The sequence below is a fragment of the Diceros bicornis genome, chromosome 12 (genome assembly GCF_020826845.1).
Source record: "Diceros bicornis minor isolate mBicDic1 chromosome 12, mDicBic1.mat.cur, whole genome shotgun sequence".
In the NCBI taxonomy this organism is placed as follows: Eukaryota; Metazoa; Chordata; class Mammalia; order Perissodactyla; family Rhinocerotidae; genus Diceros; species Diceros bicornis.
Window position 1 is genome coordinate 15,585,419 of NC_080751.1, and position 104,696 is coordinate 15,690,114.

General features: G+C 49.8%; 6 protein-coding genes across 9 annotated transcripts; 3 read left to right on the forward strand and 3 right to left on the reverse strand.

Annotated features, from left to right (window-relative positions):
- Nucleotides 1-19,420: 19,420 nt before the first annotated feature.
- On the forward strand, nt 19,421-21,662 carry EGR4 (early growth response 4). 2 transcript variants are annotated; one of them, XM_058550650.1, is made up of 2 exons: nt 19,421-19,745; nt 20,175-21,662. In XM_058550650.1, the coding sequence occupies exons 1-2, from the start codon at nt 19,610-19,612 to the stop codon at nt 21,488-21,490; spliced, it is 1,452 nt and encodes a 483-aa protein (XP_058406633.1). In that variant the 5' UTR covers nt 19,421-19,609; the 3' UTR covers nt 21,491-21,662. The 2 variants fall into 2 exon arrangements, with proteins under 2 accessions (XP_058406633.1, XP_058406632.1); XM_058550649.1 differs by having other exon boundaries at nt 19,422-19,745; nt 20,172-21,662.
- Nucleotides 21,663-28,736: 7,074 nt separating this feature from the next.
- FBXO41 (F-box protein 41) lies at nt 28,737-54,478 on the forward strand. 3 transcript variants are annotated; one of them, XM_058550941.1, is made up of 14 exons: nt 28,737-28,966; nt 41,607-42,639; nt 44,156-44,381; nt 44,867-44,940; nt 45,210-45,568; nt 46,360-46,601; nt 46,759-46,874; nt 46,996-47,148; nt 47,327-47,422; nt 49,165-49,283; nt 49,465-49,623; nt 49,839-49,907; nt 50,940-51,055; nt 51,189-54,478. In XM_058550941.1, exons 2-14 carry the CDS (start codon nt 41,738-41,740, stop codon nt 51,249-51,251), a joined length of 2,694 nt encoding a protein of 897 aa, XP_058406924.1. In that variant the 5' UTR covers nt 28,737-28,966; nt 41,607-41,737; the 3' UTR covers nt 51,252-54,478. The 3 variants fall into 3 exon arrangements, with proteins under 3 accessions (XP_058406924.1, XP_058406926.1, XP_058406925.1); XM_058550942.1 differs by lacking the exon at nt 28,737-28,966 and adding an exon at nt 38,908-39,117; XM_058550943.1 differs by lacking the exon at nt 49,839-49,907.
- A 2,568-nt stretch (nt 54,479-57,046) lies between these two features.
- Nucleotides 57,047-74,967, reverse strand: CCT7 (chaperonin containing TCP1 subunit 7). The gene is made up of 12 exons (XM_058550944.1): nt 74,880-74,967; nt 68,662-68,815; nt 67,930-68,036; nt 65,752-65,877; nt 64,930-64,982; nt 64,407-64,578; nt 61,194-61,358; nt 60,221-60,409; nt 59,503-59,600; nt 59,003-59,135; nt 58,302-58,508; nt 57,047-57,412 (listed from the first exon to the last, which is right to left on the reverse strand). Exons 1-12 carry the CDS (start codon nt 74,883-74,885, stop codon nt 57,191-57,193), a joined length of 1,632 nt encoding a protein of 543 aa, XP_058406927.1. The 5' UTR covers nt 74,886-74,967; the 3' UTR covers nt 57,047-57,190.
- Nucleotides 74,968-76,105: 1,138 nt separating this feature from the next.
- Nucleotides 76,106-80,903, forward strand: PRADC1 (protease associated domain containing 1). Its single transcript, XM_058550947.1, has 5 exons — nt 76,106-76,223; nt 78,461-78,561; nt 79,068-79,177; nt 79,452-79,619; nt 79,842-80,903. The coding sequence occupies exons 1-5, from the start codon at nt 76,157-76,159 to the stop codon at nt 79,960-79,962; spliced, it is 567 nt and encodes a 188-aa protein (XP_058406930.1). The 5' UTR covers nt 76,106-76,156; the 3' UTR covers nt 79,963-80,903.
- SMYD5 (SMYD family member 5) lies at nt 80,860-93,231 on the reverse strand. Its single transcript, XM_058550945.1, has 13 exons — nt 93,121-93,231; nt 88,950-89,058; nt 88,042-88,181; nt 87,449-87,570; nt 86,972-87,041; nt 86,238-86,342; nt 85,351-85,413; nt 85,060-85,130; nt 84,637-84,743; nt 84,185-84,241; nt 83,180-83,274; nt 82,413-82,483; nt 80,860-82,311 (listed from the first exon to the last, which is right to left on the reverse strand). The coding sequence occupies exons 1-13, from the start codon at nt 93,214-93,216 to the stop codon at nt 82,164-82,166; spliced, it is 1,254 nt and encodes a 417-aa protein (XP_058406928.1). The 5' UTR covers nt 93,217-93,231; the 3' UTR covers nt 80,860-82,163.
- Nucleotides 93,232-95,144: 1,913 nt separating this feature from the next.
- NOTO (notochord homeobox) lies at nt 95,145-100,608 on the reverse strand. The gene is made up of 3 exons (XM_058550651.1): nt 100,169-100,608; nt 97,484-97,698; nt 95,145-95,626 (listed from the first exon to the last, which is right to left on the reverse strand). Exons 1-3 carry the CDS (start codon nt 100,536-100,538, stop codon nt 95,468-95,470), a joined length of 744 nt encoding a protein of 247 aa, XP_058406634.1. The 5' UTR covers nt 100,539-100,608; the 3' UTR covers nt 95,145-95,467.
- Between the last annotated feature and the right edge of the window lie 4,088 nt (nt 100,609-104,696).

Here is a 104,696-nt window from a genome sequence, read left to right on the forward strand (position 1 = left end):
CTTAGCCACCCAGTTTGTGGTACTTTGTTATGGCAGCCCTAGGAAATGAATTCAGCATTAAATGTCCTCAAGATTTAAGACTGTGGCCAAGCATCCTGTTACTTGCTGCCAAAAACATTCCTAATTGATACACCTTAGATGTATATACATTTCTGTGTTAGTTATTTATTGCTGTATAACAAATTGCCCAAAATTTAGAAGCTTAAAGCAACAACAAACATTTATTATCTCATACAATTTCTATGGGTCAGGAGTTCAGGAGCAGCTTAAGTAGGTAGTTCTGGCTCTGGTGAAAGTCTCCTGAAGTTAAAGTCATGATGTTGGCCTGAAAGACTGCCTGAGGCTAGAAGATCTGCTTCTCTCTAGAACATCACCATTGATGTGACTCCAGCCTAGGAACTCCCAGGCCATGTGTCTCTTGGTTCCATATTCTAGGTCCTCCCAGAATATAGGATACAATTGGCCCAACCTGGACCAGGTCTCCTCTTCTGGACCAATTACCTGCCTTGGGGGAGATTTAAATTTTTTATTTATTTATTTATCTTTTTTCCCCAAAGCCCCAGTAGATAGTTGTATGTCACAGCTGCACATCCTCCTAGTTGTTGTATGCAGGACGCGGCCCCAGCATGGGGGAAGATTTAAAGAACACAGATCTGGTTGCTGGGCTGCACTGCTATGATTTGGGGGCAGCTCTCAGGCAAGGAGTAATTGTGGTCTGGGCACCACCCTGAGTGCTCCCTAGCACTGAGCCCATCATAAGCATTGGCGTGCCATCTCATCAGAGCTCTGGCCTGCAAGAGACCAACACAAACACTTGCTCATGCTTATGAGCTTCCTCATGTTACCTTGTTCTTATGTCCTGCAATGTCTTGACCAGTGGCCAGCCATGATGACACTCAGAGCCAAGAGGATGATGCTAAACATGTCCTTACTTTTTGCTTAATATAGCCCTTCAGTGCAGACTGCATCAGCCTGTAGGTGGGAAGTCCCAATTCCCTTCTTCCCCTCCCTCTCCTCTTTCTATCCCTCTGCTCCCACCCACCCTCCCCCAGGCTTCAGACTTCGAGTTCCGTTCTGACAGAGCCCCTTGTGGTCAATGCCTTAGAGACTGTATTCTCTTGGTGGCCAATGGAGCCTCCTTATAGCACTTTAAATCTAGAAAACTTGAAGTCTTGCAGATTCTTCAGAGTAAAACATCTATAAGACAAATAAGCCTTTGCCCTGCTAATTCAAATCATCTCCCAGAACTCATTTTTACTCTAAGAGACAGTCTCCCCAACAAGGGTGAAGATGAACTAGGGGGTTCCACAACATGCATTATTCTTTTTATCCCCTCTTCAAGTCTGGGTGTGTGTCTTATGACTCCTACTTGCTGTCTGTAACAGTGAAACACAGACACAAACTGAGTGCTGACGGAGTGATTAATGGCAGCGTGTGTCACTCCATGCAGCAGCCTAAATTATGAGCCTAGAAGGAGAATGTCACTCAGCAGCCATTACGCCCCACAGCAGAGGCTGAGGGAAAAACACTAATCAGTATTGGAGAGGAGGTGGGCAGGGAGTGTGGGGTGGGGACCTCTTAGTCAGCTGCCCTGGTCCTACCCTAGAAGAAAGAATTTCTGGAATGTGACAAAGGAAGTTATATCCAAATTGGTGGGTGATGGCTTAGAGATTAATAATATCTCAGCTATTTTTGAGCTCCTCTTAAACATAGAAAATTCTGCTACAAGAAGCAGCATTTAATCTGAGCTGTATTCTCTGCCAAGTGAGGCCATTTAAGGATTTTTTAAATGTTAAGGCTGCCAAAGCAGATTTGCCCTATTGGTGAAAACAGGGGCAGATGAGAAGGTGATCTAACAGGACAGGCCTCTGACTCCAAACCTGATTTGAGTACAGCCAAAAAGTCACCTTGGGTAAGGGAAAATGAAGGGATAGGATGGGGGGCCACATAGTTAAATGTGGATTACTGCCAAGGGCCTAGTTTTGTTTCGAGTGGTGAGTTTGTGGGTGCTTATTACATTATTAAAATCAACTAAATAAAAGTAAATTATAAATGAGGTTGAGGGGTGGAACGGAAGAGTCACTAAGCCCTCAGCAACTCCATGTTCCTATCTTTTAAATAGGATTTTTTTAACGTTTAGAAAATACTAGATTCACAAAAGATTAAACGTCTCTATAATCTTATGATGTTTTGGATATGGAAATTACAAATGTCTCTCCCACTACTCCTCCAAATCCCAAAGATCTCAGTAGGTTTGGGGTGGGCACTTCTTAACTCAGAAAATGGCAATATAATAGGGGTATCTTCAGCTTCCTCAGCTCCCTCAATCCACTTGGTAAAAATATCCCTTTAAAAATCTTCAAGTGTTTGCACACATGTAGTTGCCATGGTGTGAGTCTAAGTGACGATCAAAGTGAGGTGAACCGACCCAGGATCTGGAACTCCCAGGAGCTTGCAATTTAGGAATGATTAGGAAAGACTGGAACATCAGCTATTAAATAAATACACAAACATAAAGGTCACTTTCATTCAGTTCAAGTGAAAAAATTAATAAATAAACAGGTAAAGGGCATTTAACAGGCGACAAATCAACTATAAATCCAGATATTATCTGTACCCTCTGGCAAGTCATCTGACAGATGTGCCCTGTGTCTAATGTGTGCCATGCCTCAGGCTGGGTGCTGAAAGGGCTGCAAAGATGAATGAGAACCAGTGCCTGCCCTCAAGTAGTTTGGAGTCTCATAGGGGAGATAGGAGTCTACACAAATAGCTATTTTATACAAAAATGCAGAATTTGACCAAGACTTTTAAAAAACGGCAGGGGGAGAGGGATGAATGTATCATGAGAAGGGGAAGGACTAGTCTGTTTGAGAATTTTAGTCACCTTGTGCTGGAGCCTGGAGGAAAAGCCAGGGAGATCCTCATTGGAGAAGTCTATGAGTGAGGGGCTTGGAGAAAAGAGACTACCATATGCTTGAAGGCTTAGAAAGGGTGAGAAGCAGTAAGGACAAGGGACACGAGGAAGGACAGCCTCTAAATCTGAATCACACTTAGGCTTTCCAAAGGGTCCAAGAATCCCTAAGGGTGAGGCTAACATAGCCAAAGTGTTAGGAGGGCTGGGCACAGATGCTGGGTTGGGTGCTCTCGAGGGAAAGACGAAGAGCTGCACCAGCCCTGCGTCCCGCCACCTGGGGAGGCTGTCTCTGGAGGGGTAGGTCTGTGTAGGGCAGGAGGCTCCCTGGTTGGGGAGCCACATCAGGGGCTGGGTCAGGACACGGGTATGATGGCGCTGCATGGGATGTGAAGAAGTACAGACAGTACAGTGTAGTGGTTATGGACATGGTTCTGGAACCCAACCTCTGCACTTATGTCCCAGATCTCCCACTTTCTAGCTCCTTAATCTTACATTAAAACATAAACTTTCTGTTCCTCAGATTCCTCATCTGTAAAATGTGGACAAAAAAGTCACCTACCTCTTACAGCTGTGATAAGCAGGAAATGAGTTGACAAATATCAAGTGCTAGCACAGAGTTAGCAGCTGTTGACGTCAGTTAGGATTATTCTCTAGTCATTTGACCTGAGTGCCCACCCTATCTCTCTATTGTCACTGTTTTGACATTTGTCAATGTCAAAAATCCATTCCATTCTAATCCAAAGCCAATTCATTAAATTGGTCAAAACATGGACTACCGAGGGCAGTGGGTTGGGGCTCAGTCTCTCTATGGATCCATTAATACTTCTTAGTTCTACATCAAAGAGGAGAACAGCACAGATCCGACCCTGGGAGGGGCAGCCATTGGAAAGCAGGTACCCTTGGTCATGAGGGGGCCCTATAAGGAAAGCAGGAGTGGGCAGGGACCTCATTCCCCAATCCCCCCATTGAACAATCAGTTTGGACCCCACCACTGCCACCATTCTTTACTTTTCTAAAATAAGGAGAGACTAAATATTTTCAATCACAGGTTTCAGTCTCCCTTCTTCCCACCCACCTCCCTATCTCCTCCAGCCCCTTTCACAAAGCTAACACCCCAAAGAAGAGAGTCTTGACTCTCCCGCTGCTCTGGAGAAAGGCTCAGCCTCTGATAACACAAGAGACACGAGGCTCTTGAAGGCAGCAGAACCACCAGGCAGCTCAGGAGCTCTAAGGCAAAGGTGCCAGCAGCAGGCAGCCTGTAGCCTATATACGGAGCTGCCAGGAAAGTGACTGTTTCCAGGGTGAGCTGACACAGCCGTTTCAGGAAACTAGCAACTCAGAACTTAGCAACGTAATTGAAGCCTGCCAGGCTCACCTCTCGCACCTCCACCCCCAGCCCAGTTCCTGCTCTGCGCAGGGCTGCTTTGGAGGATTTGCTGCTGGCGCCCAACAGCCGGTGAATTCTGCTCACCTGTGTTTCCCAGACAGCCCTGGGGAAATCTGGGTCTTCCACAGTGGTGGGGGTTTGGGGCTCGACCACAGCAGTCCAGTGGTGGAAATAATAGCAACCCAGTGAAGACAGGGACAAAAGAGTGGAAGGAGACAGCACAAAAGCTCTGTCTGGGGAAGTGGACCAGCCCAGACTCTCCCACTTGGAAACGGACAGCGTGTGCTTGGGATGGTGACAGACTCCTCTCAATCACTGGCATTAAAACAAAACAACCATAAGGGCAATGGCAGATTACACAAGAGAAATTAAGGAATCCATGTACTGACAGGATGCATTTATGGAGATAGTGGGTCCTCACGACAACTTGCCCACACCAATTCCCAGACCACTTCCTACCTTAACCTGCATGGTGGCAAAATGGCCTCCACAAGAAGTAGCTCAATGGGGCTCTGTTCTTTCCTCACCAGGATGACAACCCCATCGTGATGGCCACAAGGACCAGGAAAGACCTCGATATAGGCAGCAAAGTCCAAGGAGATTTGCTTTGGAAGAAGTCTGAAATTAACATGGAGAAGAAATGGTTAAGAGAGAGAAAGAGATTAGCCAAAGAGATGGGACCTCCAAAGCTAGGATCTGGTGGGGTTACCAGCGGCAGCCCTGAAAGGTAATCCTGGCCACACAGGGCCTTTGAAGAGGGATTCCTTCTGTCTAGGGCCAGAACCCACCTCAAACTGGCCTCCACTCACTGTCTTTTTCTTATTTTAACAAAGATATATTTGATTTAATAGACTTTTGTCTCAGTGCTATTTGAATATATTTTGCTCTCTTGATGTGAGCTATTTTAATTGTTCTTTTTCTATCCTTATCCTTATTTTATTGTTTCTCTTTCCAATTTTCAGGCTTCTAGTTTTACCTTCTCTCTATTATTTTCCCTTACCTTCACATCCTGTGTATTAAACTTTATTCTTTAGAAAACTATTTGCTTCTATATTTTAGCCTTTCTATTAAAAATTTTTTTATCTTTCAAAAATCTGCCTTTTCTTTTTATTTACTTGTATATTCCTTTAAAATATTACTTGTTTACATATTTACTGATTTGATTTAATACTTTCTATTGCATTTAGTTTTAGCTCAACCTTTTATTCTTAAGGTTTAAAAAAAAACTTGTTATTAACTATATCGGTCATGTTTCAGAGCAGGAATGTGGCAGATTGTACTTCCTAAAAATGGCCACAATATTTCCATCCTACATGCTCTTCCAGAACTTTGTCACTTTTCCATCAAGAAGTGGTGTGTAAGTCCCTTCCCCTTGAACCTGGGTGGGTTGAACCTCGGTGAGCTGTTGTGACCATCTCAACTGCTAGAGTGTGGCAGAATGATGCTATGGGACTTCTGAAGGAAAGTAATAAAGATGATCACACACACACACAAACTCACCCTGGGAATGCAGCCACTATGCTGTGAGGAGAGGCCCACGTGGACAGGAAGCAAACAACTTAGCTGGGAGCCAGCACCAACTTGCCCCTGTATGAGTGAGTCCTCTTGGAAGTAGATCATCCAGCCTTCAGTAGAGCCCCTCCAATTTATATGTGCAGAACAGAGATGAGCTTTCCTAGCCAAGCCCTGCCCAAATCACAGATTTGTGAGCGAAAAAAAATGATTGTTGCTGCTTTAAACCACTGAGTCTTGAGTGGTTTGTTATGCAGCAATAAGATAACTGAACAAGGAAATAGAAAGAACTTTAGGTATTTTAAAGAGGAAGAGGTTTATTAGAGGATATTGGGGACTTACAAAATCTTTGGAAGAATTGGAATGAATCTTAGAATGTAAAATTACTGAGTTCAAAACACACTACAGTAGATGTAATCCAGGGACTAAGAAGTCCCTACTGGCCAACATAACCACTTTCAACACTTAAGAAGCCAGGAAGTGAATGCTGGAGCACTGCTGTGGGAAAACTCATCTTCTTGACATGGCTTGACGGCAGAGCAACCCAAAGACGCAGGAAGATGACTTCTGCCCCGTGCCTGCCTTCCAAATCTCACACAGCATGTCTACTCGGTATTGCCTAATTTGCATTCAGAATTCTAGCTGCAAAGGAGTCTGACAACTGTGGTTTTCAGCTTCCCAGCCTCTGCAATACAAGGAGGCCCTTAGAAGCAAGGTGAAATCAAGATTAAGAAAATCAGCCAGAAGTATCCACATCTACCGTCTGCCCAATTGATTACATCAACGTTTATCTTTTCAAACTGTTTTTATTACACTTTCATCCCTTTTCTTTTTCTCTTCTCCATCTTTATTATCCTGTTTTTCATGACTTGTTTTTATACTGGCTAGCCGAATTAATGGGTGGAACAATGACCACATTGAGGAGACTGCACACTACAAGCACGGAGATCAAAACCTTCTGTGCCCAGGAGCACCTGCAGCACCCACCTGGCCTCTCCTAACAGAGATCCAGTCCTTAGCGTTGGCTTCCCAATTGCACCTGTCTTACTCTGTCCCCTCAGTCCCACTCTCCAAAGATTTAGCACTGTTAATAGCCTGAAGTGTATCCATCCAATCACTTTTCTATAATTAATATTTTTTATATTCATAAAAATTCAATGGACTCAAAATAAATTAGTTTTTATGTTAAAAATGTATCAAAACACCTTTCTAACAGTATATATAGATCTATCTCATTTTTAACAGCTACAAGTTTTTCAATGGCATGAATTACTGTAGTTATTTAACTAATCCTCTCTTGATGGATATGTAGTTTGTTTCCAGTGTTTTTCTATTACAAGCAATGCTATAGGGAATTTTCATGAACATCTACATTATAGGAAGTTTTGTTTAGAATAGATTTCTAGAGTCAAAGGAAATTCTTATTGTTTTTCTTTACTTTTAAATGCATTCTTATCGTTTAAAAATTCAAACAAGGTGTTATGTAAAAGTAAAACGCAGAAATCCCTCCACACACGCTTCCCTGAAGTTAAACACTCTTAATGTTTCAATGTATGCTCTTCAAGGCCTTTCTCTATGCATATACAAACACACACCAGAGGGCCGGCCTGGTGGCGTAGTGGTTAAGTGCATGCGCTCCGCTGCAGCCCAGGGTTTGGATCCCGGGTGCATACCGGTGCACTGCTTCTCAAGCCATGCTGTGGCGGCATCCCATATAAAGTAGAGGAAGATGGGCAGGATGTTAGCACAGGGCCAGTCTTCCTCAGCAAAAAGAGGAGGATTGGCGGATGTTAGCTCAGGGCTGATCTTCCTCACAAAAAAACAAACAAACACACACCAGAAACACGTACACATAAATAAAATTGTTTTTCAAAAATGGGATCATTTTATGTATATTGCTCTGTGTTGCTTTTAAACTTAACAATATAATAAAATAAAATGTATATTAATAAGCATTATCATAAATAACTCTCTATGTCTAGATACATCTCTTTTTTTTTGCTGAGGAAGATTAGCCCTGAGCTAACATCTGTTCCAATCTGCCTCCACTTTATACGTGGGTTGCCACCACAGCACGGCTGACAAATGGTGTAGGTCTGCACCCAGGATGCGCACCTGCGAACCTGGGCCCCCGAAGGGGAGCACCCCATACTTAACCCCTATGCCATGGGGCTGGCCCCACATCTCATTCTTTTTTAACACCAATGCTGAATATTACTAACCTTTTAAACTTTTGCCTGTCTGAAGGGTAAAAATTTTTATCTCTTACATCTTATTGTTGTTTGATTTGCATTTACCTTATTAGCAATGAGATAGAGCATGTTTTTATCTGTTTATCATTTGTATTGTTCCTTCTTTAAGTTGCCTGTCAGATACTCTGGTTATTTTTCTATTGGGTTGTTTGTCTCTTTAAATTTATTTGTGCATTTTCTTTCAATATTAAGCCATGTCTATTACATATATAGAGAAATTTTTTTCTCCAAGACTGTCCTTTGTTTTAAACTCTGTTTAGGATAGCTTTTGTCAAATGATATTTAAAATTTTCACATAGACAAACTTGCCAATCTTTTCTAATATGGCTTCTGAGTTTTATTTCATGCTTGCAAAGACCTTCTGCCAAGATTATAAAAATATTCTCCTATATATTTTTTGCTATTTTATAGTTTTAGGTTTGTTGTTATATTTTTTATACATGTGGAATTTACTTTCAGAAACCTTAGAAAATATATATTCTACTTTTTTCCCTACAGGTCTACCCAGTTCTCTCAATGCCATTTATTCAATAATCAAATTTTTGCCATTACTATGAAATTCTACTTTTATCATATGCTAAATTCCTTATATACGTGGGTTGGTTTCTTGACTATTCCACTGATCCACTTGGGTATCTCTCGCTCTAGCACTACATTATTTTAATAGGTTTTCATATTTAATAGAGCATTAGTCATAATTTAAAAAATTGTCTTGATTATTCTCTCATATTCTTTCAAACATACTTCAGAGTTATTTGGCAAATTGCACTTCAATTCCCAAAAACCCCACACCTTATTGGCATTTTTTTCATTCATGGGTACATTTCTAGAAAATATACCTCCCCACTTATTCTATTTTTTGATGCCCTTCAGGAAACTTTTCTAGTTTTCTTCACATTCACCTTGCATATTCTTGAGTTTATCTAGATTTTTTTTTTTTTTTTTTTGGTGAGGAAGATCAGCCCTGAGCTAACATCCATGCCAATCCTCCTTTTTGCTGAGGAAGACTGGCCCTGAGCTAACATCCGTGCCGATCTTCCTCCTCTTTATGTGGGACGCCGCCACAGCAAGGCCTGACAAGCGGTGCATCGGTGCGCACCAGGATCCGAACACGGGCCGCCAGCAGCGGAGCACATGCACTTAACTGCTATGCCACGGGACTGGCCCCCAACAAGGTTTTTTTTAAAGTTCTTTTTTTGCTGAAGTAAATGAGATCTTTTATTCATCCTTTTTATTTATATATTTTAAAGCTATATAGTAGGTTTATAAGGGTTTATAACTGTTATATCTTTTCATTTTCACATTCATTTCTAAATCATTTTCCTTTTGGCTTCCTCAAAACAAACAAACATAAAAGTAAACAACAACCACCTACTTCCATTATTAGTAGGAGAATGGATAAATAAACTGGTATATTCTGGGCCGGCCCCGTGGCTTAGCGGTTAAGTGCGAGTGCTCCGCTGCTGGCGGCCCGGGTTCGGATCCCGGGCGCACACTGAGGCACTGCCTCTCTGGCCATGCTGAGGCCACGTCCCACATACAGCAACTAGAAGGATGTGCAACTATGACATACAACTATCAACTGTGACTTTGGGGGGAAAAATAAATAAATAAAATCTTTAAACTGGTATATTCAAATAAAGGAATATTAGTCAGTGATTTAAAAAAAGAATAAATTACTGATACTTGTAACACATGGAGTGAATAAATCTTAGAGACATTGTGTTGAGCAACAGAAGCCAGACACAAAACAGTACACACTAAATGATTCCATGTATATGAAGTTCAAGAACAGGTAAAACTAATCTATAGGAATAGAATTGAGAAAAGTGGTTACATCAAAGAGGGGGTGTCTATTGACTGGAAGGGGGCACAAGAGAACTTTCCGGGGGATGTAAATGGGTAATAAGTCATCAAACTGTATACTTTCAGAGTTGCTCCTTTTTCTGTATATAAATTATAGCTCCATAAATAAGACACGGTTTGTTTGGTTGGAGGACTCTGCTTTTTCTGCTGATTCTCCACCCAAATAAATGACTACCCCATTGCCAAACCCAGAACCCGAGAGTCAACCCTGATTTCTTCCTTTCCCTTCTGACCCCTGTGTAGCTAATCACCCACATACAAGACACGCATTGCTTAACAACAGGGATACGTCTGAGAAACGCATTGTTAGGCAATTTCATTGTTGTGTGTACATCACAGAGTGTACTGAAGGGAAACAAAATTTCCCACCCAAAAATGTGTCTCTTTAACATGAGAATTATTTTAGGCTGATTATTTTTAAGAAACAAAAGATGCAAAGCTTTTCTTGTTACCTCTCCCTTAACTGCCTAAAAGAATTCAGATTAAAAACCCTGTCTCAGGTAGTGAGCTATTACCTTATCATAACATGAACTAGGAGGTAGACAGGGAGGAATCTAGAAAAGCCTGTTTGTTGGGCTCCCCTCTGTGTTCTTCTGTTTCTGTGTGGCCAAACACTTGTTTTCCAAATGATTGCTCGTTTTTTTTTTTTTTTTTTGGTGACGAAGACTAGCCCTGAGCTAACATCTGTTGCCAATCCTCCTCTTTTTGCTGAGGAAGATTGGCCCTGGGCTAATATCTGTGCCCATCTTCCTCCATTTTATGTGGGATGCCTGCCACAGCATGGCTTAGTAAGCAGCACATAGGGGATCACACCCGGGATCCGAACCTGCAAACCTCAGGCCGCCAAAGCAGAGCGCGTGAACTTAACCACTACACCACTGGTCAGGCCCATGTTTGCTCCTTTTCACCCACCTGTGAATTGCCTTCCTTCCCTTTGAAGTCCCTGGCTCTCCCCACCCCCAACATCTTCTTTTGTCTTTAGCTGAGGATGGTATTTAAGGTGAGGGCTTTGGCCATTTTGGCGAGTTACTCAGCTTTCCTGGGTTTCTCCCATGTAAACATGTTACTAAAATTTTGTTTGTTTTTCTCCTGTTAATCTGTCTCATGTCAATTCAATTCTTAGACCAGCCAGAAGAACCTAGAAGGTAGAGGAAAATTTCTTCCTCCCCTACAGTACTTACACAAACCTAGATGGTACAGCCTACTACACACCTAGGCTATATGGTACTAATCTTATGGGACCACCATTGTGTATGTGGTCCATCATTGACCAAAATGTCATTATGCAGTGCATGACTCTATGTCCACTATAGACTAGCTCCTAAATGGCTACTGATTCTTAAAACTTCTCCTTTCCTGTTACTACCACCAGGGTTCAGGCCTCATGACCTCCTCTCACCTGAATTGCTGCAGCAGCCTCCTAACTGATCTCCCCTCCAGGTCACCTTCCATACAGTAGGCAGACTGGTCTTTCTAAAATAAAAACCATATCTCCTACGCAGCCTAAACCTCCTCAAAGGCATCTTATTGCCCTAGTGATAAAGTCCAGATGCCTAAATATGCTTTAAAAGGTCCTCCTTTTAAAGTTTGCCCATCTCTCCAGCCCAACCCCACTTCTCCTTTCTTTCACTCCTTATGCTCCAGCCATCATGGACCTCCTTCAGTTCCCTGAATCCTCCTCTCTCCCCCACCCCTCTCTCTCTCACCTTCTGGCCTTTGCCTGTGTTGTCCCTTTGCCTAAAAGATTCTCCCCACACAACCTTTCCTTTTTTTCTTGGCTTTTACTCAAACTTCCGGTCTCAATTGGAATGTCACTTCCTTGAGGGAAGCCTCCCCCGAATTTCTTGACTAGATAACTACCTCCTGCCTCATTCTATGATCCCAAGCTGCCCTGTCCTTCCCCCACTGTCACATGCATCACACTTTTCTGTAATAATTTATTGAATGGCTGATATGTTAAGGCCTCAATAAATATTTAGATAAATGAATAAATGAATGAGAGCAAGGATTGGAAGAAAAAAGCTAGTCATAGAATTCAGGTTATGGTGACCAATCCCACCCCTATATGAGGAGGTGCCCAGAAAACAGAGGAAGCAGACGGGGCAGGGTTGTCCACTATTTCTTAACTGGATATATTGCTCCTAACCTCACTTCTCATTGCTGTAATAAGTGCTTGTGCTTCAACTGCTTAATTTGTTAATTCCAGCTCTTAATCCTCAGACTGTAGGTAGAGCAAATAACATACCCCCATTTCACAAGTGAGAAGCAAGCACAGAAAGGAATAGTAATTTGTTCAGCGTCACAGAACAAGCTAACAGCAGAGCTGTGTTGGAATCAGTTCCCCTGACTCCCAGGCTTAAGGTCACTACCCCACCATGGGATTCTCTACAACCCTGTAGGCCGTGTGTCCCTAGTTTTGCCTTCAGGGGAACTGGTGTTTAGAAGCCCTGCTGAAGTTCCTTCCATTCCCTACCTACCCTGTACCAGAAACCCGCTGTACATCATTGATAAAGTCAGTTCTGTTCTGGGCCCCCACTTTCTGCTGCCTGGGCAGGGGACCCCTGGGGCCCTCCCCCTCATGCCCTGACTGAGCAAAGCTCCCTGCTGGAGTCTTCACATGGCACACCACATGAATGTGGGGGACCCACTGGTTGCCAAGCTGAATATGGCTCCAGATTATTCTAGGAAACAAATACATTGTTTTGCTCTGGATTGCAGGAATTGCTAATTAGGGATTTTTATTTTGGGCAGTGTTCCTTGGAGCTGGCAGACAGACGGAGCAGGCGACTTGCTCCAGGGGCACTGGTAAGCAGAGGGAAGTATCCATTTCTGCCCCTCTTATGAGAACCTGCTAGAGCCAATTGCTGCCTAGCTCCTGCCCTCAGGGCCTGAGGCAGAGGCCTCTGGGAAGGCTTCCTGGCTCCCTGTGGTTTCCTCTTCTCTGGGAATGACCATCAAAACACAAGCGCAAGCCCCTAGTGGTCTTATCAGCTGTATACTACCCTGCCACCCTAGCCAGATAATTGTCTTAGGGAAGATAGCAGAGGTCTTTCCTGGGATTTCCTGCCTGGAACTGAGAACAAGAATCCATTTATCACAGCAGGCTGATATGGAGAACACAGAATCTTCCGGTGGCCAGGTTTTCAGTGATCAGTGAGAGAAAACAAGAAGTGCTGAGAGCATCTGAAAAACTCTTAGCTCCTGGTTCCACTAGCTCCTGACGCCCAGCTGTGTCCCTACTCCCTTGCAGGTTGGTTGTTTGACACTCCCTTGGATTCTGTGAGCTGATAAATCCCTCCCACCTTTTTTTTTTTTTTTTTTTGTCTAAACTAATTCAGGTTGCATTTCTGTCACTCACAACTAGAAGTCTACTGGTGGTGGATAGGGTTCTGGGACACACTGAGGACTCAGGCTATGGCTCACTGGCCCAGCTGTGGATAAACTGCCTGGGTATTTTGGAGTTATGCTGTCAGATCCCAGGACATTGACCAATCTACTTCAAAGCAGTTTAAGGAAAACTATTGCAAGATGGGGAATGAGAGAGGGTAGAAGACAGTGAGATGAGCTCAAGTGAGAGGAAGTAGGAGGAGGCCAGGAAGAAGAGAAACAAGCCAGGTAGGTTTAGAAGGCTTGTTTCTGATCCCAGTTCTGTTCTAGAACTATAGGCCTCTCAGTCTACTCTCTCAGCCTCTTTTTCACCTTCTCAACTCATGAATTGGAAATCAATGCTCTGAACACCATTACCTAATCAAATAAAAACATATATCAAGATCCAAGTCCACTATCGCCCACAAAAGGAGAGCCAGGCTTAGATACAAAGGGGTGGTGGGAGGCTGATTCCAAATCCCAGGGTGGCTAACAGCATGGAGAAGTCACTGTGTCCATCCCCCTGCCTCTGACCCTCCTAGAACCCATCCTAGTCATATCTCTTCTGCGATCATCTATTTCTCAGCTCTGTCCAATATTGACTTTGCCCAGGGAGGGATGTTGAATGGAAGATAAGAGAAAGAATAACCTCCCTCTCTCCTGTGGAAGAAGAGCTTAGAAGCTGCTATGGAAGAATCTAAGAAGCTTTTCCTAAATGGTTTGTAGTCACCTTGTTCTCCACCTCTCCCCCTCCCTCTAGTTTGGATCCAAACTAGAAAGAACAAAAGTAAGGAAGGTGCAGAAGCGTGCACACCCCATATGCCCACCCCAGTCCATGCCAGAACAGCCTTATCTCCAGTGCTCACTGTAGGAATGTGAGGACCATGAGGAATGCTCCCACTCATAAGTCTTTTGGTGAGGCATTAGGCCCCTCAATCATGGAAAAGGAAAAATCAAGGCCCTGAAAAAAAGAGTCTCATCCTGACTGATAATTTTTACAATGCAAATTAAAATATCACTGTGATACCTCTTTCTGCTTACCAGTTGGCTCTCATATGCTGCTGTCTGGCCACAAAATTGGAACAATCTTTTTAGAAGAAGGTTTGACAATATATATTATAATTTTAAATGTTTGTAGTTTTTACCTTGGAATTCCGCTTTTTGGAATCTAGCCTATGGTTATACTGTAGGTTCAAATCCTAGCATCATAATTTACTAATTTTGTAAGCTTGAGCAAGTTTCTTAACCTCCTCATGGCTCAATCTCCCCATCTGTGAAATAGAGATAATAATAGTACTCATCAAGTTGTTGTGAGGATTAAATGGTGAGTATATGTAAAGCTCTCAATACCTGGTAAATAGTGCCCATTGTAAGTGGTATACAAACGTTAGCTAGCATGTGTTATTATTACCCCATCAGTGCACCAAGTACACATAAAAGGCTATGCACAGCCAGGTTCTTTACAGGTAGTGGTGAAAAACAGGAAAGTATTGAGTTAAAAAATACATACATCTACATGATGGAACATTCTGGAGCAGTTGTTAACAATGCCATAGATTAGTCTGTACCATCACTGGGGGAAAAGAAAAACCATTCAAGGTACAATGTTAAGTTAGTTGCAGGGTATGTATAGTATGACACCACTGATATAACTAATGATGACGATGGTGATGATGATGCTATGGTTGAACAGATGAATTTTGAATGAATATGCATGAAGAAAAATCTATAGGAATCAACCTGAAACTATTTAAATGTGTATATTTGGGTCTAGATTTGAGAAAAATATTTTCATTTTTTGCATTATACATTTTAACATGTTTGTCTTTTTTCCAATGAGCCTATGTTACTTTTGTGGGCATTAAAATAATAATAATAATAAGCACCCACACCATAAACCAATGACTGGCCATGGCAGAGAAAGGGGAGGGGACAGAGAAGGACCCCAATGGTAGGTCTCTTGCCTCAGGGACAGATGAGCAGACTCCTTCTGCCCTAGTGGTTGGGGAAGCCTAGGGGCACCGCGGGGGTCTTGGGAGGGAGGTTGTACTGCAGAGTTTGCAGCTGGAGGTAAACTTCATCTCTGCTGCAGCCTCCTTGACCTTGTTGCTTGTTAGTCTGATGGTTGGATCTGCCTTTGCCTCTGCCTTTAAAAAAATCCTCTAGGAAGAGAAAAGGAGAGGGAGTAGGGGTGGGGAGAGAAGAAGAAAGGAGAGGAAGAGGGGAGATGGGAGAGGCAGAGAGGAAAGAGAAGGGTGAGAGATACTGTGTCCCTGCGTCTCTATGGCTCCAGGAAGTGGGATGTGGAATTGCTCCTCAGCTCTCTCTGTCAGGAGTCGCCATGGAGACTGAATGCTGGCCTCTTCATGATTAATACTCTGAGGCAGCTGTCTTCCTAGAGTCTTTTAAAATATATACACTATTATTTGAACACAATGATATTTAGAGCAGAAAGATCAAGTTGGGGAGTGAGGGAGGGGCGGTAGGACTACCAGAATGATGACAGGGGCGGAGCCCTTCCCAGAAGAGAGAGAAGGCAGGCTTACTCCTCCCCATACCCCTCCCTGCCTCCCTCTCTGGATCAAGGGTTTCCAGTCTCACCCACTGCCACATCAGCATCAGCATCCCAAAGGGCCCGCACAGCGCCTGCCACGGGGCTGTGCTCAATGAACATTTGATGAATGAATTTGTTCGTTCATTAATTCATTCAGTAATTGTCTATTCAGCGCTCGTCTAGAAAGTAAAGTCTCCTTCCTCCACCTTTTTCCATGGAAATCAGAAATTTCCTCTCACCCTCCCCAAGGCTACACACACATACACCACCCCCACCACTAATTTCCACACTGGCTCCCAAGGACTTTGTAGGTGCTCTTCCTTAGCACATGTCTGATGTGACCCATGGTGTTCCTATCCATGGCAGTCACTCCGGGGAATTCTTGCAGGGATGGATACCAGCCAGATTGAGTTGGCACCCATTTGAAAAGATAGAGGGAGATCCTCCATCTAAAGCCATCCTAGAGTGAATCCTTTTGTAAAATGAATGATCTTTTCCTAAATTACCTTGTGGAGTAGGCTAGCCTGGGCTTGACTCTCAGTGCCACCACTGAATAGAAGTGTGGCCTTGAGCAAGTAATTTAACCCTTTCAAGTCTGTTTCCTCCCCTGTGAAATGGGTCTCCAATTCCTTACTCTGCAGAGCTTTTGTGATGATTAAATGATATGTTTGTAAAGTACTCGATGTATGTGATTCTCCTTTTTTCCCTTTGTGTAAATTTGTATTTTTATATCTGAAGTGTGAATTAAAGCGGAGCTCATAGACCTAAGCTCCTCTCTCTTCCATCCCCTCCCAAAGACCTTTATTCTATCGGGGCCCAGAATCTCTTTTTAAGCTGTTAAAATTTGGGGGTAAGAGGGGCTGAGATGAGAATGGCTACAAAATGCCCATTCTCTCTTCATATTCCTTCCTCCTCCTCCACCTCCTCCTCCCCCTCCTCCTCAAGAAACCAAATGCAGATGCAATTGCCCTCCAGAAGTAGCCATCCTATGTGTGTGTGTCTGTGTGTCCACTGAAGGTGAATGGCGAGGAGATGGGGGTGTAGGCCAGCCCCCACCACACAGAGAACACAAGCTGTGTTCCCTGTCTCCTTTCCTACTCACTCCTCTCCCCTCAACTCTTCCCTCTAACAAGAGGAAGCTGGGGTGACTTGGATCCTTGTCTTAATACAGACCTAGCCCAATGGCCCTCAGCAGAGAGCAGCAAAGGCCTGAGAACTTGCCAAAGGAGTAGGGGAATTATCCATGACTAAGAAGGAGGAGGAATGCTGTGGCAGAGGGAAGAACAGCAGAAGGGATGGGGAACCTGGGGCTGGCCAATCTGGCCCGACGGGGCAGCCTAGGGAGCCCTGGACACTGGCCTAGCCAAACCCCTCCACTCCTCCTCCCTCCCAGGCAGAAAGATGCCAGAATGGATTTGAGACATGTGTGCCCTGCGTGTCTGGTGTGGGCTCACCTGGTCTTGGTGATGGATTTGGATTAAAATCAAACCTTCATCTGAAATAGAGTATAATGGAAATAGTGCTCTGTGTGTCTAATCCTCACAGACATGTGCTGGTTTCTGCATTTCCTACATGCAAATATCCGTGCTGCTAACATACAACTATATCTGTGGCATGTGTTAGGACATGCTGCACCTGTGTGACTCTGTGAAAACATTTGTATGATTTCTAGGCACGAGGAGAAGACGGAGGCAAGTGTGTTAGTACATGTTTTGCAGGTGATCATGTGATGACATATTCTGTGGACACACCTGTAGGCTTGTTGTAGGGTGGGGGATGGGGCAGCTGAAGATGGAGACGGGTCTCAGGGTCCTGCTGGAATAAAAACCAAAATCTACCTTCTGGCTCATAGTAGGCACTTAAGGAATGAATACTGAACGAATGAATATTGAGAAACTGAATGAATGGATGTTTGGATAATGGACATACGGTGAAAGGCTTGAGAATTTGCTGGGGTTTGGGCATTCTTGGCACTCTCTCTTGAAAAGGAGAGTATTGGTGGCCAAGGGAGGCTGGGAGACACACTGCCAGTCATACTGTTGCCCATCACCCCTGAATAGCTTTGTTCCCGTTCTCAGGAAAGTAGAGAAGGAAGAGGGAACCCCCAGCCCTGCTGCCCTCCTCACCTGCCAGCACCCAGAGTCCCAAGAATTGATGCTCTTCATAAAGAAAAGCATGCTATCCTATGTATTTATTTAATCCCCTAATCTGGTTCCAGAAAGGAGTTAAGTGAGACACAAAAGAAAATGAAAAATTTTAAAAAAGGATGAAAAAATAAGACAAAGAGAAAACCACCGCAGGAGAGATGAGAGCAGGAGAGTAGGCAGGCTTCTTTCCTAAAGACATCCAATTATTCCAGGAAAACATATCCTGTGGATTCTCTGTGTGCTGCTGGGAACAACATCCCTAGAGTAAAAGTCAGTTATATGAAGGCAGAAAAAAGTCTACAGAAGCATCTCATGCCCTGTGGGTGAGGGAGGAGGGCGCAGGAATTGGCCCTACTTCTCTGCAGGACAATTTGTCAGTTGTCTATGAAAATTTTACATACCCTTTGACCCAGAATTACACTGGAATTTATCCCACTCCTTACATGGAGTACTATACAGCCTTAGAAAAGAATGACCAAGCTCTTTATGTTTGGACATGGAGCAATCTCTCAGCTATTAAAAGTGGGAAAAAATTATATTGCAGGACAGTGTGTATGCTTGTATATTTATAATTTTTTCTGAAAGAATACACAAGAAACTTAGATGTGGCTACCTCAGGAGGTAGGTGAGGTAAGGAAAAGAGAGACTTTTACTTTTCAATTTAGAATATACCCTTCTGTACTAATTGGCTTTTTCTGTCACCATTAGCAAGTATTATGGTCCTTTTTAACTTAAATGTTATTTTTCCTAGAACAAACTAAAAAAACAAAGAAACTATAAGAAAATGAAAACACATAAGTGTGAGCAAATAACAAAGCCAATAATCTCTATGGTTTACTGAGTGCCCCTGTGCGGAGAACTTCATATGCTCTAACCCAATTATTCTTTATAGCAAATTTATTAAGTAAATATGCATATCTCCATTTCACAGGTGAGGAAACTGATGTTCAGGGACATTAAATGACACAGCTAGTAAGTGGCAGACAGAGGATTCGAACCGAGAAGTGTGGAATCCCAAAACCCACGCGTGCTTTCCTCGCCGTCCTTTGGCCTCTGCCTCCGGGCGGGAAGTGCACTTACTGGACGTCCGACCCCACGCGACGCAGCGCCCGGGCCAGGCGCACCTGCGGCCCCGGCGCGCACCGGGCTCCACGCTCGGGGAGCGCGCGCACGCAGCGGCGCGGGCCCCGGCGGCGGCGACGACGTCACAGCCCGAGCTTTCCTTTTCGGGAGTCCCCGGCACACATCCTGTGTCCATGTTTGGGCATTTACGTCACGGCGGCAGTGCCGGGGCCTCCCGAAATGGCAGTGGCCCGGGGAGTCGGAAGCCCTGAGCCAGCGCCGCCGCTGCTATATAAGTGGGGGGGGCCGCGGGTTGAGGGAGCCCGGCTGCGATTTGCAGAGGCGAGGAACCGCCGCTGCAGGCTAGTCCCAGCGAGCAAGGGCTCCTCGGCCCCCCCACCCCTTTCCCAGAGGTGAGCGCCTGGAGCCAGGAGCCCGGACGCCTGGTTCTACGAGGCGCGGGGCGCCCAGCTGCCGGCCTCCCCGCTACCTGCGCGTCCCCAAGCCCAGCGGGCGAGGCCCCCGGCGCCCCGCATCTGCTACCGCGCCATGCTCCACCTTAGCGAGTTTTCCAGCCCCGACGCGCTCCTGGTCAAGTCCACCGAGGGCTCTTGCTCCGAACCCAGCGCCGAACTGCCCCGGCTTCCCGCTAGAGACGCGCCCGCGGCCGCCGGCTACCCCGGAGGTAAGGAGCGCGGCCGGGGGTGTTCAGACGGCTGCGCAGCGCGGGGGCGCACGGTGCCGGAGAACACGCAGGGACTGGGACGCTGGAGCTGTGGAGGTAGGGGCGGTAGCAGGCTCAGGGGTCCTAGGGAGGGTAGGAGGCTCAGAGGTCCTGAGGTGCGTACTCCCATTCCCACCCCCACTAGGCCACCAGCGCCTCCGCAGGAATCTGTGCGTGTATCAAGGCGTCCTGATGCTTGTGCACGTGTGTTTTGCGTGTGCATGTTTGTGTGTGCCTCTTGGGGCATATGCCGGCTCCGGCTGGATCAGAATGTGCAAAAGGCACTTTCTATGTATCAGTGCGCACCAAGGGCTTCTTGGGTATGGGCCGCGGACTCCGAGGCGAGCCCTTATATGTGCCCGGAGCTGATTCCTGCTCCCTCCTCAGCAGGCGACTTCTTGAGCTGGGCTTTGAGCAGCTGCGGCGCCGGGGGGGACTTAGCCGACTCCTGCTTCCTGGAGGGGCCTGCGCCCACGCCCCCTCCCAGCCTCAGCTACAGCGGTAGCTTCTTCATCCAGGCGGTACCCGAACACCCGCACGACCCGGAGGCACTCTTCAACCTCATGTCGGGCATCCTGGGCCTGGCACCTTTCCCTGGCCCTGAGGCGGCAGCATCCCGGTCTCCTTTGGACGCCTCATTTCCCACAGGCCCCGACGCTTTCCTGCCGGGTCCGCCAGACCTTTACTCTCCGGATCTGGGCGCTGCCGCCTTCCCAGAGGCGTTCTGGGAGACCTCCCCTTCGGTGGGCGCCCCTTCACAGTGCCTCTATGAACCTCAGCTCTCCCCACCCGACGTCAAGCCAGGCCTCCGGGCTCCTCCGGCCTCTCCAGCGCTGGACACTGCCTCGGCCTTCAAAGGTCCCTACGCCCCCTGGGAGCTACTCTCAGCCGGGGCTCCAGGGAGCTGTGGGTCACAGGGAGGCTTCCAGGCCGCCCCCGAGGCCCGTTTCCCCCCGATGGGGGCCAAGATCGAAGACCTGCTATCCATCAGCTGCCCCGCGGAGCTGCCGGCCGGGCCAGCCAACAGACTCTACCCCACGGGGGCCTACGACGCTTTTCCGTTGGCCCCGGGTGACTTAGGGGAAGGGGCCGAGGGCCTCCCGGGGCTCCTGACCCCTCCCAGTGGGGAGGGAGGGAGTAGCGGCGACGGCGGAGAGTTTCTGGCCGGTACGCAACCTCAGCTTTCCCCGCTGGGCCTCCGCAGCGCCGCGGCAGACTTCCCGAAACCTCTGGTGGCGGACATCGCTGGGAGCAGTGGCGTGCCTGAACCTCCTGGGCCGCCGCCGCCTGCCCCATTCCCCCCAGCCAAGGCGCGGCGCAAGGGGCGCCGGGGCGGCAAGTGCAGCGCACGCTGCTTCTGCCCGCGGCCACACGCCAAGGCCTTTGCTTGCCCGGTGGAGAGCTGTGTGCGCAGCTTTGCGCGCTCCGACGAGCTCAATCGCCACCTGCGCATCCACACAGGCCACAAGCCCTTCCAGTGCCGCATCTGCCTCCGCAACTTCAGCCGCAGCGACCACCTTACCACACACGTGCGCACCCACACGGGCGAGAAGCCCTTTGCCTGCGACGTGTGCGGCCGCCGCTTCGCGCGCAGCGATGAGAAGAAACGGCACAGCAAGGTGCACCTCAAGCAGAAGGCACGCGCCGAGGAGCGGCTCAAGGGCCTTGGCTTTTACTCGTTGGGCCTCTCCTTCGCCGCCCTGTGAAGGGTAAATGCGTTTGTAGATTGGGGCGCCGCCGCCGGGCGCGCACGAGAAGACCTGGCCCGCCCCCTCCTCTCCGCTCCTCTTCTCCGCACGCCCCGGGGCGGGCCTCTGGTCCTGCTTCCAGTTTCTTTGAAGAGCCCGCCGCACACGCCCCGTTCAGCACCAGCTCCGTGGACAGCTCCCGGTCTGTGGCACTGCGGTCTGGGCTCCGTCTCCCGCGACAGCCGCGCTTTGGGGGAAGTTCTCTCAGGCCACCCACTGAGTCGGCACTTCCTTGGGACTCAAGACAGTCTTTTGTAACTGGCGCACGTCCCACGCCCTCCCCTAGACCCCCCAGAGACAGGCTGGGGCAGCGCGGAGCCGGTCTCGCGCGGGATTTTGTACAGCAGTGTCGTTTCCAGCAGCCATTGGTTGTAACGTTTTGCTTTGGGGTTATTTCCTTTTTGTTGTTGTTAATTTTTGTAAAGCAGACGCTACTCTCCAGCAGTTGACAAAACTGTTTATTTTTGCAATTAAAATTATTGTGCTAAAAGCTTACTGAATCTGCCATCCAAGCTCCTGACCCTTTTCCCCAACCACTCTCCCACGAAAGTATACGCCAGAAGAGAATGGAGACCTCACGCTCGTGGAGTCGTTACATACCTACTGTCAGGCACTGTGGCACATAGTAGGCATTCAATAAATATGTACTGAATTAACGAATGAATTTAATCACAGCTGACCTAAGGGCTCAAGGTGTTTCTGGAACTTGAGAGTGGTTGACGGTTTAGGTGTTAATCATTGTGCATATCATCCTCCTTAATCCTCACAATCCTGAGTGCAGCAGGCATATACTACATTTCAAAGATGGGGAAGCCAAGTAGGTAACTTGCTGGGTAAACCAGCTAGGAACAGACACGGTCAAACTCAGATCTTTCTGGCTCCAAAGCCAGTGCTTCTTTTCCAGCCCCAGAATGGTGACACCTCAGCTTAATATCACTGGAAAGGCTTCCTACTCAGGTAAAATAGGTTCGACAACTAGAGGGAGCCCCAGGCAGTAGCGACAGCAGCAGAAGACTGCAGTATTTCATTGCTGTTCGTGAACACCCAGAGTACTGGCTGTTCACAGAGGCTCCAGCTGGTGCCTATACATCTGTCTGAGAATCATATGCTGTCAGGGCCAAAAGGGACTCAGTATCCAGCTAGACCATTGACGAGCAGAGCCAAGCCCAGCGAGGAAAGGGTGCTTGCTGGAGGCTCACCTTAGTTGCTCTTCCCACAAAGGGTCTTCTCCAGGAAGTGGCAGCCCACTTACCATCCTGCCATGCACCTGCCACAGTCCCTTCTCCCTAGCTCTCCTTCCAAGTGAACCCTTCATGGCTTTGGGGCGGGTGGAGCTAGGAGGGTGGTGAGGAAAGTATGATCCTGTGAGTGGGGAATGGGTGAAACTTGACCCCCCTTTACTCCCTGAACTCCTAACCCAAAAGCTTTTACACTCTTTCTGGCCACCTTGGGCAGACCTCGGAGCATTAAAAGCCTGCTCTGCACCCCATTTCTCCTCCCCAACAACTCCTCTCTGCTAAGGAAAGGATAGGGCCTGTCTGGGGGCTTCATTCTTTTCTCTTCTGAGCTGAGCTGTTCTGAAATTAGGAGAGCCTTACAGCCCTATGATGCCAGATCAACCCAGCTTCCAATCCTCTGGCTTCTTCATCCCTTCACTCTCAGATGTGCTCCTTCTCCACCCCTGCAGTCTAGTTGACCAGAGACAAAATTGCCAAGTCAAAGAATTCCACCCGTTTCTCTGCCCAGGTGTTAAGTGCTATCACATTGGCTGAGTATCTTGTATCTAATAAACTAATTGGTGGTAAAGGATTTGGTATTACCTCTTCTAGGAGAGTTAACATTTTTAAAGAGTAGCCTGCAGAGGGCAGTGTTTAACCCTACAGAGAGACTCAAATGGTGGACTATCAGGCACTGTAATAGAGAAGTGGGAGATTCATGGAGACATAAGATAATGACGACTCTCATTATCTTACTATTTAAGCGACCACACCTTTCACTTATAGGCATGGACCACTTGACTTCACTTTCCATGTAGAATAGGTAAGGAAGAGCATAAAGGCCCAGATTTCAAGCAACCGGTCCCAAACCACACAACCTGAACAAAGTAAGAAGGCTGACAGGCTGTGGGTGGGTGGCATCTAACAACCTCCCCCTTGTCCCCTTCAGCAGTATTCCATCAAGTGCTATCAGCTCTATCGTGCCCCATCTTGTCCTCATACCCACCGAAGCCTAATATCACTGATGAGAAAACTGAACCCCAAAGAAGTGACTTAGTAGTGATGCTGGTACCAGAGCCCAGCCCGGTTCCAGAACTCCCGGCTGAGAAGTCCCCACTATTAGTCCCAAGGGAAACTGCTCCATTTACTGGGGCTTCCCTTAGGGATTCTGCGAGAAGAGAATGTTAGGCCAGAGACGGAAAGAATTAAAATCAAACAATCAGAAAATCAACCCAAACCTGGGAACCAAATATAACCAGGGACTAACAGAGAGCTTGTTTTCCTTACTTGCTCTTCTTTTTCATCTCGTCCTCAAAATGTGGGTGTTTTCCCAGACTCAGTTCTGAGCTCTCTCCTTCCCTATTTCAACACTCTCCTTTGAGAGCACGTACATTCCCAGGCTTTCAGCTATCACTGCTACATAGATGACGTCTAAGTCAGCCAGCCCTGGTCTGCACCGCAGCTGCAGCCCCCTGGTTCTGACTAATGAACATCTCCATATGGGTGTCCCACCACCACTTCAAATAAAATCTGTTTAAAATCAAATCACCCTTCCATATACCCAATTTCTGCTAATGGCAGCCATCATTTGTTTGGTTCCCTAGACTTACCTAAATAACTACAGTTCTTCTGTGGGATTCACCTTTGACCCCTCCCTCCCCCACATCCAAGCTGTCACTCAGACCAGTTGGATCTTATTGAAGTTCTTCAAGGTCTTATCTATTCTCAATCATGATACATTGTTTCCTTTTTTGTATTGTAATTTTTAACTTGTGAGCTCATCTTCAGTGGGGATTTACCTGTGCAGTAATACTCTGTGGCCTGTGTAGAGGGTATGTTTCTCTTGAGCAGTTTTGTGTCTGCTTCTGCCAGGCATTCCAGGAGTATCAACTGATGGAGACCAATCTTTATGTTAATTTCTTGGCCTGGGGTTCCTGTACCATGCGGATGTTGTGAGTTCAAACTCTTAACTCAAGTAGTTATAAATTCTCAGAGGCAACTTCCCCTATTCCAACCAGGGCCTGGGTCAGCACAGACAAGCACTGTGTCTTCCTCCCCATATCTCCTGGGGTTAGTCACAGCACATCTCATTCTTACATCTCTTGGTCTCATTTCCCTTGTTCTAGTCCATGTAGATTTTCTTTCCTTTCTTGCAAGCTCAGCTAAGCATTTCAGATGTCTGTTATAATTTGTGAATCATCCCATATATGCTGTAGCAAGAGGGTCTTTGGGTTATCTGTTCAACAATATTACTGAAAACTGAAGCCAGAAGATGTTGATTTCTCTATTAAAATATTTCCCACATTTATCCTCTCTGTGCCCATTGCCAGCACCTCACTCCATGCCACCCCCTCCATAGACACACACACCATGGCTATGAAAATCACGTAGAATCACATCACAACATGTAGTTGGAAGGAGCTTATGAGAACATCCTGCCTGACCCCTCATTGTATAGAGGAGGAAACCGGCCCAGGAGGTTTGGAGATTTTCTTTTTTTTTTAAAGACTTTTTTTTTTTAATTTTTTTCCCCCAAAGCCCCAGTAGATAGTTGTATGTCATACTTGCACATCCTTCTAGTTGCTGTATGTGGGACGCGGCCTCAGCATGGCTGGAGAAGCCGTGCGTTGATGCGCGCCCGGGATCCGAACCCAGGCCCCCAGCAGCGGAGCGTGCGCACTTAACCGCTAAGCCACGGGGCCGGCCCTGGAGATTTTCTTAAGAGCACACAGATGATGAGGGACTGAAGTGGGACTCGAAACTGGGCCTTCCAGTTCCAATACCAGTGCATATCCATATATCCACTCATTGCACAAGTATTATTGAGTGCCTACCATATACTGGGCCATTGGTTCCCAACTTTTTTCCTTTCCAGTGTACTTGAGGAATTTGACATACACATCAGTAACAAAGGCTCACTCAGGTCCTGATTCTCAACCTGGAGAGACAGGGAAGAGGAATAAGAATCTTGATGAGGTAGGATATGGGTGAGAGTTTGACAAAGCAACCTAGAATGTCTGCTCTTTCCTCCCCCTACACCCCAAGCCCTGTGCCCTGTTGGAGACAAGCTTGCACTCTACCAAACCGCTCCCCGAGGCCCTTTTACCTCCATTCTCTCTCCCTCCATTCCACATTGCACAACACTACTGAAGGAATTTCCCTAAAATGTTATTCACAGTGTTTTATCCCAAACTGCTTCCACCTTCTTATAAAAAGTACATTGCAGTTAAAGCCCTCCCTCTGTGATCCAAATTCATCTTCCGCCTTCCTCTGTTGCCTCTCCCTTTGCTCTGTCCTCTCCCCTCCCCTCATGTATCATCCAAATTCTCCCTCCCTTGAGCTCCTTCAAGGGCAGAGGACTTGTCTGATCCACATGTGTGTCCACCATATCACCAACCCTACTGCCCAGCACACTTAAGTGCTCAATTATTGTGTTGGCCAAAAAAAAGGCCTAAAGGCCTAAAAGAAGAAAAGAAAAGAGAAGGGGAAGAGGAAGGAAGGAAGGTAGTTGGAGAGCATGAAGCTGGGAAAGGATCAGGAGGGAGAGATGAGAAGAGGCAGGCCTGAGGCCCTGATCCAAGCCGTGGGGCCCCATGAGTGGGACCACACTTCTGGCTGGTCTGTGCCTGTCCTTGCTGAGCCCATGATTGTCTGCCTCAGCTCTGGGCCCCCAGATGTGTCTGTCACTCAGCATTCTGTCTTTTGGTTTCTGTGGCCCACATGGAGTGGGATTCAGTTTAACATTTTTAGAACTGTGGTTTCCATAACAACCAAGCAGGAACTGTTGTCTGTGAAATGTAGCATGGGCACACATGCGCACATGCATGCATACATACACACATACATATATGCACATGTGTACACATACACAAATACATGCACACCCCAATACATACACACACATTCACTCACACATGCACACACTCATACGTGCACATGTGCACATCCATGTATACAATGGATTCACACATGCATACACTCACACTCACACGCACATATGTGCATGTGCAGATATACAGGTATGCAGCTGTATGCACACACATGCATACACACATGCACACACTCATACGTGCACATGTGCACATCCATGTATACAATGGATTCACACATGCATACACTCACACTCACACGCACATATGTGCATGTGCAGATATACAGGTATGCAGCTGTATGCACACACATGCATACACACATGCACAAAAGCACACCTATACATACACAAGCATGCCCCAAATTGTTTTAGAATATTCACAGGAGGCAAAGAATGAGGACAGATAAACATCACTACAACAAAGGTAGAACCAAGACAACATATGGATATTTTTGGCTGTCTGCAAAAGCAGGTGGATTTATGGAATCTGCATTTTGGTATAAGAAGGCTCAGTAGGCTTAGTACAGCAAAGGGGTGGCAGGAGGGCACTGTGTTTACGCATAGACTTTGGAGTTTGGGGACTTGAGTTCAAATCCTGACTGTGCCGTTTGTTGAGCGCTGAACTTTAGTTTCCCCATCTGTAAAGTGGGGATAATAATACTTACTCAAGAGGTTTATTAGGACGATTGAATGTATGCATAAAAACGATTAGTATGATGCTTGGCACTTGGTTAATAGGAGCTGTTATTGTTTAGGCCTTAGGAGAAGTGATTTCTCATTTGCTCAATCTGAGAAGACTTCCTGGAAAAGGAAAGAAATTCAGGAGCCAGGAGAAGGAAGAGAAGATGTGGGGAGGTGGGTAGTTTGAGCTGACTGGCCACTGTTCGGCCTTAGTCCTTATTAAATTTGCCTTTTCCCAAAAGCCACCTGACAAGTCTACAAATTATCCTTCCTGATACCAAATGCCCAGTGCCTCTGCCCTAGCAGGAATAGGATGGGGTCAAGGAAAGTCCTCATCAGCCTGGGGCTGATGGGGCACCCTGGGGCTATGCTGGATTTCTACTCTGCCGCAGCCAGACTGCCGCTCATGGCCTTCGTCCTCGACCCTTCCCAAGCCTGTCTCTATGCTTTCACCCAAGTACTACCCCTAACCTGAAATTCCATCTCCCCTTTTCCTGATCCCAAGCCCAGCTCAGCCCTGGGCTTGGTAATGGCAACACTCTGTCTGGTTTCTCAGACCCCACTACAGCACTGTGGACTTCCTCCACGCCTAGGACAGCTAACTTGTTCCTGCTTCAACACTGGATAGGCCTTAAACCAAGGGCAGCCCCCTCTGGGTGCTCCAGTCCCAGGAAACTGGGCTTCTCTTCTAACCAAGTTAGAGCTGAGCGCAGGAGCGAAGGAAGCAGAGCTGGAGACCACTGCCCCTTTCCTCCTCCTCTAGGCCCAGGATGGGATTTGTGACAGGACATGTGCTCCTAGACGGCACCCTTAAGGGCAAGATTAGGTCCCAGGACACCATGGAGCCTGGCCGCAGCCACTCCCAGCTCCCCTGGTTCCCTAGGGATGCCCAAAGGGGATTGACTCAAGCAGTCTTCACAGAGACCATGCATCTGACCCGAGGTCGCCAAGTGCACTACCCAGGCGTGCAGCCCAAGAGTAGTGCAGCGTGTCCGCCCTCTTCCTGACCCACAGAACCGCCCACCCAGGATTTGCCCCAAGTGGGAGCAGGCCCAAGACCGAATGGTAGGATTAGGGGGCAGAGGTTCAGATTAAAGGTGGGCAACAGAGGCCATAACCCGAGGTGCCCAGGGCAGGAGGAGTGCAATGGGCGGCGCCAGAAGCCGGGAAGACAGGGACCTAGGAGGAGCGCGGCCCGAGCGGTCCCTGCACCCCTAGGGCGGCGCCGCGGACCCCTCCCCCATCGAAGCCACCTTCAGCGGAAAACCTGGGGTCCCGGCGCAGCCGCTTCTGGCGGCATCTGCCGCTCCCCAGCTCGCGGGAGAGCCCGCCCCGGAGGAGGGGCCGGCTCCGCCCCACCTCCTCGCTGCCTCCCTCCCCCTTCCCTTCCTTTCCTCTGGCCGCGCGCCCCCTCCTCCCTCCTCCTCCTCCATCCTTCCCCCACCCAGTTTGTGTGCCCCTCCCGCTGCGACCGGCTGGGAGGCTCGGCCGCCCCCGCCCCGAGAGGGAGGCGGGGGCGCAAGCCGCGGCGGCCACCCGAGGCTGTGGAGGGGAACGAGATCCGAGGCCCCGAGGCGGCCCTGCATCTGGACCGGGCACGCGGGGGCTGCCTCTGCACCCCCAGCCGAGGGCCGCGGGGCCTGGCCTCGCCGCGGGGTGGAGGAGGTAAGGGCGAGTCGCGGGCGCGCTGCAGGACCGCTCCTGGAGAGAGAAGGCGGGGAGGACCCCAGCCGCTGCCGCCTCCTCCTCTTCCTTCTCCCCCTCAGCCCTCTGGAGGCCCGCGAGGCTGCCCGAACGGGAGGGATTCTGGGCAGGCCAGGCTAGAGGCAAGGAAGGGGTTAATTTAAGGAATTAAAATCAGAACGATTTGAGACCAGGCTTCCCATCCCCCCTCTCGCCAGTTGCTCCCCGAGCCAGGTTGGGGGGCACGGGTGGGCTCTAGCCCCCACTGGGACTCTGGACCTTGGAGAGCAGGGGCCAGAAGGAGGGAGGAGGGGGAGCGCCCTCAAACCCCAGCCCTCTCCACCTGCTTCTGAAAAGGGGTGGGGGAGGGGCTTGGTATTGAGGCCTGGCTGGACACCTGTGCGGGTGTCTGAGGGTGGGAGGGTTTGGGTGTCTGTGTGCGTGCCAGTGTACATGTGTGATGGTCTGGAGGGTCTGGAGGTGTGCGTCTTTGTGCACGCACGTTTCTGTCTCCTCATATCCCAGTGCCTGGGCCGGTGACTATGCCCATAGTGATCTGGATGTGTGCGCCCCACTGCATTGCTTTGCATGTGAGTGTGTGACACGGTGCCTGTGTGCACTTGCTGTGGTCTGCCTGTGAGTAGGAGTGGGGCCTGTTCTCTCCTTAGGTCGAGTCTGCAGCGAAGGGCCCAGGTGGTTTTCTGGGTGTGGGATCCAGGTGCTGGAGCCATGTGTGTGTGACCTTGGGAGGTGTGTGCGTGTTTGCAGGAGCAAACATGACACATTGACCCCTGTGGGTCTTCACCAGGCTGGAGTGACTACTCTGGGAGGTACACATGTTGGGCCCACAGCCCCAGGTGTGGCAAACCAGAGCCCCCACCTGCCTGAGGGATTCAGAGGGATTTAGAGGGGGCATTCCTTTATTCCCCATCTACAGGGACACTTCCAGGTGCCTCCCCCATCCTTAGAATACCTCCTCCACCTGCTGGCAGATGTCTCCTGAAAGCACTGAGCTTAGAGCTTCATTTCTTTGGCCTGTAAATCCATCTATTAACATCCAAATCTTCCTCCCCCATTTCTGTCATTTCCACCTTCTCTGCTCCTTTTCTGCATGTGGATTTTATATGGAAAGAGGGAGAAAGAGCTCTTGGGCCCAGAAGACCAAGTGGGCGAGAGAGGAGGTGCCAGGAGCATGGTGGGGAGTTGGGCGCAGGGGGAATGACCATCAAAAACCAAACTGCTAGGGGCCAGCCTGGTGGCGCAAGTGGTTAAGTGCGCGTGCTCCGCTGTGGCGGCCCGGGGTTCACCAGTTCGGATCCTGGGCGCGCACCGAAGCACTGCTTGGCAAGCCATGCTGTGGCGGTGTCCCACATAAAGTGGAGGAAGATGGGCATGGATGTTAGCCCAGGGCCAGTCTTCCTCAGCAAAAAAAAAAACAAAAGGGGACGATTGGCAGATGTTAGCACAGGGCCGATCTCCTCACAAAAAAAACAACACACCAAACTGCTAACCTCGCAATTTTGCCTGATCTGAATTTAACAGAGAAAGAGACGGAGAGAAGGTGGTTGGTAACATCCACACGCTTGTTTCTAGATTTAGGGATGCCTAGCTTGTTTTTGTTTTTGGAATATTTGTAGCTAGAAGGGGATAATGGTTGTTGAAAGGTAATTGTCATCGTGCCTTTGAATTCCCTGGACTTTCCTACCTCTCTGGTAGCCTATCACACCCTTTATTCATCATTCAACAAATATTTATTGAGTGCTACTATGGACCATGGGTTTTGAAGTCAACTCTAGTACTGGGTTCAAATCCTAGTTTGGCACTGTTTCAGTTATTCACTGTATGTAACAAACCACCCCAGAATGGAGGGGCTTAAAACAGCGATTTATTATTTTTCATGTTTTGTGGGTTGGCCGTGACTGTGGCTGTGGGCTCACTTGGCAACTCTCAGCTGCATTCAGGTGAGAGACTGGCTGAAAGGAACATTGAGATGGCCTTTCATCCTCCAGGGTCTCTCCACACATGGCATCTAATCATTCAATATTTTAGCCCAAGTTTTTTACATAGCAGCTGGATCCCAAGAGGAAGTATTTCAAGAGGATAAGCTCTGAAGTACAACTGCTTATCAAACCTCTGCCTGCATCAGGCTTGCTAATGTCCCATTGGCCAATGCAAGTTGCATGGCCAAGCTCTGAGTCCGTGTAGGAGGGGACCACCTACAGGCAAGAATACTGGGAGGCATGCTCACTGGGGGCCACCAAAGCAATAGTCTGTTACAGTCACTTATTGGCCTTGGGCAAGTGATTTGGCCACTCTGAGCCTCAATTTCCTCATCCTAAAATGGAGACGATACTCCCTACTTAGCATCACTGTCATGAGGACTCAATGAGAAGCATGGCATGTGACCAGAATAGTTGGTAGGTAAATGTTCACTGTTTTGATTATTAGACTGCAAGCACCTTGAGGGCATGACTGTCCTATTCATCTTTGTGTCCCTAGTGCCTGGCGTGGGCCTTGTGTTTGACACCTTTTTGTTGAGTGGGTAAAACAGAATGAAGCAGAGACGCCCTAAGCCTTGGAGCTCTGCTAGAGTGACAGCGTTGAGAAGACTCAGCAAGTTCTTACCTCCCCGTGGGTGACCAGCAGAGCCAGGGAAGTACTTGTTATTCAAGGTGATTCTTGGATTGACTTAATTCTAACCAAATTTATCCAGTTCCGTGACAACGAGTGGTGGAAATCACTTTGGTTACATAAAGTCAATCAATTCATCTATTATTCAGTGTGATTCCTCTAAGAATATACTGATGTCTACTGTGTGTGAGGATGAGTCAGTTGCATTGTCCCTGCCCTCCAGTGTACATGTTGGGCGAGATCTGATGTGCAAACCAGTCTGTGACCATCCAGCATGTGATACCTGTTACCATATGTGAAGAGCTACGGAAAGGAGTGATCCATGCTGTGATGTGATTTGAGCTAGAGGAGGGGGTCAAGGAAGGCTTCATGAAAAGGGCAGCATTTGAGCTGGGCCTGCAGAATTCACTGACTAGAGAAGGGAGTCCCAGGAAGAGGGACCAGCATGAGCCAAGACTTGAGGATGTGACAGCACATGGCACTTCCCGGTAAACTAAGCCCCACAGGGCTCACTAAGGATGCACGTGGGAAGCAGAGGCAAAAGCTAGGGCTGGCGAGGCTGAGTGGTGGTGAGATCCCTGCCAGCCTTGAGGGCAGGCAAAACAGGGTGGATTTTACCTCTCAGAAGATGGCCTACCTTCAGAGATTTATTTTAGAAGAAGAGTGACATGGCTGGATCTATATTTGCAGAAAACATGAGAATTCAAAGCTGGAGGAGTTAGAGACCCCAGTTCGAAATAGTATCAATGGTCCAGACAGAAGGGAATAATAGGTCTGGGACAGGGGCTATAGGAAAAGCAAGAAATAGACAGGATCAAATATTTATAAGATAGTATTGACAAAAATCAGTTACTGATCAGATCTGAAGGGGACTTTTGAGAATTCAGAGATGCCTTGAGGGTTGCATCCAGAGTGCTGAGTAGATGATGAGGATGTTGGTGAGGATGGGAGACCGGAGAGAGAAGCAGGTTTGAAGCGGGTTTGAATATTGTGGTATTTTGAGTTCACTATTAGCCATATTAAGCTCTGAGCCGCCTACATTAAAATATCATCCTTTTCATCCCCTCCCTCTCTACTCGCTGCTTCTGAGAAGTACTTTTAAGAAAAGAATTGCTATAAATTTCAGGTCTAAGTTATTGAGTTATCTGTGGCTCAGGCGAGCGGAAGTGATGGTATAGATTAGAATTAGGTTGTCTCTGAGAAGCATTTAGTATGTTCAGGTCTCTCTCATCTTAAAAACTGCTTCTGGCTTCTCCCATGCTGCCTCCTTCCCTTCACAGTTGAGCTTTTTGTGTCCACGCCGTGTCTCTACTCCCATCCTTATCTCATTTTCTCCTCCACCCATATCAGCCAGGCTCATCGAAACAGCCCTCTCCAGTCACCAGTGGACCCTTTCCACCTCTGCTCTGACTTGAGCTGTCAACTCCTTTTGTTTACACATTATCTACACTACTGCCCTCCTTCCGTCCTTGACATCCTCTCCTTCCTAAGGTTCCCCCCCCAGAATTCCCATTTCTTCTGCTGGTTTTAGGAACTTCTTGGTTCTTTTCCCTCCTCCGCCTCTCTGAGGGTCTACCTTTTCCCCCTGCTCTCCTCTCTCTGCACCCTCTCTCTGGTCCTGCTCATCCACTTTTGTTTTTATGCTTAAGCTGCCAAAACTGTATATTCGGCTCCATATTGCAAACTCTGTACCGAATATCTCTACTTCCAAGGCCCACTGGAACCTCAGACTCACGGAATCTACACCCAGATTCATCTCTCTCTCTAAAACCTGCCCTCCTTCCTTTTCCCTCCTTATTGAACCACATCCTCATCTACCTAGATGCTCAAAAGCCAAACCTGAGCCTGATCCTTGACGCCTCCCTTTTGTACCTGCCACAGTGATTCTGTCAATGGTTCCAAGCCTTTCCCACTCGCCTTCCTTAAGTGCTCGCATATCCATCCTTCTCCCCATTTGTACTCCTTGCCTTGGCTAACAGTTTCCACTTCCAGTGTTCCAACAGCCTTCTTCCTGACGGTGGCCCTCTGTAGTCCATTCTCTAAATTGCACACCTGATTAAGTCCTTGCCATTCCGTCATTCCACAAACGCTGAGCACCTACCCCATGCCAGGCACTGTTGTAAGTGTTTGGGAAATAGCAGTGACTGAGACAGACAATATCTCTTCTTTCATGGAGCTTACATTTTGGTTCCCTGAAGGAGGCGTACTCTTTCTCACTTCCTTGCCTTTGTACAAGCTGTTTCCGCAGCTCAGAACGCCTTTCTTCTCCTTCCCCAACCTCATAATTGCCACACCTCACCTGACAACTTTGTTCTTCAAGAGTCAGCCTAGATGCTGCCACCTCTGGGGGTTCCCAAATCCTCCAATTCCTCACGCTAAGTTAAGCGTAGAATCCCGTGCCAGCCTCTTGCATAGCTTTGTCTCGTGAGTGTATCATCCACTACCTCAGTCTGCCCCAGGAGATCACAAGCTGCCTGAAGGCAAGGATTGGATCTTGTTGGTCTGTGTGTCCTCCACACACCCAGCACAGTACCTGGTGTGGTTCATGGCACAGAGCAGGTACTCAGTATATGTACTTGGAATGAATTCATGTTTGAATAGAGCTCAGGAGAGAATTCTAGGCTAGAAATATAGATTTGCGAGAGTATTAGTTAGGACTTTTGACCGCAAGTGACAGAAATCCAGCCCAAACTATTTTAAGCAAAAAAGGTATGTACCAATTCGTATAACTGGAAGAAGGTGGATGAGTGGGTCTTAGGCATAACTGTACCCAGGTTCTCAAAAATGGGGTGAGAACTCTCTCTCCAGCTTTTGGCTGAGCTTCACTCTGAGTGTTGCCATATTTTTTTCTCCACCGTGCATGAGCGTTCTCCATGTGGTGGGTGGAGGTTGCACAAGGCCATAGACAGCTTTGTCATCCTAGCATGTGATCCCAGAGGGACAAGAGGACTCCTCAGTCATTCATATAAATTCCCAGTGAAGGACTCTGTTGGAGTCTGAGGAATGTGACCATCGCGGGGTCAATCATTGTGGCCAAGAAGATGGGGGTACCATGATTGGCCAAGGCTGAGTCATGTGTCCACCCTACTAGGATTGGCAGCCCTGTCAGAACCACATGGAGGGGCTGGCCCCATGGTGTAGTGGCTAAGTTCGGTGGGTTCTGTTTCGGAGGCCTGGGTTTGCAGGTTCAGATCCCGGGCGCAGACCTACACCACTCGTCAGCCACGTTGTAGTGGCGACCAACATATAAAAAAGTAGAGGAAGATTGGCACAGATAATTAGCTCAGGGCTAATCCTCCTCAAGCAAAAAATGAGGAAGATTGGCCTTGGATATTAGCTCAGGGCTAGTCTTCCTCAGCAAAAAAAAAAAGAAAGAAAGAAAGAAAGAACCACATGGAGTGGGGAGGGGCAGTTCACCAAAGAAAGGACAAGATGCTCCTATTACCAGAAGGTGAAGAAGACTTGCTGAGCAGATAAAAATAATAATGTCCGCTGCAGGAGTTCTCAGTGACCACGTGGTAGTGGAAGCCATGAAAATGCAAGATTATCTGCATTTCTGGCAGAGTCACCATGTGAGAATGTGACAGTAGACAGGAGCTAGAGAAGACACACATCTTGAGATGGTTGGTCTTGTTTGAGGAGATGAGACTCACACAGCTAAAAGCCTTAAAAAAAAAAAAAAAGATAATGCATCCGATTGGTTCATCTTGGAGAATCCTTCTACCCAGTGAATACCTTGAGCTGGTCTTGAAAGAAAGTAGACTTGAGAAAGGCATTTCAGATGGGGGAAGGATCATAACAGGTCCTGGGGATGGGGAGGGGGCAGGGCCAGGCTGAAAAAGGCAGGTCTGAGGGCTGCAGAGGTGGCTGATTTGGGGAGCCTGGAATGCAAAGGAAAATCTCTGATTGTTCTGTGGTGCTCATAGTACAGGATTGCAATGGAATTTGAATAGATAACAGTTCAATTTTTCTTTTTCCTCCTCTCCCTCCTCCCCCTGCTTCCATCACCTTGCCTGCATTCAGGCAAAGCTTCATGCTTATGCTGAGGAAGTGTGTACATCTCCGCAAAAATATCCCTAAGAATGATTCATAGTCATTCCTCAGCTCCAGTAGATCGAGGGAAACTGTGGGGCTGGCTAGCCTCAGGTGAAGAGCCATCTGGACCCCAGAAGCCCCTTCCTTCCTCTCCTTCGCACATCCACACACAGGCCTGCACCCCCAGACTTTCCCCGTCCCCTGCTCTAGCAGGGTGCTCTGCAGGCAAATGTGCACAGGGTTTCAACGTGCTTCAAAAGTGCATAGGGTGGGGAGGAAGAAGGCTAGCTACTTCTGAGGCCCTGAAAGGTGCCCCCCACCAGAAGAGGGGCCAGCACTTTACTGGGATGGACAGGCCACACAGGTGCCCTGACACCAGGCTGGCCATACATTACAGAATAATTCTGTTCCTGAAGAGCTGTGTGCGTGTGAACTGAATTCTATTTATAATATCCCTGGTCACTTTGCCAACTTCTTCAGTTTTATCTATAGTTTTTAGTCTTTTCAGGATTTTCTATTTCATCTTGAGTCAATTTTCATAATTTATATTTTCCTAGAAAAGCATTCAGTTCATCCAGATTTTCAAAAATTTGGGCCAAGAGTTGTACCTGGTAGCATTTTAGTAATTTAAAAAAATCTCTGTGTCCGTGGTTACATCCCTTTTCTCATCCATAGTGTTATGTATTTGTTTTCTTTCTTTCTTTTTTCTCCTTGAATGGATTTGCCAGAGGGCTATTTATTTTGTTGGTCTTTTCAGAGAACTACCTTTTGGATTTACCTCTCAGGGCTACTTTTTGGGTTTGAATATACCTAAAGGATGGTGATGTTAGAACAGTGACTAAATATTTATTTTTCAAAAAAGAAATTTAAGTCCCTGTCTTATACATACTAACGTATTTTTGGATGAAATAATATGATAACTCAGATTTGCTCAAAATTACTCAGTGGTGTGGGCGGGAGAAGTGGGAAGCAGGGAGCAGTGTACAGATGAAACAGAATTGGCCGTGAGTTGATCATTGCTGAAGCTGGGTGATGGGTACATTGGAGTTCATCATCATATTCTCTCTCTATTTGAACATGTGTGAAAATGTCCATAACAAAAAGCTGTTTTTTTAATCTTTATCTCACCATGCATACCAAAAATTTGTAGATGGATTAAAACTCCAGTGTATAAAAGGAGACCACACAGCCTAAAGTATGTACCTGCTACCAAGTCATTGTCAGTTTATGGTATTATGGCTATTTGTCCAAAGCCCTTAATTGAAAAAAAAAAAAAATGTTCTGGATTTTTTTTTAAAAAAAGGAAATCACAAAGTACTAAAGTAAAACATATATAACTGTTTATGTCATCTTTGGATAGGGACGAACTTCCTAAGGATAATAACAAAATCAGAAATCCTAAAGATTTTACTGAAGCAAACTTGAAAGCTTTAGTATATCAGTAAAGACCTTAAACAAAAGTAAAAGCCAGTTAACACGCTTGAGAAGAATATTTGTAGTATATAAATGACCAAGGATCAATATTATAAAAAGCCTTTGCAAATCAATAAGAAAATATGAATGTTCAGTATGACAATGTGCAAAGTAGTGCACAGACAAGGCACCAAAGAGATACAGCTGACTGATAAATGTGTGGAAAAATGTCCAGCCGTAGTAATCAAAGAAATGCAAGTGAAACAGCCAGGCCATTTTTCACTTTCGAATCGGCAGGAGTGTGGTGAGGCGACAGCGTGAAGCTGGGGAGTTGGGCTGCAGTTGACGGGCGATGGGGAGCCACTGAAGGAGCCTGAGCAGAAGTCACCTATGGACAGAGGAACCTGGTGCCTTATGTAGGATGGAATGGAGCTGTGAGACCGAGGGCTGGGCAGCAGTCCAGGTGTGAGGAAGAGCACAAAGCAGGAGAAGAGGACAGCTGGGTTGAAAGCATTCGAGGGAAAATCGGCAGGTCTTGATGGTTAGCAGAGAGAGCGAAATCAAGATGGCCAGTGGTGTGGTGTGACTGGGGGGACAGTGGCACCATTGAGGGAAACAGGGATGCTGGGGAGTGGGCGAGGGGAAGTCCAAGGTTGGTTTCTTGACACTGTGGGTCTTTGTGTTAGGCCGAGTCTCATTACTAGTGACTGGCAACCCACTCAAATGATTTAAGCCACAAAAAGAATTAGCTGCTTCACACAATTGGCAAGTCCTGGGTTAAAGTTTCAGGCACATCTGGATCTGGATGCTCAAGAGATGTCATCAGGAGTCTTTTTCTTCATGCCCAAAGAGAGGACAGAAATGACCACAAGCAGCTCCAGGTTCACATTCGACCAGCTGAGCACAGGTCCTGCAGTTGCTGAATTGGCCCATTCCTGAACGATCAGTGTCCTGATGAACAGGCTGAGGTCCCGGGCGCTCCCCTGGAGCTAGAGGGTAGAGTCAGCCCACCTAAACAACATTAGGTCAGAGTGGGGGGAATGGTTCTACAATGGAAAATTGGGGTCTATCTACAAAGGGGGACTGGAGCTGAGCAGCAAAAACAATACATGTCCACTACATCCCACCTCTCGGCTGTCCAAGATCTACACAGATACTCCTTCTGGTATAATTTTTAAAAATTTTCTTTTTATCATAATGCAACTATCCCTCACAAAACTTAAGACATACTTGTCCCATCTCCGGAAAGAGACGTTCCCAGTTCTCACTTACTTCCAGCCCCAGTGCAAGATCTTGGTGATGGGCTGTTTGTCAAATACTGAGCCAGTCCCTCATGGTCTTTCAATTTATGGCCAGACTACAAAGATGGAGGAAAAATCGGATAGCTGAAAGGACAAAAACCCTCCCAGCTGAAGAGGGGAGATGAGGAAAAACACTCAGTGCTCACAGGTCCATAGCATGGTCCACATGCTCGACCAGTGGGCAAGGACGAGGTTCCCTGGCCACCAATGGGCCACTCTGGTTCTGCTGTCTTGGAGAGCCTTCTTTGTTCCTCATGCCCTGTGGCCACATACAGAAGGGGCATTGAGGGGGTCACCTACCATTGGTGCAGTTTTAGGGGGTGGGGAACTTCAGGGGCTGAGTAATCCCCGGCCTTTGTTTTCCAGGTTTGCGGTTTTTTTCGGCAATACAATTCCCTTAATCATTCGGAGGCTTTCAGTCAATTTGCATTCAGTCATCCCCAGAGCTATTAACCAAACTAGAGACCTCATTGAAAGTTATAATTCTTGGATCGAGTCCCTGGTGGTGGTGTTGGGGGAGGAGGGAGGGATGTCTCTTAGCAACAGGCCTTGGTGCTCTGCCTGTTGCAGAAGCCCATGGTTCTGTGGCCTCTAGCTGGGCCTCTGCCTCAGGGCGATGCAAACTCCTCATCTAGGTTGGGAGACAGAGCTCATTTGCCCCTTCCCACTCAAGCTGCATCCCAGTGGAACCTCGGCCAAGCTGGGAGGGCACAGCAGGAGGGCCTGAGGAGTCAAGAGCCTGTCAGGCCCCAGGTTTGTCTCCTTCTGTGTTTCCAGCCTCCCTGTCTTTGCTTGAGCTGACTTTAGCTAGAAGCAGAGAACTGGCTCTTAATTATCTGACTCTCAGCCATATTGCATTACTGGCCTCAGGCAGAAAGGGCCTCTCTGGGCAAAGCAGCATTTTCTTCCACTCTGCTTTCAGATGGGCCCCTTTCAGCCAGCCTGTGTCTCTTTCTTGTTGGACCTGAGGCCTTGGGAAAGGCCACGCCCCAACATCTTGACATTTTTCTACAAGTCGCCTAAAGTTCCAGCTTTGTAGGAACATTGTCTGAGCTCCAGAGGTGGTGGCAGAGTTCACTTAGCAGCTTTCCTGCTGTGTAGCGGGGTTCACCAACTTTGGAGTGGGGGAAGTGGTACTGTCTTACTCCTCCCCTTAGTTCAGCTAATTCCTTCTTAGGGTCTATTATTTGAAAAAAAAAATCCATTTCTGATTCTAATTTCTGGGTTAGGACTTTTTCCTGGTGTAAGTAACACAGACCCAATTCCAACTAGCTTAAGCAAAAAAGGGACTTGACTAGCTCACATAATTGAACAGACCAGGATCTCAAACAGTGTCTGTGAGGAATCTCTTTCTCCATCTGCTTTTCTGTGTTGGCTTCATTCTTAGGTGGTTCCTCCCAAAGGAGACAAAGATGGCCCTAGCAGCTCTGGCCCTCCCCATCAGCTTAGAAAGCTGAGCAGAGAGGATGCATTCCCCCAGTAGTTCTAGAAAAGTCTGGGAGAAATGACTCGACTCAATGAGAAAAGACTCATTGGCTCAACTTGGGTGATGTGTACCCATTCCCGGGACTCTGATCAGCCAGGCCTACTTCACATTCTTACCCCTGGAGCCAGAGGTGGACAGTCAATCCCCCGGACCACATGGACTGAGAAAGTGGGAAGGATGGTTCCCCAAGATCAAAGCAAGGTGCTGTTAGTAGAAGGAGGACTGGGTGCTGGGCTGGCAAAGGGAACAGACATCCACCCATACATCCATGTGGAAATGCTAGAAAGCAAACAGAACTCAAGAGCAGGTCAGGATGGAGAGGTGGAGCTGAGAGTCAATGGTTTAAAGATGGGAGTGAACCTGTGGGAGTGAACCAGACTGCCTGGGCAGAAGACAGAGGCAAAGAGGGTGGTGAAGGCAGACCTCCCATCAGGAGACAGGAAGATTAAGAAGGCAGCAAGAGGAGGAGGTTGGAGAATCCCAACAGGGCAGCTTCATGGCAGCCTATGAAAACAGAGAAATCAGCAGTATTGGCCAAGGGACAAAGTGGGTGAAGACCCTTGATGACAACTGGATTGTCTAATTAGCAGGTGGTCTGTGACCTGGAGGAGGACAGTGACAGCAGAGGGTGGTTGAAGCCCAATTAAATAGCAGTTAGGGAGAGGATGGCAGTGAGGAATGGACTAGAGATCCCACAAGGCAGGGGAGTGGTGACTGGAAGCCAGAGATGAGGGGGGATGGGCAGCGGGAGTTGAGGGTGACCAGGGGTGGGATGCCAGGAAGGGTGGTGGCTTGTGCCAGAAGGGGCCTGGAGAGAACAAATATCATGACTCTGGGAGCAAAGAGCAGGGCAGGGGCACTTATTGGAGACTGACCTAGCAAAGAATTCTGAGAAAAAGACCTAGGTGGCTGGAGTGGCAGGGATGAGAGGGTGTGGTACAGAAGCAGGGACAGGAACAAACAGTGACGTACACATAGGTATCATCAGGTGAGGTGACATCTTGGTCACGGAAACATGGTACCAGTAGTCCAGCCTGTCTGATAGATGTGGTTTGAATGATATGGAAATAGCATCTTCTTTTAAGGATTTTACAGCCAAGTACATATAGTACACTAATCTTAAGTGTACAGCTTGATTGTTTACATATGTATACACCGATATAACCACCACTCATACCAAGATATAGAACATTTTCAGCATCATATAAGGTTCCCTCTTGCCCCCTCCCAGTCCATATAGCCCCCAGAGACAACCTCTATTCTGACTTCTGTCATCATCAATTTAGTCTGTTCTTGAACTCTCTATATATGGAGTCCTACAGTATGCACTCTTTGGTCTGGTTTCTTTCGTGTAACATAATATTGAATGGATTCATCCATGTCGTTGCGTATACAAGGAGTTCCTTCTCTTATTGCTGGGTAAAATTCCATTATGAATATACCACAATTTATCTATTCTACTGGTGATGGGCACTTAGGTTATGTCCGGGTTGGAACTATCATAAATAAAACTGATACCTTTTTTTTTTCCTTAAGGAAATCTCATTCATTCTCACTCTCTTACATGTACAGGCCCTCGCACAGGTACCAGAGTGGCCAGCCCCCTCTGCGAGGTCAGGCTATTGGTGTCCCCTCCCCCCTCCATTCTGGGCACCTGTTTCCTGGGCAAGTCAGCTTCCTCACGGGTGGTGGATACCGGGTTGAGGGAGGGGGAGCAGGGATACCACCCTTCTAAGATTTACTGCCTCTCTTCTAGCTTACTGGCCGCGGGCACCCTGAGCCTTCCTGACCCCCAAGGGGGGCTCGCCCGCGGCCCCCCATGAGCGCGCCGGGCTGACCGGCGGGGCGGCCGCGGTGGAGCCCGGGCGCCGCGGGGGCGGCGGGGCCATGGCCTCGCTGGACCTGCCGTACCGCTGCCCCCGCTGCGGGGAGCACAAACGCTTCCGGAGCCTGTCGTCGCTGCGCGCGCACCTGGAGTACAGCCACACGTACGAGACGCTCTACATCCTCTCCAAGACCAACAGCATCTGCGACGGCGCTGCAGCCGCGGTCGCGGCCGCCGCCGCCTCGGGCTTCCAGCTGGCGCCCGAGCCCGCCGCCCTGCTGGCCGTGCCCGGCGCCCGGCGCGAGGTCTTCGAGAGCACGTCCTTCCAGGGCAAGGAGCAGGCGGCCGGGCCGTCGCCCGCAGCGCCACACCTCCTGCACCACCATCACCACCACGCACCCCTCGCCCACTTCCCCAGCGACCTGGTGCCCGCCAGCCTGCCCTGCGAGGAGCTGGCTGAGCCGGGCCTTGTGCCCGCTGCCGCCGCGCGCTACGCGCTGCGCGAGATCGAGATCCCGCTGGGGGAGCTGTTCGCCCGCAAGTCCGTGGCCTCCTCGGCGTGCTCGACGCCGCCGCCCGGGCCCGGCCCCGGCGCTTGCTCCGGGCCCGCCTCCGCCTCGCCTGCGTCGCCCTCGCCCGCAGATGTGGCTTATGAGGAGGGTCTGGCGCGCCTCAAGATCCGTGCGCTGGAGAAGCTGGAGGTGGACCGGCGGCTGGAGCGGCTGAGCGAAGAGGTGGAGCAGAAGATCGCGGGCCAGGTGGGCCGGCTGCAGGCAGAGCTGGAGCGCAAAGCGGCGGAGCTGGAGACGGCGCGGCAAGAGAGCGCGCGGCTGGGGCGCGAGAAGGAGGAGCTGGAGGAGCGCGCGTCCGAGCTCTCCCGCCAGGTGGACGTGAGTGTGGAGCTGCTGGCCTCGCTTAAGCAGGACCTGGTGCACAAGGAACAGGAGCTGAGCCGCAAGCAGCAGTGAGTGGCCCACAGGGCCGTGTGGGTGGGTGTGCCCGTGAATGTTGCAGAGTGGGTGACCGTGTGTGTCACTGTGCTGCCGCCACCACCGTGAGTGTGGCTGTGAGTGTGTCTGTGTATGCGTCCATGGCTTTGTAATATGGAATCTGTGGCCACGAGCATGTCATGGTGGTGCGTGTGGGGCCAAGAGTGTCATGACAGTGTGTGTTTGGGACTATGAGTCCGTGGCGTTATGACCGTTTCCCTGTCTGTGAAAATTATTTCTCTTCCTTCTCTATTTTAGCCAAGGCCAGCCCCTCATTATGGCACCAGATCCTCTAAATTCTCCCCTCTCCCTTTGCCCTCATCAGATTTTCCCTCTCTACTGTGTCATTCCTAAAAGCATACAAACATAATGTCATTTTTCCCATCTGCCTCTTCTCTCCTCCTTACAGAACAGCTCCTGGGGAGTATTGTTTATGCTCCTTGTCTCCAACTTCTTTCTCCACTTTCTCTCTGGAACCCACTCTGATCAGGTCTCCACCTCCACCACTGCCCTGCCTGTCACCAGCAACTTTCAAGTTGCTGAGGCCAAGCCGACGTCTTACTTGGCCCGTCAGCAGCGTTTCACAGAGCTGGTCCTTGAAACTCTTTCTTCACTTGGCTTCCAGGACACTCTCCTGGGATTTCCTTCTATGTTATTTTTGCTTTTTCTCAGTCTTCTTTGCTGGCTTCTCCTCATTTCTCTATTCTTTAATTGTGGGGTTATGAAATATATGGATGTTATGTATCTGTTCCCGTAGTAATATAAGCTCCATGGGGGCAGGAATTTTCCTCTGCTTTGTTCACTGCTGTGTCTCCAATACCTAGAACAGTGCTGGCCCCTAGAAGATGCGCCATAAATGTTGAGTGGATGCATGACATCTGTGAATGCATTTGGGAGTAAATACTCACGTGACTCTTAAGTGTGCGGTGTGTACATGCAAATCCTGGAGGTTGGTGTGACTGTAAGTATGCTTCTGCATCGGAGAATATTTCTGAGAGAGAGAGAGAGTGTGTGTGTGTGTGTGTGTGTGTGTGTGTGTTGGTGGTACCGTGCGTGTCTCAGACTGTGAGTGTGTGCCTGCGAATGAACATGATATGAGTACGTGTACATGAGTGTTTGAGGCTGCGTACTGGGCTACGTGTACGTGGCTGTGTGACTGTGAGTGTGTACCCATGAGTGTTTCTGGAGGGAGGAGGTGGCTGGGTGTGACTGAGTATGCCTATGAGTATTTCCGTGGAGAGCAGGGGTGTCTGTGTGGGAGAGGGCTGGGTGGGTGAGGTGTGAGTGTGACTGGGAGTGTATGCTTGCATTTCTTTTTGTGCCATTGTGTGAGGCAGTGTGCCTGGGCCTGTTCTGCATGTACCCATGTGACCATGAGTGGACACCATGGGCAGCTGTGCCTATGTCTCTCCCCACTGGCCAAGGTCTCCTCCAGAGGGTGGGTGGGTGGCCAGGCCAAGGCACTGGGGTAAGAGACTGCTCTGGGCCCAGGGAGGTGGTGCAGATCGACCAGTTCCTGAAGGAGACAGCGGCACGGGAAGCCAGCGCCAAGCTGCGGCTGCAGCAGTTCATTGAGGAGCTCCTTGAGCGTGCTGACCGTGCCGAGCGGCAGCTGCAGGTCATCAGCAGCAGCTGTGGCAGCACACCTAGCACCAGCCTGGGCCGTGGAGGTGGGGCAGGTGGCGCTGGGCCTGGCACCCGGGGGCCAGGCAGAATGGTGAGTGCTCACCCGCCTTCCTTCCCTCACCTGTATACCTGGTCCCCCACCACCTCCCCTCACCCACAGCCTGACATCCCCCCTGTGATGCTCCGTGCTTCCCTTCTTTGGCTTTTCCCCCATGAGCAGATTCCAGGCCTGTAGTAGGGGTCCAGGAACCGGGGATCCCCTCTGGTTAGGCAGAAGTGCCAGCCCCTGAGGCTGTAGCGAGGTGTGGTCCAGTGGCCCCAGTCCTCAGGGGCCCTTCTCTGCCCACCCTGCAAATGACAGCCCAGGAGCCACAAGCCGGGGCCTGGGGTGCTGGGTGGGTATGGGGAGGGGGCTGGTGAGCCTGCCTCTCTGGCTATCTGTCTGTCTATTTGTCCATCTTTCCCAACTTTTTTCTTCTTCTCTCTTCTCCATCTTGTGCCCTGTTTCTCTGCTCCTTCCCATCCTCTTGCCTCCTCTGCCCCCCTCCCTTTCCCTCCCGCTTGGGGGGCCCACAGCGAGAACACCACGCGGGCCCAGCCATGCCTAGTACGTATGCGGTGTCACGGCATGGCTCCTCTCCCAGCACAGGGTAAGCCTCGGGCCCAGCCCACCCCACGCAGCCCACTCTCACTCTGGAAAGATCCACTGGCCCACTGGATGGCTGGCCTGTCTAGGGGCTTGGCTCCTCCTCCTCCCCCCATCCTCCTTGGGTCACTTCTCTCTGCCTCTTCACACTCAGAGGGGTCTATTGGAAAGTAAGGTGGGTGGGTTGCCCTTGGCTGGTGGTGCGGGTGGGATGGGGGGTCTGAGTAGGCCTGGTGCCCCTCACTCCTCACCATCTGGTCCACTCCACCTCAGGGCCTCCAGCCGCGTCCCAGCTGCCTCCCAGAGCTCAGGCTGCTATGACAGTGACAGTCTGGAGCTGCCCCGGCCTGAAGAGGGGACCCCTGAGGACAGCGGCCCTGGGGGCTTGGGCACACGGGCCCAGGCTGCCAACGGCGGCTCAGAGAGGGCCCAGCTCCCTCGCAGCTCAGGCCTGCGGCGCCAGGCCATCCAGAATTGGCAGCGCAGACCCCGCCGACACAGCACGGAGGGGGAGGAGGGGGACATCTCGGACGTGGGCTCCCGAACGACTGAGTCAGAGGCTGAGGGCCCCTCGGATGTCCCCCGTCCTGGGCCTGCAATGGCTGGGCCGTTGAGCAGCTGCCGGCTCTCAAGTGAGTCCTGGGAGGGTGGGCAGGGAGCCAGTCTTTCCGTGGTGCTGGGCCCTCTCAGGGGACACAGGGTCGAGGCGGTAAATCTCCTGGGCTCCTGCACCTCTTTTCCCCTTGCCCCAGACTTTCCCACAATGAGAACGACAGACTCCCTCCTACACAGCGCCCTGCACGCCTGAGCTGCTCAGGTTGGGTATTGCACAAGGATGCCACATCTAAGGGGATCCGTTCGCATGGTAGGCTCATTGACATTTACAGGAGAGTAGCTGAGTGTTGACTCCGGGCTCCGATGTCCCTGGAGCATTGGGGAGAGCCCCCTCCCGTATACACGCAAGGCCAGGTGCATATGTGGGTGGGTCAGGGTCAAGAAGTTAGAAGGTTTGGGTCAGGGTATTGGTGGCACCCCATGTGGCTGCTCTGGGCAGCCTCTTGCCTGCCTTCTGTTCACAGAGGCCCAGTTTCTGTCCATCCATACCCTGGTCCTCCAAACCGTTTCCTTCTCCAAACTTGACTCAGTTCCCTCATGTAGGGCATGAGTTTGGGCTATGTGATGATATATGATCTTAAAAAGAAAGTTTACTTGAGGAAAGGATACCTTTTTCTAATTTGCAAGGTTAGGGATGGGGGTGATGCAGAGGAGGGGGAAGCAGAGGCCCCTTGTCCTTCTCCCAAGTTGCTGGTCCCCTAGCTTGGGTCTCCTGCAGCTCCTACTCTACCGCAGCTCCCCACTTGCATCCCCACGCATTCCACATCGCACCCTCCACACTCACCTTTGACCCTCTGGTATTGTGCAGCCCGCCCTGACGGAGGCAGTGGGCGGGGTCGGCGAGCTGAGAGGGGCAGCCCCTCACGCTCCAACGAGGTCATCAGCCCGGAGATCCTCAAGATGCGAGCCGCCCTGTTCTGCATCTTCACCTACCTGGACACGCGCACGCTGCTGCATGCTGCCGAGGTCTGCCGGGACTGGCGCTTTGTGGCCCGCCACCCCGCCGTCTGGACCCGAGTGTTGCTGGAGAATGCCCGCGTCTGTTCCAAGGTGCCTGTCCCTGCCCTCCCACTCACCCCTGCTGAGAACCCAGCTCCAGCCTGGCTCCCCGAAATGCTCTCTTGGGGCTTCCTATCCTGAGGCTGGTCCACCTCCAGCCAGCCAATCTCAGAGCCCTTCATCCCAGGTAACCCCTCTCTCCCTGCAGTTCCTGGCAATGCTGGCTCAGTGGTGCACCCAGGCCCACTCGCTGACACTTCAGAACCTGAAGCCCCGGCAGCGGGGCAAGAAGGAGAGCAAGGAGGAGTATGCCCGGAGCACCCGGTGAGGCCGTGGTAGGCGGGTGGTTGGGTGCTCCTGGGCCGCAGACCCAGAATTATGTGGTGATGCTTCTCAGAGGAGGAGGTGGCCACAAGCAGCTCCATGACCTCTTGGCCATCCCCAGGGGCTGCCTGGAAGCAGGGCTGGAGTCCCTGTTGAAGGCGGCGGGGGGCAACCTGCTGATCCTGCGCATCTCTCACTGTCCCAACATCCTCACCGACCGTTCACTCTGGCTGGCCAGCTGCTACTGCCGTGCCCTGCAGGCCGTCACCTACAGGTGGGTCCACGCCACCTGACGAAGGCCCATACCCTCTTGGCCTCAGGCCCCAAGGATCCCTGGGCTCTGCATACCCTTCCCCCAGGGCTCTCAGACAAAGGAACACAAGAGCTCTGTGGCCCGGAGAAGGGAGTAGAGGCCACCAGGGTGGGCAGCCCCAGCTTTGTCTTTTCAACAGGAGCGCCACAGACCCTGTGGGCCACGAGGTCATTTGGGCCCTGGGCGCAGGCTGCAGAGAGATTGTCTCCCTCCAGGTCGCGCCACTTCACCCCTGGTGAGCCCTGGCAGGGGTGAGGAGGGGATGGGGTTGGGCTGGGTCTGGGCCTGAAGACTGGGCAGATCTGGGCTCATTGCACAAGCTGGTTGGAGGACAGATTCACATTCATCAGTCTGTGTATTTAGACATTAAGAGCAGGGCTCTAAAATCAGCCCTGGGGTCATGTCCTGGCTGACAAGCAGTGTGACTTTGGGCAACCCAATCATGCCTTTCTCAACCTGCAAAGTGAAGGCGATACTAGGGATCTGTTGACTTTACTAGGACTGTTGCTGGCTCAGATGAGATGTATACAGAAAGCCTGCAGGGCCCACATAAGTGTTCAGTAAACACTAGCTAGAAATAGCCGGGCTTGTTTGGCATATGAAAGGCAGTTCAGGGAGGTCAGCGTATAACACACAAAAGAGCTGGTTGTTGGAGAACCCAGGGTGTGAGATCCTTCATTGCTCTACTTGGAGTTCCTCAAACATACCAGCATTTGTCGCTCTCTGTACCTTGCCCTCCAAACCCTCTCTCCACGTGACAGCTCCTCCCAGGTCGTCCAGTGTCCCTTCACTAACACCCGGGTAGAATTGGCCACTGCTCCCCTGCCCCGATTCCAATTGCACTTTGTCTTGACCCCTGCTGTAGTGCATTTTGCAATAATTTCTCTACATTTCGGTCTACACTAGACTCACGGTTCTCAGGGCAGAGGCTGTGAAAGTCCGTTTCCGTATCCCTGGTACTAAGTGCATGGCAGACGCCTGAGAGATGTCTGCTGCCTGGGTGCTTGTGGAGAAATGAAGTGTTCAGGGAGACAGCAAGTTTGCTGTGAGTGGTGGGCAGGGCCGAGCAATGAGTGTGCAAAGGAAAGTTGGGTCAAGGTCAGGAAGGGCCTTGCCTAAGGGGTTTAGATTTTTGCTTTTTTTTTTTTTTTTTGTGAGGAAGATCAGCCCTGAGCTAACATCCGTGCTAATCCTCCTCTTTTTTTTTTTGCTGAGGAAGACCGCCTCTGAGCTAACATCTATTGCCAATCCTCCTCCTTTTTTCCCCAAAGCCCCAGTAGATAGTTGTATGTCACAGTTGCACATCCTTCTAGTTGCTGTATGTGGGACGTGGCCTCAGCATGGCCGGAGAAGCGATACGTCGGTGCGCGCCTGGGATCCGAACCCGGGCCGCCAGTAGTGGAGCGCGAGCACTTAACCGCTAAGCCACGGGGCCGGCCCCAGATTTTTGCTTTTTATCTAGAAAGTGCTGGGAAGCCATTAGGGAATTTTAGATCTTAAAAACAGGATTAGATCAGACTGGTAATGTTCTGTGTCCCCCTCCCCCATGACTGTCCACTCCTTGAGAGTGGGGACCATGTCTATATAGTCACCACTGTATCCCCAGGGCCTAGCTCAGTTGTTCTTGGCTGTAGTAGACACTTGAGAACCATATGTTGAATGACTGAGTGAGAGAATGTAGGGATGAATGGCTCACTGTCAGTGTGGAGAATGACTTGGCAGGGAGATTAATTATAATCTAGATGAGTATTGGTGGTGGTCTGAACTACAGGTTGAAGAGTTATTTAGGAATCAGAACCTGCAGGTCTTGGCAGGCGGTGAGGGAGGAGGAGTTGAGGATGATCCCAGGTTTCTGACTTGAGCAGCTGGGTAGTTGGTGGGGCCCTTGCCTGGGAAGGGGTCTGAAGGAGGAGAAGACTTGAGGTGTCATGCAACCAGAGGCGTCCCTGACGGCCCTCCCTTCACCCCATTCTCCAGCCAGCAGCCCATGCGTTTCAGTAACCGCTGCCTACAGATGATCGGTCGCTGTTGGCCCCACCTCCGGGCCCTGGGGGTTGGGGGCGCCGGCTGTGGGGTGCAGGGCCTGGCATCACTTGGTAAGTCTCTCCTCTGGGGTGACTGGAGTGGGGGTTGGTGGGAAGCAGACATGGGTGCAACACTGAAATCTCAGAGGGGCTCGGGCTGCAGCCTGGGTGGTGGCAGGAGCACCAGGGCACTGGGCAGGAGGTGACCTGGGAGTTTGTCAGCAGGACCTCCCCTCTTCCTCCCTCTGCCTAGCGAGAAACTGCATGCGGCTGCAGGTCCTGGAGCTGGACCACGTGTCGGAGATCACCCAGGAGGTGGCGGCTGAGGTCTGCCGGGAAGGTCTGAAGGGACTGGAGATGCTGGTGCTCACAGCCACCCCCGTCACCCCCAAGGCCCTGCTGCATTTCAACAGTGAGCGTTGGGGAACGGGGGGTGGTGTACAACTGTCACCTCTTACCATGCCTTGTCAGCAAGGAGCATAACCAGCGTCCTGTCGCTCCTAGTCAGCAAGCACCAGCACTGGGGTCAGACTGACCAGGGTTCTAGTCCTGGCTTTGCCACCAGTGCCTTCTGAGGCCAATGTGGCATTCAAGGCCACATCTGGTCCAAATGATTCTGTTCAACAGACATTTATTGCCCTGTGCTCTGCCCACGTTGGAGACATGAGCTGTGGAACAAACACCATCTGCCCCTACGTGAGCCTCCAGCCAAGGGCAGAGGGAGAACAGACAGGTTAAGAGCATGGGTTCTGGAGCTGGACTGACCTGGGTCTCAATTCTGGCTCGACTGCTTATTAGCTGTGTGACTTTGGGCAAGTTACTATACTTCTCTGAGTTGTGTATCCCCATTTTCTAGGCTGGCTTTCTAGGGTAGGAAGATTAAATGAAATAGTGTGTGAGCCCCCCTAGGACAGTTCTTAGGATGAAGACTCCCCTCTTCCTGGTGTAGACTCCAAATCATGCCTTCTCTGCCCCCGCCCCACCCCCACCCCCAGCCACCCACTCCACTCCCAGTCATTCCTCCTCCTCCACTGAGGACACAGGTACCCAGCTTGGGCTGCTCATGCCAAGTGAAACCATCATCCAGGACTGTTTGGCCCCTGGCAAGACCCTATGTCCTGAGCACTGAAGGTTCCTTGACCTTATTATTATTTCCAGGATCTTCTTCTTCCCTCCCCTTCAGCCTCATGGTCCCACCCTGGACTGACCACCAGAACTAATTGCTCAGCCTCCAAAATCAAGATCTCCAGGGCCCTCTCAGCCTCCTGACTTTGTTGCTCCTTGTCCCCTGACTTCATGGCAACATCCAGTCGCTTAAGCATCTGCTTCCAACTCGTTTGCTCCCTATCTGCCCTCCTCACACTCCAGACGAGACCCATCAGCCTCACCTCAGCCACTCTGTCCTTGTAATTTATTTCCAAATGCCTAGGCCATAACACGACTGTCCCCTCTGCCAGAGATGTTCCTAGAGTGCTGCACAATTGGCTGTTGCCCACTCATCCTCCCAGAGTCCCTGCAGCCTCTGCTTTTGGACCTCATCCTCCGCCTCTCCCCTTGTCTGGTGTGAGGCCCTGGGTGGCATGGGTCTGCTCTCCTCTTTATGTTCTCAGTGGCTGGCACAGGATTGTCTCTCAGTAGGTTTCTGATTTCATCAATTAGTGAGAGGAGAGGAGGCAGCTCCATTGCCCAGGCCAAACACAGGCCTCCATCTTACCCACCTTTTCCCAGGCATTTGCCGAAACCTGAAGTCCATTGTGGTCCAGATTGGGATTGCCGATTATTTCAAAGAGCCCAGCAGTCCTGAGGCCCAGAAGCTGTTTGAGGACATGGTGACAAAACTCCAGGTGAGGAGTTGACTCTGAGGCCACCCAAGATCCCAAGTGGCATCCCTAGGCTGGGGCTGGTAACCTGGGTGTGTGACGGGAGGGCCTCATCTGTCTGGCCCTGAGGGAAACTAACCCAGGGTTTGGTCTGCAGGCCCTGCGCCGGAGGCCCGGCTTCTCTAAGATCCTGCACATCAAAGTGGAAGGCGGCTGCTAACCCGGGTAGGGGGCGGCAGGGCCCCTGCCAGCCCCACACCAGGGCACTCTTTGGACCTCCAGAGGGACCCTGATTTGGACTTGACCTTCAGAGGCCTGGTGTTATCCCTGGCTCCCAGGGAGGGGTTGACAGCTTCCTGTCCTCCTCCTGGGACAGTGGAGCAACAGGCCTGGCCCTGGGCACTGCCTCTGCAGGGCAGGGGCTTGGACAGAAGTTGCCCTCCTACCCCCACCCCACCCCCAGCTGAAGCAGCCTTCTGGGCACAGCCAGTGAGGAGCTGAGTCACTACCAGCACCTGGTGTCACCGCCCGGAGGATCTGCAATAACTACCCAGTCGCTCCTTGGCTGCTCAGGCTGCCGGGCAGCCCTCCCCTTCCTGAGGCCCTGCCTCCCGGTCAGGAGCATCTGCTAGGCCCCAGGCCAAAGGGGACTCCACAAGGCAAGGAGGGCTCTTCTCCTCCGCCTGGCCTGTCCCAGCCCTCTGGGGGCACCCCCTTCTGACAGCTTGCCTGGGCTCTGGGTCCACTTTCTCCAGGGATAACACAGATAGGCCTAGGGGTCTGGGAATGTGGCCAGCCAAAAGTGGGGGGCGGGTGTGCAGTGAGGTGGTGGGAGTGGGCTTGGAAGGGCAAAACATTCACCCAGAACTTCTCCCCAGGACACTGAGACCACCCCTCCCAAGAGGAGAAATTGCCAGGTAGAGAAAACTTGAGAGGTTTTATTGCTGTAGAAAAGACAAGACCCCTCCTCCCAGACACCACATACCCCACTACACACCAGAGCTAATTCAGAGCTGAAAGGTGCATGTCTGTATGCCCACCAACAGTCTCAAGCCTCTGGAGGAGGCGGGGCCTAGTCCTGGGAAACCCTGTCAGCAGGGAGAAGCAGTTCCTGCCTCAAGGAATGTCCTTCTAATCCAGGTGCTCAGGCAGGACTCTGATGGCCTTTGGGTCCCCTAGGCTGTGTGGGAGGGACCCACTGGGCTGCCTCTGTGCTGGGGCCTGGAGGAGGCTGGGAGGAGGGCAGTTTGGTTTGCTTCCTTGTCTGGCTAACTTGCTTGAAGATGTGCCCTTGGTAGGGAGCCAGACCTGTGGGGCCAAGGATGAGGAAGATGTCCTTGTCCTCCCTCCTCAGCAGCCCTCTGCTGGCTCTCTGAGGGCTCTGGTGGGAGTCTTCTGCCTGTGGGCAGTGCCGGGCCTGAGCCAGAGCCACTTGGCTTAGTAGCCACAGAACACAAGTGGAGGTTTTCACCAACCCTTGCCCGGTTCCCAAAGGACCAGGTCCCAGCACTAAGGCTCCCAAGACTCAGGTCTCCCCAGTCCCTCCTCTCAGAACTCTCACAGTGGCACCGAGGCCATGGGTCCTGCCAACTTTCATTGGGAAAGTTCTTTGAAACATTAACCTAGATCCATCTTAGGGTTTCCTTGTCTCCTGTACAGGACCGGCTCTCAGCCCTAACCATTAGGCTGCTGGTCCTGGGGTCCTCTAGTTTCTCAGTCCTTTCCAAGGATCCAGCTTTTTGCCACAGCCTGGCTTGGACATCAGGACCAGCCCTGGGTTACCCTGCGAGTCCTCTAGAGCTGGGGCCCCACAGACTCAGCAGTGCACCCAGCTCCCTGCTTCCATACCAGCTCTGTCTTAGCTCTTGTCATTGGTGATGACTTTTCCTCCTGTGGCTTGTTCTAGCCCTGCCCTTTGAAGACCCCAAATATCAAGGGTGTCATGTTGGCAACTCCCTGTCTAGTCCTGCACAAAGCCTTGGTGAAGTGGCATCCCCTACCACACCGCCCCCCCACCCCCCCCACCCCGAGCAGCTGGCTCCATCGGCTCCTACCTCCCCAGCCATGTCCCCAGGAGTCACGGGGAGGAGAAGCACAACTTTTCTCTGTCCTCCAGGGGTCTGGAAGGGAGGTGGAGGCCCACTCAGGGCCTGGCTGCCCTGAGTGTGTCTGTCCTGCCTTGCCAACTGCACCCTCTATAGCCCCTGTGCCCTGTGACCCCCGGACCAGAGGTGCTGCCCTCCCTGTCTCCTGGACAAAGCACAAAGGGATGTCCTTGCTTGGCCTGAGACTGCCCTCCTGAGGGACTTTTTCTGCTCCAGGAAGCCTCCATCCCTGAATACCAGGCTTTGGGCAATTTCTTCCGGGTGCCCACTGGAATGCCTGGCATTAGTCCTGGGAAAGGAGATCAGGGTGCACGGACAGTGAGCTAGAGTGGGAGAAAGGTGGTGCTGACAGGGCTGATTCTGATAGTAGGTTCATTCATTCATTCATTCATTTATGCAACTGCCCTGAGCACCACCAGCACTGTGGGCAGCAGAGAGAATAAGACCCCCCTCTTCTGCTGGTGGGAAGTTTGCCTTTCATGAGTGTGGCTGTTTCCAGGAAACCCACCCAGTCCCCCAACCTGTATGTTCCAGCTGAGTGTGTGAGTGAGTGCTGCACAGGCCCAAGCCCCTGCCGGTGGGAACGATGTGTTGCAGTGTGTCCCATTGCACACCTGCCCCTGGGGCTGGCAGACTGGTACACCCTGGCCTTCATGCATGCCCTGAGAACCGGCAAGTTTGCAGGCCTCCCAGCCCCCCACCAACTTGATGCTATGTTTTGCCTCTCCTCAGGGGGATGAGCCCTGCTGCCGGGTGGGAAGCTTTTGTTTGCTGGAATGCTCTATTTGTTCACTTTAGCAACCATACAGCGAGGGCTGAGGATGGGGAACAGGGATGGAGGGCCTAGCCATCCCTGGAAGACCTCATCCTTCTCTCACCCAAAGGAGAGCCCCCTCCTCCATATCTCATACCTAATAAGATGCAAAGAGGAATATCAGAGAGAGCAGACCAAGGCAGGCCCTGCTCCAGATGTCCCAGGCATGTGTTGAGGTCCCATGGGTGGTGGCCATTTGGTGTTCCTACCACCTCTCCCTGCCATACAGCCTGGCCCCAGCACATGGGGGCTTGGCACATTTGGCTTGAGTGCTTCATCATGCTTTATTCGGGCTGCCTCCCCACAGCACTGGCAGGGAACAAAGGAGATGCCGCATGTATCTGGATCTCTGAGGGAGAGGGAGCGGGCTGCCCAGAACCACAGTCTTTCACTGGCCAGGAGAAACCACCTAAGGAGCAAGGCAGCTCCTAGTCCCATGAGAGTGGAGTTTTAGCCAACCCCTGAGGAACTGCTTCAAGGAAAAAAAAAAAGCTGCCTCCTTCCCAAGGCCTGCTGCTCCAAGGTTTGGCTCCCTCCTGCCTGTCCCCCTGGTCCTGGTCTCTAGTCCTCTGGGCCACAGGTGCAGAGCTGTCCAGGGCCCAGTCCCTCTAAGGCGCGAAGTAGAAGACCTTCCCTGAGTGACTATTGGTGCCAAAGACCCAGTTCCTGATGGACTTGGGGTGAAAACGGAGAGACAGTGAGTGGATACAGGGCCCAAGTGCCCAGAGGAGTTGACTCAGAACTGATGGGATCCGTCCCAGCCTGTCGGGCCCTGATGAGTATAACTTCCCTCCCCCAGGGTCCTGGCACGTCTCTCTTTACTCCTGCTGGCCATGCCTTCTCACCCAGCCTTGTCCCAGGCCTGCATTTCTGTATATATTGCTGTGTATCGTGTCTATGTATTTATTGCTGGACAAGTGTGTTCATCTGCAGCCCTTGCCTGAGGATAAGGTTTAGGACTGTGTGAAGATCAAAGACCAGGGGTGACCATGGCAACCAGCTCCTAGTCCTTCCCCAACCCCTTGGGACCCTGGCTAGTCCCAAGACTGCCCTGACAATCAGGCAGGCTTCCCCACTGTGAGTCCAAGCCTCCCCTGCCACCAAGGGCATGGCCCCAGGGAGGCTTGGCCTTGGGCTCCCCAGCCTCAGCTCTGCCCTGGCAGGGGTCTTGCTTTGGGCTGCAGAGGCCTGAGGTGACTTAGGCTTGCCTTGTGGCTGGCACCAGTAGCCTTGGCTCTAGTGGGCATCACTGGTGGGGACCTCTAGTGGCCCCCAGGCCTTGCCTTCCCTGCACAGCCAGGCTGCAATGAGCCTGAGCCATGAGAGGGTAGCTCCCCCCACCCCAAGCACATCAGGCAGAGGGGTGGAGAGCATTTTTTGGTTTTGTTTCTGAAGTGGTGCCTGTACCTCCAGCCCCCAGGGGGCCTTCCCTGGCCCCACTTCTCTGCCCCCCAGGCATCACCATCCCAGCACTTTGCTCCACGTCACCTACAGATGCCCTGTGCCGAATGTATCTCAGTGTATGTATTTAAAAGGACTCATGGGCATCGGAAAATCTATGACTTTGTATCAATAAAAGATGGTGAAACTGGAATCTCTGCTTCAGGGAAGTAAATGGTAGGTGGCCATATTTGTTGGCCTGTGTCACCAAGCCTTTCCACAGCTAAAGCACACTGAGGCAGGAGGAGACGGATGACCTGAATGGCGTTGACGGCATGAATGACGCGTCAAGAAGACTTGTCTCAGGACTGTCGACGTCGCTGGAGGAAGGCCGTGCAGGTTACTGCCCCTGCCACAGCTCACTACCGTTCACTGTCTGCATGCAGACAAAACGCAGCGGTTGTCATTTCTAGCTCAGCGGGGAGAGGCCATCTTTAAGCGCAACCCCAGTACAAGGACAACAGGAGCAGCAAGCGTTGTCCAGTCCCTCAGCGGCTTGGCCACCTCTTGAGGAGGCTCTGGCCAACCAATCCGACTTTGGCCTGGGGGAGACCAAGATGTCCATTATGGTCTGGCCTCGACTTCCCCGTTTTACAAAATGGGGTTGCCCCACTGATTACTCAGCTCTTGAAATATGTAAAAATCAGAAAAAAGAACAGGTATTTAGGCTTACACTGTGTGTCGCCAGCATCAAACAAGTAGGTGAGCATTTATCTCCACAGCTCTGAGCCAGCTATTATCATCTTCATCATCCAGGCATAACAGCTGAGGTCTGAAAAACTAGTCTACCCAAGCACCATCAAGTTAGGAGGGATGCTGGACTCCAAATCTGGGCCTGCCCACCAGCCCACACTGCTTTTCAGTCTGTCTAATCAGGAGTGGTTGGACTCAAGAGATTTTTTTTTGAAAATCAGTTCCCAGTTTCAAGCAGCAAAAGCTTCAGTGGCTTAAGACGACATAATTATTTACCTCTAGCTTCAGTAATTACTAACTACAGCTAGCTGCAGGCCAGCTCTCAGGACTAGTACAAATGAGGAGGCAGTTCGACCCTGCTGACTTCCAGTTAATCTGTGCTGGCCATTCCAAACTTCCACTGGTCAGAAGAAAGCGAAAGGGACCCCTAAGACCACTGGTAGTTGAACTGAGAAGACCAGGTGGGTACTCCTTCAGCCGCCTCCTCAATGGACTTCTAAGAAGTCACAAGCTTAGAGAGTATGTGGCCTCTCTAAAACCTTCCTCTGAGAGCCTTCAACCTCAAAATCTTGAACAAGAGGGACCAAAAGAATATGGAGGTAGAAGGGGCAGACAAGGTGATGTAACACGTTTACTCAAACCCTAGGAGCAGGGCCTGATTAGGCCAGGGCCAAATAAGATGATGTCAGCAGAAAAAGAAGCGATGCCTCATCTCCCAGCCACACTGGGACAAAAAAAGAAACCAAAGTGAAACTTTCAGACAGGGGCCACTTAGGTGGAGCGTCCCCTAGCAGGGTGGACCCACACTCCGCCTTAACGACTAGAGGCTGTTGAGAACTTGGGTGAACAGGAGGAAAGATGATTCTCTCTTTTCTACCTGTTGGGTGAGTACATACAAAGCTAAAATGCTGAGCTGCAGTCAAGACCTTTATGAATAAAACTGTGCCCAAATAATGTGCAAAGTGAGTTCTAAGTCTTACATTTTATTTAAATAACCTCCAGTGAGAACAGAGTGGGCCAATTACTACCCCTTCTTCTAATACCAATGAACCAAGAGAGTACGCGCACCCCGCAGCCAGCCTGCCAGCCACTCATGTGAGGTGCCTCTCAGTGGGGACGGCCACGACCTCGGCCCCGGCCAGCAGCTGGGGGAGCGTCCACTGTTGAGCGAGGGTTCTTGATGGTTTCATCTACAGACACGATAAGGCACGCGGCCTCAGAGGCTGCAGTCAGCGCATTGATCCGCACCATGGCTGGCTCCCATACAAAGGCCTCAAAGTTGTCAGCAATGTCCTCATTGTTGATGTCCACCCCGTACCAAATGCCCCCCTGAAAGAACAGGAAGAGGGGAGGTAATATGGAACTGCTATACCCTCCAAAAGACTCGAATTGTTAGGAATCCTCTCTGAACTTGCTGGCGTTCCCCTGAGGAAGACAGTACCTGCCTGGGGGAGCACCACAGGAACCTGGAAGTGCATCTCCTCCCACCCGCCCCCGCCAACCACCCCCTTCACACCCTGGACATGCCGATCACTCAAGAGCTCTGGGCCCTCTCCCAGGCAAGGTGCTATGTTTTGGGGAGGCTCAGGTCACCTGAGGACTGTATATAGCAAACCACGGTTCTCAAGAGGAACACTTTCCCATCTCTTATTTCATTTTATCATCTCACTGCTTCCACTAGTCTCCATTTTACAGATGAAGAAACTGAGGCACAGAGAGGTGCAGTGACTTGCTTCAAGTCCTAACACAAGTCCGAAGCAAGGTCACTCACTCAGTGCTGCTGTCAGAGTGCTGAGCACTTAACAAACATCTCAAATATTTGCTTAATAGCAAATGAACAAATTAAGTTCTCAGAGAGCCACGACTTGGAGGCAGCAGTCCACGGCTGGATTGTGTGTCAGCAGGGCTCTGGACTGCCTCACCACCGCACATGTGGCCAGTGTGTGCTTCCAGGCAGGAGGCTGCAGGGTTCCTCCGGTTCCTCCCATCGCACTGTCAAGAGTGATCATAGTCTTGGTAGAAGCACTGAAGAAACCCTGGAACCTCCAGTCCTGGCACCGAGGCTTTCACTCTGCCCTCAGAGGAGGGAGTTAGTTGGTACTGGGTTTAGTTCCAGCCCTATCACCTGGGCCTGAACATGCAGAGCTTGAATAAGCACAGAACACACAGAGTCTAGCTCCATCCACCCAATCCCTGGACCCCGAGGAGAAGGACCCACCTGGGCATGCCGAGCACGCAGCTTGTTGAGGATGTTTGTAGCATCAAAGCCAGCATTGTCACACAGCTGGCGTGGGATAATTTCCAAGGCCTTGGCATATGCCCCAATCAACAGCTGCTGTTTTCCTGGAATGGTCCTTGAGTAATCCCGCAGGTACTTGGAGAGCTCCATCTCAATGGCCCCACCACCAGCCACCACTGAATCGTTCTGCAAAGACCAGATCCACCTCTCCATGCAAGCAGGCCCCAGTCCAAGCTCCAGGCACAGTCAAGTAGGGCCACTCAGTCAACAGGCCTTCCAGCCCAGAAAGAGAGTGGTTCTTCATTCCTTCCCCCATCCCAAGCCCCAGGAAGCCCAGACATGGCCCTTGTCTGGCATGTCTCAACTTCAATCTGGTGAACCTTATGGTTTCTGACTGTCGTCAAGGTCACCTGTAACTTGAGGGCACTGACACAATCCCTGGGCTGGCTGACTACATCAGCTTAACAGCTGCTCATAAGAACAAGTCTCAGCCTTTAAGGCGGCATGACCTATTTTGAGAGACTGAGGCTGTTTCTCTATGATTTGTGAGGTAAGTCAGGGCCCACACGCCACCCAGGGAAGGACAGGTTATACAGGGAAGGAATCACCACACAAATCCAGGGTCTTATCAGCTCAGGTGTAGAGTGGGCTGTGCAGGCAGAAAGCCCCCAGCCTAGTACCTTGATGGCCCTCCTCACAATCATGATGGCGTCGTGCAGGGACCGCTCTGTCTCCTCCATAAACTGCTCAGCGCCACCACGGAGGATGATAGTGCAAGTCTTGGCCTTGGGGCAGCCAGTGAAGAAATTGTACCTACACCAGGGTCAAATCATACATGTGAACTCCTTTCTGCTGCCAACCTGCTGCGTTCTGACCTCACCAAGTCCTCCTAACACTCAGCAGCTGTTCTTCTGTTCCTCACTAAGGTTCTCCAATCCCACCCGTAAAGACGTTCTTGGGAAGGTCTGGGGCTGTACCACTGAGGCATAAAAGATAGTAGAGTCGGACTTTAGACCCAACCTGATCTTCTTCCCTCCCAAACCACTCCATATGAGCTCTGTATGCCCTAAAAGGTGAGATTTCAAAAAAGAGTAGCACATGCTACATACTACATCCAAATATGGCAGAAGGCCAGACCCAGGCAGGTCTCAGCCAACAGGCAGCCCAGCCTACAGCTCACCTCTCGCCTCCAATCTGGGTCTCTTCAAAGACCTGGCAGCGGCCCAGCACATCTGCTGACAGAGCATTCACACTGGTCTGGATGGAGCCTCCACAAGCCTGAGGAGCACAAGAATACAAGATCATCTAGCAGTAAAGGCTCACACAAGGTGAGAAGCCACCTAGTCTTAAAGCCAATCCCCATGCTGGACTCTGCCATGGCCCCATGGCCCTCTGCACTGGATAACACTCTCACCCTTGACCTCTAGGCGACCCTTAGGCCCCCTGGAAAAGGAGAAAACAAAACAAAACTAAGACATGTGAAGGGCAAACAGGCCTAGTTAAAAGGAGATGGGGACCCTTTGCTTCACCCAACACCTCCTCCCCCAAAACCAGGGTGCTTTGCGTCCAGCAACTGAAGTCAGGATCAGTGCTTTAGACCTAAAGTGTCTTTGGTGAGATGCTCATGAAGAAAGGGAGGAACCTGGCTAGAAGCATTAATACTTGGGCTTATGCAGCTAATCACAGCATTACTGCTAGGTTCCCTCACAAATTAGGTTTCCTGCCTTGTTTTGGTTAGACTAATTTTTGTATAGAGAGCACACACACACCGGGACTAGAGCGCTTCACGGGCCTAGACACACATGCCAACCTGACAGTGCACTGTAATATACCAGGGGTAAATGAAAACCCCTCTGGGGCCACGAAGACCAAGAAGGAGCCTGTGAAAGTTTGGTTACCATCATTGTCCTCTTCAGATCCTCCTCTGGCACTCGGCCAGCACAGAACATGTCCCTGTCGGCAAAGTACTGGGTCGCCACATCCCCAATGGGGAGTTTGGACAAGACGACTTTGGCTCCGGAATGATGGATCCTCTCTAACTTGTCATAGAGAATGTTCCACTCAGCATCAACAATTGCCTGATAATCCTAGAGAGACCCAGAAAAGGATGAAGACCCTTTGGAGTGCAGGTTAGCATATATGTTAGGCTAAAATATACCCCCCAGAATAAAATATGCTGATTTATTTGGGAATTAACAGGGGTAAACAGAATAGCCTCTTCTTAGTCCAAATAAATAAGGACCCTGTAAGATAACTTAGGGACCACCTAAAACTTACGACTGGGAGCTACACCACTGCTGGCACTGCCAAGGTATGAGAAATAGTTTAGCCTTGCTGAGTTCTAGCCTCCTCTGAGGTACTGCACCCATGGAATTCCCAATGATAAGACCCTTTCCCCCAAAGGCCATTCTGCACTGGGGACACATTTCCCAAGAGCACCTGCTTATAGCTGGGTGACACTGCTACCTCCAGGGACAGCCTTGGTAATATCAATAATGGGAGTACACCTGTCCCTGCAGTGTGAGACCCAGTCTAGAAGGGGAAGAGCCCACATCTGCCCAAATCAAGAGGAATCAAAATACTGGGCTTGCTACATAGCCAGAGAGCCCTGGCCAGCCCCTTCCTTGGGCTGGGGACAGAAGATAATATTTCAGCAGGTCTGCCCTATCCAAATCTCCTCAGGTCCAGGTTACTCAGAGACAGTATAGAGCGAGAAAAGAAGTGGGCCTGGTATTTAGACATCAACATTTAGGGGGACAGGAGAAGAAAGGGGCCCATAAGGAGCCTGAGAAACAGAGCTGGGCCTAAGGCAGCCACAGAGACCCAAGGCTTTGGCCCATTTCCACGCCACCGCCAGCTGGTGGGGCCTACCTCAACTGTGTGGACTCTGATTTCAGCATTATCTTTCTCAGCTTTCAGCTCGAGCTCAACATTTAAAAGGGCAATCATTGGATTATCATACTTTTTGGGTTGCATTTCAAACCCAGCATAAGAGAAAGTCTTCTTGAATGCAACACCAGCTACCAGCTGGGACTCCTGTTTAAAAAAACAAACAAAATAGTTCAACAGTTCAGTACACACAAGAAATTAAATCAGCTCAGTGGTGTGCTGGACTAATGTGTGTCCATTCCCATGAACCTGGCAGAGTTAACCATGTCTTTATTTCATTGTTGTAACAAAGCCTTTCCATTATCATAAAAGCTGGGGAAAATACAAAACATATTTTTGTTGTCTCTTCAGCATAAGGAAAATCAGCTTACAGAGACTAAGCATGGTAAAGGCCTGTTTGGGCTGTCCTCTAAGACTGGCCTCGAAACAGGTGCCAAGGGATAATGCTGTAAGTATTTACCTGCAGAGCCAAGAAAGGAGGCAGGTATTTATGACTAAAGCACAGGCTGTCCAATGCCTCCCACTTCGATCCCAACTCCTGAGTCTTCTACTGTACACACCTACGCAAACCCCTCTCTACTTGTACTGCATGCACATGCGTGCGCGTACACACACACACGCACACTCTCCAGCACGTATGCTATAGCCTAGCTGCTTCCTCTTCCCACAAGATAAAGCCAAAAGGTCGCAAAGGTCAGAAATTCCCTGTGCAGTTCCCAAGCTATCATTGTGGCTTCCCACATCTCAATCCCTTAAAACATGAACTTCTACTTCTTGTTCCATAACAGAGCTTCCTGTGGGTTGGATTTAATAGCAAGGCATAATAGAAAGCATGTTGCACTGAGGCACTGACTTCAGCACTCTCAGAAGATGTAGGTTCAAATCTCAGATCTCTTTCTTACCAATGATCAAGTCATTTCTCGCTCCATAAAAAAGGGTATATTCAGTTCAATGACCTATCTGTTCTCTGCCAGTGCTAATCCACAATCCTAATCTATAATACTGTAGCCTATCAGGGAACAGATTCCTACATGATTCAAACCCACAGCCTCCTGAAAGGGGTGATGCCTAAGCTGAATCAGGATGGAGGAGCAGAAATTAGCCAAACAGAAAAAAGGAAGAGAGAGATGTTTGCAAGGGGCAAAGGCAGTGTACTGGAATCAGAATGCAAAGCCATTTGCAGCTGCTGGAATATAAGTAGAGGGCAGGGACCCGCTTAGGAGAATCTTATAGGCTCTGCTAAGGCCTGGCTCTTATCCTGTAAGCAATGCAGAACCCCAAAAGGCTTTACACACAGGGCAGTAAACAGGGGAACTTCACCCTGCAATAGAAAATAGAACAGATTTAGGGATGCAAGACTGGAGGAAGGGTGACCACTGCCAGGACAATGGTCTTGGGATTAAGTAAAAGAGATAGACTGAAGGTGACCAACAGGTAGGTTGTGGGGAACTGGAAAGATTTTCAAAGATGACCCTAGATTTCTGGTTTGAGTGACTAAACAAATGGTGGTGATACCAACTACGTCAAGGAATACAGAAAATCCTACAAGTTTGAAGGACGATAACGAGTTCAGTGGCAATTAGATACAGGAGCGTGAGGCTCAAGGAAGAGGTAAACGGTGAGGATTTACATCAGGAAGTTCTCAGTTAACCCTGAGAATAAGTAAATCAGTAAATAATTACTATCACCATTTAGTGAATTCTGCACATCAGGTTTTGTGTTAAGAATTTTACATGCATTTATGGGATGTGCGACAGTTTGAGAAAAATATAAGTTTTTTGTGTTTTTGGCTTGGAGCCCCTGGCTTTCTCACCAGATAAGATGATTAGTTCTGATCCCTAGTTCAGTGGACGCCAATTGAATCTCGAGGGTTTAAGGAAGTAGAAAAGCCAAGGAGAAGATGGAATACTGCTACCAAAGCAGTGGGTAAAGACAAAGTCACCAAGCCATGATGTAGAGAATGGGCTGAAAAATGAGTGACACTGGGGGCCAGAAAGGGAGTGGCTCAGATGACCTCCAGATTCCTCACAGCTTTAGCACATAAACCTCAGTGCACTGACATGTGCCATGACAGGAGGAAGAAAAGGAGGGAGGAGGACAGAATGCAAATGCAATCTGGAAAGGTAAAAGTCAAAGAACAAAAGGTGAAGGGCCAGGCTCTAATATTTCAAGCAGGTCTTGCCCTGCTTCACTTCAGCCTGAGATCACCAAGGAAGAGTATGGTAAGAAGTAGGCCGGAGACTGGAAAGGTCCAAAGGAGCACAGAGACACCAACATCAAAGGAGGTTTCCAGACAGATACTACTGTGTTAAAAACAACAACAACAAAAACAAGTTACAGTCATGTTGTGCAAGATAACAGCCACTAGTCACATGTTGCTATTTCAATTTAAATAAATGGAAATCAAATTTAAAACTCAGTCGTTCAGTTCCACTAACTTCATTTCAAGCTCTCAGTAGCCACACCTGGCTAGTGGCTACCATACTGGAAAGTGCAGATATATAACAGTTTCACAACTGCAGAGAGTTCTTTTGGGCAGCAATGAGTTAAGAGCTACACATGCTGATATGGATCAAATTCTAAAATATGTTGTTAAGTGGACAAAAGCAAGTTACAGAAAATTGTATTATAAGTGAGCACTTGTGTTTAAGAAAGCAGTATTTACATATGTGCTTATAGATGGCAGAGTAATTCTGGAAGGATACAAACACAGTCTCTTAATAGTGGTTGAATCTGGGGCAGGAGTGGTGTAGGGCACGTTAATTTTTTCCTTTAGGCCCTTTTATACAGTTTGAACTACATATCATCTATCCAAAACACATGAATAAAAGAAGGGAGAGCGTGACTATATCACTTGGAGAAGAATGGACTGAAAAGTACTTCTCAGACTTATTGAGAGGGTCATAGGTAATTTATTGGAGCTAGCCCTATCTCCTCCCACATTAACAGTGAGATTCTGAAAATCAGCCAGTTCAACCTTCCAATCCGCTGACAAGTAAATATAGGCCCACAGAGGTTACAAAATGTATCTGCAGTACCACCTATAGTGGCAGTATGGGAACACAGCTCAAGTCTGACTTCCAGTCCAACAAGCACTCTCTCTACACCTGCAACGTTGCTCACCTCCTATATATCAAGCTGTCCGAAGGGTCAATGTGAAAGCAGGAGCCCCCTAGGAGGCCGTAGCAGGCTTACCTCCAGGGCGCCACCTTGCACCTTCTTGATTCCAATCATTTTAAGCTGCAGCAAATCATCAAGCATCATCACCGCGTCCACCACCATCTTAGCAAAGAAGGCTTTCTGCTGGGAAATCAGCTTGGAGCTCAGAGCAGTCATGGCACACTTCTCCAGCAGCTTCCTCTGCTCCCTGGGACACAAGCGTGGGACCTGCATCAGGACTTGAAAGCCCCTCTTATCTGACTCTATTGCAACGTGGAGGTGGTTTCTGTTCTAGTCTCCGAACTCAGCCCTCACCACCTTCATCTTCTGTATCTTTAGGGCAAGTTATCAGTGACAGATGGTGACGGCAGTTCAAGACCTCATGTCTGACAGCTTTTAAACTACATTCTACAGCCTCTTGTGCTGCATGGACTGGGGCACAGCCAAGGGTCTAGCAAGAGCCAAATAGCCCCAGGCCCATAAAGGGATTACGGCAAGCTTCTGCATCCAACTTGGCCACAGGAAGTCAAGGTTCTAACAAAGCCCACTGCAAACTTACACTTTATCTTCCTTCTTCACAGTCACTGCGATCTCTTTGATCTTGTTAACTGCCTGCCAAGAACAAAAGCTGAGTGAGTCTCTCATGCTAAAGACAAATTGGAGAAGTAGGTCCCAATCTCTCTTGCTAGTCCCTCATCTGTTTACAGCTGAAACAACATTCGTAAGTCTTGCAGCTGCCCAGAAAAATAGAAATCTCTATAGTTTAGACTTCTCTCAAAGTTAGAAATGTAGAATGGGTATAGTTCTGAGCACTTCCAGGATTTGCAGGTAACATACGTAAACAAATGAGGGGAAACAAGCTATTACAGTAGATTAGGCCAAACCTTCTGGCTTATGATAAACACCTATGACAACTTCTAACACTTTATATATTCATTAGATATGTAATATATGATATACACATTTGTATGTTAAACTTTATATCTTTTGAAAAGCACTTCTCATGTGATCTCATTTTAACGTCACCACCCTGAAACAGACTGAGAAAGTAAGGCCTAGAGGATTGACTTGCCCCAGGTCACAGAATGCAGGTCAATAAAAGTGAAGGCTCAAGATGTGCCATGAGGTACTTGGTAAACAGACTTACTGAGAGCCTATGATATGTCTACACAGTCTATCAGGAAACTTGAGGCTTACAGAGACTAAGCAACATGTCTAGTTAAAAAGCTACTGAATGGTAGAACTGAGATTCCTAGGGAGTAGAACTCAGAGAATGTCCAAGAACTGTTCCCAGTCCCTCCAACACCCCAGTAAAGGTATTATCTTAAGAGAAACATGAAGCTGCCCAGGTACAAGGCCAAGTTAACCAGTATTCCCATACCAACTGGGTGGCAGTGCGGAAAGCTCGGATGATGATCTGTGGGTGTAAACCTTCCTCCACGTAGGGTTTCACCTGCTTCAGAAACTCTGCAGCCAGCAGGGTCACTGAGGTAGTGCCATCACCAACCTGGAAGAGGATGACAGGAAATTCTCGTTTTCTCACGTTCGGGGATAAAGTCCTGAAGCTCCATTTTTAGGTAATCTACCCATTTAAACTGGGGACTGTTTAAATGGGTGTCAAGCTTTTTTCTGGAAGCATAGGTTTTTGCAACAAGTAGAAAGAAGGCGACAGTTAAGTATCCCTCCCATCAAAAGGTCCTGGGCTACAAAATTAATTTCACAGCTAGGCCCATTCTGCAAAGAGGGCTGATTTGGACAATCAGATTTCCTCAGGATAAGAAATTATATAAGCAAATTAACCAAGAACTTATTTATTATGTACGAGGCACTATGATAAATAAGACAGTCCCAGTCATGCTTATAATACAACGCTTACATGTCACAAATAACCATGGTAGCTAGAGGCATGAGATACATATTCTTTAAGGAACACAAGGTCTATAGGAGTTTACAAAACAAACCTCCCACACTCAGTAAAGTCTTTTATATTTTAAATACTACTTGGAATAAGCAGATTACTAGCCTGCTAATCTTTCTTACATGGCAATTTTCTATGACAGGATTTACACCATATTTTTTTTTTTTTTGTGAGAAAGATTGGCCCTGAGCTAATATCTGTTGCCAGTCTTCCTCTTTTTGCTGAGAAAGACTGGCCCTGAGCTAACATCTGTGCCCATCTTCCTCTATTTTTTTTTTTTTTTGTATGTGGGATGCCGCCTCAGCGTGGCTTGATTAGCGGTGTGTAGGTCCATGCCTGGGGTCCAAACCTGTGAACCCCAGGCTGCCGAAGCAGAGCATGTGAACTTAACCATTACGACACGGGGCTGGCCCCTCTATACTCTATTTTTAATGAGGAAGAAAAAGAATAAGAGCTTTTAAGAAAACTGGCTAACCTTTGACTTGCAAGAAATTTATTTTCAACTTACCTACGTCCATTGTGTAATATAAGAGATTCTCAAGGGAGAAAAAAAGGTTACTGTGGCGAAGCGTTCAAGCTGCCAAATTCCTGGACAGAAAGGTATTCCCTTGTTGAAGACGTTAACAGATCAAATCCAGACCCTTCTCACTTTAATTTTATATACTGTTTTAGAGGCTACTGGGTCCTAATAAACCTTTTAATATAACTTCAGGACATACCTGTAATACTCTAAAATGCAAACCTGTCTCTCAACATTTATTATCAAGATTCCAGTGTCAGAAATGGTTTTAAAAAAGGCAGACTAGGGGCCAGCCCTGTGGCCTAGTGGTTAAGTTTGGCGTGCCTGGGTTCAGTTCCAAGGCACAGACCTACACCACTCATCGGCGGCCATGCTGCGGTGGTGAACCACATACAAAATAGAGGAAGACTGGCACAAATGTTAGCTCAGGGTGAATCTTCCACCGCCAAAAAAAAAAAAAAAAAAAGACAGACTGGTTAATGCCACTAAATTGTACAGTTAAAAACAGCTAAAATGATAAATTTTGTTATGTATATTTTACTACAATAAAAAAAAAAAGATAAACTGGAAACCTTAGAGTTTCCAGCCCCACCTTATAAGGTGACTAACAGATGAGAGGTTAAACTATTTACTAGCAACTCATATGAATGACAGCACACAGACCTGATCCTAAGATCTCAGCTACCTGCAGTGGAACAGTAGGAATTTTAAAAGACTATTAATTCCATCTAAATATTTTTACAAGCATGTAATACTTGTGAAACTTTAATTTTAGATATAAAAAAATTTTTTTGTTTTTTGTGAGGAAGATCAGCCCTGAGCTAACATCTGTTGCCAATCCTCCTCTTTTTTTGCTGAGGAAGATTGGCCCTGGGCTAAGATCTGTGCCCTTTTGTCCACTACTTTATATGGGACGCTGCCACAACATGGCTTGACAAGCGGTGCGTTGGTGTGTGCCCAGGACCCGAACCTGCAAACCCAGGGCCGCTGAAGCGGAGTGCACGCACTTAAGCGCTACGCCACCGGGCCGACTCCTAAAATAAATTTTTTAAGAAGAGAGCAAAGGAGCAAGGAGGCATGTGTTTCAACCTCCATTAAACACATATGCTTTATTTTCCTACCTCAGCGTCTTGGGATTTGGCAATGTCCACTAAAGTCTTTGCTGCAGGATGGACAACATCAAGGAGTTTCAGAATTGTGGCCCCATCGTTAGAAATTGTTGCTTTGCCTTAAAAGGAACAAATACAAAGTAATAAGGTAAAGATCCTTTCTTAAATTGTCTTCTAGTTGGACTTGGAGCCCATCACACTTTACTGGGATGAGGCAGAGGAGATCATGGCGGCAATGAACTGCTCTTTTTATAGAGAGTTAGCTCTGTGCAAAGGGCCACCTAAAATTACAAGCTTCGAAAGACTGTGAGCTCCTGATTTCCTCTGAACAGCAATTAGTACACTTCAAACTGATGTAGAAAACTTTTTAAAATGAGAATAAGTAACCACTTAGATAGTCCCTAGTATCCCTAGTATCTGATTTGTCAATTAATACACTAAAACAAAAGGAGGAATTTTCTTTGTCTTGGCAACATAATACAACAGGAGCGACCAGAGGCAACTCCAGATGGTTCTAATCCATATCTCTCTACAAGACAACAGGCTCCTGAGCCCAGCTTCCGCCATATACTCCCACAAGGCTCAGCATTCAGGACAATGTATGAAATGGAACCCCTTCATAGTGAGCAATGCCTCAGAGATCTTAGAAGTAGCGGGATTTCTGATGCCAACCTCTGCTAGCCCCAAACACTCCCCGGGAGCCTCCTTTCCTGCACACTGGCCTGAGGAGCCCTGCAGACTTACCTCGGCCATCCACAATGAGCTTGTCCATGCCTCGGGGGCCCAGGGTGGTTCTTACAGCCTCGGCAATCACCTGGCAGGCACTGATGTTACTTACAAGTTGGGGGATGCCTTGGGAGCTATCAGTCCCCTCTTTCAACAGGATAACTGGTGTGGGCTAGAGAAGAAAGAACAATTGACTGCTTTTAATAATCATCTATTACAATGAGACTCAAGGAGGAAGGGGAGAGGAAAAATGCTCCCATGTCCCCCATGATGGAAATATCTGGAGGCCTTTTTAAAATCACATTTTCCCACTGTCCACCACATCCATTCTTGAACAGCCTCCACCTCCAGAGATACTGCCAAGGCCACAACATACCCTGCAAGCGTGTGAGAAAATAGTTTCAGAAGCACTCATTTAGTCTAAAAGAACAAATCAAATAATGTGTTCTCCAGTGCCCCGGTGAATGAGCACAGCCTTTTCAACTTCTGACCCTATTCCATGTGTGGAGGAATTAGGCCACAGCACAGGAGGAAGCAGCAGGCCACGCTCAGTGTTCACCCTCCAGCGAAACACCCACTTATCTGCATTACAGCTTAATCCTAGAGTAGACAGGCCACTGGTGCAACACACAAGGGGCCAACAGCTTCAAGCGTTGTCCTGGAGACGCCCAGGCAGACAGCTTTACCAGCCATGTTTAGCTGGAGTGCGGGAAGTAGCCAGACACAGAAACAAACAGCACCTTTGTTCTGCCTCTCAAAACAACAACAAACCTAATCCAGATAGCAGTTTCCATCTCTCATGCCAGTTCCACAAGCTTCCTTGTGACTAATCTCGCATCAGATACCCCAAAGAAGTTTTTCTCCTTCCATTTTGCACTAGCCTCCAGAACAGTCACTATCCCTTCAGAGGCTTAATTTGCAGACCCGCTTTAGAAACTCTGGGAGGACAGGGACACTTACTTATTTGAAAGGGCCTGCTTAGATACTTTGGTTCCAGTGACCATTAGCACAGACAGTAATTCCTCAGTTTAGCAAACAAGAGTACTTTCTCTCTGCATCCAAGCCTGTGCCTGCAGAGGCGAGCTCATGAACCAGACCCAGTCGTCCTAGTGTCTGTGACTAACTGTGTGTGTGAAACAGAATATAGTAAGGGTAAATAGTGTTTCAAAACTTTTGTTGTGTTAGTTATGTGTGTGCTATTAGGCTGTGATTTAAAATTGATTTCTTACTGTGGATTGCAACATAAAGTTTGAAAGCCATTGCCCATGTCCACCCCTGGGGGTACTTCAGGTGTCTGAGCAGGGAAGGCATGGGAAAGCACAGGGCTGTCTCAGCTCCTAAAATAAGGAGCCATGAATTCACACACACCAAATAGTCTAGTGACCCATATGACATTGACTCGTATTAACCGGGCAATTCCTTAAAAAGTTCGACTACTTTGGGCAGTGCAGCTGAAGGGTAGTAAGGAAGCAGAAGATTGGAATAAGGCTGAAGAGGGAGGCAGGAACCAGAATACTCACTTGTAGACAGACCATGGTAAGGAGTTTAGATTTTATTCCTACAAAGAAGGGAAGCCCTGGAAAAGCCTTTATTTTTTAATTTTATTTATTTATCCTTTCCCCCAAAGCCCCAATAGATAGTTGTATGTCGGAGCTGCACATCCCTCTAGTTGCTGCATGTGGGACGCGGCCTCAGCACGGCCAGAGAAGCGGCGCGTCGGTGCGCGCCCGGGATCCGAACCCAGGCCGCCAGCAGCGGAGCCCACGCACTTAACCGCTAAGCCATGGGGCTGGCCCTGGAAAAGCTTTTAGCAGAGGAATGGCAGAGTCTGATTTACATTAAAAAAAAAAAAAATTAAAACTCTACAGAAAATGGGTAAGAAGAGGCAAGAGATGATGTGCAAATACATCAAAAGGGCTGGAAAGATGTTCAACAAACTAATGAGTAAGACAGTGGTAGTAAAGAAGGTTTTGACACTTCGTATTGTATATTTTCTGTTGTGTTTCAACATTTTTCTAATGAACATATCATACATTACTCTTTTTTCTCTTTTAAAGAATGCCTGTCAGATAACCTCCTAAATCTGGGGCCAGGCATGGCTGGAGAGAAAATTCCTTCCGTTTTATGGTAGTATCCCAGGTCTGGTGGCAAGAAACGGCTTCTCTATACACGCAGCATTCTTTTGGGCCCCTCACACCTTCTGTAAGGAGAGGCATGTCCCCTAAAAGGCCCCACCTTCTCCCAGTCCTGTAAATCATTCCTCATGGCAGGCTCCAGCCTTCTTTGGTCCACCCCTGCCCCAGATGGAGTCTTAACACTTTAAATCAAAAACCAACTTGAGTCTCAATGCCATCCCACGGCCTTCAATGGATTCTTTCACCTCTCCAGACTAACTTATCCAATGCTTTTGTAGACTTTTCTCACCTCTACCACCAAATTGTACTCCCATATATAAGAGCCACTTTCTACCAAAACGACTTTCTTACCACTAGGCCAGCAATTCCCCAGAGCCCCAATTCTTCCAAGAAGCTTTCTCAACAGCAGCTAAGAGAGCATCCTGAACAGGGGATCCCATAACTCTTTCTCTGCTTCCTCTTGTGCACAACTTTTATATTGTCAAGTACAAGTAGAAGCTTCCCAAAGGTAAGAACTATAATAATCTCAATTTGTAGAGTGCCTAGATTTGGCCACATATGAAGCAATATACAGCACCTTTGGGTGCTGAAAATTCAACTGTTACATATACTTTATTTTTTATTTTTTTTAAATTAGGTGACTACCACACAATAAGGCTAGTTCATTATTTTTTTTTTATAATTTTATTTATTTATTTTTCCCCCCAAAGCCCCAGTAGATAGTTGTTATGTCATAGCTGCACATCCTCCTAGTTGCTGTATGTGGGACGCGGCCTCAGCATGGCCGGAGAAGCGGTGCATCAGTGTGCGCCCGCGATCCAAACCCGGGCCGCCAGCAGCAGAGCGCACGCACTTAACCGCTAAGCCATGGGGCCGGCCCTGTTACATATACTTTAAAGTGCTTGATACAAGCCATGAAATGATAGCACTGGCTTATTTTTGGAAAAGCATTGGCAGTATGGGACATTAAATTCATTGAGACTTCTTAAGTATAAAGCAAGAAGGGACTGGAAGCAGCTGACCACACTGTCCTCAAGTTCCCTATGCTTTGGAGGCTGTATAGAAATGGCAGGCCGCTTCCAAGTCTTGGCTATTGTGAATAACGCTGCAATGAACACAGGGGTGCATGTACCTTTGCAAATTGGTGTTTTCAAGTTCTTTGGATAAATACCCAACAGCGGAATAGCTGGATCATATGGTAGTTCTATCCTTGATTTTTTGAGGAATCTCCATACTGTTTTCCATAGTGGCTGCACCAGTTTGCACTCTCACCAGCAGTGTATGAGAGTTCCCTTCTCTCCACATCCTCTCCAACACATGTTGTTTCCTGTCTTGTTAATTATAGCCATTCTGACGGGCGTGAGGTGATATCTCATTGTAGTTTTGATTTGCATTTCCCTGATAGTTAGTGATTTTGAACCTAAGTGCCCATCAAGGGACGAATGGATAAAGAAGATGTGGTATATATACACAATGGAATACTACTCAGCCATAAGAAACGATGAAATCCAGCCATTTGTGACAACATGGATGGACATTGAGGGTATAATGCAAAGTGAAATAAGTCAGAGGGAGAAGGTCAAATACCGTATGATTTCCTTCATTAAGTAGTAGATAATAACAACAATAAACAAACACATAGGGACAGAGATTGGATTGGTGATTACCAAAGGGGAAGGGGGGAGGGAGGAGGGTGAAAGGGATAATTCGGTACATGTGTGTGGTGATGGGTTGTAATTAGTATTTTGGTGGTGAACATGATGTAATCTATGCAGAAATAGAAGTACAATGATGTACACTTGAAACTTTTACAATGTTATAAACCAATGTTACTGCAATAAACAAAAAATTAAAAAAAAAAAAAAAAAAAAAAAAAGAAATGGCAGGCCGGGTAGAGAGACGCTATGTGGAAGCGGGGAAGAGAGGAAAAGGTGGCAGAGCTGGATTGAGCTAAGTCAGGTCAAGCAGGATAGGTTTTCTTCTATCCATTCCCCAGGGGCAGGCACCACTATGGAAAGCCCAGCTTCTGTCCCTAAGTTACTTTTCAACCTCACTCATTCGTATTCATGTAAACAAACAATAGCAGATTCCAGTACCCTGCAAAGGATATCATGGAAGACTTGGGAATTTTAGCTTAATGATCTTCCTCTTCATCCTCCTTAAAAACTTTTATTGAGCCTTATTAAGCTTGATGTTCTATAAAACAACAACGTGTTGATATGCCAAGGCATACAGCGCTCAACACCACAAAGGCAAGGACGTTCTGTGGCACAAGCTGTACCAAAGTCACAGGACTGAGGTTTTGGGGGACCTTTTACCTCTCTTTCAATCACAGAAGGCTTCTAGAATATCAAGGACCAATTTGATGACAGCAAGGAGGATTCTGGTGGCAGAAGTTTCACATTCCAAAAGAAGAGATATAAACAGCCAATACAGCAGGGAAACAGAGCAGGGGTCAGTCCCGGAAAAACCCAAGCGTGGTGGTCTGGAGCCTCTTGGGGAACGGTTTCATCATTGGACAGAAGAACCTTGCTTCTGACCCCCATTCTTTGAATGCCAACCAAAACTCTTATGGTAGCCTTGGCAGCAGGATGGATTACAGGGAAGAAAGGAAGCAAGCAACTGCCCAGCAGCACAGCTAACATTTGCTGAGTGCTCACTACAGGCTAGGCACACTTAATACGTATTAATTCATTTAATCCCCTCTAACAGACTAAGGGCCAGAAATGTAATGACATACTCAAAGTCAAACACTTAGTAAGTGGCAGTACTGAATTACAAACCTAGGCATTTGGTGTGGCTCCAGAGCCCTTACTCTCTACTCCTCTACTATGCTGCCTCCGCACAGAAAATGAAGAGGACTTCAGGAATAGATGATGTTGAAGAGGACTGAAAAAGGGCAGTACTGGGGTATGAAGAGGAGGGGGGTACAGATAAATGCCAGGTTCCTTCTCTCTTGGGTACAAGCTGGAGTCACAGGGCATTTGGTAGCAGAAATGAACACCTCACAGGTGTCAGCTTGACATCTACCAGGACAGAGAGAAGAGGCAGGAAGCAGGAAAAGAACAGAGAACTGAGTGGGACTGATAGGCCAAAGCGAAAGAGTGAACTGCCAAGTGCACAGGGAGCAATACTTAGTCGGGTTTTGCCTCAAACACTTCCTTAAAAGCTGGCCCTGTTCAACAGCAACTCAGGAGTTACCACCGAGGCTTGGGTCTCATGTAAAGTACCTGCAGCTCTGAGATGCAGAGAAGGAATGCTGCCGAAGGGCGCTACAGGGAGCCTCCTAGGTTAGGATTCACTAACCTCCCTAATCTAAGAAAACGAGACCCAGGGTGAGCTGGCCAACTGGAAAAGCCTGGTCTAACGTCACATCCGAAGGGGCAGACAGGGTCGGAGTCAGAGCCGTCTTCCCCCCTCTGATGCAGTGTCCCCATCTGCCCTGCCCATTCTCCTGGCTGAGTTGTTGCACCCCCAACAACCAGCTGGGCATGGTTCATTCGGTAGGCACTAAATACGCATTTACTTAACGAATGAACGAGTGGATGAACGAATTAAAGTGAGAGCGGAGGAGTCTGTTTCCGTTTATCAGCAGCGGCCGAGCTGGGGCGTAGCGAGCGACCATAGTTGAGACCTGGGGCTCAGCCCAACCCAAGGTCCCATGCTGCTTCTGCCCGTTCTAGGAGGCACATGTCTTTACAACCCGCATTTCCCAGGGAAGCCAGGGCTTCCACGTCTGCTCGCCGACCGCGTATGCGCGCCAAATCCGCACTCGTTTAACACAACTCAAGATTGTGAGGGGCTCCAAAAACCGGGTCTCCGACGCGGGTTCGCGGCCCCGAAGCACCCTGGGACTTGTAGTCCCCAGCCAACCCGCCCAGAGCCTCCCCTCGAGCCCCACACAGCCCTCGCCCAGGGCCCTTGCTTCGCGCCCGGGCCAAGCCAGGCCGCGGCGGGCCGGGGTCGCCCACAGACAGGGGGCCGGGGCGAGGACAGAGTCAGTAGGCAGGGGAGGGCCTTAGAGGACCGACCCCGGCCGAGCGGCGCCAGCCATGGGCCAGATGGCAGCGGATGGCGACGGATGCGCGAGACGCCACTCACCATCATTTTGGAAGCTTATTCAATGGCCCGCTACTCTTCCTCTCGTCTCCTTATCCAGGCCGCCCAACAACCCCACAATGCACCGCGCCAGAGAAGTCCCCAGAAGCTTCACCGAGCGGTTGGACCGGGAGAGGAAGGGGACGGGCCACTTCCGCCACCCTATGGTTCATTACCACAGAGTCGATGTTGCTAGAAGGGCCCGAGGCTGGGCCTCCGAGGGTGCTGTAGCGAGAAGCTTTGGTTAGCGAAAGGTCACCGGATTTCGGTCGTGCCTTTTCTTTGAGCGTGTAGTATCCTTGCTCAGCCCGCGTGACCCCCACTAACCCTAATTGCATTCCCCCTTTCCCCCTGGACGGCAGACCAAGGCATGCAATAAACGCAAACATTTATTAAACGCTGACTGTGGGACAGGCTCATGTTAAGTAAGCACTTCGTAAGAGGTCTCACTTAATCCTTGCAACCCTATCGCCTTGGTACTATTATCATGCCCATATTACAGGTGAGGGAGCTGGGGCTGAGAGGTTAGGAAAGGTGTTCAAAGTCATAGTTACACAGTAACTGATAGAAAGGCAGGCGTGGGCACCTGGCCCCAAAGCCCGCTTTCTGGCTCTGCACTGGCTAGAGCCTCCTCCAGGGTGGGGTGCATCAGGCCACGTCCCCAGCGCCTACCGACAGTGAGCGCGCAAGCGCTGTCGGATATGGGCAGAGGCCGAGCAGAGCGCGGGTCGCGGGTGACCACCGGGTCGCTAGACGAATGTCTTCCCAAGGAGGGGGTGGAGAAGAGGGAGGCACAGTTGGGAGAAGGCAAATCGCTGTCGTGCGAGGCGGCCGCGGGGAGGATCCGGCCGAGACCGCAAAAGCTGACGACCAGGATTTTCGGCGGCTGAAGCGAGTCCTGCAGGGTCCCCACCTCCATTTCCCTGTCCTCCCCGGCCCGCCCACCAGCCAGCTAGGTCCTGGAGAGTCGAACCTACACTGAGAAATGCTGGGGCGGGGTTGGGGTGGGGGCCGGCAGTTGCTGTTAAGAGTTTAGACCAATCACCCCTCGGCCCCACTTCTCTCGACCAGTAGGAAGTGGGCTAAGGCGCAGAGGCGGAAAGTGCGGTTATATAAGCAGGCGTCAGAGCCAATCAGCCGTGGTCCTCGTTCCCGTCCACCAACCAGCGGCGAGAGCGGGTCTGGGGGCGGGAGGCCGGAGCAGCTGTCAGGCTGAAGTCCGGCGAGCGACGCGCGGCGGGGCAGGGGGAGGAAGCGCGGTGCCGGGCCGGGCCCTGGAGATGGTCCCCGGCGCCGCGGGCTGGTGTTGTCTCGTGCTCTGGCTCCCCGCGTGCGTCGCGGCCCACGGTGAGTGGCAACGGCGGGGCTGCGCTGCTGGGCGGGGCTGGCCGTCCAGCTGGCACGCGTCTCGGGCCGGGGGCCACGGGTCACCTTGGGGACCCCGCGAATTCAGGGCAGGGCAGGTCGGGGGACGGGAGACTGGAGTGGGTGGGTGCTGGTCCCCAGGGACATGAGCTGAGCACGGCCTGAGGCTAGGCTCTTAGTCCTCAGCTCCTCACGCCGAAGCAAGACTGCCCCCAGACCCCACTAGCGCTGACCCAGGTGGCTGAGGGGGCGACCAGGAGGAGGAATAAGGGACGGCTAGAGATATGTATGTGAGCACTCAATATACAGGAGCACACATTCCTACACGTGGGCTCACACGCACAAGTACGCAGGTACACACACAACCTGTTTGCACCTACATGAGCACACATACACACCCACACACATACATGAGCACATACGTATACCCACATTTAATTTACACAGATCAGCAGATGCAAAGATGTGTGTGGGGAGGAGGAGGAGTTTGTGCTAGTCCAGGAAGGCTTCCTGGGAGTGTATCTGTGTCTGATGGGAAGTCACCACTCCCAGGATAAAAGGCTGTATAGCCCAGTGCCAAGCCAATGGATGGAGCTCTACCTGGCGGCTGTGATTTGGGCAGTAGACAATGACAGCTAAAGGCACAATCAGTCCTAACGCTGGCACATAGTAGTGGCTTGGTGGTTTGTTGATAGACTAATGGACCTGTGGCAGCAGCTTCTACCCTTCCACATTCCTCAGTCTCTCTGGGCTAAGAAAACCAGGGACTCAAGTCCAGGTAAAACATTAAAGTTTGGTGCTGAAGAGATGTTCCCCCACCCCAGAAAAATTTGGTCATGCTGGCAGTTCTCTTCCTCAGGGCAATGGAGCTGAAAATAGTTGTTGTTCACTCATTCAACAGTCTTTATTGAGCACTCACTACATCCTAGCCACTGTGTTAGGTAACGCAGATACAGCATTGAATGAAGCTACAAACTTATGGTCCTTGCCCTAGTGGAGGAGACAGGCATTAAACAAAAAATCATGAATACTGTATAATTATAAAATATGTTGAAAATCTCAATGGAGAAAAAGTACATTTTGAATGGGCATAAGGGGAGGGCAGTCATAAGCAGAAGGTTTCTCTGAGCAAGTGACATTTAAGCTATGACCTAATGGATGAGTAGGAGTGAGCCAGGCAAAGAGGTAGAGGTGGGGTAGGGTGAGGGTAGGAAGCCTCCCAGATAGAGGGAGCAGCTTGCAAGACGACTCAGAGAAGTGAAGAAACTGGAAGGAAGCCAGCGTAGCTTCAACATAGGAAGGAAGAGATAAGGTTGGAGGAGTAGCCAAGGGCCAGATGGAGCAGGGTCTCGCAGGCCTTAGCTAAGAGTTTAGATTTTAAGTGCAAAGGGAAGTTGTTGAAGGGTATTAAAGCCATGAGTGGTGACATGGTCATATTTGCTTTAGGACGTTTTAAGAAGGTCCCTGGCTGTTGTTTGGGGAATGGACCTTAGAGAGCAAGAATGGAGGAAGACACACCAGTTAAGAAGCTGGAATAGTCAGGACAAGAAACGATAGTGGCTGAACTAGGGGAGTGGCAGTGGAACCAGACAGTCAACTTTTTTGTGTGTGTGTGAGGAAGATCAGCCCTGTGCTAACATCTGCCAATCCTCCTCTTTGTTTGCTGAGGAAGACTGGCCCTGGGCTAACATCCATGCCCATCTTCCTCCACTTTATATGGGACGCTGCCACAGCATGGCTTGCCAAGCGGTGCGTCAGTGCGCACCCGGGATCTGAATCGGCGAACCCCAGGCCGCCGCAGCAGAGCGCGCGCACTTAACCACTTGCGCCACCAGGCCGGCACCAGACAGTCAACTTTTAAGTTTTAGTGAGGACTGTTTGGTACCACAGCTCCACCTTGAAACTCTCGGGTCCACTTCAGAGCAAAGACAGATTAACCCTCAGAGAGAGAACACTAGAGCTCTCAGTCTTCCTGGCTCACCTGTGTAGCAGCAACAGCAGCTACATCTCTGGGATTACTAATTCTGTCTGCTCAACTCTATTCTCCCCAGGGCAACTCTATTCTCCCCATCTGCTCTACCACCTGGAGGACCCACTTGGCTGAAGCTGGGTCCCTGGGCCCAGACTATAGCCAGCCCATTTGAAGACACAGGTCCATGATCTGAACCCGAACCAGCTCATTCCCTGGAGGTTTCTCATCTGTACTCTTTATCTTTCAGGCTTACGCATCCATGATTATTTGTACTTCCAAGTGCTGAGTCCTGGGGACATTCGCTACATCTTCACAGCCACACCTGCCAAGGACTTTGGTGGTATCTTTGTAAGTTCAGGAGGCCCCCAGGTCTCTGATCCTGTCTCCACCTTCCCCCTACTAAGCTGAGGTGACCCTCTTATCCCTTCAACCAATACCTGAGTGCTGGGACAGGGAAGGGAGCAGAATCCAGCTCTGCCCTCCAGGGGCTGCCGTGCAGGAAGGAAGGTCTTCCAGCTACTCCTCTGGGTATAATACAAACCTGCGCACGATGGAGGGACAAGCTGTCTTCTTTGGTGACATGAAATGGTGAAAAACCAAGGGCTCTGCTAGCTCTATCTCTGCACTGTGTCACTTAAGGCAAGTTACTTCCCCTCTCTGGGTCCATATCAACTCCCCTATTTCACGGAAAGGCAGGGTTGAGGAGGACAACTAGTTAAGCTTTTGTGAGAATTAAGTAAAATGCTCAAGTGCCCACCGCACAGAAACCACTCCCCGTTTCCTTCACCCTTTGTCAGCTGGGTCCTAAAGCAGGCGTGTCTCCTCACACTCTGGCCTGTCTAAATGTCTTTCAGCACACGAGGTATGAGCAGATTCACCTCGTCCCCGCGGAACCTTCAGAGGCCTGCGGGGAACTCACCAACGGTTTCTTCATCCAGGACCAGATCGCTCTGGTGGAGAGGGGGTGAGGAGCGGTTAGGCACTGGCACAAGGGAAGGTCAGGCACGGGGTAGATTCTGAGACCAATGTTGGTGGTGGTGCTTTCAAAGAGCTGTTTTTAAATAACTAATTTTTTTAAGAGTCTTAAAGAAATGTCTTAAGATTATCCATGCCTTTTGGCCATTTACTTACGAGCCTTTATAAAAAAATTTTCCATGGTCCTTTCATCCTCCCAGGGTGACGGTCTGTGGGAGGGGCAACTCCTGCCTTTCCTTTTGTCTCATCACCACCTCTTCCAGGGGCTGCTCCTTCCTCTCCAAGACCCGGGTGGTGCAGGAGCACGGCGGGAGGGCAGTGATCATCTCTGACAACGCGGTTGACAATGACAGCTTCTATGTGGAGATGATCCAGGACAGTACCCAGCGCACGGCTGACATCCCCGCCCTTTTCCTGCTCGGCCGAGATGGGTGAGGGCTCCTTGTCTCTGGCTGTATCAGCACCAGGCTGGGTGCCATGACTCGGGGAGGTCAAGGGCAATCTCCGGTCCCTTCCCGCAGGCCTCATCTTGGGGTGCCCCAGTTAAAGGGCCAAAAAAGTCCTTGGGCTCTGGAACTCCCAGTGACGGGGTCAGTGGGGATGATGGGGTGCTGAGAAAGTGACCATCGCCACCTCTCTTCATGCCCTCCCAGCTACATGATCCGCCGCTCCCTGGAACAGCACGGGCTGCCATGGGCCATCATTTCCATCCCAGTCAATGTCACCAGCATCCCCACCTTTGAGCTGCTGCAACCACCCTGGACCTTCTGGTAGAAGAGTTGGTCCCACATTCCAGCCATATGCAACTCTGGGCTAGGAAGGGGAAATCCAGGAATTCTGCTGTTTGGGATTTGGGGATAGCATTTGGGGACAGGTGGAGCCAGGTAGAGGAAAAAGGCTTGGGCCTTGGCTAGGCTAAAGGAAGCTAAGGCCTTCCTGTCCCCAGGGCCCCCAAATGTGTCTCATTATATGGGAAGAGGCAAGAGCCAGGGCCAGGGCTTCCTGGCTAGAATCTGGAACAAAAGGGGCTAAACACAGGTGGCCTGAGAGCCACCTGTGGCCTGTCACATTCCACCTGGCTCCAACCCAACCCAGAGTTTCCTCGCAATGTCCTTCACAGCAGTTGCTGGAGTGGTTTAAGGAGCTGGTGTTTGAGGACTTAATAAAACCTCACTGACTTTTTAGCAATAAAGCCTCTCATCAGGGTTGCAACTGTGTCCTAGAATAAGAGCACACAGGGGCGGGAGGGGCCTCCAAACTCACTCATCTGGTTCCATGCCCTTGTGTTGAAGGGAGGTAATTGAGGCCCAGAGAGGATAAATGACTTGCTCAAGGTCCCCTAGGACCAGCGCTCGGGCTGCTCATCTTAGATCCCAACACAGCCTCCTGCTCAAGAACTCAGGAAACCATAGTTCAGTCCCCAGGGGGAGAAGATTCAGAGGCTGGTGCTGGGGATCCATACTGGGCCTCAGAGGACCCTTGCTCTTGGACTTTGGAAACATTTGCACAGCAGAGTATGGACGAGACCAGAGAGGAGCCCGAACTGGGAAGCTGGAGTTCCCATCTCCTGCCTTCACCTGGTCTAACCTATGTGCCTTTGCACCACCTGCATGACGGCTGTGTGCTCCAGGGAGCTTGTCAAGCCATTCTCCACAAAGCCTTCCTGCAGAGGCCTGTCACTACTCACATTTTATTGAGAATAGTGCACAGGCAGGGGTGGGAGGATGCTGACTGCTGTGAAGGAGTAAGAACCCAATAGGCCAGACCGGCAGACTCCACCTGCTCAAGATCCAGGAAAGCGCCTGTGGGGTGAGCACCTACCCTCCCTGGGATCCCACAGCAGAGGGACATGGCAGACCCCTCAGGTAAGGTAGGCAGAAAGGAATTGCGAGTGATGGGTTATAATTCCCACAGCATCCAACCCAAGAGTGAGGGGTAGTGCTAATCTGTGGGAGGGGGACAAAGTCAGGGCTAATCTCAGAGTATCTAGCATAGCTCCTCTAGGTTTCTGGAAGACTTCAACATTCCTCTGTGGAGACCCCAAACGTGGAGAGGCCAGGAAAGCCCCTCACTGACCCATGTTAAACAGGTTCAGGGAAGACTCCAGAGCACCCTACATTAAGGAGCATAGGCCTGTCATCCCCCAGGTGTCAGCTGTGCTGCTACAATCCTCAATGGGAAGAGGCTGTGAGGAAGAGGTGATGGTCCCCCACATGACCCTCCTGAGGGAGGCAGAGGCCTCTTCTGTACCCCACGGGGCCAGCCACTGTGCCAGCGCCTGAGGGGCAAGGCACAAAGTACAGAGATTCTGGAGTCTGGGGAAGGCGTGAATCTCCACTCCCCCCGATGTCCAAGTGCTGGGGGTAGGGATGTGGGGAGAGGGAGGTAATACCCCTAGTTCCATGTTCTCTGGCGGAGAGCCTTAGGGAAGATGCTCTGGAGGCCTGGTTCTTCCTTCCTGCCTCTCCCAGCTGTGCTAGTGGTCAGACAGTTGCCTTATCAGCTATGAGGGAGGGAGGTGGGGAGGAAGGTGAGGGTGTCTCACCCCCTCTCCTTTCTTCTTCAGTGAGGTCAGATTGCCACTTTGTTACCCCCTCCTAGCAAGTGGAGAGGGGTGAAGCCTCAGGTGGATGGATAAGCGTGGCCATGGAGCCAAGGGGAAGAAACACTGTTAGGCCCTGACCTTGGTTCCAGCCGCTCACACCCTGGAGCAGAGGCCAGCGGGGAGGCCAGTTCTGAGAGGCTCAGTGACAGCGCAGAGCCTGAGCCACTCAGCAGCAGTGTCCAGGTCATGAGGTCTACTGGGGGGGTGGAGGGCCTAGGATCCAGCCTCTGTCCTACCCTCCAGCAGAAATAGCTGGAATTGGGGGAAAGCAGGCAACGGGAGTGGGGAGTTCCTTCCAAGCCTCTTCTCTGCGGGAAGGCCACCTTTTCTGGCAGGGTCTGCGGTAGGGCCCCTTCCAGGTAGGGCAACATCATACATCAGTCATCTCATCCCCCAACTCTGCATCTTCTGGTTCTCCTTCCTCCTCCTCTTCATCCTCCTCCTCCTCTGAGGTCACGTTGGGTTCATCAGCCTCTGCCAGGCATTTGGGGCAGGAACAGACAAACAGATAGTTCTCCCTGCAGGGGGTGGGAGGATGGTGGAGAGGGTGAAAAGTCAGGCATCCACCGGGATTGGAGGACCCCAGAGCCCAGCTGCCCACCACGTCCCCAGCTGGCACCTGAGGATCTTGTGGCGGCTGTGGCGGCTGCGCTCCCGCTGACAGCAGTCTAAGTAGCTGATACAGATTTCCTGGAGGGCAGAGGAAAGGTGGGGTCTGATGGTCTGTGCTCTCTACTAGATGGGATTAGGGCCTCCCCAAGCACTGCCCTATCTCCACCACTGCCCAATCCCCAGGAGCCAGGCCTGAATTGCCCTTTAGCAAAAGGGTGGGCTGCCCTGATCCATTCCCCTGTCCCACAGCAGGCAGGCCACTATGAGGCTCTAACAACCTGTGTCTGAGACACAGAGGGACTGTATAGTTAGCCTCAGGCCATGGTTAAAGGCAGTCCATGGCCAAGATCTGTGGCTGGGGTCAGAGGTTATCTTGGTGCGATGCTACTTGCCCTGGAGGAGATTCAACCAGGCTCTGTGCATTGCACCAACAGCCAGGACCCCAAACCCACACTAGCACCCCATAGCCCAAGCCATAAAGAGCCATCTCCTGCTTTCTTAGAAGCCACAGACTTGTTGATCAAAAGGTGGCTGGGGACAAGAACCTGGCCACACAGCTGTCTCAAACACTGTCTGAGGCTTTCTGGAATTATTTTTGAAGAAGTGGGGTGGGGTAGAGCATACCCATGGGCAAAAAGACTCATGCCCTGGGGCACGTGGAGATTCAAGCCAACAGCCTCGACTTGGGGCTCTAGCCACCACTGCTCCCAATCCCTGCACAGAACTTGCAAGGCCCACTGCCCACCAACCCCCAACAGCTCCCAGCCCCCTCACCTCTCCTGGCTTAATATCCTCCAGGGCAGTGACATGCAAAAGGAAGTTGTTTTCTGGGAAGGAGGTCTCTGCATTGGGGACACAGCTGTGGTTGCCTGGGTCACAAGAGGCAGGTAATGAGGACTGTTGACTAATAAAAATAACAGCCTCAACTCTGCAGAGCACTGGGTCGCATCCTTCCTTGTTCTCTGATCTCTGTTAAGGTTGTGCAGGTCCTGACTCCCAAGTTTCCTGACTCCCCATCCAGTGCTCTTTCCTGAAGACCACAGTACACAGGCACAAACACCCTCCCACATCACTCCCCTCTCCCACCCGCCCTGACTGCCCCTGCCCTCCTCCTCACTGGTCAACTTGATTTTCAGTTGTGTTCCCAGTGTCTTGCAAAGGGAGGGACAGGGCTGTGAAAGGGATGGCCATGCCAGACCACTTTACTCAGTCCTGTCTGCTATTGGATGTCTGGTAACAGCCAAGCCAGGTCCTCTGAGAGCCTAGTTTGGGAGGGGTAGAGTGGCCCCAGAGCCTGGGAGGAGGGGTTTGCATTGAGGAAAAAGCAGAGGGTGGGAGGCTGAGATATGGAAAAGACAGTAGTCCGAGCTGACTCTGCACCTCCCATCAGGTGCTGAAGAGACTTGCCTTCTAGCCTGAGCTTCCTCCTCCCAGGATCCTGAGGGCCTCCCAAGCTCTCACAACACTCCCCCACCAAATCTCACAGAGCAGTGGCGGTGCAAAGCCCATACTTCCCTTTGGAAAAATCAGAGCTCTGTGCCCTGCCTTAGCACAGGGCCTGGCCTACTGAAAAGTTTTATACAGAAACATACATTAAGGCACAAGCAGTCCAATGAATGAATGCATGAAAAAACGCTGGAACCGAAAAGGCCCAGGGGAATCCCCAAGGAAGCTCAGACCTAACCCCACTCCCAGACTCAACTCTATCAGCCTAGAAGGGGACAACTGAGAGAGATGAACTGTGGCCACGAGGCCACCTTCCTCAATGCCAGGACTCACAGCAGCTCTGGAGCGCAAAGAGGCCAGATCCTTCACAGTTAAGGAACTCGCCAGTTGCTGTAAGACAGGAAAATGCAGATGTCATTCTACCCATTTTATAGATGGAAAAAGGACTAGGCTTCTAATGACACGCACTGGCTCCACAGTCTTGCCGCCCAATCATGACTGTTTTACTTGAACTTGCTCCCCGGAGGCACAAGCCCTGCCTTTCTATCAACACTATCACTGTATTTATCAGCACTCCCCCACCCCCAGCACTGAGCCTCTGCCTGGCTCTCAGGGTTATTTCTCATCTGTGTGTCCTATGGACAGACCTGAAGCTTCCCACAGGCATACAGGGATTACCTTCCCCAATAATTAACTCAGAGCTTCCTGGGGGAAGACTGCGTGTCCATCATCTGACTGGGGGGCATCTCCAAGGTGGAGTGAGGCCAAGACTCCATCTCACCAACCTGCCTCGATGTCCTTGTACAGCTGGTCAATGAAGGCATCCAGCTGCTCGCGGTCCTGAGGCTTCAGCTCCAGAGCGTCACAGGCATGGACCCACTGGCTCAGGGAGCTGGGGGTCCCAGGCAGCCGTGGTTGGAGAGGAAGAGGCCCAGCTCACAGAGCTCTCCACCTCTAGGAAAGTTAAGCCCATTTCTTTCTCCGGGGTGGGGGTCCTATCTTCCCCAGGAGACCACGGCTCCCAAGAGCAGACTCCACTGTCTCAGTCTTTCTGAGCCCCACCACTGTGTCCAGTCCAGCACTCTGGCCACAGAGTCACACCCTTCCCCGCCCTACTCTTGAAAAGAGCTGTGGCTACCTTCCTCAGTCAATCTCCCGCCCACGCCCTGAGGGACAAGTCCAATAGCTCTGGAACATTCTCTCCTAACCTGGTCCCAATTCCTTGGCCATTGGTCCCAACAAGAGCAAAGAGAGACCGGAATCCATCTGGAGTGAACCACTGTAGGGGAGAAAGAGGGATGAGTGCTCAGGTTACAGCCACTTGCTTTTCTTCCTGATACAACTCTCTGTTCAGAAAGTCTTCCGTAAGTCAGTCCCATCCCAACTCCAGAAGACCAAGTCGGCTCTGGCTTAGCTGTCCCAGCAGGAGATGCTGACCTAGTTGCTCCTGGAAAGTTGAGTAACTGGGAGGCCATTGGTCCCACCTTCCCCACGCTCACCTGGCTGAGTGCTTCCTCATAAAGGGCCTCTGTGAAGAGTCTCCGCAGAAGTTCCAGCTGGCCCTGGTTTAGGGGAAACAGGGAGAGACTTGCATCCCTGGGGATTTCCCATTAGCACCCAGGCAGGGCCCAGAAGACCAGGTGAGGGAAGGAAAAAGGGCCAGCTCTAGAATGAGCTTTCCCTGGGGCACAGGAAGGCCACAGAGTCCTTATTTCCAAAGAGCCTTGGCAGTCCGCTGGCCTGCTCCAACCAAGGGTGGCAAATCCCAAATTCCTCCCTGTTTTCCAGCACTTGTACCAGCAGGACTGAGGCAGCCTGGCTTAGAATGTCTGTCCTCACCAGCCCCTTCCAGGCTCCCCAACCTGGCCTCTAGACCAGCTGGACTCTCCCTCTCCTTTCCTCAGAATTCAGTGCAGGAAGGCCCACCCCAGATGCCCATTCACACACCTGCCTCCGCCTTCAGGCAGCTCCTGCATGGAAGTCTGCTGTCCTTAATGAGAGTGTGTAACTGACTGGGAGTGGGCACTAAGTACATTGGCAGCTAAAATTCTCCTGTGTCACATTGCTCCCTGACCCTGTGGACTCCCAACCCTCCATTTTCCATTATACCTGATTTGCCTACTGCTATCCTATGATGAGGTACTGCCTTCCCGCATCAGGGCACCCAACCCCTCCTTCCTCTGTCATCACCTCACTTCCCAATCTTAGGTCATGAAGTTAAACAGTGGCAGAAATATAAGTCCTCTGAATATATTTTTGGCCCCAGGCTCTAACCCCCTCCTGGGGCTGGGAAGGGACCAAATGTGGAGCTCCTCTGAGGTAGCCACAGAGCATCCCAGGATACTGGGGGTGGGGGTCGGGGTGGGGGTCATGGTAGAAGACTAACCTTGAATTTGTCCCCCAGGAGTTTGTGGACAATTTCCTCCTCCTCATTTGCTGTTTTATTACAGAACTGGGAGAAGAGCCTGATCCAACGATCCTTATCCTTAGCCTGCAGTGAACAAATATGCTTCAGGGCCACGTTCACATATGCCCGTGCAGGCATGTGCACACGTGGACTCAACAGAGACCCACCTCCTTACTGCCACTCCCGCCCACGTAGGAGAGGTAGCCTGTGATTCTAAAGCCCCTGCCATCAGAGAAACACCATCACACATGAGCTTCTAGGCAGACCCTTCCTCTGCCTGGGGACCTCCTCCCCACCCTACCCACACCAATTATCTCCCCAACTGGGGCCAAGCTAGCCAATTCAACACCACCAGGAAAACAGGAGAATGAGGCTGAGGAGCAACAATATTAATAGATGGGGTCAGAGTGGCTTCTCTCGCTTTATGTGAGAGACACAATCCTGAAGAAGTGGTGCTTGTAAATTGAATGCATGAATTGCTGCTCCACAAGAAGTGCTCTCATAGATCAAAGACTACAGGCAAGATGAGCCCCCACTCCACCTGCCAGATTTGTGGTTAGATACTCCTAAGGTTTACGTAGCAAGTGGCTCTCTTTTGGGAAGCCCAGGAGGAACTCTGCATCCAAGCCAGGGTCTTGAGGTGAGGAGGAGACTGAGGCCAAGGGTTGAATGAGACCAGTGTCAGCTTCCCTGGGAGGGTCCGGTGGGCTCACCTGTTTCACTGTGGCCACCATCCGGGCCATTAACATGATGCTTGCAGTCTCAGGGGGGTAGTGAACACTCCTGGGGAGAAAGAAAGAGATCTGGCCTAGACATTCCCTCCCCAGTAGCTGAGTTCAGGGAAGCCCAGTCTGATTGCTACAGAAAATCCTTCCTCCCAATCCCATTTATAACCAAAGAGAGAGAGTCATCAGCAAGGACTTGGGCAGAACTTTACATTCCTGTGGGCTTAATGGGGCTCTTTTTGGGAGTGTGTAAAATGCCCAGGATGATGGGACTGGCAGCTCAGATTAAAGGCAAGGGGTTGGAGGATGTGCCCTCTATTTAACCCTAAGAATGGAGGAAAAATCTAGAGGATGGTAACTTAAGAAAAATAGCTATATCTGCTGAGCCCAGGCAAGCAGGCAGGCCTGTCCCTTCCCAGACAGGGAGGGAAGGATAAAGGAAAGAAGGGATGAAATGCCACCTACCTCCATGCTTCCTGCAGCTTATTGAGAGGATGCAGGGGGTCATCCTGGGAGGGGCCTGGGCACAGGGCCTGATGGTACTGCTCAGCAGCTGCCAGCCGACATTCTGCACTGCAGTACATCACCTGTTGGAGGGGTGGAGGTCAGTACCCTAGGATCTGGCCACGGGGTAAGGCACACATGTCCCATGTACTCGCTTCCTCTAACTGCATTCCTTCCACAAATAGCCCCTGAGCAGTACCTCAGTGGTATCACAAGATCAGAAAGCATCTGGTGCTCTGGGGGGATGTGAGAGGGGTACCTAATCCAAGCTCTAAAATCATGGGGAGGAAAGAAAGCTTTTCAGGTAGAGGAGAGAACCCCCATTAGGCTCCAAGGAAGAGGGCAAGCTCCCACTAAGCCTATTTTCTAGACAACGGGACTGGAACAGGGAGGATGAAACTGGACCAGTAACTGAGCCTTTTCAATGTCTTGCCGACATTGTGGCTCTCAAGTGCCATGACCAGGTCTGTCCTCACGCCTGTCTCCCCAAAGAATACTTCAGCTAAGGCCTCCCCTACCTGCCCCCTTTCAGGTGCACTCCCCCGGATGCTCACCTGGCAGTGGGGACAGCTCTGGTGGAGGTCTTTGCGCACGGTGCACAGCTCAGGGTGAGGCAGCACCTGGCCTGGTTTCCCCGTCAGCCTCTGGGCATTCTCCTCGGCCTTCTCCAGTGCCCGAAGGCAGTGGTCGCAAGCTGAGGGGGCGAGACAGACATGACAGTGTGTCTTGAGAGCAGGGGCCACGTTTGTCCTTTTTACAGCAGTGTCCCCAGGGCTGGAATAGTGCCTGGCGTATAGGGGGTGCTCAATAAATGTTTGGGAAGTGTGTGAATGAATGACTATGTTAAAGAATGGAATGAATTCATGAATTTCACATGCATTCAAAGGTAGATGATTCCCTCTTACGTCTCTGGAGTCCCCAACCCTCCTGTCAGACTCTCTCTGCTTCTCAACGGCCCTTAGTCTGTGGGGCTCCCCTCCCCTCCCCAGACTGGGCTTTCTCCACATTCTGGAACCAAGTGACCCTCCTTTCACAGTCTGTCTGTAGCCTAAGAAAAGCGTGAAAAAAGCAGGTGGCTGGCAAAGCTAAGGACATCCTACTTGCTTCTGACCCCTAACTCAGCTTTTTTTCACCAATGGGCACATAGCCCCCTCTTGGTGGAGGGCTGCACTTTGGCACAGAGCCCTTCAGCATGACATCCAGTCCCTTCGACTACGGGCCAGACTGAGTTCCACCTGCATGACAGTCCTACCCCAGGGAGCACAAGAAGAGCCTCTCTCCTGCAGACTCATAGCCCCAAACGGCTGGAGATTAGACGGAGGCATGGTTCTTCAAGGGAAGACAGCCATTCCTCCCAGCACCCAGAGTTCAGAGACGACAGCTAGTAGGGATGAACACAGCTCTCCTCCATGTGCAAAGGCAGCTGGCCCAGCAGCTATGAGGGTGGGCGAGATGTGCTCACCTCGGTAGCGATAAAGTGCATTCCAGAGAAACTGTGCAGCCACTAGGGGCCGTTCTACGAAGATGGTCTCCCCCTTCCGGATCAGCTGGGTGGCAAACAGCCCCTTTCCCTAAGAGGGCAGAGAAGGAATAGGATGTCCATAAGCAGAGACAGAGGACATAGCTCCAAGGGCTCTGAGAAGGCCACCCAGCCTCACCCCCATGTGCCTCCCTCTCAGCAGAGGCCTCTGCCTCAGGAGGGTTCATGGAGCATGGCTGGCACCCTCCATAACTGCCTCCTCTAGAAATGCAGCTCTGACCTATTTTCAGTCACCCTTCTTTCAGCCTGTTCAGAGCAGAGGGCCTGAGATGGGGAGGGAGACACCACATCAGCCATCTTGGAGTACTCAGAGCAGGACAATTTTTGGAATGGTCCACAGGGCCAAGGCTCATAGCAGGCTGGGACCTCCTATACCAGGACCTGGTAAAAGCAGGGCCTGGTGAATGGCAGGGCAGCCTTCTCTGAGACACTCACTTGCCCCTCCAGGATCCTGGCAGTGATACTGCTGCTCAGGGTTGCAGAGAAATCCTACACCACGGGAGAGGGAGGCCTACTTTGGAGGAGAACATGCCCTACTTCCCTGGTCGGCTGGGTACCTACAGCACCTAGCACAGTACCTGGCACCCAACAAGTTCTCAGGTGTTAGACTGAAAGGAATAACTAAGCCTATCACCAGTCCTAATGCTAACTTGCTGTGAACCTTTGAGCCAGTTGCTTCACTTCTTTGCATCTGTTTCCCACATGAAAAGTGAGTATAATAATACCTACCACGCAGCTTCCAGGATGCAATGATATAGCCCAGGTGAACGTACCTCATGAGCTCTAGCTCCTTACTACTCAAAGTGAGGTGATGGACTGGCAGCACAGGCATCACCCGGGAGACCGTTAGAAATGCAGAACCTCAGGCCTCACCCCAGACCTGCTGAATCAGAGTCTACTTTTCAACAAGATGCCCAGGTGAGTCACATGCATGTTGAAATTTGAGAAACACTGGTCTAAAGCACTGTATGCATCATGTAAGGGATGAAGGATGAGAAAACAATTGCTGAGTTGCCATTTCTCAAACATGCAAAGGGACTCAGGAAACAGCTTCAGGACTCAGGCAGTGACCGGCCCTGCTGGGCACTTACTCCCACTGTTCACTTAGAAAATAGGGGGGTGCCCCTGCCAACAATGAACTGTCACAAAAGGGAGAGTGACACAGCAGTGAAATGTCCTGTCATGTGGCCTCCGCAGTAGCTCCGTGCTTCCTTCTAGCACTGGCACTCTGGCTAGACAGGAGTGTCTCCCAAAGTCAGAGTGGCAGGATGTGTAGACCAAGACAGGCCCTGAGCAACCCATGAGCCACAAATCTCACCCCTCTGAACAACTCGGGGAGCTCTAACAGTAGAGAGGGACAGCTGAAACAAAACCACGGGGCACAGCCATGGATGCACCCTTGGCTGTCTTCCTGGAAGCCTCACCTCCATGCCTTGTAGCCCCTGAGATCCAAGTGAGCAAAATGAAAATCTGGCCTTCCTCTAGGGAATAAAAAGATATGACAGAGACCCATGTTATCTCTGCCAATCTCAAATCTTAATATTAGATAAATATTAATCTCTTTCTGGAGGACCAAATGTAGAAAAGATTTAGTAATCAAAACAAAGGGAATGGGGCCGGCCCGGTGGCGCAAGCGGTTAAGTGCGCGCGCTCCGCTGCGGCGGCCCGGGGTTCGCTGGTTCGGATCCCGGGCGCGCACCGACGCACTGCTTGGTAAGCCATGCTGTGGTGGCGTCCCATATAAAGTGGAGGAAGATAGGCACAGATGTTAGCCCAGGGCCGTCTTCCTCAGCAAAAAAAAGAGGAGGATTGGCGGATGTTAGCTCAGGGCTGATCTCCTCACAAAAAAAAAAAAAAAAACAAAGGGAAAATAATCAGAGCTATTCCTCCATGAAACCACTCATCCCCAAAACATATGGAAGTGTTTCAAGAAAAACAGCTCTAATTCATATTACCAAGAAGCTTGGAGAAAATTGAACCTGAATGGAGAGGGCACAAACTATGCAAAGATAGTTCCAACTTGAAAAGTAAATTTTAAAAAAAGATTGTGCAAAACTCTAAGACTATGTAGTAAATTTTAAAATCTTTATGAAATAGATGATTTTCTAGAAAATATAAATTACCAAAACTGAATTCAAAAGGAAAACAGCCTCAACAGACTAATAAGCAGTGCCGATATCTGGCTGATGTGCACCAGTATGGCATTTGGTTGGCATCCACTGTATTTGGTCAGGTTTCTGTTCTGATTGGTTGTGTCCTTGGCATAGTAGTTGGTAAATTTTTGAAAATCATTCCTGCCAATATCCATAGAAGCAACAGAGAAAGTGGTCAAAATCTAGCCCCATCTGAGACCCCTAGTCTATTTGGTTTCATGAGCCAGCTCTCTCAAACCAAAGCACAAGTAATTGTCACGCTATTTAAACTATTCAATAATAGAGGAAAAAATGGAAAGCTTCTCCATTTTACCAAAAAACAAGCATTACTCTGATGTGGTAACCTGAGGAAGACAGCACAGAGAAAAAACCCACACATCAATCTCACTTGATGAATGTAGACGCAAAAAACCCAGGAAAATGCATCTTGTCATCAAGTCTGGGTAGGTATGTGATTTTCTCCAGCAGCAGATCAGGTGTGGGCATGGAGAGGGTGGCCAGCTCATTCTTCCAGAGCTGGGGTTTTGATAGAAGACTGGGATAGAACACCTGGGCAAGGAGAGTGGCTGAAGTGAGAGGGAAGAAGTGCAGAAAGGAGGGGGCAGAGGGATGGGGGCTAAGAGAAGGTATAGGTGAATATCTCTGCATGCTAGGAGCAGTGGAGACACCATCAAACTGTGAGCCAACCAAGAGCACTAGAGGCCCTGGGGAGGAGATGGAGATGTGAGCAGCTGAGGAGACCAAGGATGTATGGGAGCTGATTTACCATGGAAGGAGAGGAATGCTCCAGATGCCTCTGGAGTGGAAGGAGAGCAATGCAAGGTTAGGCTGGGGAACTGGATCAGTATGAAGATGCTGAGAGCAGGAGACCAATGACTAGAAGGCTGACATCTGGGACAAGGACCAAGCATACACACAGCCACTACACATGATAAATTCAAGCTCACCAGGCAACAAAGAAATGTAAATGAGAACAAAGTAATTCCATTTTGCACATATCAATTGATAACATAATTAATTTGCACATAGCAAAAGATAACTAAGAAAGAAAATACTCAGTGCTGGAGAGGAAAAAAGGATGTGTGCACAGAAAATGAGCTCCAAGACCTTTGACTTCAGGGTCAAAAAAATAAGATCCAACATAAGAGTCCATAAACAGGTACCTGGTTGAGTGAACTGTGGCCCGCCCATGAAACAGACTATTACTCAGTTCTTAAAAATTAATATGTAGAAATAGGTTTATTGATATTGAAAAATTTACATCAAAAAGCACTTTCTAAAAATGTAACTTTATATATTTGCATACGTGTAGGATTATGAGCGATTTTTACCTTCTCTCTCCTTACATGCATTTTGTATCAATTTCTACAATGAACTTTCAAAACACGATAATAAAACGACAAAAATCACGCCCTGTTTAAAGCCTTCGAATGCTCCCACGGGCTTTGGGCTCCAGTTAAAATTCCCTACCACTCCAAAGCCCTTCGAGAAGAGTCCTGGCCTCTCTACTCACTCCATAACCCCAAATCTCACTCAGAAAGTTCCCTGTGGACCCTCGTTTTTTCTATACCTCAGTTCCCTCTGCCCAGCACGTCCCCGCCCGCCGCTCCCGGGGCCCAGCAGCAATGTCCCCCAGCCTGGTCCGTTGGCCCGGCGCCCCCCAGCCCCGCCGGGAGCAGCCGCAGCAGCGCCACTGGCAGGCCGGCCGGGTTCCGCGGGGAGGGGGCGCGCACGGAGACTCTGCAGGCCCTGGTTGCCGCGTGACCACCCCGGAAGCCTGCGCGCCGGGACAGACAGGGAGCCCGTGGGCCGGGAGCAGGGGCCGAGCCGCGGCGTCCGAGCGGCAGAGTAGCCTTTAGGCTCCGGGCATAGGGCCCCGCGGGGCTGTCTCCAAGGCCGGACGGGGTGGGGGCTGCCGACGGGGTCCGCCCCGGCCTCACCTTGGCGCTGCTCACAAAGCGGACTTCCACGGCGACCCGGGCCCGGCCCGCCACGCCCACGCAGAAGGAGAACACGTCGCACATGGAGGCCGCCATCTTGGGCGCGTCTCCGCCTTCTGACCCTTGACCCTGCCTCGACCTGGGAGGCCCCGCCCATCTCCGCACCCGCCCGCGGCGTGTCTGTGAGGGTTTGGGCGCTAGCGAGTCTGAATTTGGGTCTCTTTTACCTACGTGTTTAGATCGATCGGTTGGTTGACTGGGCGTAGCTGGGCCTTTGTGCTTTTACATCTGTGCAATTTTGCACGGTTTTGTCTTCGGGGCTAGTATGTACCTCTGTCTCAGAGCGTGTTGTGTACTGTATAGTTTTGATGTGTCTGTGTCCGACTTCGTGTTTGTGTATCTGTTGTCTCTGTCCACCCAGTGGCCCGTCTTGAGTCAAGCGCTCTTTGGACCCAGCCCTGGACCCGGCCGAGCGGTGGGACAGCAGCGGGCTGACTTACTTCCATCCTCTCTGACCCTCAATCTGAACTAGCCTACTCCACCCATCCGTCCTGCGAAGTTTGACACAAGATTTCCCGTCTCCGTGGGCCCTCCGGCAGCGGGGCAGACAGTCCTGTGAAATATCAAGCGGGACCTGTATCCCCCTCAGACTCTTCAGGGGCTTAGGGACCTTGCAGCCTGGGGGAAGTGGTGGTGGTGGAGGGGGCTCCATAGTGGACCTCGGGTCTGAGGACCCCTGAACTTATATGCAGAAGTGAGTGTGATATGCACATTGTCTTGACAGGAGAGGGACCTGTTCTCTCATTCAGGACCCCAAAAGCTGCAAACCACTGACATATCTGTCCACACAGCCAAGCCTGACCACCGTGCCTTGTTTCCTTGTCCTCCAATTGATTCTGTGCTCCTGGAAAAGTAACCTGTTTCTGCATTTGCTTTGGTCTCATGGTGACATTTGGGCTTGGGTAGAGCCCAGTAACTGCTGAATAGGTAACTGACTGTTGATTAAAAAAAAAAAAAAAAAAAGAGGTGACCCAGTTGCTCCTGGAAGAGGCAGGTGTGGCTGAGTTCCTTTGATTAACAGAGTTGACTTTGGGTCCAGCATTAGGAAGGATTTCCCTGAAGACAGGGACAGAGAAGAGTTCTTGAAGCTGGACCCTGGCCTCCCTCCAGCTGCAGCCTGGTGTCCAGGAGAGCATGGTCCACTGCCTTGGGGGCAGGTAGTTTAGCAAGGCTGTCTCTGCTCCCCAACTTTCCTCTCTCCCTCAGAAAATTCTGCAGAGCAGCTGGGGACCATGCCATCTCTGACCACCAGGTGGCAGGGCAGACCTCCTTCCACCAGCTCACCTCAGCACCCAGAAGCCATTCTAGATTCTAAATCAATATTCTCAGTAGAGACCCACCCAAGAATGTGGAGCACTAGAGAAATCAGCTCTGGAAATGTTAGCGGCAAGCCCCACAGGGGTAGGCAGTCAGCTAGGCTTCTTAGAAACTGAGCAGATTCCTGGGAAGGAAAGGGAGCCATGAGTCTGTGTTGTGAAGGGGGGGGGGCGGAAATAACCATCTTATGAAAATACAGCAGAATTTATGACAAAATGCCTGCCTTGGCAAAGGAAGAGTCCAATTTCTCTATTCTATATAAAGATGGAGAGGGAGTCAGGGTGGGTAGCTAGAGGGAAAAAGATGGTGGTCAGGGTAGCTTGTCTGCTCCAAGGAGGCAGCTGGCCCTAGCTCCTTCTGAGAGTGGTAACAGTTCAGACAAAAGAAGACAACTCTGGGGAACTCCGTGAGGGGAAGGGGACTAAATGGTCTAACTTCTCCTCCTCTTTGCTCTCAACTCCACCATCTCTGGTGGGGAAGAGTCTTCTATGCCCTGATTCGAGGAGGCCCCCTCTTCTCCACAGCCAGGCCAGGAGAAGACTAATCCCTGGAGAGGCCAGGGCTGGTGCAGGCACCACTCCCCCAGCTGAAGGGGGCCTGTAAGCTTAACAGTTGCTGCACACTCAGCACTGGGCCTGGCACACCATAAGTCCTTTATGGACGTCATTTCAGCCCTGGGAGGTCTAAGTTATCAATACACCCATTATACAGATGAAGAAGGCGGCTCAGAAGTTCAGCAACTGGGCCAAAGACATAGCTGAAGGTCAAAGTCTGTGCCCCTGACCATTTTCATTATTCCAGCTCCCAGGGGTCAATATAGAAAACCGGGCCCCTGCTCAACAGTTCAGATTCCTCTGGTGCCCTTTGACCCTGTCGAGGCTCTTCATTAAGAAGTGGGGCAGGGAGGTCCAGTGGGTGTCCCCAGGAAGAACTAGTCCAAACAGCCTGCGATGAGGCTCTGTCCCAGTCCTTAGCTGTCCACTCCTGACTCAGTATCTTCTCTCTGGATGCGAGTGTCGGAGCTGCTGGAGGGCTCGTCCAGGGGGGCAGCAATGGCAGATGTGGCTGGCAGGTTCAGCCTTTGTTGCTTCTGATACTTGACCCTGCGGTTTTGGAACCAGACCCTCACCTATAATTGTAGGTAGTGGGCAGAGATCAGAATGTGACCGGCAGTTCCCATTGCTCCCCCATTCCCACAGTGCCCTCTCCTCTCTGGCCAAAATTTGCTTTTCATTCTAAGGGAGGCATCTCCTCCAAAACACCCTTTCCTGTAATTCCAGTCGCCATTCATTCATCCAACAAGTATTTATTGAGCTCCTGTTATGTACTAGGCACAATCCTTGGTGATGGTGATACAGTGGTGAACAATAGAGGCATGGTCCCTTCCCTGATGGAGCTCATGGTCTAGTGGAGAGAGATGAATAACAAATATGGAAACAAAGAAATATATATATACACAAATGAGGGTACAAACAAGTTTGAGCCTCTCTGAGGAACCAGAGCTTAGGCTGAGGCTCAGGGGATGAGAGGCCAGCCTGGTGGGGACAGAAAAGCAGGCTGGATCAGGGGATGACCTGTTGGAAGGCTCTGAGGTAGAACCAAGCTTGGAGTGTTTGAGGACCAGAAAGAGGAGAGCATGGCTGAAACATCTGAGAGTGAGAGGGGAAAACGAAGGAAGGGAAAGTTGGAGAGGTCAACGGGGCCAGATCACCCGGGACGTGAAGGCCATGGGTTAGGAGTGTCAGCTTCGAGGCGGGATGTGACATAATCCTATTTACATCTCAAGTGAATTGCACATCTGGCTTCTATATGAAGAGTGGATGAAAGTAGATGCAGGGAGACAGCTGCGATGCCATTGCAGTGATCCAGTGAGAGCTGGGGCTGAACTGGGGGCAATGGAGAGAAATGAAGCAATTCCAGCTGTATTTTGGAGGTAGAGGTACAAGGCTTACTGATGGATTGGAAATGGAAAGAAGAAGGAATCTAGAATGACTAGATATTTCGAACAACTGGGTGGATGTGGGGCCATGTGTGGAAAAGGGAACAGATTTGGAGAGAAATAAAAAAATCAAGAATCGAGTCTTAGACTCGTTAAGTTTGAAATGACTACCCATAAATATATCCAAGTGGAGACCTCGAAGAGGTAGTTAGACGTACAAGTCAGAAAAGAGAGGTGGGCTGAAGATACAAATTTGGGAGTCATTGGCTTATGGATGGTATTTAAAACCACAGGAATAGATGAGATCAGCTGGGGAGAAAAATTTGAGGTCACAAAGAGAAGAGTGGCCTACAAAGGGGACAGAGAAGAAGTGGCCAGAGAGCTGTCAGGAAAACCAAGAGAGTGTGGTGTCTGGAAGCCAAGAGAAGAGTGTGTCTCAACAAGAGAAGGAGCAGTGGACAGTACTGAGAGATGCTGAGGGGTGCAGTGAGGTGAGGGAAGGAAAGCATCTGTTGACTTTGGCTAATGGAGGTCATTAGAGACCTTGATGAGAAGTTTCAGTGGAATGGTAGGGAAAGAACTCATATTGGAATGAGTTAGGAGTAGATGGGAGGTGAGGACATGGAGAGAACATAGCCAGTTCTTGAGAAGTTTGCCTGTGAAAAAAGCAGGGAAATGATACAGTAGCTGGAGAGGAATATAGAGTTAAGGAAATGTTTATTGTTATTTTTAATATTTAGTCCCTTGAATACATACTTATTCAGCTCCCTATTTAGCATGAAAACATTATATTATAAAGTTCTGCATTATAAAGTTCTGCATTATATTATAAAGTTCTGTCATGTGTTGTTCCCATAATGTGATTTCAATTGGGACTATTTTTCTCATCATGTAGGGAGTGTGCCAATGGTCAGGCCCTGTCTCCCCCAACGGCCTGGCACAGAAGAAGGCAGCCCATGTCTTCCCCCCACCCCCCACCCAGTGCCTCCTGGAGAGTAATGTCTGCCCCCACGTGCAGCCCCAGCCCCACAGGAGTCTTGCTCCCACCTGGTTCTCTGTCAGGTTGAGCTGGGCAGCCAGCTGGGCTCTCTTCTTCCCCACCAGATTGTGCTGTTTTGCAAACACTTTCTCCAACTCTTCCAGCTGCTCCAAATTAAACATAGTTCGAACTCTTTTTTGGGGTCTCTCAGTGTCCTGAAGGTCCTCGACTGGAGCCCAGTCAGGGGGCCCCCAGAGGCCTGGGCAGTGAGCCAGCTCCAAGCCTACAGAGCAACCAGCAGGAGGGGAGGTTAGCCAGCACCCCTCACCACACACCCCCACCTTGTAGGAGAGAGAACAAGCTCACAGCTCCACACCCTGCCTTGCCCTTGGCCAGGTCACACAGCAAGAAGGCAGGGCGGGCAGAGATTGCACAGAAATAACAGAGAAAAACAATGAGAAAGAAGGGACAATGCTGTGAGACTACCTCTGCCTCCACTTTTTCCAGCTGCTTAATCTCTAGCCCTCAGAGGAGCCGCCAAACCTCCATCTCTCCTTGCCATCCACTCCTTTCCTGGGCTACTTCAGGAAACACCCTGAGATGGACAGAGAAGGGACTCCCAAGGGTTCACCCTTTTCATTCATTCAACAAATACTTTTTGAATGTCTGCTATGTGTCAGGCATGGTTCCAGGACAAAACAGAAAATCCTTGTATAACAATAAAAAAAGGTAAATAGGTAAAATATTGAGTATACCAGAAAGTGACTAGCACAAGTGAGAATAATAAAGCAGGGAAGGATAGGGTGAGTGTGTGTCGGGGGGAGGATAGTTTGTATCTTTAGGAAGGGTAGCCACCTCACTGAGGTGACATTTGAACAGGACCACTATGTACAGTTTGTGGCATGCACATGGGTACCCAGCTGAGAGGGTAAGTGGCATCTGAAATTCTGTCCCCTCTCCACAGGCCAGTTCTTGCCCCCTGATAAGGTGCTGTGTCTGTCTGGACACATTAGAGTGCCCTTTTCTAATGCACACAAAGGTGCTATTCAGCTCACCAAGCTGTGGGCAGGTGAGATGGAGATTCATCCACCAGGGGGCAGTACCTGAGCAGTAACTTGAAAGGAATAAGGAAGTGAGCCATTGGGCTACCTCGAATGGGAGTGTTCTCACACAGGACTCACAAGTGCAGTGCTAAGACCCCTCAGCGCCCACTAGCTCCTCCAGGGCTGGCAGACAAACTACTCCAGTGAAGGGAGTGAGGCCAGGACCCCAGCTGCCCAGGACCCCAACCACTGGGCCCACCAGGCTTACCACAAACATAAGCATAATAGCAAAAGATGAGAAACAATCAGTGGGGCCTGATTAAATCAATTATGGTACATCCTTATAATGGACCACTCTTCAGTATAAAGAAGGTCTATATGGATTGATATGGAAAAATCTCCAAGATATATGATCAAGTGAAAAGAGTAAGGTGCAGAGCAGTACGTCTAGTATGGGGGGATAGAGAATGGATATATACACACATATACATATGTATGTGTATTGAGGTATTAAATATGCATAAAATACCTTTGGAAGAATAAAACTGCTGTCATTGGCTGCTTGTTGGGTGGGGGAACCAGGTGGCTGGGGGACAGGAAGGGAGAGGAAACTCTTCCTCATATATCTTAGTAAACATTTTGACATTTGAACTATGTGGATGTAATTCCTATGCAAAAACTAACTTGAAAATGAGAACTGTAATATAAAGTAGTAAACTGCAATTCAGACCTCAGGTGTGTGGCATGTTAGAAAAAGGTGGCTTGGAGTGATGGGTGTGGCTCCCAGATGCAGTGGCATGAGTTTGGATGCGGCTGGGAGCCCAGGGTTTCTCTCCAATACCGGTGGGAGGAATGCCCAGCTGAAGGGAGTTGAGGAAATGCAGGATGGGGGAAGCCCAGGGCGTAAGAGCCAAATAAGATTGTTATAGGATCTTGGTATGGGTTCATAAGGTTTGCACTAACTTTGCTCCCGTTTTCCTCATGGGGACATGGGGAAGCATGAACCAGATAACCAAAAATGGCAAAATCTCGTGTAGGTGGATGTTAATGCCAGAGGAGAAAGTTACCTCAACAGTTAATTTCTCACTGGGATTTAAGTGCCCGCGCTCCGGAGCCCTAAGGTACCATTCTAAGAGCGCAATAAGCAAGCAGGCTCAGAACAGTTAGGTGAGGAGCGTCAAGTCACTCAGACGTGAGCAGTGGAGGCGGTGTCTTTGCCAGCTCCTAACAGCTCCTCGCTGACCAGCACCACCCATAACATCTGCTTCTCCCAGCTAAGAAAGGGCCGAGGGTTCGCGATGAGAGCCACTTTGGGGAAAAGTCTGCGCCACCAAGCGTTATCCAAAGGGGCTGTGGGAGGGAGCAAGGGCCTCTATAAATCCCTCGTCAAGGGACGCGGAGCAGAGGAGCAGCCAGGTCTCCTTGCAGCCCCGGCCCTGGCAGTCTTCCGAGCCGTGCTGGCCCACCCGTCCTCACACACCCCTTCTCCCACCTCAGCAGCGTGCGGGGGAAGCCTCGCGCTGGGGTCAGTCCCTCTCTCTGGCCTCAGTTTCAACTGCAAGGTCAAGGGTCGTAGGGCCCCTTCCCATTCTAACCGCGTGTGCTTATCCAGCTCAGGGACTTCTCCTCTATCCTGTGCCCACTTTCGCGGCCGCCCCTCTGCAGCCGCCCGCCTGCTTCCCCGGACGCGGGCGCCGGAGCACCTCGTACCTGTGACGCCGAGGCCCTGGAGGCCGCAGAAGTGAGCCACGCGCAGCCCCGGCACAGGAGGCTGAGGGCACGGCTGGTAGAGATCCACGCTCAGGTAGGCGGGCAGCCACGCCGCTGGGCACGCCCAGGGCAGAACCGGGGCCGGGGACCGAGAGGGAGCGGTCCAGAGGCCCAGGGCCGGGGAGGAGGCGGGCGCGCGGGGGTCGGGCCTCGCCAGGATGGCCTCGACGGAGAAGGAGGACTCGAGGCGTCCGGGGGCGCGGGGCGTGTCTGGGCCCGCGGAGCGCCGCTGGAGCGCTGGGGACCCGGCCTGGATCCGAGGGCCCGAGGGAGCGAGCGGCGGGCAGCCTAGGGGCACAGGGCTGGGCATGGCGCGGCCCTGGCCCGGACAGGCGCGGGGAGGGGAGCCGGGGGCTTCTGGGGCTGTGTTGGGAGCGCCAGAGGCGAGTGAGAACACCCTGCAAAAGGCAGCGAGACTTCTTGGCCGGGAACGGCCCCAGATGTCGGCGAGGGCTCTTAAATTTGGTGGGGCGGGACAGGGCAGGGCGGGGCGGGGCCGGCCTTTTCTTCCTGCGGCCCAGGCGGGGCCTCCGGCGCGCAGCTGAGCCCGGGGCCTTCCAAAGCCGGTGCGCGCCCCGACGCCCGAGGCCGCGCCCGGTCTGGGGCGAGTCAAGGTGGGCGCAGCGCCGAGGAGCGTACCGTCTCCCTCCTTCCGCTTGTGAAGATGCCCACCCTCGTACTGGTTGGGGAAAGGACCATGAGCTCACTGTGGTTTGCTGGTCATCCTGGGCCCACCACCCGGCCCCTGTGCGCCATCTTGGAAGCTGAAGCCTCAGCCAGATTCACTTGTGACTGCGCAAACCTTTTAAAATTGTTAAAATCTAATTTAAATATCTTGTTTATAAGCACAGTGAGAAGTAAATTTCCCACCTTGTCCCCTAGCCACTCACTTTCCCTGCCTGCAGACACTGCTGTGGTTACCAATTTCTTTTGGATCTTTCCAGAAACTTTCTGCACCCACATTATATAGGCCCCACTGGAAAAATCTTTCCTATATCCAAAAAGGTGGAGAGGGAAAACTGTAACGGTTCCAGATTGAGAAATACTAATTTATTGCCAATACATAGGAGTTGAAGGCTTACAAAATTCCTTGTTATGTAGGTGTAGGGCAGGCATTTGTATCCCTAGTTTACAGATGGTAATCAGCACTTAGCTGTTATCCTTGGGAAAGTTACAAGTTACTGTTTGTATTTCCTCACCTGTAAAATGGTTGATAATAATAGCTACCTCATGGAGTTGCTGTGTGGATTAAATGACTTTATGCATGTAAAGCATTTAGAATTGGCCTGATGTATGGTGAGCACTATGCAGTGATTTTGGGGCTCTGAGAGACTCCAGACTCCCAGCTTCGCATCACATTGTGCCTCCCCAAATCAATGCCTAGCATTGAAACCACTCAATCAGGTTGAGGGGGGTGCTGTGTCATTGTCAATAGACGTCAGCTGTTTGGGACACAAACATGCCCCTTCTGCTCTTTCAGGTAGGGGCTGGAGGAACCTTGCTGGGTGGGTAGCTGTCTGCCCTGCCCTCCTTCCCACTTCAGCAAATACTGGCCCCACTTTTGGGGCAGCTCCCCAGGCAGCCTGGAAGGTGAAATTGTGGGAGAAATGAAGGGCGGTGGCTCACTGGTCCCAGGTCTAGGCTTACTCTGGTTCAGCCAGAGGATGCTGTGTCAGAGATGAAGGAACACCAAGGAGAGGCCTGGGTAAGGGGTGTGGGCGGGGTGCAAACTTGGAAGAGGGGCTCCTACTTACCTGAGGTCAGACCCACTAGGAGTTGAGCGATCCAGTGAAAGTTCTAGAGCCTCACTCCCCCCCCCCCCCAGTAACTCCCAAATTCTACACACACCACTCCATTTCTCAACATGCGTTTTGAAGGGCTTTTCTTCCCAGAGGGAAGGGCTGTGTGACCCCCCAGGACCGGTCCAGACGGCAGTGGCAAGGCGCCAACAGCATGCCTTGTGAGAAGACCCATTTTTTCGGGCCTACAAAGACAGCAGTTCATGCTGTTGGGGGACAGTGGAACACAATGACAGAAAATGTAGATTTTGGAGTTCGATAAACCTGGCTTCAAATCCCAGCTTTTTCACTGAACATTTCTGTGACTTCGAATAAGTGGCTTATTCATTCTAAGCCTCAATTTTTTGTAAAATGGTAATGATCTCTTAGGTGAGAAAATAATACTTACCTGATGTGATTGTTAGAAGAATTAAATGAGATTGTGTTTTTAGCTAAGTGGTAACTATTATGGGGAGGAGAGAAGCTATTTACAATGGTAGATGAGCTGGGCTAAGCTTTTTAAAAGGGTGCAGACAGAGGATGGGGCCAGGGCCAAGATAAGGTGTCTAGTTGTGTCCCTTTATACACTGAGACTCTCAGTGGGTTAATCTGGCAGCAGCATGCATGCTGGAATGAGGGGGAGTAGACAAAGAACAAGACAACACTTGTAAGATGGAAGGCTTATGAACATTTTGTTAAGTCTATTTGTGCTGATTTCTAGGTAAAAAATATGGTCACTGAATCTCTATCTCTGGGTTGTCAGTACATAATTCATTATATTTCAGTACATAGTTATGTTTTCTGTTGTTTCACTTATTCCTCCTCAGATTGTAAGTTCTTGAGGATAGACATTAATATCCCCAATTTACATATAAGTAAATAGAGCCAGAGAGGTTAACAGACTGCCTAGGTTCAAATACCCTAGCTATGTGATCTTCAGCAAAATGTGGTTTTAATTTGCACTTATTTCCCTGAAGACTGTTCATGTCGAGCATCTTTTCACAAGCTTATCAGCCATTTGGATGTCCTCTTTTCTGTGAAGCGCCTGTTACTTATTTTTGTGTTGTTCCTATCTTTTTCTTATTAATTTGTGAGACTATTTATGTACAGACAGAGATAGATATTTTGGAATCAAGTCCATTGTTGCAATATATATAGAAGCAAATATCTTCTCCCACTCTGTGCCCTGCCTTTTCATTCTTTTAATGGGTTTTTTCATGATGAACACAATTACTAATTTTAATAAAGTTTAATGACCTGCTTTTGTGTCCTTTAAAAGAAACGTTTGCCTACCCAAAGTCAGGAAGATACTCTTTTGTTATTTTTTAAATTCTGTATTATTTTATCTTTTATATTTAGGTCTTGAATTGATTTTTGTGTAGGTGTTAGAGAAAGGACTTTTTAAGGATGACTCAAAAGCTGAAGCTATAAAGGAAAATATTGATTGATTCAAATACACAAAAATTTAAAAATTTAACTGTACTTTTTGTTTTCTACATGATTTAACAAACATTTAAAGAAAAAAGGCAATTATTAGTGTAAAAGCTGTTATTACTGTAACTTTGGTTTGTAACTCCAAATCTTGTTTTCTACATAATTTAAGAGACTAATGCATTTAAAAGAATTATTAGTTTATCTTTTGGGGACCTCAATATATAAAGATGTAATTTTGTGACATCAACAACTGAAAAGGAGTGGAGATGGAGCTGTAAAGGAGCAGAGTTTTTACATATTATTGAAGTTAAGATGATATAAATTCAAATTAGAGTGTTATAACTTAAGATATTAAAGGTAACGCCTGTGGTAACCACAAAGAAAATAGCTACAGAATATACACAAAAGAAGATGAGAAAGGAATTTAAACATTTCACTACAAAAAATCAACTAAACACAAAAGAAGACAGTACTACAGGAAATGAAAGACAAAAAATCTATAAGACATATAGAAAACAAATAGCACAATGACAGAAGTCCCTCCTTATCAGTAATTACTTTAAATGTAAATGGATTAAACTCGCCAATCAAAAGACAGAGATTGGCAGAATGGATAAAAACGCATGATCCAACTGTATGCTCTCTACAAGAGACTCACCTGAGACACAAAGACACAAACAGGTTGAAAGTGAAAAGATGGAAAAAGATATTCCATGTAAATAGTAACCAAAGGAGAGTAGGAGTGACATACTAATATCAGACAAAATAAACTTTAAATCAAAAAAGTTTACAAAAGATAAAGAAGGACATTATATATTAATAAAAAAGGTTCAGTACAGCAAGAAATATAATAATTATAAACATTTATGTACCTAATGTCAGATCATCAAAATATATGAATGAAAACCAGACATTTAATATTGTTAAAATGTCATTACTGGGGCTGGCCCCATGGCATAGTGGTTAAGTTTGGCACACTCCGCTTCAGCGGACCAGGTTCACGGGTTCGGATCTCGGGCACAGACCTACACCACTCGTCAGCCATGCTGTGGCAGCGACTCACATATAAAATAGAGGCAGACTGGCATGGATATTAGCTCAGGGTGAATATTCCTCAACAACAACAATGAAAATGTCATTACTACCCAAAATGATCTACACATTCAATGCAATCCCTAAAAAAATGCCAATGATGTTTTTTGCGTAAATAGAAAAACCCATCCTGAAATTCATATGGAATCTCAAGGAATCCTAAA

Bases quoted from the DNA above. Each gene is read 5' to 3' on its own strand.
- EGR4 (XM_058550649.1), top strand. From the start codon at position 19,610: ATGCTCCACCTTAGCGAGTTTTCCAGCCCCGACGCGCTCCTGGTCAAG. The intron at 19,746-20,171 runs GTAAGGAGCGCG...CTCCCTCCTCAG, and splicing joins GGCCGCCGGCTACCCCGGAG to CAGGCGACTTCTTGAGCTGG.
- FBXO41 (XM_058550941.1), top strand. From the start codon at position 41,738: ATGGCCTCGCTGGACCTGCCGTACCGCTGCCCCCGCTGCGGGGAGCAC. The intron at 46,602-46,758 runs GTGCCTGTCCCT...CTCTCCCTGCAG, and splicing joins ATGCCCGCGTCTGTTCCAAG to TTCCTGGCAATGCTGGCTCA. The intron at 47,423-49,164 runs GTGAGCCCTGGC...CCCATTCTCCAG, and splicing joins GTCGCGCCACTTCACCCCTG to CCAGCAGCCCATGCGTTTCA.
- CCT7 (XM_058550944.1), bottom strand. The intron at 60,410-61,193 runs GTAGGCCCCACC...GGGTCTCTCTAG, and splicing joins TCAGAGTCCACACAGTTGAG to GATTATCAGGCAATTGTTGA. The intron at 59,136-59,502 runs GTGAGCTGTAGG...ACCCTGGTGTAG, and splicing joins ACCCAGATTGGAGGCGAGAG to GTACAATTTCTTCACTGGCT.
- PRADC1 (XM_058550947.1), top strand. From the start codon at position 76,157: ATGGTCCCCGGCGCCGCGGGCTGGTGTTGTCTCGTGCTCTGGCTCCCC. The intron at 78,562-79,067 runs GTAAGTTCAGGA...AATGTCTTTCAG, and splicing joins AGGACTTTGGTGGTATCTTT to CACACGAGGTATGAGCAGAT. The intron at 79,620-79,841 runs GTGAGGGCTCCT...ATGCCCTCCCAG, and splicing joins TTCCTGCTCGGCCGAGATGG to CTACATGATCCGCCGCTCCC.
- SMYD5 (XM_058550945.1), bottom strand. From the start codon at position 93,216: ATGGCGGCCTCCATGTGCGACGTGTTCTCCTTCTGCGTGGGCGTGGCG. The intron at 86,343-86,971 runs GTGAGCCCACCG...TGTTCACTGCAG, and splicing joins TGGTGGCCACAGTGAAACAG to GCTAAGGATAAGGATCGTTG. The intron at 82,484-83,179 runs GTGAGGGGGCTG...TCTGCCCTCCAG, and splicing joins AGGATATTAAGCCAGGAGAG to GAAATCTGTATCAGCTACTT.
- NOTO (XM_058550651.1), bottom strand. From the start codon at position 100,538: ATGCCCAGCCCTGTGCCCCTAGGCTGCCCGCCGCTCGCTCCCTCGGGC. The intron at 97,699-100,168 runs GTACGAGGTGCT...GTTGCTCTGTAG, and splicing joins CCAGGGCCTCGGCGTCACAG to GCTTGGAGCTGGCTCACTGC. The intron at 95,627-97,483 runs GTGGGAGCAAGA...CTACAATTATAG, and splicing joins TCAACCTGACAGAGAACCAG to GTGAGGGTCTGGTTCCAAAA.